Genomic DNA, 144,179 nt, shown 5'->3' on the forward strand with positions numbered 1-144,179 from the left:
CCATTGAATCAGCTGGGCTTCCGTTTGCTAGCATTTGCAACGCACACATTATTTTGCCGCGTGACGACAAACCGGGTTTATTGGCTGCATCATATTTCTTCATCCAGAAATCACTATGTTCCTTAAGACCACTCCTAATCCTCGAGAATAGGTGACACGCTCATTACATTTTCGCTTCGAAATAAAACTTCATCATATGTGGGATTGACACGAAAAATAATCGGCCTTTAAGAGGGGCATTTCCGTTGCCCTATTACGGTTCCTATAAGTCGTCTGGACCGGACCAATCTGGAGAGTTGGTTGATTAGAGTTTTCAATGATATGAGCTTTGTAACAAGATTCATTTGAATTGCGAGTGCAGCTGCTGTCAACACTTCTTGTTCATGCATGAAGTGTCTTTCAATACGTCGTCTTCTCTGGGAATCATAATCATAATCATTATCACTATCAGAATTCATTTTGCTAGTAAATAAATTATGGAATAAAAATTGAAAATATTTAAAGTTGTGTGAGATAGCAAATTGGTTTAATTTCTTACGGAAAGTTATGTTATATATGCTGGTGGAGGGCCAAGAGAGTACACATGCAACATGCTTACTCTAGATAGATTCTATGCTTACACAATTTTTTATCTTGCACACACCCCAATAAATAGATTCCATGCATGCATGATTCATTTCAATCTTGCACACACCCCAATAATTTCTTACATAATTCATTACAATCTTGCCCACAACCCAATGACCCTAATCAATAGAGTACATACACAAGAAAATAAAATCCAATAATTCAATCTGACCCTATAAAAAGAATGTCTTTTCCTCTCTAAAATGCACATTCCCGCAAACATCAGTAATATTTTATTTTTGTCTTATCAATAATATTGTCTCCATCTCTCTCTCTTTCAGTAACAATGTCAAGCAGGGGATCATCATTTAGCGTTGATGAAGACACGATGATATGCCAAGCATGGTTGGATAATTCAATTGATCCAATTACGGAACAAATCAATCGAGGCAACATATTGTGGGATAAAATTAAAGAACAATTTGAGAATCAGAGGATGATACGGGGTTTTACAGAGGCACGAACTATGAGAAGTGTTACAAGTCGTTGGCAACTTATAAATAAAGCAGTTACTTTATTTCGTGGATGTTTGAATCAAGCCGATGATATGAACAGATCAGGAACTAACGAAATGGACATTGTAAGATATATATATATCAATTATTTAGCTAGAATATAATTGATTAAACTCAAACTAATATTTTTTTTTTCTTTTACAGATGGAGCAAGCAAAAAAAGGAAGTTGTATGTCACCGTCTTCGTTGGATAATAAACCCTTCAAATTTGATCATGAGCTGTGGTTTATTTTGAAAGACTACTCTCAAAAATGGGCTTCTAGTTCATTCAATTCCAACTACACGTTTTAGGTTCCTAACCATCAAACTAATTTTCATAATGGTTCTCCATCTCCATTAAACTAACAAGATGGCATGGGGAAGACCGATTAGGATAATAAATGCAAAGACATTCGTGGTTCATTAAAAAGACCGGATTGTGGAAGAGACAAATCAAAACAAAAAATGAGTTGACAATGAAACGAAAACTTCTCTCAAAGAATTAACGCGGCAATCTCAACGGGCAATGGAGGCCATTGAAGCTAAAAGAATCGACCGTGGGAAAAATTCTATGAAAGTGAAGCGCCTAATCCTTCAAGGATTAAAACTTGCGAAAAAAAAAGAATTCCGTGAGACATTGGCATGGGAAAAGGAGATCATGAGCACAAATACATCGACTATGACACCTCAAGGAAAAGAATGGTACAAAAGCGCAAAGAAACAAATTTTGAAAGATCAAATTCTTCGCAATGCACGGACTCCTTCAAGAAATTTGCACTTTGAAGAATACGAAGAAAATGATTGATTAATTTGATTAAGAATTTTAAATGTTCTCGTACATACATTTTTAATGTATTTCCTTTTAATTTGTTGTTTTTTTTATTTTCAATAAATATTTTATTTAAATAATTAATTAAGTTGTTGCAAATCGGAATAAATTTAATCTTAAATTGAAATTATAACAAATAAATACAACTAAATCAAAAAAAATTTAAAAGGGTAGGATAGAATTGTAATTGCATAAATTAAGTTATTAAAAAAATAAAAAAAATAGAGAATTCAATGCTAACCGCCAGTGGGAGTGGCGGTGGAAATTATTGATTGAATGCTAACCGCCAGTGGAAGTGGCGTGTAGAGTTATTTCAAAATGAAAATAAATTTCTAACCGCCACTGGCTATGGCGTGTAGAGTTATTTGGATTTTTTGGATACAGAGCTTTATTTGGATTTTTTGAGTGGCCGCATAAATAGAAATTTATAAAGATAGCATATGCTATCGCGTTAAAAGTAACCGCATAAATAGAAAAATTTATAAAGATAGCGTTTGCGGTATAACTTTTTAAGGTACCATAAGTGGCTCATGCCCACCGCCTGCCCTTTAGGAAGAGGGTAGATCATTGTAACTAGATGTGAGACGGTTACCAAAAAAAATATATGTGAGCTTTTCAGTTAAAATCGGATTAAATCTGCGATTAATTTTAATTAGTAATTAATCGTATATCAAATCGACTAAGAACACCGATTTCTCGAAGAAATGAAAAAAAAAAATCCTCCGATATTACCGGAACCCAAACAATTAAAAAACAGATCGTGCTTCTCCCTTCTTCCCCAACCAGTACCTTTATCCACCGTCGATCTAATCACCACCGTGTACCCCCGAGAGATGGGAGGAGAGAGAAAACAGATCATATAGAGAGGTGAGGAGAGAGAAGTTCGTTTGGAGAGTGTGAGAGGGCAGATCGGAGGTCCTCTTGGATGGGCTACCGCACCACCATGATACCTTTAACCGCGCCGCCACCAAACTCTTTTTTAAATAAAAACATTCTTCAATTGCAAAAGATGGATCTGGAGGTGTCAGGAAGAGAAACTCCAAAAATAATAAAAAGATGGAATTGGCTGAATCAGTTTTAGATGTTCAGTGCCAGTCAAGGAATCATATAAGAGGTAATCAGTTAGCTTTATCTTTTTACTTGAAAGGGAGGGGGATTTGACACTTGGAAGGAGGGTGACGTTCTGGAATGAGCTTGGTGAAGATATCCATGGAGGAAACTTTAACCACTTTTACTTATTTAATTTGATAAGAGACCTACCTTCTTTACTTTGAAAGAATATAGGCTGTATTAGGGGACATTTAGTTTCAAAGAATATGAGATTATTCAAAAATATTAGAATTTATAAATTTTACTATAATGTTTTTTAATTATTGAGCTGAATGTTTTTGGTATTTTGTATTTTGAAGGTATAATTGTATATTTGTATAATAATATTAAACCGATTAAACCAATTAAATCGCTGATTAATTGCATATCGCTCCTAGACGGATAACTTCTGAAAACCGATTTTATGCTTAGTATGTGAGAGAAAGTTTGTCGTGAATATAGTTGGACAATGCATTGTGTGGTCATATTACCCGTGAATGACAATATAAACGAAAAAAAATAAATTTCTAGGCATCCAACTATAGCCAAATACAAATAATGGGCAACAATTTTTTTTTTTTTTTTTTAACACTTTGGGGATCGTAGTTTCCAATTTTAATAATCTGGGGATTCTGTCTATTTGCCATCCAAATCAGGTAACAAAATAATTTTTTAGACTAAATAAATATATTATTACACTTTATTTCCAAAATGTTTTTTTTATGTTGAGGTCCATTACATTTCACTTGATAATTGAGTGTCCACATAAGCTTTTATTAACTATTTGAGACGGAACTTAGACGGAATTTGTTAAAATATAAAATCACGATGTCCAAAGTGTTAAAAAGAAAAAAATATATTCACTATGAGAAATTGTAGACTATTAGAAAATACTATCTTTCATATTAGAGTGCCACATAGAAGAGAGAAAAAGATAACTCTCATAGTAGAGTGTCACCTAAAAGAGATAAAATCCTCCATTGGAGGTCTCTGCTTTAGTATATAGATAATAAATAAGTCACAAATTATTTTAAAACAAGCTTGCCAAAAAAATAAATGGTTAGGTTTGCACAATAAGTATACATATAGAATACGTCATAATGGACGCTGACACAGAGGTAGCGACTTAGTTATATCTCAAAAAAGTTGGGCACGAACACAATAGAAGACACGGAAATTAAAATATTTGTAATTTTATTTTATATAAATTTATTGAAGATGAACATCAAACTTAAAACCAATTGGTGATAAGTGGAGCGGTCCAGAATTTATATATCCCTTTGGGGCAAAGAAATAGCTTGTTTTAATACCATATTAAAGATAGACATCCAACTTAAAACAAATTGGTGATAAGTGGAGCGACTCATAATTTATATATTAATTTGCTAGACTTTAGACACCTGATGTGGGATTATAATCTCAACAAAATTAAACATTATAAACTGATTTAAATGTATCATAATTTATATATTCAAAACTATTTAAGATAAAACCATCACAAAATTAAGTTAAATATTTCTTAATCAAATTTTAAAAACATGTTATAAGTCTTAAAAAAACAAGAATCATAAAAAAAACACATTATTTTGTTTTATTATTATTTTTCTTTTCGAGTCAAATATCCATGTCTTGAACATGTTGACCTCATCTTGACCAGTGTTTGGTTTAACTATGGGTGATTTCGGATCGGATCGGATCGGATTAACCTCTTTCGGAATTCTTTCAAATTTCGGAATCTAATATGCTAGCCAAATCCGATCCAATTTTTTTTCGGATTCAAAATATATTTTCAATTTTGGAACTTTCGAAACTTTCGAAATAACTCGGAAATTTCAGAATACTTGGTAAATTTTCAAATATCTCTTTACTTTCAATTATTTTTGGAATATCATACGCCAATGTTCATTGTAGAGAGAGAAAACCATATCCACAACACCAATGTACCAACAGCAATACACACTTGTTTACTGAGAAAACCCATTTTTCATTCAAACAAGTGATCCAAAAAAAAATGAGAAAAAGAGCTTGCAGCCACCAACATCAAGCATTGCATTCTGTTAAGGTCTGGGTATTTGTAATGTTTCAATCTTTTTTCGTGTGTGAAAATTGAAGCGTGAAATGTCTGCATGAATAATGGATTATGGTATTGGACTCTAAGTAGGTTTATATAACATTCTATCTATTATAATTTGGCTTTTGGATTGGTATGAAAGTTATTGTATGACTCAATGACATTTTTTTTCATATCATTGTTGTTATGGTAGATGGTGTAATGACAATGGAGTGGTCCAATTCAAATGGGGAAGTAGTGGTTAGGTTAGGTTTTTGTTTTGTTTTTGGAAGTAAAAAACTAAAAAATGAATGAACGGTTGAGATCCAATCAAGTGGATAGTGAGAGAAGTACATATTTTCGGAATAAATTGGCAATAATATCAGAAATCGGATCGGTTTTTAAAGTTATATCCGAATCCGATCCAATTTTTTTTCGAAATTTTCGGAAATCGGCCCATGAAAACTACACCCAGAACCAAACCAATTTTGGGTCGGATTTAGGAAAAATTGGAAATTCGGCAAAAAGAGATGCCATGTTGACTGCTGTCGGACGCGGGCATCCGTGGTTGTGTCCCTCTGAGTGGTGCGTCCGTTATTCTTGTCAACCCGGGTCACATCTGGTAATTTCCCCACAATGCAAGTTCTATTACAAAATTACCCCCACATTCCCATTGTCCTCAATAGAGCTGAATTTGGTAAAAAGAAATAAAACCCCCAAAATTGACAAAATCCAAAAAACTTTTTTTTTTCTCCATCCACTCTTTTTGAGCTCACTTAATAAATTCACACCCCCCAAAAATCAAAACTTTAATAAAATTAGGGTTTAAAACTTAATAAATTAGGTAATGCTAAAAAAATGCCCAAATCAGCACCTCTAAATCACCACAATCATCAAAGTCAGCAGACACAATTTTATGGAAACAGTTCAATAATGAATGAAAGTGGCAGTGGTGGTGGTGGTGGTGGTGGTATGGAAATAATGGAAAGTGATGATATTCCATCTGATTCTGCTTATTTTACTTTTCCTAATAATCACTCAGATCAACAACTTGGGGAAAGTCCAGATCAGCTTAGTATTTCTTTCCAAGGGGAAGTTTTTGTCTATGACTCTGTCCCCCCTGAAAAGGTCTGTTCTTTTTTCTACAATTTATGTTTCTGCAATTTAAGGTCTGTTCCATCTGATATATTGTTTTTTATTTGGTAATTTTAGGTGCAGGCAGTTTTGCTATTGTTGGGAGGTTATGGTATACCATCTGGAGTGCCTAGTGTTACAGTTGCTTCTAAAAAGAGAAGGGTATGTGTATGTGTCTTTTTTTGTACTTTTGTGGTTTGTTTTTGTGTTTACTGGTTTTGTATGTTTTTTTCTTTTTTAGGGTTCTGTTGAGACAGCAGGTGGAGTGAATACTCCAAATAGAGCTGCTTCTTTGTTGAGATTTAGGGAAAAGAGGAAAGAATTGAACTATGATAAGAAAATTCGGTATAATGTTCGTAAAGAAGTTGCGCTCAGGTTTGTTTGTGGACTTTTTTTTTTTAAGTTACTTATGCAGTTGAGGAAAATTAAAGTTGTAGTTAAATGGATTGCTGGGGATGAAATTTACTTATATGCTAGTAACTGGATCTGTTGCTACATTGATATTTCACCTAGCTCGAGCTGTGGCTTTGGTGGAAATCTTTTTATAAAATTAGAAGTAAGAATTGCTAAATAGAACAAAGAAAAGTAGCGTTCTACATGGCATTTTCTTAGGAGGTGTTAACTTCATTTCGCCCTTATTGTTGGTCATAATTTGTGAAGTTATTGTTATTAATGAGTTTCTAACTGAGATTAGTGCATATTAAAGTATATAATTTATGTCATTCCAAGTAATACATATGTCAATGGACCTTCCCATTGGCGCCCTTTAGGACTAAATGAAGTTAAAACTTTTCTGTTTGGTTAAGTGTTTATAGATTTCAACCGAAATGATCATGCCAAGACCTTTCCAAAGCATACATTCTAGTGCAAACTGACTTTATTTGGATATGGCGTTCTTGAATATTGAATGAGTAAAATGATATATCTTAAAACAACATTTAAACTTACACAAATTAGCAATGTTTCTCTTTGGAAAGCCTTTCAAGTGTTTTTCAAGAAAAAGAAAAAGAAAAATGGATATCCACAACTATGGCATCTTGTGATTGTTTGAAGTAAAAGGAAGTAAGAGTTTTTTCGTTACCAAGATTTCCATTTCACTTGGTTTTGTACTTGCTTCCCTGCAATTGAATAGTACAATGAATTTCAGTCATACATAAAAATTATTGTTTCTACGCCAAGTTTATGAAAAAGTGATTCGTGTATGTATAGTTGTGGTCTATGTTACATGGATGCGCCATATTTAAACAAACAGAAAAAGAAATCAGTGTCGGATCGTATCCACGTGTCCGTGTTGAACACAGATTGTATGTGGTATACATCAGTTTTTATATTTTGCCGTGTCAGACACTTCGTATCCATGTCAATGTAACTTAGCTTGTGGTATATAGAGTCTTAGATGGTAAAAGCAAAACAACAATCTCTTTCCCTGGAGCTTGTTTTTACTGCCTTTGAATTTCCATATATACCACGATAAATAAATTATGTCTCCATGGCCTTAGATTTTGAGATTTACGTTGAGTGGGAGATTTATTTTACATTCACATGCTCTGTAGTTATCCTCCCCCTCCATGCCATTGTGCTGGATGATCAAATTTATTGCCATATAGGCATATATGAGCTCAATATACCCTTGAACTATAATTAGTTTCAATCTAGAATCACAGCGTTTATATAGGGTCCCAAGGAGAAACGGAAATCTTTTATAGTAAATAATCATTGGGTTGGGTTATTATGAGACACGAAATATGGCGGACTAATGACCCACATCTATGTGCCATGCAATAGTTAGGGGCTGATTTTGATGGACAGCTTGTCCAGTGTTTTCTCTCTCTCTCTCTCTCCCTAAATACAGAAGTTATTGTGAATGTCATAACTTTTCACACTAAATTCTGAAATATGAATGTGGAAAAGGTATTTTCATTTTTGTACTATTATTTAAATTCCCAATGGACTTTGTAAACCTGCTGTTGTATGGATGGCGTATTTCTTAACTATTTGTCCTCTTGCATTATCTGCAACTGCTCGAGGAGACTCTTTTAGTTTGCTTTGCTAATGAATCGTGTAACCATAAATATGTAGACGAGTTAAAAGGAACCTACGAAGACCTTTTGTACGTTAAAACTCTTGTCAGTGAGCAATCTGTAAAACAAGATTATATTTGATATAAAAAATTAATACTTTTTAATAAGGAAATTTGGTTAAACGTAGAGTTCATTTTTTCTTATGTTATAGTTTTGACGTGCTACGGTTTGAAATCTTGATTTTTTTAATGTTGGGGTATAGAATTCTTATAATTTTGTGTCATGTTTTTCCGTTTTTTTTTTGGTCTTCTCCGCTAATATTTCTTCAGCTGTAATGTGATATATTCATGATATGTATATACATCTTGGTCTTTTTCAGGATGCAGCGAAGAAAAGGCCAGTTTATGTCATCTAAGGTAAGACCTGAAGGAATGCCACCGGCTTCATCAAGCTGGAGTGCTGAAGGGAATCCTGGGCGAGATGCATCCCTCCCAGAAATTATGTAAGTCGATTCTTAAGTCTCTTCTTGGAGTGGAACAACATGTCCTCTTCTTCTCTGTATGTTGTTTTTGGGACATCATAGTCCACACTCCATTGCCTTTCGAGAGTAGAGCCACAAGAGTAGAAGTGCTTGCGGGGGTACGGACATTATAACTACGAATTGCAGTAGTTTAGATCTTCTTAGTATACAATGAAGGTGGGGAAGCCTGTTTCCCATTTACTTACTTGGAAGGGAAGTTAGCTGAAGCATATAAGACATGGGGGGAGGCATCTTCCTTTAGTCAAGCAACCCAAGCTGGCGTGTGCTCTTTCTCTATCTCTCTCTCCCTCTCTCTCAGTGAGTTTTACATGTTAATTGCTTCTTGTGTAGATGCACACATTGTGGTACCAGTTCAAAGTTCACCCCTATGATGCGTCGCGGACCTGGTGGACCGAGGACTCTGTGCAATGCATGCGGGCTGACTTGGGCAAACAAGGTTGATAATTTGCAACCAATTTCTTCCTATATTTCCCTGTTATGCTATTGTTCATTTTGTGTGTATTTGTACATAGAGACTATAGTGCCATTTCCATTTCAAATTTGGTGAAGTTATTTCAACGTGGTACGATGTTTATATATAATTGGCAGGCTCTAATACAAGTTAGATGGGACAGAATGTCATTATGTGTTTAAGTGTATAACCATGCATTTTATAGCGAGTCTGAAAAAAGAAGGAAAAGGAAAAAATCAATATCATTCTATATTTTCCACGATTTAGAATATGCTTAATATTTTGTGATGATCTAGTTTTAAAAGGGCTTTGTGTTTTAGTTTTCTACATTTTCTGATAGTTAACCACACGCTGTATACTTTCAGAATAAGTCATTTCTATTTTCAGAACTGCAACCGGATAAGTTAAGTTTTTCAATTAGAAAATTTTATCAACTTTTGTAAGGATAGCTCATGATATTCCCAACTCCCAAGCACTAGTAGATGAGGTTGGGCACTGTTTGTACATAGTCCTGGTCAAACAGTTGGAAGTGCGCTTACTACGAAGGAAGTATGTGTCTTTAATCCTTATGAACACAAGTGGCAACACAAGGAGATAGGAATTATTTGCTGAATTAGGTAATACATGAAATATGTGTTGAAGTTATGCGAAGGGCAACATGATACTATTTTAATTTGGACAAAGCATTGAAGTAGCTGGTATTGAATCCTTCCCTTCTAGTAATATATAGCACTTCCCCATTAGAGAATCTAACTTGCGATTCTTAGAAGCTTTGGAGGTAGAGAGTCATTCAGATTCGCAAGTCTTGAGGGGTTGATGAATCCCTTTTTTTTTGAAATATTTAGAGGGTTAAGGAAGACCCACACTGGTTACATTGAAGGACCCTAGCCTGAAGGCTATATCCCGAAGGCTCTCGCCGATGCACCATTTTGAGTAGATCCAACCGCCTCTGCCTTGTCCATGAAGACTTGCTTTCGCTCCTTGGTCCACCTATTGTAGCAGCACCCTGTCTCCAGAAAATTCTTGGTTATGTTCGATTGGTACTTGCCTTAATGAGTTGTTGTAACAGTTTCTTTGTCTTATACTCTTATCTAATTCTCAGATGTCGTAGTCAACAGCTTGAATTCCCTTTTAAGTTGCTCAACATAATCTTACTCGAGTCAGAATAAAAAAGTGTTATCTAATAAGAATGATTTTGATTATGACTATTGTTTTATATTACCTGTGCAACAAAGTCCTGTACTGTAATATTTCCTAGCTGTTAATCTTTGTTGCAGTCCTGCTTATTGTGACATCATTTTTATCTGCATGTATAAGACCTCTATCTCTGTCTAGGTGTCAATTCCACTTTATTTTGATTTTTAAAACTTTCTAAAAGATCTTGTAGTAAGACGTTGTGCGGGGAGGGGGATTATTTCCTCTCCTTCAGCATTTAGATTCAGCCAAGGTTATTGTGCATCATTATAAAATTTTATATCTCATATGTTGTATTTCATCGTCCTTTGCCAATTCATAGTTTTGTGATCTGCAGGGAGAACTAAGACCTATTTCCAAGGTTACAACTGTGGGAGGCCAGAAAGCCGTACAGGTTAATTTCACAGTGCAGAGTGCAACCATACAGGTAACAATCTTTTGTTGAGTATGAATGGTACTTGAATTGTACTTTTTTGTTTTGTTTTATGTTTTTTCGTTCTGATTTCAGTATGCCAACGGCTTTTACTGATTTTTGTTGTTTTACTTTACTTTTTTCTTGTGTGGGCCCTCAAAGAATGAAGCTGATGATTCCGATATTGGAAAAGACAGCCAAGAAGGTGTTACTATTGCATCCTCCCATATTGATGATGATGATGATGATGATGAAGAAGATGAAGATGAAGCTGTAGTATAAAAGTGATAAGTATATTTAATAGGCTGGAGCTATTGGTCAGTTCTCTGCAGAGTTTGAACACGGGAGGTTTTTCATTTTCTTTTCGACTCTGTCCAACTAATTTAATGTACAGATTTCTAAAGACTTGAGAAAAGCATCATATTGCTTTCTCTTTCTCTCTATTGGTGACTACATGGCTGAGTATCCATCATCTATCTTGTTAAATTGGTTTTGTGAGCCCTAAAGCTATTGCTTGTAGGTTAAATTGTTTTAACCACTTAAATGTTGTTGGTATCCCAATAAGGTAAATGGGAAGTTTTAGGGATCAGCTGAGTGGCCCTGGCCCTCGGACCAATTTGGTGTAAGTTTCATCCTGTAATTCAGTTTGTTTGCCCATGTATGCTAGTCTATATACTTTAACTGTAACAATAACGAGTCTCAACTCTCAAGTCTCAGCAATAACCCGTGTTGGGACAGCATCACAGCATAAATTTCATCTATATAATTTCAAAATGAGAGAATGTCTGTGTGGTTACATGGTTTTGGTAAATAGCGTATCCTTTTCAACACGTACTGAACTCCTTATTGGTTATGCATGTGATAAAGATCATCTTGTTTGAATTTTGATCGTATAATACATCCAGTGATACCGATAAAGGTGGTGATCGACTAGCCATTTGCAGATCAGATGCTAGCCCGTGACCATCACTCTAGTTTTAGTTTTTAAAAACAAAAAAGTTGTCGAATGAAACAAGGAAAAAAACCAGTTATTGAGACGAAAATGTGAAAATTGATTGCCCGAAATGAGTCGAAGAGATATTTTCATGACATGCAAAAACTTACATGAAAAGTAACTATGCACACCTTGTACCTTTGGAACATCTAAATCCATACCATCAGGATGCATCTGAATGATCTGATAGTTTCTCCCATACAACTGAAAAGTGAAAACGATAGAGAATAATAACTTTTCGACTGCCTTTCGCATCTCGAAAGTACAAGTGACACTTTCAAGGGGCAAATCCGCAAATAATATTTTCGGGTCTTCAAGAGTTTCAAAGCTGCAATTTCGCTCTATCAAGGATTTCGAGTGATTTTTTTTTTTTGGTAAGCCTGTTTTAAATGAGATCAGTAACTCTTTAATGCTGCGGGTTCAAGTCCCAGACTTGGTATCATCACCGAATTTGCTAGTCGGCACCTGCAGGATTTCGAGTGATAGCTACATTGAATAAAAAAAAATGCGTATTCAAATTGAGGTTCATGAATATGAGGATGACGATGACGAATATGAAAATGCGAAGAGTTTCAGCGTAAACACTAGTAGTCGTAGTAGTAATAGTAAGAGTGTTAGTTGCTTTGGCGTCAAGTAAAAATGAACTTACTGTGTCATTTCAAGGTCAAGTCTATGTCTTCAATGCTGTCACTAATAAGAAGGTCATTTTTATCCTACTTCACTTTCAATTTTTAATTAATTATTATTTTTTATTTTTTGTAATGAATTGAGTTCTAGTCAGTGTTTGTATCAGGACGAATCAAATCTTACGGTGGGCTCGTTATGTAACTACTGCATTGCATCCCTGGATATGTGCAATTTTTTTTTGTGCGTGTCAAACTGTTCTGTCTGTGGAACTTCTTATTGATCTCAATTTTCTGATTCGAGTGGTTTAATTCTATTCATTGGGAATTGTATAAGTATGCCTGTTTGTCAAATATTTCAGTTAAGCTGCTTTTGGGTGGGCAAGATATACCTATGGCTGTTCCTACTGCTGACTTACCTTTTCGAATGGACGGGGTATTTATGGGACCGTGCATGTTGTCCCAAATTACGCCTCGTTATTTATTTTTTCGTTGAAGAATTTTATGTTTAATATTCTATGAAAATATGTTTAGAGTGTAACTGAGGCAGCTCGATGATGAAATCCTTCACGAAGAACAAGTACGTTCCTTGGTTAGGTTTGGTGAGAAACGAAAAGAACTATGTTGTGACAAGAAAATCCGGTACAATTGCGGCAAAGAGGTTCCCCAAAGGTGAGATGTCTACTCTAAATATTCTAAAACGTTGTTTGAATGGGTTTTCTACTCCACCATGTTTTAATTATCGGCTAGCTTACTATTTCATTTACTCTTGTAAGTAGGATGCACCACAAGAATGGACAGTTTGTAAGTTCAGCGGAGGAGATAACAGCTGCTTCCAATTTGGATTCACCACAGAGCTCTTTTCAATATAAAAGCTGGTCTTGTACAGAAAATGGGTAAGTTAAAGGGCACAAGTTTTATGATTTACTGCTTAATTTGGGCCCGATAACCACATTTTCCATGAACTTGCTTTACTGTCCACACGCTCCCTACGAATTTTAGTATGATTGTCTTTTTTCGTGTTGTTATTTTGGTCACACCTTGTACTGGCAATATATACTAGAAAGTTGGTTCCAGTCTTCCAGAGAATCAGAAGACTTGATTCCACTCCCTCCTCTTTATGAAAGATTTCTACAATTGACATGTTCTCTCTCCTTATCTTTCAGTGAGCACAAATGTCAATATTGTGGTATATTGGAATTGGTGAAAATTCTACTCCTGCAATGCGTCGCGGGGCAGTTGGACGGCCAAGGTTTCTGTGTAATGCATGTGGATTGAAGTGGGCAAACAAGGTGAAAAGTTTTATTTTGTAAAATCGTATTACTTTATTGCACACAGTCACCCACACACCATAGGGCCTGATATGACACAAATCTGTACCGAGTTCTCAACTAGAGGTGACTCTTTGGCAAGACTATATTTTAAGGTCATTTGATGATGACTTGCAGTTTGTATGAGGTTACTTCTTTTCATTCATCTGCACATCGGAGGCTTCTTAAAGAAAATACAAGTTAGAGAGAATCTCATTGTGCGGAAAAGCACGTAAAGTAAAGGGAACTAATGAACTATTACGGCTTTTGAATACTTCCCTATAATCAGAGGGTTGTTCACATTTAAATGCTCTTAAGGTTCCTATAGTCCTAACGAGTCTGCCTCTCAACTCCTTGATTTTAGAGGTGAAACTTTCCATGCAAGGTTACAACTAGTAGAATCATTCGGGTGGGGAGGCTGATTTAAAAACAGTATTATGCTCTGTTTTGTTTGCGCTAGGCTGACGTGGTAGCTTAACTCATGTATTTTCACTTCTTACTAACTTAATAAGAGTGGATCTTACTAATGTTTATTTGTACATTTTTCTTATGGGGGGATAAATGGCTACTGAAGGATTAGGGTAGTGTTTTTTGTGCATTCTGCTGGAATATTATCACTCTTCCCCCATGCAATAGCTTCTTTCCTGCGAATTGAAGATACTTGTACTGATACGGTATAGGTGTTTCAAGCTTTAACTTGCAAAAGGACGTGTTGTAAACGGCTATGGGGAACTGAGCATGATTGTATTTCAGTTACCCGTACATGCAACACTTTCTAGTGCCTTGTGTATTTTGTTATTTCATTTGTAATCTTGATATCTTCTCAATTTCGGTCTTTTCCTTGTTGCAGTACTGCAACGAATTGCTGTATGAGTGAGACAACTTGTGACATTTGCAGCTGTTTTACTGTGTTTCTAACTTTTCATTGCTTCTAAAAGTTGTTTATACTTGCAGAGTGATCAAGAGTCTCCCCTGGTAGCACCCAACTTGTGGGGTGATTTAAGAGCTCTCTCATCATCCACTTTTTGGGACCTCCAGGGAACTTCCAATTATCCTGCTCATGTTTTAACTGCAGATATCGGTATTCCATCCAATCTTATTGAGCAGGTAAGTGATCTCTAAGGTCGTCTTACTAACAATTTGCTCAGTTTATCACTTCCTATACACTCACTTATTAGATTCATATAAACTTTACAGACTGTTGTTAATGAATCTTATTTTGGGAGCAATTGACTGGGATTGCTATAACATCAAAAGAAACTGAACCAATTATACAATTTCGAACCAGTACGACACTGGAAGTTCCTATAGGCAGTAGCTTTTTGTCTTGTATATTTTCATTTAATTCATCTGTGAAGAAAATGCTAGAGATGGTCTATTTCAACCAATCATAATAAGAGATAAATTTTGAAGAAGATTTTGAGTTGGAAATCATTGATTAGCTTCCTACATTCTGGTTGCAGATATTATCCTCCTTGTAGGTTGCCTACTGCATGAATGAGAACGGAAGATATGGGGATCTAATTGTACTAATGGATACAAAAAATAGTGATGCTATAGAAGCTTGGATTCTGAGGACATGGTACAAAATTTGAATGTGAGCCGGAGCTACTTGCTTTTTATTGCTTAGATCCGGCCATAGTTGATGAGTCACTAACTCAGCCATGATTACATGGTTATAAGTAGGGGTGACTTCGGATCGGATCGGATTAACCTCCTTCGGAATTTTTCCAAATTTTTTTCGGAACTTAATATGCTAGCCAAATCCGATCCAATTTTTTTTCGGATTCAAAATATATTTCCAATTTCAGAACTTTCGGAAATTTCGGAATAACTCGGAAATTTCAGAATACTTGGTAAATTTTCAAAGATCTTTTTACTTTCAATTATTTTTAGAATATCATACGCCAATGTTCATTGTAGGGATTTGTAGGGAGAGAAAACCATGTCCACAACACCAATGTACCAACAACAATACGCACTTGTTTACTGAGAAAACCCATTTTCATTCAAACAAGTGATCCAAGAAAAAACGAGAAAAAGAACCTGCAACCACCAATAGCAAGCATTGCATTCTGTTGAGGTTTGGGTATTTGTAATGTTTCAATCTTTTTTCGTGTGTGGAAATTGAAGCGTGAAGTGTCTGCATAAATAATGGATTATGGTCTTGGACTCTAAGTAACTTTACATAATATTCTATCTATTGGAATTTGGCTTTTGGATTGGTCTGGAAGTCATTGTATGATTCAATGACATTTTTTTTCATATCATTGTTGTTATGACAAACGGTGTAATGACAGTAGAGTGGTCTAATTCAAGTGGGAAAGTAGTGGCTAGGTTATGTTTTTGTTTTGTTTTTGGAAGTAAAAAACTAGAAAATGAATGAACGGCCGAGATCTAATCAAGTGGATAGTGAGAGAAGTATATATTTTCGGAATAAATTGGCAATAATATCGAAAATTTCGGAATTTTCGGATCGGATCGGATTTTAGAATTATATCCAAATCCGATCCATTTTTTTTCGAATTTTCGAAATCGGAAAATCGGCCCATGAAAACTACACCCAGAGCCAGACCAATTTCGGGTCGGATTTCGGAAAAATCGGAAATTCGGCAAAAAGAGACACCCCTAGTTATAAGTCTCTAGGAGTGTAAAAAAAAACCGTTGACCCATCATCCGGTAGGGTACCCGGTCTTCACCCGCCACCCAAACCCGACCGACCGAAAATAAAATAGACCCCCCCACCCGCCACCATTTTTTTACGCAATGGGGGGCTATGGGTGTAGGTTCTATGCTCAAACCCGACCCGACAAGCCTCCCGACCCACACCGTGTCAAAAGCCGTTGACCCAACCCCGTTGACCCGCACAATTTCAAGACTCTAACTCTAATATTTTTGTATTCAGTTTATATATTTTTTTTTAACTTTTGTAGGAATTTAGGAAATCGATATGAACACAAACTTATGAGTTCAACATCGACTTCAAATATTCGAATTTGAACATTGAGCATATATAAAAAGTTCAAATTCAACTTTCGAATTTTAGAGAAAATAAATCATTCATCTTTATATTAATTTTGAATTCTTTTAGTTTATCTTTTATTGTTTTGTACCATAAATTCTCGCTTCCATCTTCATTTTATCATGTTATAGAAAATAATCAATTTACAAATGGTAAATCACGAGAAATAAGTTTCAAATTTACAGATATGGTTTTGGGTTCAAGTTCAATTTTTTTTTATTTTGTTTTATTTTTATTGATTGATTCCAATTTTTTCTATGTTGTGAATGAAAAATATATTACTCAGATAATTAGAAAGTTTTTTTTGGGTGAAATTGGGTTAAAATGATAATTTCCACCGACCGAATGACTCGGCCCAAAATGGCCCCAGAATTGACCCAACAGTAGGATGATGATGTACAAGATATGACACTTCAACCTGCCCCGCCCCGCCCCGTTGGAGACTACTGGATTTGTATCCCCTAGACCTACCTCGACCCAACCCATTACTATTTGACCCACGGTTGACCCGCCCCGTATTACACCCCTAGTTATAACCACCAATTAGCATCTAAAATCAGAATTAAGTTTGTAATTGAAGGAGATTCTATGAAACTATGCACTCTGATGTGCAACGAGTAAGATATGGAAAGCAACTTGCCAGTGGTGCTTTTTTTCCTCTCTTCTTTCTTAAAAGGAGTTGCAATTCAAGAACAAAACCATGCCACGTATTTGTACAAACATAATTGATTCGATAGTAAGAACACAAAACTGCCGAAGGAAAACAAAGAACGTACAAAAACAATTTATTCGATAGTGGTGCAGTAAACCAACGAATAAGAACATAAAACAAACAAAACAGTACAATTGTTTAGAATCATGAAAGGAACTATATCCTAGAATGGAACCTTCTCTAGACGGGCAACAAGTTCTTCAAGATTCAAATCATATCGTTCAGCTTTACGATTTCTTTCACATCTAATAAAATAGTAAGAAAATCGAAGCTTTAGGTAATTGACATAAGCAATAGGATCGTTAGATCTATTAGCTGGATGTAACTTCAAGGCTTAGGCTTGTGTATGATATGCTTTCCAGATTTCTTTTAGTGTCAACTTGGATCCTTCTCCTCCCGAAGGTAACTCCAACCTTTGATAATGCTCCTCCGTCGGCTGTGCAGATTCCGAAATTCGATAACTGTTCTCCATCTCAATCACCCGACCTACAGACCCCTAAAGCTTACCATGTACTTCAAAAATTTCTTTTGGAACTGATGTTTGTTTGATGGGGTTCCCAACTGCTACGATGATCTATATATGCTTGCTGAGGTCGGTGCTTCACCTTCCTAATTGAATTTTGAAGTGGAATTATAATTTGCTGCTACGATTATAATTTTGAAACGACTAGTTTGGAGGTTTTAAGAACGCTATTTTTTTCAGTTTATAAGGAACTTGTATGCATCATGTGACAATTGAGTTTCCTGCAAACAATTGTTGAAGCCTTGAAGGTAATAACAATAGCCATAGAGTTTGATTGGAGCCAGATAAGGGTTGAGACTGATTCAGTGGCAGCCGCAATGGCATGTTAGAGGTCAAGGTACATTGGAGGGATAGAAATGGTTGAAATCAGATCAAGCCCAAGGGCAGTTGGATCCATCTTACAAGTTACAAGTGCTTCAGCGTGGCACTGAATTTGGAGCGAATATTTGTGCAAAGACAAGGGACCCAAGGGAACTGGACAGTGGTTTTTTTTTTGTTCCCAGGACAGCGGTTGAAGTTGAACACAAGGCCACCATTATTACGCAACATTAAAAACAAAAACCCAGCCAACCCACTAAAGATTTAAGGAATTATGCAAAAAGACTGGCTCTCTATGGGCTGTGGACCTATGGTAAAGAGATCAATCTAATTCACTAGTCATTGACTCATTGTACTACAACTCTTGTTCTTTTTCCAAAAAAAAAAACACAAGCACGAAAACTGGGTCCACTATGGTGGCAAAGTCTTGGAGTATTGACCACACCGTATTGCAATGGGTCCTAGGACGCTATTGCTTTCAGCCATTGAGAATTTGAAGTCGAAGACTTCCCGTATTTAGCTTGAACAGTGGAAACGGGACACATGTATTTTCACACCAACTGAATTATTAGAAAACTTTGATGATGGCCATCAATCTAGTGGCACAGAAAAGAAGAGGGAATTCTTACCTTCTTTAGAACTATTTCCCACAATATAATAAAGACAAATTTGCTTAATCTTGTTGAATTGCACGTTAGTTTGTTCAATTTTATTTGAGTTTTGAAAAAAATTAGACAATTTGCAGTTTCCACCATTAATGGAGTGGGAGCAGAGAATGAGGGAGAAATAGGGGGGGGAGACGACTCATGTGATGATGAAATATCAGGTCATCTGTTCTCGAAATCGGGTTTAACCGATATTTCAGTTGATATTGCATGAGTTAGTTTGTTGAAATGTTGGATGGATGCCACCTCACAACAACTGCCACATAGGCAAATTAGAATTGGGGAAATTTTTAATTGATTAGATGAATGTCTAAATTGAAACTTGTACTATGTTTATTTGAATAAAAAAAAAATTCAATATCTGTTTTGGTCATTTTCTCAAAAAAAAAAAAAAAATACTTCATAGGCAATATGAAAAAACATGCAAGGGCCAATGATTGAAAATCAGGATGACCCAGTACACGTCTGGCCAATTGTGTCTTACACTCTTGCGTACTTGTGATCCGTTCACCCAATTATCATAAGATCCAAGGTACGGCGTTGGTAGAAACTGTTTTGAATGAATCTATTGAAGACATAACTCTGTAGAGACATGCATGCGCAGCGCTGGATATGATGCTAATCATTGATAAGAAATTGAGAAGTGCAACGTCTAGACAAGTGGTTTAGCAATGATGATGATAATTATAATAAACAAATAAATAAGTTGTTTTTTTCGATAAACAGTAAATAAGTTGTTGAATGCCAAATATTTGGAATTTCATAAATCGTTTAGGAAAATGTCACATATTCACGTTCACAGAATCACAGGTCGGGTATTATTGTATGTATAATACGTATCATCAAATAGTATTGGAATGTGGTATAATTTTCGCATTAAGAGCATCTTTAGGTGGTGGTAGCATACTCTTCAAATTTGAAGAATGCTACCACAGAATCTGATCAGCAAATATCGACCAACTCTAGGTGGTTGCAAATTCACAGTCGCAAAATTTATTGGAGACCCACCGACATTAGATGGCCAAGATCACCGCCGCTCGCCAAGATTACTAATGTCGCGCTATGTTTTTTATTTAATGTCGCGACGATTCGGACTTTTGTCATTTTACAAATTTTTTTTCAACTAAGTCACTTTAGTTAGTAGGAAAAAAATGAGTTCCGACGACGAATCCGTCTATAATAACCAAACACGATGGAGTGGTGGCGGTGAAAAAGAAAAAAGTGCATACGTTTGGGATAATCCCATTGGTGGATTTAGATGATGAACCAACCACTTCCAGAGTCAAATCAAGGAGTCGAGGTCGACGATCCATTGTCGCTTTCAATATCGCAAGTCGATTTTGAATTTCTCTGGATGCTATTGATTTCAGCCATCTTAGACCCGGTGTCTAAGAGGTTTCATGATAGGCATGTCTCAAGAGTTGTTCTTGAACAACGGTATGTATTTTAATTTCATAAATTAGTAGTAGTAGTAGTTAATTTTAGTAGTTCAATCACGATATTTTTATTTTTATTTTTTAATTTTAGTTTCATTTTTGCATTACATCGAGATGTGTTATGTATCGGGTTCGGTGCACTCCACGCGGCTTTAGGACGTGGTGGGATGATATTAAGAAAGTCGGTGCACTTGACCATGTTAGAGATGCAATTTTAGCGACTCCCTTTGCTCATCTAGTTGACATCCCTTACAATAAGACCGACATTGAGGGGAGTTATTAATGGTTTAGTTGAGAGATGGTGGGATAGTACACATACTTTTCACTTCCCTCGGGGAGAGTTGGGCTTCACTCCATTAGATTTTTGCATGATATCCGGTTTGAGTATAGGATTAGGTAATCCGTTGAGATGTAGTAATCAATTCCGAGTTGTGCCCAAATGATGACTTTCTTCCCTTGTCGACCGAGGAGTCATATGACGATCTTTGGTGTTAGGATTTCGGTATCAAGGTCGCATACATTACACCGTTGACTCACCGATTCGAGATTGCAGTTTTGATAGATTATTTGTCACTTGATTAGATGATGGTCAAACACATGTTGATGAGTATGTAAAGAGCTTTACGTATGTATTTGATGGGTGTCTTCTTTTTTCCTTCCCGCCATTCCACGATTAACTTGGGATATCTAGCTAACTTTGAGCACTTGCATGAGTTGGGGGTATTGATTTTGGTGGAGCCATATCGTCATTTGTTCGTTGTTTAGATAGGGCGCCCTCGACATACTTGGTGTTGTCGGTGAGTCCCCGGATGGGAGGGTTTGTCATTCTCTTAGAGGTATGGTTTTATGAGTATTTCCGTCGCAAATCCTATCCTCACAGAGTATACCGATGAGAGGCCTAGGCTCGGGGGCTTGGCACGGACCTTGTCGAGCGTCGACCCGGTGAGATCGGTCATAACATAACTTCGGGTCCAAACCCAAATCGAGCTTAGCACCACGTGCTTCTATTGTTTGGAGGCCTTGGAGGACATCCGTGCACATCGGCCGAATGATAGATATGCATTGTTCATTTCTCATAGAGGATGGTATTCACTTGTGGGAGTGATATGGAGTGGTATTTAGGGGATAGATGCATGTTACGCATACCACACACCATACTTTGGTATCCCTCCCGATCCGCTACCCATGTATCGAGGCTAAGGACATGACCTTAGAGCAAGTCATCGAGAGTAACGTGCATTGGACTTGGCTACGTGCTTCGACCTAGTTACATTGCAGACTTTATGAGCGATTACTACCGCATCGGGTTTAGGGTGTCTATTGGTCATTTGCTCCAATGTAGGTCGCATTGCAACATTCATACTGGTTAGCAATTTGGGTGTCGACGTGAATTCCAGATTGGCCACCGTCATACCGACGTTTCACCTGGACTGCAGGCACACATTTGTTCCAAAGCCCGGATCCCCTTCATCGAGTGGCCTTGGGTTTTCAGTTTGAGCGATCCGAGTGGGCCGACGATTTACCGACCCATTTCTTCTATTGATGCCACTCGCTGCATAGCTTAGAGCCCGACCTTGGACATCTATCTCGGTAATTATTTTTATTGGTTTTGTTTTATTATTTTGGTTTATTATGAAAATGTCATAAATTATTAATGAATAATTATTTCGGGATGACCTACGCATGAGATATGAGACAAGCATTCGCGGTAAATGATGGCTTGCGCTCCTCGATTCGCTACTGATGTTGAGAGAGAGAGAGAGAGACTTCTTTCCTGTGCTCATGTGGATTATGACGATTTGCAACGCCAGATTGATGAGTTCTGTGCCCGATTGATCGCACAAGGGTGAGTTCATCACAAAGATGGACAGACGGAGAGTTCAAAGACAAGACGGTCGAGGAGGAGTTCACGCGCAGAGGAGGGCGTATGTAGGATAGTCTAGGAGGTTGTTGTATAACGATTATTATTATGTTGTGTGATTTAGAATTGTTCATTTGATCATTTTGATATGTTGTGTGATTATTATTATGTTGTGTGGTTATTATTATGTTGTGTGATTTAGAATTTACTTCATTTGATTTAGCAAATGAATTACAATTTTTATTAATAGAACGACAACTAATACATGATTGCAAACACATAAAATAAAAATAAATAAATAAAAGATAACTATTACATATCACCCTTATTACATACTACTAGAGTTACTCTAATTATATAATAAACTAGTAAACGGGCACGTGCGTTGCACGTGCTAGAAAAGAAAATTGGGGTAGAGAAAATCAAAAGAATGAACGCTATGTAAATTAGAATAGTAACATATTATATTTGTTTGAATGGATATATTATGTAACATGTTTTAGATTAATAAAGGTAAAGGTCTGACAAAAAACTTCAATAAGAAAAAAACACTTCAATACGCTAGTTGTGTTCTTTGTCCGATTCGATTTTGCTGCTCTAAATATATTCGAAGAGGTATTTAACAACCTGTAATTTAGTAAATATTAGTGCATATGCCACAAACTAATTTACCAAGAAAATAGGTATTATGTTGATGAAATTCGCAAATGAACTCTTGGTTGTTTGGCATGAGTGCAGGAGCATGGAAAATTAGAAACTGAATTCTTACAAATGATTGCTGTAATGTAATAAAGTTGATGGACTCTAATGTTTTGATTTTCACGATAGGAATTCTCGATAAATTGCCCTTGAGAAAGAAGAATAGGCCTTCTAATAAACACAGCCACCAGGTCCACCCCCATGAAGAATGCAAGTAACTGAAACAAACGCTAGTTCCCTCTTCTGCTACAAGTTATTTCATCCAATAAACAAAAGTTTTAGCAAAGATGGCAAGGGATAAACAAAATTTACATAGATACCAAAGAAATGCATTCAAAAAGAAACATAGGTTTTCAACATGTCTTTTTAAACCCAAAAAATCATCAGAAGTTCACAACTCCAAATAGACAATGTGACGGTAATCTGATAGAAAGAACATCTCGTCATTTCTTCAGTAACAACAAAAGATGATGCTATAAGATGGTGCATGACTTAAATAATATACTACTCACCAACAGAAGGAGAATCAGATTTTGCTGCATTAACAGATGGGTGGTTGTTGATGGTCAGAAAACCCTTCAAATTAATGCTTCCCAATTGTTCATTAACGATCTTTGTCTCTGCCTGGAGACCATTTAACTCTGACCATGGATTGCTTTCAAGTTTTCCTAGGCACCATTGCATAAATATCTTATGCATCAAGAACCAAATGAGGAAATATTTTCTCATGGAATTGTTTAAGCTAAAGAAATTGGAAGGCGCAGTAATACTACGAAATGGAAATGAAAATTATACATCATGAATATCTTCAACGGATTTTAGTGACACAGCCCATTCTTCTTTAAGTTTCTTGTCACGTGAGCGTGGTCGCATAAACTGTCACAGAAGTTACAATACATTACTGGATTGTTCTGGATGAATCAATAGCCAGAATGGCAAAAGTAGAGATAAAGAGGTTTGAAGCCAATGGACAATCCACAGACTACATCTAGAAAATCCCATAAGTATTTGAGGCACACATAGAGCAGTAAATAATTATTTAAGAATACTTGGAGCAAAGAAATAAGCTGAGAATATCAAAAACCATCCCAAGTTCTTTCTTATATTTTGATTGATAAGCTAGCAACATTGTGAAAAATCATGGTACAATTTATGACAATTGTACTTCAACTCTCGAGAAAAATCACACAGAACCATTATAGAGCATACAATTATTTGTAATCCACATGACGACCAAATAACACCCAAAAAAAAAAAAAATCAAAACACAGTTTATGATTAGTCATTATCCAAATGACAACCAAATAAAACCCTAAAAAAATAAGAACACTACAAAATTTAAATGCTAAACTCTTCATAAGACCCTGTCTCTGAGATTGAAACATGAAGTTGCGGGTTGCCAGTCTAGGATAAACTGTAGCATTATTTAAATTGAAACAATCCCTTAAAAAATAAACGCACCTCTGAGGATGATACTGAAAATGAAGCGCGCAACCATACACAGTAAGCTTGTAACATGCAGATTAGCGATATTAGCGAATACTTAAAGTGGGAAAAGAAGCAAAAAATAAAACCGAAAAGAAAAAAAAAAATCAGAGCAGTGAAATACCTGTATGACGAAAGCGAGATTACCTAGGCGAAAATCCTATGTTTGGAATGACCATGAATACACTGCTGGAGACCCTTCTTTCGTGAGACAGTTGTGATTCCGCTTTGACTAATAGACAGATGGGATACTGAAGAAGACAGACTCTCTTAACTGGCCCAAGGGCCTTAGTAGCTTTCTTCCTATTCTTCACCATAACCCCCGTTCTTCTTGTTCTTTGCTGATCATTGCGTTTACCAAGGTCCTGTATTTAGCTGGCTCAGGAGTGAAGCATATCAGTCTTTAATCCTATCAAATAAGACCAAGCCCTAGCGCCAAGAACGAGTGAACCAAAACCAGTTCGGTCTTTCTGTTCCTCCAGCACCGATGAAAGCTCGCAGCATCAACAGCGACCTCTTGACTCCGCAACAGCAAATGAACTCCCTTCACCAGTGGGCCTTGGCATCCTATTCTTATCCCACCTATCGATCAGAAATATTGCCATCCCACCCCGAGAATCCCAGATTTGAGTCTATTCTGATTTTGCTACACATCAACACTCGAACTCTGAAACTGAATCCCTATGAACAGGCACTGCATCTGGGATATCCGGAACGGAATCACAATCACTTCTCATAACTGCATGACTCCTGTGGTAATAAACAACTGGATCAGCACTGGTGTGACTTCCATCGCCGCTACCTACCGAAAAAAAAACTCACTTTGGTGCGGAAATAACCTCTCTTCTTTCCACCTCCGCTTCCGGTTCAGATGCAAGATGTTTGGGAAAATACGGAAACTAATTAAAAGAGATGGTAGAAAACCCAAAAATAGATTCATGGGCGAGAGTTTCAGAATGTTATTATTAAATTTTTTTTTGGAGAAGAAGAGGAGCGGGTTTTAATTGGGATATATCTGCCAAACGGTGTCTGTTAAGATTATTTTTTAGAGTCTGAATGATGAAAAAGAGTTTAGAGAATTTGTGTGCCATTTTTTGTTGTTGTGATTTATGTAGCGATGGAAAGGTGCGTCTGTTTGGGTTTATTTTCCATTGTAAGTTCAGTGAGAAAGGAGAAATGTATATACGATTTATTTTTGCCAAGTCAGCAATATTTTATATAATGTAAAAGAGGGAGAATGTGCAGTGCGAGTTACAGACAAAATCACACCTGGTAGTGTTTATATAAGACAGCTCCTGCAAAAATATTCAAACATGCACATTTTTCATCTATCTTTACACCTGTAGTAGGCTAGATCAGGTACGTCCCATCTGTTAACCCATGTCGGTCTTCCTTGGATCACTAAAACTCATTGTTGAGCCAATGTTGCTCGAACTTAGCCGCTTTATCTGCCACGATATTCACTTCTCTGTAATTGGTTGTCATCCTTATAGCTTGCAGCTTTTCTTACATATATTTCACCTTGGATGGGTTCTTCATGGCAACTTGTTTTCGCCAAATGAGTGAACTGTAGCAACAGAATCAGATTTAATCCACAAGTAGACCCAACCAATGTTAAATTGCTCATTCTACACTCTATCATAGCTATATACACTTGGCCAAGTGTTTGGACTCATATTTTTCTACTCAGTACCAGTAAGAAGTTCCCCATGTCATCTCTGAAGCTAGCACCCATACCTGATATCCTGGGAATTCCTCTCAATGCACCAACAACATCGATCTTCACAACTCCTTGCTTGAGAAGAGACCAATAGCAACTTCGGGTTCTAAATGCAGGTTGTGGTCTTGCTGGTAGTCCCATTGTTCAGAATCGCATCATCTCTTGTACCATCAATATGGTCTAAAACAATTTCTTATTCTGAATAATTTCTTCCATCTGCACTTCCAGCTGCCTAATAAGACCAGTGATCCTACAATCTCTTCCTTCAGCTCTCTTACTAAGAAATCCTCTCTGAAATCCACTTTTTTATCCTGTAACAGACATCTAAGAAATATTAGGATGTAAAAAACCTTAATTAGCCAAGAACCTGTGAAGTGATCCGAGCGCAACTGTCATTATAGCTAACTTATTTTTAAATAGACAACAGACTGCCTATCATAGTTGCAGGGGAAAAAAAAAGGAATTCAACATAAATGTATTTTATTATTGAAGGGTGTGAATGTTCCTAGCTAAGTGAGACCAAATATAAGAGCAATTCTATAGAACTTTTGGAGTTATACAACACAAACTGTGGCTAAACTTTTGGAGTTCACACAAAGTACGTCTTAGTAACAAATAATGCAGTAAACTCTCAGGATAATCACCAAGGACGAAAATTGAAAGGAACACGCTTGAAAAATGGGAGTTGTGAAACACACACCCCTGGATTAACTGTTGATAATGCTATTGCAATCTAAAAGTACAATAAAATCACTCTAAATACAAATCTGATCTAAACAAAAGATAAATGAAATATGGGAAAAAAAATGCTGGTAAACATAACTCAAAAGCGATGGAAAAAATGAAATTGGGAAATAAACTATGGGCTAAAGAAGAAGAATATATGGGTGAGAGAAAACAAACTTTTTTGGTGGTTGTTCCGTTTTGATTTAGAAAATGAAAGACATGAAGTGAAATAACCTTGATTGTTTGAGAGTCCATTCATTTTTCTAATGCACATGAACATGCCTTGATGCTATGCACATGCATGAAAGGGAAATGGCGAAAGGAAAATGCTATGTGGACTTTTATTAAATTGTGAACTATGTAAAATAGATTTCAAACACCAGTTCTTATTTCTTTATCTATTAAGACATTCTATATAACAACTAAGAGAAGAAGAAAAAAAGGCAGAGACAGTACTTACCAGGACATAGCAAAGACAAAGGCCAGGCAGAAGCAAAGAGTAAGCGGATTACATCGTTACTTGCAAATTTATAATCAACTTTCCAGAATCCCATTTTGAACGGCACTATTGTAATTTAGCAGTCCTTCTAAGTTCTAACAGCGACCTGTGTTTGACAAAAATACGAAAGCCTCAAACCGATTTTGGGAAGCGCTAACTGATTGATATTAAACAATCTAATAGTAGCAAAATTCAAGTGTAACTAAACATAAAGTTATTCAGGCATTTTTTCAAACAATTAAAAGTTATGTGGAAAAAAAATTAGAAAGAAGCATAAGAGAACGAGACGGGAAGAAAAAGCAATCAAACCTGTTTTTGAAGATCGCCATGGAACATCGTACTTATCATTTTATCTCTTTTTAGTCAAATCTGGAAACGGGGTCTAAATGGTGAGAATAAAATAAGAAATTAACGAATTTGAAAAAAATAAGTGATGGAGTTTCGTTATTTTGCCGGAGAAAGAAGATGTTTTTTTTTCTTAGTCGTTAATATTTATACTGTAGATAAACTGGTAAAGTACTCGAAACGGTGCGTCTGTTTCGGGTTATTATTCGGCTTATAATTCCGTCACTTCATTTTTCCCAATTTACCCTTTCAATGAAGAACAAAAAATAAGTGGTTGTCTAACTTTCCGGTACCCTTTCCATTTAAAACTTTGGTATAAAATCGGAAATACGGGAACTAATTGGAAAATCTGGTATCCGCTTTATATATAAGATAAATAAAAGATAACTAATACATGATTACAACAATCAATGTCGGTCACCCCTAATGCTCCATAGATGCTCGACAAGGTCGCTTTTAAGTCTATCATGCATAGTCTTTGATTGCACTTGTAGAGTCCCTTCAATGTAGTGTTCCCGAGTAGGTGGGATCTGTGGTTACCCTTCTGGATCAGGAATGTACCTCCTCATTTCATAATTTTTATTCTTAGCTCCGATTACCATATTGTGCAATATGATACATGTTCTCATAACAGCATCTATTGTTGTCTCCATTATGCCATAATTTGCAAGCTTTTTTGCCAAAATACCAAATTTAGCTTGCAAAACCCCAAAAGCTCTTTCAATATCTTTTCTTGCGCCTTTCTTGCATCGTTCGCGAACCACTTTCGCCTTAAGAGCATTAGGGTTTGAAATTGTTTGTATAAATGCCGCGATAGTCGGGATAGATACCATCGCCTAAATAATAACCCATATTATAGCTATGCCGATTTACATCAAAAGAAACAGTGGAGAAGTACCATTGATCACGTGCTCAAATACCGGAAGTTGTCCAACACGTTGATGTCATTGTGTGACCCCGACATCCCAAAGAAAGAATGCCATATCCACGTGTCTTCGGGTTGTAACAACTTCGAGAATAACGTGATGGTTTTCCGCGAATCCACCATCGTGAAGCACCTTGCCATCCGGTTGGACAATTATGCCATTCCCAATGCATACAATCAATGCTTCCCAACATACCCGCCATCCACGTGGTGGCGTAATGTGCAAGCAAGCCGCTCAGATTCCGCAATATTTGGCCTTCGCGAAGTAGATCAACCGCATAATTTGATAATTGCATCACGTAAAATGCCTCAACGCCTGGTTTCCACTTTGCTCGAAATGTATAATTGATCGTCAAGTTGATCGACATTAATCGCCATAACCAAGAATACGCAAAGTCGCAGCCACCTTGACTGAGGATCTATACCAGTTTTTTAAAGATTGCTAATTTTAAATTTGAAAAAACTTAAAATGAGTCCGAATATCGTTGAAGATGTGAAGAAATAAAGATTTTTCATACGAAAAGTGCCGTTTGAAATCCTCTTCGGAAAGACAGAGGATCGATCGGAAGTAGTTGTTCTTCAAGATTTCCAAAGTCAGAGCATATTTTCTATGTTTAATTTTTTGACCCTTCTTTGAACCAGCATGTGGTGCCTTCGGAGCATGTACTTGTGCTTGTGCAAGTACATCCAAAGTGTGTTTCATAAGGGGCATGGCGTTAACAAATTCTTCATCAAGACTATCTCCCGAGTCTTCCACTGGAGGAGATGAAGAAGAAGACGACGATGAAGATGAAGATGAAGATGAAGATGAAGACTGAAGCGGAAATATCTCATATACTTCATGATCCATTTTTTCGCAATGTGTGTGTTGTTTGTTAATGATTGATGTGAAATGGTTGAGTTGTTTGATACAAATGTTTGAGTTGAGTGTGTGTAAACTGAAGAAGGAGATGAGTGTAGATATAGAAGGTAGAAATCAGGCCATTTTTTGCCCGTTTTTTGCCCATTGGAGCATGCGATATTAGGAGTGGCGCCCGTGTGGTAGTGGTGGTAATGGGTGGTAATGGCGATGGTAAATGGCGCCGCGTTTGTTGTGGTCAAAGTCAAAAAAGTGGCGCGACATTAGTAATGGCGCGCGACATTACTATTGTCGCTCCGCATCCGCATCCAAATTGCCAAATTTGCGAACAAGAATGCGAACAAGCAGGTGATGCGACCACGAATGCGACCACCTAGAGTTGGAATTCCAGGAAATTCCGACGCATTTCTTCAAATTTGAAGAATGTGACCACGGATACGTCCACCTAGAGATGCTCTAAGCGTATAACATTTTTTTTTTTTCCGCTAATGAATAGCTGTACTACTATTTATCCTGTCCTGTACTGTCCTTTGTTAGCTTCATTCACGTAAACTGTTCAAGAAATAGAGTTTTACTCCGCTCAAAGCCACAAATTAACTAAACAAACATAATTAATTTAGATTGCACGCTGAAGAACTAGATTAAACAAATAAAACTGCCCGAGGCATGCAGTCAATGCAGACACGTAGTACAATTCTCTAAGCCAAGTTCTTCAAGACCCAAGATGTAGGAATTGTTTTTGTTGTTGTTCTTCCTCGCGAAGAGAGAGTTGTCTTCTCCATAGTACAAAATATCAGGATATGGGTATTTATCGATATTCAATTTCTGGATATGTATCGTGGATATATCCTCCTCTTTGGAGATATTTGACATTGTATCACATGCAAATATCATGGATATATCCAAAATATTGACAAATATCGTAGATATTGTGGATATTTATTGATATATCATGATACATTATTTATATTTATTTGAAATATAATGGTAAATATTAAATAAAATTGTTATATATACAAAATATCGCCAAATATCCATAAATATCACAAATATCGCAAATATTATCGAAATATAACTGATATTTGCAGTCGTATATATCTCTAAACATATCATGATATTTAAATATCTTTTTTTGAAATATGGATAGATATCCCCAAATATCATGATATATCGGGATATTTTGTACTATGGTCTTCTGTTTTATGTACGATTTCTTTCACATCTAAGAAAATTGTAAGAAAATTGAAGCGGTAGGAAAATTGAAGCTGTAGAAAATTGAAATAAGTGTGAGGGAGTGATATTCTCATTCAGGAATATCAAGCACGTGCTCAGCATAGTGGAAATACCACACCGACCTCTGACTTACTTCTCCGACATAAGTAACTAGCTCGCGTCCACGAGCTATGAGGTCGTTCCAGAACAGATCATATCATTATGCAGATCGTTCTACATCATGACTCAGCCAATTTTCTAGAAGCAATCATTACCAAAGCTGCATTTATACAAATCACTGCCGCAAGCTACTAACCACTGCCGCAAGCTACTAACCACAGCTACTAATCCCCATAATTACAGCATATTTATCAACACAGTTCTCGCACGCCTTCTCAATCTCCACCCTACATTTGTGTTGATCTTTACATGTGTTGGGATAAGATTCACTTTCACCATCTATAAATATCTCTCACATGAACTACGTCAGACCTGATTCTTCTCTCCCCCTAGAATCAAGAGAAGATGCGTAGGCAGTTCGCTCAACGACAAACTCGGTCTTTACCATATTCAATCCTATTCCCCCTCCATCCTTGTATATAAATGTGAGCTAAAACACTCCTTTACATTAGCGCCGTCTGTGGTCTCGATTTCTTGAGAAACAACTTCACAAATCCTTAAACGAAAAAGCAAAATCCTCAAGCCCACGAAGCATGGCAAGCCTCGAAGCTTAAATCTAGAGTTTGGCAGGTTAGTTAGGAACGATGAACGAGCAAATCACCCTGCTCAGGTAAGAGAATGCTACCCTACGTGCGCAAGTGGACACGCTGTTAGAATAGTTGTATCAACACAACAACTAGAGTAGAACAGAAGGAACAGTAGACAAGGACATAATTAACAGGTAATAACCAAGGCGCGGATTAGGCTGTTCTTAAGGAAAGATTTAAGCCCCTTCCAATGGTGCGTAAAGGTAGCAAAGCATGCGTCTTCCTCACAGATTCAATGGTTAACACCGACTTTTTGACCGAACGGACTACCCTCTAGAACAGCAATATAACTCTTTCTGGCGGCTAAAGGAAGAAGAGAAGAAGAATAGGATGGGATCGAGTTCTGTTTCTCTGAGATGGGTTGATATCAACTCTATATTCTATGGACGCACAACCCCTGTATTTATAGAGGTAGGTCGGTCACAGCTAGTGGTGGATAACCAATGTGGGACTATCTACAATGCACTAAAGTGGAGAGAACACACTTTGTTCATCTCCTCCACTTTGTACACACACACTAGTATTTAGAAATACTTATAGAGATTCCAACAATCCCCCACTATTTCAAAATACTAATAGTCCCACACTATTTTGGAATAGGATATTACAAAAGAAAAGTGTTAACTAAATGCCAGAGAGAATCGAAAAAACAATGCATAAGATACTGGTGCCACTACAATGAAAGGGATCTGGTTGCATAACCTTTGCAACTACTTTTCGTTGGTAAAGATAGCATTTGCAACGCCTAATGGCCGCTTTAAACGCGTTTCCGCCTTATTAGTACCACCGATGGGGATATAACTAGTGTGACGCTTAATGGCGTTGCAAAAGCATTTGTTTAAATTTTTGTTTAACTGAAATTTCATTTTTAATGAAAAAATTGAGCACCGCCTACTTTACGGCGCGCGGGGCATAAAAAGTATTTTACCTTTGGCAACGCTTATGCATGCCTTTAATAAATTTAATATTACAATTTCCTTTTTTCACCCAATTTCTATTTTTCTACACGATTGTAATTGGCAGCGCCATTGGTGTCGTAATAGTATTGGGCGGGATGATTTTAGGTAGGAATTGTTTTGGCGGTCACCTCGCTAACAATTTGGGAAACCAAAATAAACCCTACCCGATAAAAGAAACTACCGCGCTACTCATAAAAAAAAGGATAAAAGCAAAACAAAAAAACCATTCTTCATCGACTGAGGAGGCCGAGTGTACCACAGAAATTGTTTCTTCAAATTGCTAAAAGCCATTTCTTTGGTTACTGATTCTCGACAGGCACGTCATTTAAATTTAGAAATTATATACTTCAAGTTCTGATTTTTGGTTTTGTATTTTTTGGAATTAAAGTTTGAAGCTTTAGTTATTACTTCAAACTTGAATCTTAGGTAATGTAGTATACTAGAATCGCTACTTCTAAAGAACTAGAAATTCAGAAAACAGATTTTTAGGATGCAGAAATAAGAATAAGACCAAGGTAACCTACTTCCTCATGAGCTGTTTCTCCAGAGAGCATAATAGCATCAGCACCTTCTCTCACTGCTATTGCAATGTCAGAAACTTCTGCCCTTGTAGGAGTTAGACAGCTTATCATGCTTTCCAACATGTTTGTTGCCACTATCACTGGTTTCTGCATGCTATGACACCTTCTAGTGATTTCCTCTTGTTTAGAAGATAAAATGATGATTAGTGGTGTTGTGACACAGATAATTTCTTGTTTTACCTTAACAGATTCAAATCACAATCAGGTATGACCCACTCTCAATCTTGCAGCCAACCTTAAGGTCTTTTAGACCCTTTAAGTAAAACCTCTAATGCACGGACACACTTATCAAGGGACTGTGTCCACGTCGGACGCGGATGCGGCATGAACGCGTGTCCGACGCGGTCAACATGGTCAAGACACAGTCAACTGCAATGGACGCAGGTCAGGACGCATGTTAGATGCGGGTCAACCAAGTTCAGGACGCAGCCACTGATGCATACGATGAAGATGAAGATGGTTTGAATATAGTATCAGTCTATTGGTAACAATCAGTACATGGTTGACATTGCACCCAAGTAACATCACTACCTGTATCAATAACTAAGTATTGTGACTTTGGTGGACTACCTATACCAACTTTGGAGAAATACCCGCCACTACCTTAACTTGTTCCTGATATAATTGGACCTTGTAGATCTTCCCCTTCTTTTAACTCGACATATTGAGATACCCCTTCACTTGGGTTCAGATCTGATTTCTTTATACCCTTTATTGCTAGATCTAGCTTTAAATTTAAAGAGTTCACTCTAGCTGAGTCACGTTTGAGTCGAGCTAATGTTAGTGACTTGTAGTCTTTATGTGAAGATTTGTGAAGGGTGTCTCTAGAATGTAGTGATAGAGTGAAAGAAGTTGTAGAAGAGTCTGAAAGTGAAGAAGTTGAAGGAATGGTCTGTTTTTCTTCTTTTTGTTCATGGGTTGTTGGAATGAAGGAAAGGAGGTGATGAGTGTTGTGAATAGAGTCAGAGACATTGAGAAGTGATGTCTGGGTGTGCGAAACTTGAGTTATATCGAGAATGAGTTAAAGAACAGAGCAGAGTTAATCTTCGAGAATGAGTTAATCTTGAGCTCATCGATGTTTATTTATAATACTCATGAATTTATTATACATAAATGAATTAGTTTATACTATTTTGTTATTTAAAAATATATATTAATATTATTTAATTTCCGCGTCCAAACTGCGTCCGCGTCCTATTTTTTTGAGATATATAAGTAAAACTGTCAGCGTAATGCAACATTGAGTAAAACTAATAGTAACAAAATTAGGCCACTCGGATAGAGATAACCCAGGAAACATCCTTTTGTGTTTTGAACATTGACATATGCTCTAAAACAAGACCAGCCCGGGGAAACCAAACAAGACTTACTGAGAGCGGGATATCAAATTATTGTACTAAGCTCTTTGAAGTAGTAGAATTCATCTTATGGAAATAGATTTGACCAAACAAACGAGAACCGTGGGAATCCCAATTTTCTAAGTCAATTCATCAATTGAATTGGACTATTTGATTGGGAGTTCTTTAACATATACTAGCATACATCTTTCCATGATCAGCAAGATCCTTGACTTCAGATATATTCCATTCTCTCTTATCCCCTAGTCGTAATTTATTTACCTTTTTTTAGTGTTTATCTACAGGAATTGAGGTTCTCTCCACTGTTTCTACACACAATTCCCGCAGTGTTTTAGGTTCTAATAAATTTCTTTGTAATATTTTCGTTAATTTATGAGTATGATTGATTTTTTGTCATTGTTTTGTTATATGATTATTTCGTTGGGTGTTTGGTTTTCTTTATTGAATTCTTTGTTTGATTCTCCTTACTTTATATTCGTTAAATTTATTTTACTTCAAATATGCCAAGTTATTGGTGTAGAAAATTGTTCGTTGGTTTTCATTGTCACATACCATGTAACCGAATCATCTTGCTAGCATTTTTTAGTATTTGTAATTCTGTTATTTTGTATCATATTAACTTGATGGATTTTTTTTTCTTTTGAGTTGATGGGATCATCAGCTACAAGCATTTGCTGCTTGTAGGATCATCTGTCCTCTCAGTTTTGTTCTTATAAGAACCTAAGGAGTGAAATTTGAACATGACATCACTAAATCCCCTTTTGCACTTGCACTTGCATCTCCACCATAACAGACTCTTATTAGGCACTTGGTTTAGTTATATACAATGAGATTTCCTCTACTGTAGTGTATTTAATTTCACTATTTCTATTTTGATTGAAAAAGTTGTAAATCTAATAAACTGCCATAACTATTGGAAAAAAACTGGTTTCTGTAAATTGCCATAGTTATATACAATGAGCTTATGGGTGAATTATGTGCTTGCTGGTTTCCGTAACGTGTGTGCATGCTTGCTAAGATGACTTATGTATTAGAACCGAGTTATAGTGATAATTGCTGGCCCTTTTTCTCTGATTTTGGTTGCTTTTCAATCTTTCTATCATGTGTATGCATTTTAAGGACAGTAGAAGTTTGATTGAATGCAATCTTGAATACAAGACCACTTTGTGAAGTTAAATTACACATTGTTTCTGGTAATTGTTCGTATATTCTTATATGCATGCCTAAATTAATTTCTATCAATAGTGGTGTAGGAAGTTGGATTGTTAATGGACTGTCCTTGGTTAGTTTAAATGTTTGGGTTTTCTTATTTTGTGATGTACAATTATTATCTCGTAGTAGGGAACACGGAAATGGATAAGAGTTGGATGCAATTGCCAAAATAGGTTTTGGCCAGCAGTATCAAAAAGGAATTAGGAATTAGCTTGAGAAGTAGTCATGAAGAGCTACTATATAAATAAGATATATACATTTCTTACCTTTTATGATTAAATTTGGATGCAACAAGTCAAATATAAGTTATATTGTGGATTGCAAACAAGTCAAATTGTCCTTATACAAGATAGTTTCAATTATTCATGCCAGCTTAAGTATGATAATAGATCGAGTGACTGCGATATTTTTTCCTCATTTTAATCTAGTAGTGTTGTTTTGTTCTACCATGTGACGTGTACAAGTTTTTTTTTTTTCCTTTGGTGAGATATGTTTCCTTTGCCATATTTATTAAAGGTGCAACATACTTGATTCATGTTTTCTTCTTTGATTACTAGAAATGGATAAGAGTTGGATGCAATCGCCGAATAGGTTTAGGCCTGACTATAAAAAAGGAATTATAGATTTTGTTGAGATTGCTCGTGGTCATACGCATTTAACGGCAGGACTAGATGTCCATGCAAACAATGCAAAAATAGGAATTATAAGCACATCGACGAGGTAAAAGACGATCTAGACCTTTACGGCATGGACAAGAATTACACCCGTTGGGTTTTTCATGGAGAAGACTATGAGGAACAAAGTGACGATGATGTTGGTGAAGGGGTACAGTTTGATGGACTAGATGACATGTTTGAAGATTTGCAGGCTCCAATACACATTGATAATCTGGTGCCTAATGTGGAACATAGGGAATCAGGAGGTAATATAGATCCATTTGATGAACTTTTGAGTGAAGCACGCCAACCTTGTATTCTAGCTGTAAATCTTCAAAGTTAGATTGTGTCATGAAGTCGCTTCATTTGAAGATAATCAATCGCTGGAGTAACAAATCATTCACTATGATTCTCCAGTTGGTTAAAGCAATATTGCCTGAAGGTGAGACACTCCCAAAGTCCCATTACGAGGCGAAGGCATTAATGCGTAACTTGGGACTTGGTTATATCTCAATCCATGCATGCAAGTATGATTGTGTTGTTTTGGAAAGAAAATGAAAATCTTCAAAATTGTCCAGAATGTAATGAGCCGAGGTATCAAGTCTTCAAAGGCAAGACTAAAAAAATACCACAGAAGGTGTTGCGTTACTTTCCACTTAAACCAAGGCTCAAGAGGCTATTCATGTCGAGGGTTAATGCTGCAGATATGAGATGGCATAAAGAAAAACTTGAGCATGAGGAGAACGTGCTTAGACACCCGCCAGATTCTAAAGCTTGGGGTGATTTTGACAAGGAACATGAGTGGTTTGCCAATGATCCTCGCGAATGTTAAGCCTTTGGTCTCCATAGCGATGGATTTAACCCGTTTGGGAATATGAGCGACCAATATAGTATGTGGCGGTAATGGTTATGCCATATAATTTACCACCGTGGAAGTGTATGAAAGAACCATTCACCTTCATCATGTGCCATCGATCGGGGCCTACATCGCTTTGGGAATGATATCGATGTTTATTTACGACCTTTGATTGATGAACTAAAATAGTTATGGAATGATGGGGTGGAGGCGTATGATGTAGTAGCAAAGGAAACATTTCGTTGCATCTTTGCGGTGTTATGGACTATAAATGATTTTCCAAAGACTAGGTAATTTATCGGTTTGGAGCACAAAAGGGAACCGGCTTGCCCTAATTGTAACAAGGATACGTTTCCATGTATTTAAAGAATGGCGAAAGTTGTGTTATATGGCCAATCGTTGTTTTCTGCAGCCAAGGCATCCTTGGAGAACTTCGTGGCAAACACTTATTTGATGGAAATAGGAGAGCAGGTTGCCACCTACTGAGTTGTCTAGGGATGAATTGTTATCACAAGTGAACTATGTAGAATCTCTTCAGAAATTTGGAAAGCCCTAACAAGAACAAGAAGAAGCGCATTGAGATGGAGTTGAATTGGACAAAGAAAATCATATTTTTTGAGTTACCGTATTGGGACACTCTTAAGCTATGACACAAACTTGGATGTTATGCATGTTGAGAAGAACATCTGTGACAATGTAGTGGGGACATTGTTAGTTATAGATAGCAAAACAAAAGATTCAAGATAAAAGCTCGATTAGATTTGGCGCATTGGGTATAAGAAAAGAGTTGCATCTAATCCCAAGAGGTGATAAGTTTGTAATGCCGCCAAGCATGCTACACATTGTCATCTTCAAAAAAAAAATCTTTTTGAAAGTGGTTGAAGTCGGTGAAGTTTCCGATGGCTATGCATCTAACATTTCTAGATGTGTAAATGCTAAAGATGGTAAGATAACAGGAATGAAAAGTCATGACTGTCATGTGCTCTTGCAACAACTTCTCCCAATTGCAATACGTGGTTTTATGCCCAATGATGTAGCCATTGCATTGGTTGAGTTGGGAATGTTCTTTAAAGAGTTATGTTGCAAGACTTTAAAATTGGAAGTATTAGAGAAAATGAAAAAGGACATTGTGGTGATACTTTATAAACTCGAACAAATATTTCCTCCTGCATTCTTTGATGTAATGGTCCATTTGGCTATCCACTTGCCACGTGAGGCGATACTTGGAGGACCAGTGCAGTATAGGTGGATGTATCCTATTGAAAGGCGAGGTTTACGGTTTGTAATTTATTTAATTTGAAATTAGCATGTTCAAGTTTTTATTTACTATATATATTACATGTGTGTGTTATATGTAAACATGTATCTACACATGCTAAAACAATATGTTCGAAATAAAGCTCGCCCCGAAGGTTCAATTGTTGAAGCGTATGTAGACACCGAATGTCTCATGTTTTGTTCCATGTATCTTCAAGGAGTTGAAACTCGGTTCAATCGTGAAGAACAAAACTATGATGGTGGTAATGAGAATCAACAGGTTGGATTTCCTGTTTTCACACAGAATGTTCAGCCTTTGGGAGCCTATACAAGTTCCATTCTTGATCCAAAAGACTATGCCAAGGCTCATTACTATGTGTTGAATAATTCTGAAGAAATTTCAACATATTTAGAGTAAGTTTTATTGCATTTAGCTTACCGAGTCTTTTTTTATCATCATCAACTACTCTGAGTTATTAAGTTTATATATATTTGATATGCATGCAGTCAACACATGACAGAGCTTGAAATGCAAAGCTCACATAACTTACATGAGAAATAAGAAATGTTGTTTCCTAGTTGGTTTCAAAAACGTGTAAGAGCTCGTATTGCTACTTTTTTATACAATGGTTATGAACTTGGATAATATGCTAATTATGTTTTCCTAATTTGGTGTACTAATTTTATGAATAGATGCAAGTATTGCGCAGTGAGAACTCCTTTGAAGCGACAGATGAATTATATTCATTGGCATGTGGGCCTGATAAACGTGTGAAATGGTATAGCGGATGCATTGTTAATGGGATTAGGTTTCACACCAAGGATCGAGAAAAAAAATCTCCGAACCCAAAATAGTGGTGTTGAAGTAAAAGGGGAACACCAAGGAGAAGAGATTGACTTTTATGGTGTGTTAACTGATGTTTTTGAGGTTAGTTATCTATTTGGGAATCGAGTTTATCTTTTCAAATGTGATTGGTATGATGTTGGTAATAGAAGGACGGGGATTCAAACGGATGGTCACTTTACTAGTATTAATGGCTCTAAGACGTGGTATAAAGAAGACCAATTTGTCTTAGCCATGCAAGCATGTTAAGTCTTTTACGTCGATGATACCAAATTAGGTGTTGGTTGGAAAGTTGTGCAAAAGACAAAGCCTCGAAACGTGTTTGATGTTCCAGAGAAAGAAGAAGCAGGTAGTGATGTAGCATATCAACAGGAAGAGCAGGTTGGGGTGAATATTGACAATGTCCAACTTGATCAAACTCATGAAGCAAGCAGCAACGGGGTTTAAAATGCACCATTCACACCCATACGTCTAGATAGGGAGGATTTGGACCCAAACGAAGTTGATGCTAATGTGGTCGTGGCCGCTATGGAAAGTCATCAAACCGATAACAATTTCATTATTGACGAGGAAGATGATGAAATAGATGACACATTAATGGAGTATTGTTCTGAAGAGGAGCATGTCAGATCCATTGATGATGATGATACATTATTGATGAATGTTAATGAAAAACTTCATTATCCATTTTGTATGTTGGTAATCTATATCTATATATATATATATATATATATATATATATATATATATATATATATATATATATATATATATATATATATATATATATGTCATGCATTCACATTAAGCGTTAAAGCATATTCTAGCTAGGACAGGTTGTTTGGATTGCATTACATTAAGTGATAGTTTTGTTGTTGGATCTATTTCGTGCTAAGTCAGGTACATGCTTATATATTAAGAATTGAAACTCTCCATTTTAATGCTATATTAATTTTTTTTATATATGACTTTTAATGTGCTTTATTATTGTATTTAGATTATGTGCCATTTGATATCAATTGTTTTTTATCAAATTTAAGTTTTGCGTGTATAGCTATGACACCAGGTGTAACTCGACGAGTGAGGGCACAACCAATGTCAGCGGTTAGCGAAGTGAACACATCAAGTATTGGTAATAAGATTATATTTTGATTTGTTTAATGCATTGGATAGTTCAATAATAAAAGACTAGACATCTTTTTTTCTTCTTTTTATGAATGTTTTTGTTAACAGCTCCAACTAAGAAAAAAAAGAGGCAAGGCTATGAATAAGAAACTCATTGATTACAAAGATGCTACTGGTCAAAAACCTAGGATAGAGATCTACAAAGATCATGCAAGACCTGTGGGAAGGTGGAGTACTCAATTCGTGAGGGAGATTGGAGTAGTAGCGCGACAACATGGACCTCTTACAGGCAGTGATTGGGATAAAGTGGAAGAGGATGTGAGAGGACCATTACGTGATTGCATTAAGGTAATAAAGTTTTTATTCTAGTTGTATGGCATATCAGAATGATTCCTTGTAACTTTGTAATGCATTTCTTGTAGGACAAGTTTGATGTGGATATGCAACTTCCACATGTGAAGTACGTCGTGGACAAGATATTAGGGGAGCGCTTAAGAGGATATAGGTGTCTTCTTCACTTGCACTATAAACGTTTTGGAAATGATGCAATGGTAGCCAATTTGAAATCCTTATAGTGGCGTGGGGCGCAAGATAAATGGGATGCTTGCTGTGATTGGTTTGAAGGGAAGATTTCAAGGTATGATAGTTTACTTATTAGTCTCCTTTAAATGGTTATTGTTGGCTGGTTATTGTTGTGATTGGTTTCATGTGTTTTGAGGAAATTAAGGAAATCTAGAAGAGGATATAATTATATTTTTGAGGTTGAAGTGGTAGTCTGGCTATGTTCCAAGGAAAGGATTGTTCTAATTTTTTTTATTTAAGGCTGAGACCCTTTGTTTTCCTCTTGACTTGAGATTAGGCAATAATGCAGCTCTTTACATTTATCCCATCTTAGTTCAAAGTTGAGTCCAATGAGCCACTGATTATATGATTATATTATTCAAATACAACTTGTAATACAATATTCATTTTACTTTAGAAAATTAGCGAGCAGAATTCAAGTAATCGGCAAAAGCTCTCAACAAACCATTGTGCTGGTTCAAAGTCATTTCTACATTTCTTCGAGGAATCGGTATATTTTTTATTTACATAATTTATGTTGCTTTGGAGTTGTGTACTATTATTTAAAATAAATTATGCGTTTTCAAATATTTTTCAGCGCGACTCTGAAACCCAACAAACTGTGGGAAAGATTGAATTCTACCGTCGAACCCACTTTAGTAGTAAGGGATGGACTAGTCCTGTAGCTCAGGAAAATTATGTAAGTTAAATGACTCTTACTTGCTTTTACCATTGCACTTTAATTTCATATATTTATCCCTAGTTTAAACTTACAGAACCGGATGCGACAACTTAAAGTTGAGTCTGAAGCAGAAGGTGGTGAGCCAAAGACTGAGGATGAAATTTTTAGTACAGTATTGGGTGTAAGATCTGGATATTATAAAGGCCTTGGGCATGATGTCATGCCACCATCAGCTAGAAGGATGAGATCCATTCACTTAGAGGAGGAAGTGCAAAGGAGCAGTGCTGAAGAGGAAGTACAAAGGACGAGGGTTGAGGAAGCTGAAAAACGTAATGACGAGCTCACTGCTGAAATGGTATCCCAAAGAACTAAATTGGAAGAGGTTTTCGCCGTTCAAGCTAGGATGGAGGCTTGGATGCTACATTTCAGTGGAGGTTCTCAATGGTACGTAGTTTGAGAACTTTAAGCAAGTAAGAAATATTGGTATCTTATCTTCTGTTAATGATGTATTGGGGGTTTTTTTTTTTCTTTTTTCACACAATTAGGGATATATGATTGACAATTAGGTGTACACATCGAGGCATTGATAATTCCTTGAAAGCTTGGTGTGTCTGAACCTTTAAGACGTCAGATAACCAGTGCCATAGTTCCTTAGATATTGTATAACATTTTTTTATTTTTATTTTAATGAAATTGTGTTGCCTCTGCATCAGCTTCTGCCCCCTATGCTTCCTTTGCAGCTTCTATACATGTAGTTAGCCCATTCTCGATTGGCATGTGAAAACGGCCAGATTCTCCCCAGAGCCGAATTACTTCGATCTGACGTAGGAGAAAGTAGACACGCCTTATCCCACACGAGATAACCAGTCCCAAAGCGCTAGTTATAAAACCGAAAAGGAGAACAACCATATTATGTTCTCCTTATAATGGAAACAGGCTTCTATATTGATTTTGATTATGTCCTTAGTGCTATATCCATAGTAATAGAGATGCTATCAATACGTAAAGAACTAAATTTGACATTTTCATGCATATAATTGCAATATTTGGGTCTTATTTTACCTTTTGTGATCATTCTTTAACGGGATACTAAATTGTCCAAAAAAAAAAAAAATAGGGTACTAAATTGTTATTTTGCGGCATTTGGATAATGCAATAAAACATTGCCCTCCCTCTCTGTATTGGCGTCAGTATAGGAGTAGCATATTTGAACATCTTTTGTAACTTTTAGAACCAATGCAAATCAGGAACATAGTGAGCTTGTATTCTGGTAGAATTTCAGTCAACCTATCCTACCTTGATTTCCATATAAAGTTTCTAATGCCTTCTTTCATCTTTTCGAGATACATCACAATATATATATTGATTCTACTTCAGTAGGCCCTTGTTGATTAGTTTGTTTCTGTACTGCTTAAAAGCCACAATTTGCATGATGTTTGCAATGGGTAGACTTTGGACATTATTTTGGTGTTAGCTCGGTTTGCACTTCTCACAACACGTTTTGTTTTAACTTTTGATATGTTGAAACACGATTCGACTCTAGGGGTAATCTCTCAATGAACTCACATTTTACTCGGGAGAGCTTTTTTTCATACATCTTTGATCAATTCAGAGGAAATGGAAAGGAAAACTTTAGTTTCAATCTTCTTGATGAGTTTTGGTGCCTAGTTATTTAGAAATTTTGGATTTTTAATGCACTTAATTCGGGCGCCTATGCATGTGTTTCCTTTTCTATTTTATTATAATTATTAACTTGTTGTTGTGTGAAATCTCGTGTGCTCTCTCACAAGCCATTTTTTCCCCATTTGTGTGAGTCGGGTCCCAGGAAATGAGCAACGGGTGTGGTGCTTAATTCCTAGGATACCAGCCATTGACGAAGATGCCCTCTCGGTTTAATTTCTTCATTGAGATTTTTACTTCTTGTTCATAGTGGTTCAAAAAATCTAAATCTTTCTCGATCGCTTAGTAGTTATATATCATTGCCTATTACAAGTAATGTCGAAGAATCGTCGATGTATTGTCATAAGAAGGGCTTCAACTGCTTGGAAAGGGCCTTGGGACATCAGGCAGATCCACCCACTAGCTTAGAGAGGGTAATGAGGTGTGTAACATGCCTTTTATACACGGTGTATCGTCACGATACTTGTGTTGTTTTCTTTGGTGCATCTTGGATATGCAAGAATGTGTCAGAAATCCCACGCCCGATACCTTTACATCTGACTGCCATCTGTTGGAACTGCCTTATCCCACACGGGATAACCAGTCCCAAAGCGCTAGTTATAAAACCGAAAAAGGAGAACAACTATATTATGTTCTCCTTATAAAACAGGTTGCGACTAGTTCTCACCGAGGAAGCGGTCCACACTGGAGACTAGCGAAAGCCGAAACGCATCGACATCTAAAATCCACCTATTCTATTGTCTTATGCGGGACATACCGTTCAGCAAGCTCAACACACTTTGATCGAAGCCTAGCCTATAGTACAGAAGTAAGAGGGTGTATATATGGGCATAAACGACCGGCGAGGTGGAGCATCCTTTTCCCGGTTCGCCTCTAGAGTTAGGTCGTACTCGACTCGATCCTGGTCTGGTCGACCTAACCTTGATGAAGGAGTGGATAACATGACCCCATAGAGTTTGAAGTGAGGAGCCAAAGGAGTGACAACTGATTCAGCTTCAGCCATAGCGGTTCCGCATCGAAACGCTGCCGAAGCAGAAGAAGCGGACCTCCCGTGCCGTCATGTTTCTCAACTTTGCAATCTCTGCATTGACTTGGGATCTCGTAGCATTGCCGCTTCAAAGCAAAAGCTTGTCTTTGCCCTCTCTCGTCTTTTGCCCCCTCTGCTTCCTTTGCGACCTCTTCAAACTTGACCATAGCAGCCGCATCTAAAACTGCATGCGGGAAATACCGTTCAGCACAGCAAGGGTGCTTTTACTCTTTCTTTCCCTTTTATAGGCGTGAACTCTAGTTTCAAGTAGGTTTTCCCGAGCGTCTATGGGCTATTGGATAATGCAGATAAATAACAATTCTAGTCTGAATTAGGACTCAGGGGACACTTCTGACTTGTTAGCTGCAGGTACGAACGTAGAGAGTTTGTCCGTCAAAGAGTGAGAGAGTGAGAGGTGAGCTCAAGCTGTATCTCCTTGCTCTGGTGCCCAAAACAGTTCCTTCTGGGCATATTCTGATTCAATTCCAACAAGACCAGTTATTGCATCAACGGCGGGTACTGGTTGAAGAAGGAGGTTTCCATTGATTCGACTATTGATTAACCGACTAAACCACCGAAAAGAGTAAGAGCGGTTTCGATATAACACCAACAGCAGTTAGGGAATCAGTTCCCTTTCTAGCGGCGGTTATTCCTCCAACCGCTTCTTCAATAGCTGCCTGCGCGGTTAGTGTACCGGTCGCGGCGGTTGGTGATTCAATTGCAAACATAGGACGGATGAAATAACATCTGTAAAGAGCAGCAGCTCCTTCTTTTCTTGCAAAACGAAAGAGAGCACCGGATAGTGATTCAACCACGGCCGGGTATTGCCAAGAGCGGAAGCATCGATCGTCATTTTCTTCATTCATTCCTATCCCACGAGCAGAGAAAGAACTGGGGATGGAATAGGTGACTTGTTCTCTTTCGATAGAGGCACTGGTTGTGGAATCAAAAAAGATATTATATCGGCCGATTGATTGCTCTTATCCTTCCTTCGCTGCAGATGGCAGAGCTACCGCACTACGTTCCGTTGATTGATGGGAGTATTGAACAACCCGCACAAGAGGCGATAAAGAAGCTCACCGCCCAGAGTAGAGTCCGATTCGGTCGCCCTGTAGCAAGTGCCTAGCTCAGCTCCGAAGATTGACGAGAAGACCGCCACTGTACATCTTTCTTTCAAAAGATGAGAACACACCACCATTTAGATGAGGGAAAGCCCTTCCTAAAACCAGGCGTGATCTTATATACGATACCACCAACGCCACCTGGGCAACGGCAACTCTGAAAAGTGCATGTTTGTTGGGGAAGAGAATCTATAGTCCAACTATATGATGTGGTTTTCATGGATCGATAGCGACTTCCGCTTATTCGGGGAGCCCGAATCACCCTAACAAAAAAGTTTTTCCTCCCCGATGCCTTCGCATGGTTTTGGATCAAGCTATGTCCAGAGACAACTTTCGGAATTTGGAGAAAGAGAAAGACGTTATGGGTTAATGGGGTTTCTGCCTTAGCTGCTTGTTAAGATGCGGGGTAAGCTGCCTTTGCTTTCGGTAGATCTGGTTAATCAACGGGCTTTGGCCCTGCCTCTCAATCTGCTCGAACTCAAAAAGTAACAGCACCTGGATTTGCCCCTGCACCTGGAGCTGGAGTAAAAACCGCTACACGGCCGGTAGAGCGCGTAGCAAGTAAGAAAGCCATAACAGTTCAGAGGTAGTAAGGGCGAGTGCCTTGTACTCTGCTTCAGCACTAGACCTGGAAAGAGTCGGTTGCTTTTTGGAAACCAAGTTGAGGTCCCATCTGGTCTACAAAAATAGAACTAGAATGCGAACTACTGCCTTTAGCTACAGGGACAGTTTCACCGACCTAACAGCCAATAAACTACGGCTGGAATCATCCTATTTATTTCCACTTCTTTATAGGCACCTCTAGAAAGCTTTGGTACGGACTCCAAGGATGACTCCCATAGCCCCAAAAAGGCGAAGGGAGTAATCCATTGAGAGTCAATGAACGAGTAAAAGAATGTATGTAGCTCCGGATTGTTCTTGTTCTCTCCGGACTGTCTGTCCTGTCGGACAAATAGGTTTACTTTGAGTACAGGTTCCACACAAGCCTAGGTTAGGGCAAGAAAAGGATAAGTCAACCCCTAAGGGATATTCTATCTTAACTTGCCAATCTAGGGGTATGGGTTTAACGTCACAGTACACAATAGTGATACCTTGGCTTCGATGCTCGTTGAGGAGTGCCACCGTATCAGCAGGCTATAGCCAAGAGTTAACGGAACCAGGTTACTGCATGTCTACGGGCCCTAAACGAGACTTCGAATAGAAGGTAATAGAGTGAAGGACAACTGAAGCCCTAAACGAGCTAGAAGCCCATTTCTACAACGAGAAATATCTCGTTTTCAGACTCTAATGATAGATGGGACCGATAAGGTCAAAAACGTGTTCTAACGATAAGAAAGTAGTTATTGAGTCAAACCAATGCATGTAGCAACGCGTTGACAAATATACCACACCTCCCTCTTATGTTGTGCCTGGAGTTGGGAATGAGTTGCTATGCCCACAGCTCTTATTTGAGTCCTTTTATTTTGAGTATACAGGAAGCATCCCACGCCCGATACTTTTACATATGACTCTGCCATCTGTTGGAACTGCTTTTTGTAGTTGAGCTTGTTTGCTTGATTTACTTGATGTTTAGCCTTGCTTATTTTATTGTTTCATTGGTGATAACTTTATGACACGAGGTTTTTTAATGGTTTGGCATTTACATGTACAATTTAGTTCAAAATCCATTAGCTTTTGGCTATTTTTGTCTTCTTATTTGATCTGTACCTTCATGAATGTGATCGAGTTATAACTTTGATAAGTTCTTTCTAAGCTTTTGGCTATGGGCACCAATTTACGCACGCATATAGGAGGTGCATAGTTTCAAATGCATTGCCAACTTGTGTATATTAGGTTTATTAATGTTTCTAATAAATTTACTAAAGTGATTTTTTTTTTTAATTTGTTGTGCCAGATTGGTCAATTGGTTGCCAGAAGTAGTAGAATCAAGAAGAAGCTCCGAGTGGATGCTGCTCACATTAGCATGCTATAGACATTATTTGTGGAATTTTAGTTTTGAATAATTCATCTAAATTTAGTTGAATATTGTTAAGATTATGTGAGGCGATATTTTTTTTCACAAAAATAGTTATGTGAATTCTTTAAGATCTTTTTGTATTGAATGATTTAGTAATGAAATTCATTTTGTTATGATTTGTGGTGAATTGTTATAGGGTTACCGTGTTCTATAAAAATTGTTTTGGGGGAGGATTATGTAAATGAAAATGTACGTGTATATATATAAATTGCACCATTTGTAATGCTAAATGCGTCCCAAATAAAGCGTGTGCTTTTCTGGAATTTATATCATTCGCAACAATTTTGGTGTAGCTAAAAGATTTGATTCTACCGTAACGTAGACACTTTTTGCCACACTTGGTGTGTCGCTAAATTTATGGACGTCTGTTGCCACGCCAAATGTAGAGCTAAAAATTCAAACTTTCCGCAACGAAAATAGTGTAGCAAAAGGTTGCCTTTTGCGATGCCTAGTTGTGCAACTAAAGGTATCACTTTTGCAACGCCATCCTAGTTGTTACAAGCTCTCTTTTGCGACGCCAAGCGCTGCAAATAGTTTGAAATAAATTTGCAATTAAATTAATTTTCATAAATGAAGTAGCAACGGAATTAGTGTATTAGCAGTGCCCATAGGCGTCGCAACAGACTAGGAACATTTGCCACGCCACTTTTGGCGTTGCATTTGAGTATTTGAGACGCACTTTTTAGCCACGCCTTTGCAACGCCATCTGGTGCGTTGCGACAGATCTTTTGCCACGCTCAAAGGCACCTTTAGCGATGGGGTATGGCGCTGCTAAAACCATGCTCTGTTGTAGTGTGCTTTACGGGCTTGAACCAGTCATAGGGTAACATGTCTTATAATACGTGAAAGTGGTGGATTAAAAAATCTTTGAACCAACATTCCCTTGTAGTAAAATATATCACATGCACCCACATTGCTCTTTCATTATATGTCTGTTCTACGGTGTTGTGCTTTTTGGCCCTTGCGCTGCCTGTGTTCCATGAATGCTCTAGAGTACTTGCCCATATACTCATAAGAACCGACCCAGTTCTACATTCACGTAGGTGGATATCCATCAAGTGTACATTACAGTTAAAATATACAATCTCATTATAAAATGGACTATAGATTCCAATAAGAGTAAAATAACTCATCCTTACTCATTGCAATTCTAGTTATACAAAGTATACTATAGTACCATCTCACCATAGGGTGGGACGTCTTATAAATAAATAAGACGATAGTACTGCAGGACGACGGAGTGACTTGTTTTTTCCTTTGAACCTACTTCATGGGATCGCCAATCATATAGGTAGGGTTGCCGTCAGTGTCGCCCTATATATGGGCATAAGTCCCATCCCCCTCGACGTATAACCACTTGCCTCCAAAGAAGTGGTGCGGTCAGACATGTGGCCAAACTAAGTCCAACCTAACATAATCTCTAGCAGCTGCTTGAGTAAGTTATATCTCAAACTTACATGTATTCTTTTCCTATTGCACATAGGGTAACATGTCTTAGCTGTTGTAATGAGACAGTTGCAAAGCATATACACATTAGGAGGCTGTTTAGAGCCAATGGGAAGATTTGCTAAGAGGTTGCTAACCCACTCAACATCATCACATGCCTTTTCTAAGGTGATTAGCCTGGATGATATCCAAGACACTCAATTTCCACCAAAGGTAAACACGTAAACATTACTGGATCCAGTTTATAACATATTACCCTTCCAACAATGATGGAAATCTACTAAATATTAGTCCATAATCAATGGCTCTGCTATAGTACTTGGATAATTTGACAATATACATCAAAGTTCCTTATAAGGACACAATGGGTTATCAGCTCAGCATGTCATTAATGTAGGCAATGTCATGTCTCACATACATTATCCATCAAGTACAATAGGCTACCAATGATATTGACATATTTAGTATGAGAAAACACAAGGAGATTATTTTTCATAAGATGGATATTTGACACAAAAGGTGTTAACACATGCTTACTATCATAATACCCTTACTTTTCAATGAAAAATATTTCTACTAAGTGCTATATCAATATAATGAAACCAACATGAGTTTTAATTCATATATTCACCAGTCATTCAATTCTGTAGTGCCCAAAATTCCCCTATACCATCTAGCCGGTCTGGTTTAAGGTACGCTGTGGGCTTCAACCATATTCAAACGTCAATATCTTGACAACTGAATATAGCAGTTTCAGAAATGAGTTTAACAACATAATGAACTATCGTTTTCAATGACGGTCTATTATGTGTTTCAAATAGGAATTTCTCTGTCTCATACATATTCTCAATGCTAGCACTCATGATATTAAATCATCTAAACAAAGAGAGATTAACACATATGTCTTGCTTTACTCTAAAGAAATTACACATTTTTTTTATCAACAACGGTATTTTGACATCCATATGACACCAATATGTTGTTGAATTGCTCATGCCATTTATAGGCACTTGAATCAACTCATACAAAGATTTAACTAAATTGTATACCTTAAGCTCATCACCTGGTACTACTTGGTATTGTAGTTCTGCACAACTACTCAACTAGAGTCTTTAGAATTCTGTAGAAGAAATTTTAGTTACATGAGCAAGGTTTCAAAGTAGTATAAATCTTGTCTCTGATTGAAACCCCTTGGCTATTATTCTTAGCCTTGTATTTTGCAATACAACTATCACGTTTTAGTTTTCTCTTGAAGATCCAATTCAACCTATAGATCCCCCAATAAAACAAGAGTCCAGTTTAGAGGAGTTGTATCCTTTAAAAAAAAAACACTTCTCATAGACAGATAACTTCCTTATAGGTTAATGAATCTTCCTCAAGAAACATATAAACATCATCACCGTGAATGGTGGATATACTCACTGATAGTCTTCCAAATTTTTTGTTAAGAAATTATGGAATCCTTTTATGTAGTTCATTATGAACATCCAACCACTCTATGCCAATTTTACATAAAGCACATCCTCAAAATAAAATTAGCATATAAGACATTCAATAATAGTATGGTATCTACAAGATTGTTATCACGCATGACAGCTAAAACAAACATCACTATTATGAGTTTCACCAATGAACATCTACTAGATAGTTCTAGGTCTAAAAAAAAAAAAAAAAAAAAAATTCTTTTAGATTCATTCACAATAGCCTTGGCAAGACACCCCCTACATTTTGAAACATTTTTTGGATAGACCCAAGACCTTTCCATACTTTGTAGTTCAGTGTCTTTCTAATTATCTTTTGAGAAGAACTATGGTAAAACAGTGTCATGCATATGGGTCACCACCCCCCACAATTTAATGGTTACTCAACCTAATGAAACTTACATGCAAAACACATTATACTGCTACAAACACTAAAAGAAACACCAACAATAATATGCACTCTTATGACAAGAATATACTTTACTCAAGTCTATGATTATGGATCATATTAAACATAGTCATATTATGTTCATGCTATCTATATATAAAAGGAAATCCACAAGTGATTCAAATGAATTTTAAAGAATATAAGAATTAGATGAAAAAGGTTTTACCCAAGATAATATCATTATCATTCTTCTTTTCATCATTCAACATTCCAACTTACATAGAGAGACAATCCACACACTTGTACATCACCTTGGCTATTTATTCATAGTCATAAGAGGATAATGCCTAATAAGATAATCTACAAGCGTTACATCTCCTTGTCTAAAATAGTCACTGAAGGATATTGTCTAAGAAGACAATCCATAACCTTACATCTTCTTGACTAAATTAGGTTTAGGAAGGATATAATTGTTTCCCATATTGTTTCCTATCGTAGACAGCGATGCTCATTACTTAATAATATATGACATGATTAAGCTTCATGCTTATGTTAAATAATGCATTTATGTCAAACATGATTAATATCATATCATAGGTTCAGGAAAAGTAAACTTTAACTGTACCCCTCACAACAAAAAGTATACGATATTTAAGCAAATCTAGCCACTGAATATGCAAAACAACTGAGGACTTCACCTCCTCTTTTTACATGAGCTCAAGCAAGATAGGATACCCTATCAACAAGACCTCAAGTACTACCACAACATCTAATGGCTCAACCCATTAATGTCTTCAACTAGAAAAATTTACCAATAAGCTATCATCAAGTTTAAAGTAAATCCACGATGATTAATATCCAAAACTAGCATGCTATACAACTTTAACATATGTTATATTGGATATAAGCTACAAGTTTCTTCATCTAACATGTATTTTCACAATAGTACAATTGTAATCATCGTCTAACAACACGTACACTCAATAGAGATAAGCAATTATGCATTGAATATATTATAATTACTATCCAAGATTTGAGTGTGATTGATATTAAATATCTTAAGGTCTCTCTTAGACCATCTACATACATCTACATATGTACAAAGAAAAATAATATCAAACTACTTCTAGTCAAACCAATTAATATCTTAGTAATAAACATGTATAATTTATTGACTAGGTTATTAAAGAAGTTTAAGCTTAGGAATTTCCCTCCTAAGAAAAACTAGCATGCAACTCAAGGCAAGAATATCACCATATAATCAAACCAAAAGAATTGCAAAGAGTGAAAGAATATGATACCTAACCGATTGAAAAATTGGATTACCATATTTTTCTCCTTCTAGAAAAAACAGTTCAAAAGAACTGTAATTCTAAACCAGCTCAGGACGAATTGGGTATCAAGCCTTATACTAATGGAAAGCTCTTTGAATCAGCTATCCAACACAAAAAACGGATTGCAAAACCGAGCTCTGAGCTGAAAGTTACAGCAGTTTCCGTAACGAGCGATGCAACTGTCAAAAAGACGAACTTTGATTTTTTTTGGATAGAAATCTCAAATTTGTCTCCCACAAACGTAGGAGAAAGGTCTACAACTATATAGGGTTTGATAAACCACAAAAGATCAATTAAGATTCAATCTTTAATTGGTTTCCCTAACAAAAACGAAATTATCAAAAAATTTCTAAAGTCATAACCCAATAACACAAACAATAATTCAAAGTAAAAGACTTATCTTTTGATTGCCGTATTTAAAGCACTCTCCTTTGTTCTACTATGAATCTTTCCTTAAGATTGTTAGAATAGTTGTATCAACACAACAACTGGAGTAGAACAGAAGGAATAGTAGACAAGGACAAAATTAACAGGTAGCAGATTAGGCTGTCCTTAAAGAAAGATTTCGCCCCTTCCAAAGGTGCAGAAAGGCAGCAGTGGCGTCTTCCTCACAGGATTCAATGGTTAACAGCAGTCTGACTTTGCACTAGAATAGACTACCCTCTAGAACAGCAATATAGCTCTCTTTGGCGGCTAAAGGAAGAAGAGAAGAAGAATAGGAGAAGAATAGGATGGGATCGAGTGATGTTTCTCTAAGATGGGTCGATATCAACTCTATCTTCTATGGACGCACAACCCCTGTATTTATAGAGGTAGGTCGGTCACAGCTAGTGGTGGATAACCAATGTGGGACTATCTACAATGCACTAAAGTGGAGAGAACACACTTTGTTCATCTCATCCACTTTTGCACACACACACACACTAGTATTTAGAAATACCTATAGAGATTCCAACACACGCAACATCCACCAGGTGCTTTAGCAGAGGATGACATCAACGAGGTTAATTAACAGATTAACGAACTGTCACAACGGATCGACCAAAGTGCAGTTAGGAAAGACGCCATCCAGATCGTTCAGAAAATGTTGAAGACATACCGAGTGTCCCCATTCACTGCTGAAGTACTTAGTAGAGCTTCTCCTCTAGATTTTGTCCAACCACGATTTTCGATGTATGACGACAGCACGTGTCCTGCTCAGCACGTGGCTCGCTATATTCAAAGCCTTGCACTCTATAGTGCACCGGAGTTCGATCATCTTCATTGTCGGTTGTTTCTCGCCAGTCTCAAAGACGGCATACTCGATTGGTTCTTTTCACTCGAGCCAGACTCGATAAATACCTTTGAACAACTTACCGATTTGTTTGCTAGTCAGTACGTCCACAACAGACATAAAAAAGCTGATATTGATTCACTCTTCCAGCTCTCATTTGGCATAAATGAAACCATTCGCCAATTCCTTGGACAGTTCAAGGCCGAACTGTTATGCATGGAGAGTAGTCTTAAAGAGTCCTTTGCTACATTGGCATTCTCCAACGCCTGTCGAGTGCGCAAAACACAGGATCTCTCCAGGTCACTGATGAAAGAGCGTCTAGAGATGCTGTCCGAGCTTTACGCTCGAGTAGACAAGTACATTAACTTGCAAGAAGCTCTGAAACGTCACGGCCTAACAGAAGGACAGGAAGTCGCAGTGATCTCCGATGACTCCCCACCTACCAAAAAGCAGTCCAAACCGCAAGAACAGAAGTTGGGAAACCGAACCAACAACAGCCGCGAGTTCGCTGTCCTCACTCGATCTCTCACTTACATACTGGATAATATCAAGCGAGCTGCGTATTACCGACCTAACGTGCGGTAACCAGTAGATCGACCTAACAAGCCTTACTGCGCTTTCCACTGAGCAAAATGTCATGAGACCGATGCATGCTGGGGGCTAAAACATTACCTCTAGGACCTCATTGAAGCAGGCTATACCAAGCAATACACCAATATCGCTGATGGCGATCTGAGCCATAAACTCATGGCTCGCAGGGTACAAAGTCGATCTCCACCTCGCCATGATCGCCACAGTGTCCAAGCTCGCTCCCATAGCAGAGGACATCCAAGAGACCGTTCTTGACATGATTGACATCAACACTCGTCAGATCGAGATAATGATAGAACCATTCATATGATTACTTTTCCAGATGATTCTGTTACATCTTCCAGAGAAAAAAGACGGCGCATAGGCGCCTTTCAAGAAGTTTACCACTTTTCGTCACATGCAGCACTTACCCCACGCAATACAGGTCACAGTTCAAGTGACATCACTTTCACGGAGGCCGGCCTCAACAAAGTTTGCCTCCCGCACAATGATGCATTAGTAGTCCATGTCAAAATAAGTGACTGGACAGTCAAGCATGTTCTGATAGATCCTGGTAGTTCATGTGACATTTTGTTCTACCATACCATTCAAGATATGAACTTTCCCAAGTCGATCTTCATAGACCCAATCGATCCTCTCTATGGGTTCAATGGTTCCAGAGCCGACCCAATTGGCAACATCATACTCCCAATTTCTGTGGGATCTAGAGAGAACAAAGTCAGCTTCAATACACGTTTCAGCGTTCTAGACATCAAATCGTCCTACAACGCCATTCTAGGCCGGCGATGGATTCATCAAATGCAGGCTATACCGTCAACACTGCATCAAGCTCTCCGCTTTCCAGGCCCTAGGGGCATGATGGAGCTTCGAAGCAATTAGCTCAAGGCTTATCATTGTAATCAGATCCTCTCAGCAAACAAGACCGTTGGCCCACCTATCAGCACAAGGAACGAGCCCACCAGCTACACAATGGCCAAAGACTTGGTCGCTGAGGTTAGGACCAAAGCACCAAAACAGAACGCTAGGGGCTCCAGCAAGAAAGTTTATTCGTCTGAAAGGACCCCAGAGGTTGCTCCAGCAGTTGTTGTTCCACCCTTCAAGACCCTAGATGTAATGCCCGTATTTTAAAAATACGTTTTTATCTATTTAATTAATTAATTTAATTATTTATTTTCAAAATTCAGCTGGACCGGATTTGAGACACGTGGGCCTGGTTTCTGGGCCCGAGTCGGTGTTGGGCATGGGTTTCGGACCCAAGTATATAAACACATTGTTCTGGAAAATAGGGTTCAGAGAATAATAAAATAATGAAAATGGAGGCAGAGATGAAAGCTGGATTTCTAGAGGTGGTGGGAGCGACGCGGCTCATACTCGGAAAAATTCATAGGAGCTGTTCATACAGGTGAGTAGCTATTTTGCTATTTCACCGGAATACAGAAACCGTTTTATTGTCCTATGTTTTCACTAAATTTTACTGTTCATTATTCGTCGTTCTGTCGTGTTGTTAAAACTCGGAAATCCGAAATTGAGATTTAACTGTCCAAGCTTTATGGGCGCGGCGGCGTTAAAGCCCCATTAGAGAAATCGTCATTTTCCTTGTTTTCTCTGTTTATACTCTTTTTGATTTACTGTGGGTTGAACTATGATGTTTTTATTTGTTTGAACTCGTTGGTTGATGTCGGGCTGTCGAAGCTTTGTCGAAGCTTCGAGAGGCTTGCTAATGGGCGGTTGGGCTGTTTTGGGTTGGTTTTTGGGTTGAATTGATGGGGGTTGAACTCGTATAGCCGTGATTAAGATTGGTGGTTAGCATAGAGCTGTTGGAAGCTCACAAGAGGCGTTAATGGCGCCGAACGCCATTACTGTGATACTGAGGGGTTGGGTTTTCATTTGTGATTTTCGTTGTTTGAACTGTGTTTTTGGTATTGTGGGTTGGTGGTTTGAGGTATGGGGTAGTGAGGAGGTGTGAATCTTGTTGGAAGCTTGAAGCCCGCCCATTAATGGCGGCAAGAAATTCCTAGATCTAGTTTTTGTGATGTTTGGATTGGACGATTTGGGCTTGTTGTTTTCATTAAAGTTGGTTGGGTTTGGATGGGGAGTCTAACCGACTTAATGGAATGGGAGTGGGTGGCCGGAAAAATTGGGTGGCGGTGGTGGGTTGGAGAAGATGAAGCGTGGGCGGTTTGGGCTTGGGCGGTTTAGATGGTTGGGCTTTGGGGGTTGGTTAGTTTGGCGGACCTATTAGCTGTTGGTTTGGGTGGTATTTTAATGGGCGAACCACATCGGTTTTGTGTTGGACCAATTCTTTTTAGCCTTTGTTTTGTGGACCAGTTCAGTTTACAGTTTTTGGGCCGAAATCCAATTTTTCTGTTTTAGGCCGATATTAATCTTTTTAAGCTTTGGACCAGTTTAATTAAGTTTAGTTTGGGCCCGGTTTAAATTAAGTTTTGGGGCGGTTTAGGTTTAATTTTTGGACGAACCACTTAACCATTTTTTGGGCCCGCTTTCTAATATTGCTTGGGCCAGTCCATATAATTTAATATAGATCCCATTTGGGTCGGGTAGAATTAATAAGTTGGTTTTAGACTTTCGGGTTCTAAGGTTTGGGCTTGGCCAGTTGGGTCCGAACCATTACCTTAGTCACAAGCCTGTGAGCCATCCACTTTGACCTTAGCCATGAACCATGGCTATGACCCTGAACCTGTCGAACATGGAAACGACAGTTTGACTTTGACCATGAACTGTTGACTTTGACTTTGACCATGACATGTTGACTTTGACCATGACAATTTGACTTTGACCATGATCTGTTGACTTTGATTGTGACCTTTGACCATGACACGTTGACTTTGACCTTTGACCGTTGACTATGAAATATTGACTTTTCCAGTTTTTCACCTATTTGATTTGTATGGACAAATATAGTAATAAAATATTGTCGATATTATATAACTTGGTTGGTCATTATCTAATTTAGATTTGATGTGAGTAGTGTGTAAATCATATATATATTGGGCTTTAATTGTGGACTGTGGACTGTCTAATTGTGTTACATTTTATGTTGTATATTATATGGACACATATAGTAATAAAATGCTGTGGAAGTTTGTATAAATTTGGTTGTCATTATCTAAGAAAGATTTGACATTGAGGTTGTGTATTTTTGACACGTGACGATATTGAGATGTTAGGAGACATTATATAACTAATAACGTTATAAATAAAATGTATGCGACACGTTGAAGCATTATGACATGATATCATATGTTGGGATATATATATTAATGTAATATCTTGGAGAAATTTATATAAACGCTCCATTATTATATATGTGAGATACTATTATGAGGTAGCATAGTATTGGTGAATATTTGCCCACGGGAGTGTGGTGTAGTGCAATAATATATTGGCGCGTGAAAGTATGAAAATGGTTATGAGATATATTGAGATATTTCTATATATTGTGGCTTAGTGCAATAAGGCAATTGATTGACACGACGTGATATAGTGGATTTATTATGAGTCATTAATGTATGACACTTGAATAAATTACGAACGAAAATCCTAGAACCTAGCTACCACAACTCATGTGATTGGCCCTTCCGGCGCTTCAGATTAATCTGAATGGGTTTCTTCGGCTGCCCTTCCGGGCGTTCGATTAATCTGAATGGCCTTCGGCGTAAGTAATGTGATTGGCCCTCCGGCGTTTCAGTAAAATTTGAATGGCCCTCCGGCGTAAGCCGAATAGTGGCTTGATTATTCCGTTCGCAAAATATAGAACGATGATGCGTAATATTTTATGCCGAATAGTGGCAATACTTACATAGATTTGGCTTCCGTGTGAGGATTTACCTGGTGTGCGGCATCCCGCTCAGGGTAGTTATGCATGGAGTGGCTCATTATGTAAGGGAGGTATGTGGATGTACATGTTCGGCGTTGGGTAGCGATTGTGGTAGCCAGGGAAACTAGGTAAGACATAGATACGACGTGATTTTAGGGACACACAAAGAAAGTCTAAACAAATAAAATTATGGTAATATGTTGGTAAATGATATATCTCTAGATAGATGATTGTATATGTTTGGCTGGTTATTAGTTTAGCTAGAACCTAAGGCGCCTCGTGGAGGAACTAAATGCATTTTTATTATGCGTATGGTATGTTGTATTAGTTGTTGGAAGTTAAGGCGCCTCGGTGGAGGAACTAACTGCCTTGTGGATTGTGTATATATATATGTATATTATATGTTGTATTTTAGGGCTACTCACACCAGCATTGTTTATAATGCTGACCCGATTTGCATGTTTGCTTATCGGGTGTGTTCATTAAATGAACATAGTTGATAAGTCTTGATAGGTTTAGTGATGAAGAAGATTGGTTGATGCTTGTGGTTTGCGTTAGTATTGCATCTCAGGTTGTGTTTTGTTTTCCCTCGAGGTGATATAGAGTTTCAGTCTAGACGATGTTTTACTTATTTTCATTTGTAAATTTTTGTAATGAAGAGGACATTTGTATAATGGAATTTTATTTGGTTTTTTAATTATCCGCATATTTAAACTGTTGATGGGTTTTTGGGAGTGGAAAGTGCGTCACACCTCGGAGATCGAAGAGTCGGGGACAAATAATGTTTTTCCGAATTCTGTCGAAATTCGGGGAGTGACACTAGAGGTCGCCCCATCTTGTGTTACACAACCGATACAGCTTCAGGAGATCACTCCAGCACCTGTTGTCATGACCACAGAGGTCGCACCAGCCCCTGTTGTCGTGACCACAGAGGTCGCTCCAGTTCCTGTGGCCACCCCCACTGTTCCTCAGATCGACAAAACATCTCCACGAATCAGTCCTCCAAAAGACGCTCAACCACCACAAGCCACGGTACAAGCTGAAGAAAGGCACCGAGTGAACTTAGGAACCGAAAATGATCCTAAATTTGTCTATGTAGGGGCTAACCTTGACCTTATACTCAAGGTCTAGCTTGTAAACTTTTTATCCATGAATAAAGATGTTTTCACTAGGTCATATATTGATGTATTGGGTATAGATCCTAATGTTGCATGTCATAGACTAAATGTGAACCCTAATGCCCGACCAATTCGGTAGTGACCTAGGAGACTATCATTGCGTTTTCAAAAAGCAATCAACGATGAGGTTGACAAACTCAAACAATGCGGTTTTATCCGAAAGGTCGATTACCCCGAATGGATCGCTAATATAGTAGCAGTTCCGAAGAAGAATGACACAGTTCACCTCTGCGTTGACTTCACCAACGTCAACCAAGAAACACCAAAGGGTAGCTTTCCTTTACCAAGAATCGATCGACTTGTGGACCAGACCTGTGGCCATGAACTCTTGTTATTTATGGATGCGTACAGTGGGTACAACCAGATCCCACTCATTGAAGAAGACCAAGAGAAAACATCATTCATCACTGAATAGGGAATCTACTGCTACAACATCCTCCTGTTTAGCCTCAAGAACACTGGAGCGACTTATCAATGGCTGGTCACTGATATGTTCCATGACATGTTAGGGGATACCATGGAAGTATACATCAACGACATGGTCGTCAAGAGCAAGAGAGCAGGTGACCACCTCACTCACCTCGAGCAAGCATTCTCTAGATTATGCCAAACTCGAATGAAGCTGAATCCAGAAAGTGCCTCTTTGGAGCATCCTCCGGGAAGTTTCTAGGATACCAAGTATCACAGAGGGGGATAGAGGCTAACCCAGACCAAATCAGAGCTTTCTTGGACATGCCTAATCCACAGACAAAGAAGAAATACAGAAGCTATCAGGAATGGTGGCAACATTAAACCGATTCATATCCAGGGCGTCAGACAAATGCCAACCGTTCTTGCAACTTCTTAAAAAAGGTGAGAAGTTCTCGTGGAATGACCAGTGCCACCAAGCATTCTCCACCCTCAAAGAGTACCTGACTACACCTCCTGTCCTAGAAAAACCAACAGATAGCGAAACACGGGGCTTTATCTAGTAATATCAGACTTTGCCATCTGTTCGGTTCTCTTCAAAGAGGAAAACAACTAAGAGAAACCGATCTACTTTACAAGTAAAATGCTAACTCCAGCTGAAAAGAACTACTCTTACATTGAAAGAGCAGTACTAGCATTATTATATTCTACAAGGAAGTTTAGGCCTTACTTTCAAGCGCATTCAATCAAAGTACTTACCGATCTCCCACTGAAGAACATCTTTCATAAGGAAAACAAAACAACTCGCATGGCAGTATGGGCTGAAGAACTCGGGGAACACCACATCGAGTTCATCCCATGCACCACTCAGAAGGGTCAGGTCGTTGCCAATTTCCTAGCAGATTTCCCTGTTGACGACCTAAATTGGGAACCAGAAACAAATATCCCATCCACAAAGAAGAATGACAAGACTGTCTGGTCTCTATTTGTAGATAGATCTAGCAACCCCGGAAGAAGTGGAATCGGAGTTGTCCTAGTATCCCCAGATGGAGCAATGATGGAGAAATCAATTCGCATCGACTTCGCGACCTCCAACAACGAGGTAGAGTACGAGGCATTAATCATGGGGCTTAGAATGGCACTACAGCTCGGTGTACAAGAATTGCAAATCTTTAGTGACTCACAACTGGTCGTTCGCTAGATTGCTAAAGAGTACACTACCCACGAAGATAACCTTTGTAAATACCTTCAAGTTGTTTATCAGTTACTTCCTTCCTTCAAGAAAGCCACGATACACCATTTTTTACGAGGCATTAATCATGGGGCTTAGAATGGCATTACAGCTCGGTGTACAAGAATTGCAAGTCTTTAGTGACTCACAACTGGTCGTTCACTAGATTGCTAAAGAGTACACTACCCACGAAGATAACCTTTGTAAATACCTTCAAGTTGTTTATCAGTTACTTCCTTCCTTCAAGAAAGCCACAATACACCATTTTTTGCATGACGAAAATCATCACGCAGACAGTTTAGCTTACTTTGCTACCCAAACACCGAACTGCACCTTTAGGCAGTTACTCATTGAAGTAATTGACCGACCTGCTTACCAAGCTGAACACGTCTTAGAAGTCAGCGACCTGTGCCCACTCTCTGAGGATCAGATGAGTCAAACATGGATGAAGCCCATCATAGAGTACATCCATAACTGTACACTCCCAGAAGAGCGTGCTAAAGCCAGACAAATTCAATATCAGGCACACCGTTATTACTTGATCAATAACAAGTTATTCCGAAAATCTGCTGGCGGACCTCACTTGAGGTGCATAAGCCCAGAACAAGGTCAATTAATTTTTGTTGAAATTCATGAGGGAGAGTGCGGAAACCATGTTGGAGGTCGCTCTTTGGCTCACAAAGCGATCTCCCAAGGATACTTTTGACCTCGAATGTAGATCGATGCCAAAACATATGTCCTCAAGTGCATCAAATGCCAGACCTTTGGCCACAACATCATTCAACTAGCTCGCGAGTTGATCAACATTGCGGGCCCTTAGCCATTTCACATGTGGGGAATGGACATCATGGGACCATTCATCCCATATCGGTTTTCGCTTTGTCTTAGCTGCAACTGATTACTTCACTAAGTGGGTCGAAGCAATTCCTTTTGCTCATGTCAAAGAATCACACGTCAGAAACTTCATCTAGACGCACATCATTACCAGATTTAGCTTACCACACATATAGGTGATGGACAATAGTTCCCAATTCAAGGGAAAAACAGTCAAGGAATTTCTGGCCAAATGGAAGATCGTACATGCATTCTCCACTTCTCAGTACGCTCAAAGCAATGGCCAAGCAGAGACTAGCAACAAAGTGATCTTAGAAAATTTGAAGAAATAGATCGAAAAGAACAAGAGTCAGTGGCCAAATCAGTTAGAGAACATTCTGTGGGCTCATCGCACCACAGCTCGCTCCAGCACTGGCGAGTCACCATTCTCCTTATGTTATGGCACAGAAGTCGTTATTCCCACCAAGCTGACAGTCACTACGACTCGATCAGAACTCGTTGAGTCTAGACACAATGACTCCGTCCTAACTCGATAGAACGACTTGCTGGAAGAACGGCGCGACCTAACTGCCATCAGAGTGGCATCTTACCATCAAACTCTAAAGAAGTCCTACAACAAGCGAGTACATCCTCGATCTTTTCAACCTGGTAATCTAGTTCTAAAAAAGACTCAAGATGACTCCAAGCTCGCACTAACATAGGAAGGACCATACATAGTGGAACGAGTTGTAGACAATGGAGCGTACTGGATCAAGACCCAAGAGGGGAAACCATTGCTGCGGCCTTGGAACACCTATTTGTTAAAGAGATTTTATCAATAAAAATGCATCGTTGTACATTCCATATTGTTATTCACTGTAAATTCAGGTTTAGTTACTTATGTTTGCCTTACAACCTACTCCGTTTAATCTCATCAACAAAACACAGAACTTGCACTGAAAGCACCACCAGTATACACGCACTTCCAGCACTCTCAGGAGTTTCAACGCTCTCCGTGAGCAGCACGCTCTCTTGAGCTAACAGGCTCCCCGTGAGCAGCACGCTCTCTTGAGCTAACATGTTCCATAGCCTTTCTAATTCTTACTAGTTGAGGACCTATACTTCTAGGATCAACTCAGTGAGAATGCTCTCAGTGAGCAATACACTTTCATAAGCTAAAATGCTTTCCGTGAGCAGCACTCTCTCTTGAGCTAACAGACTCCATAGCCTCTCCAATTCTCACTAGTTGATGACCTATACTTCTAGGATCAACTCATTGAGAACGTTCTCAGTGAGCAATACACTTTCATAAGCTAAAATGCTCTCCGTGAGCAACACGCTCTCTTGAGCTAACATGCTCCATAGCCTCTCCAATTCTCACTAGTTGAGGACCTATATTTCTAGGATCAACTCAGTGAGAACGCTTTCAGTGAGCAATACGCTTTCATAAGCTAAAACGCTCTCCGTGAGCAGCACGCTCTCTTGAGCTAACAGGCTCCATAGCCTCTTCAATTCTCACAAGTTGAGGACCTATACTTCTAGGATCAACTCAGTGCGAATGCTTTCAGTGAGCGATACGCTTTATTAAGCTAGCACACTCTACACAAGCAATACGCTCTCCGTGAGCCACATGCTTTCTTGAGCTCACAAGCTTCATAGCCTCTCAAATTCTCATTAGTTGACTACCTTTCACTTTAGGATTAACTCAAAGAGAACGCTCTCAGCGAGCCTTACACCATAGTAAGCTAGCACACTCACCCGAGCCACCAGGCTCCACAGCCTATACGGTTCTTTCTAGTGGGCAACCCACATATGAGAACGTTATCTACGAGCAAAACACTTCCTTAAGTTAAACTTCAGGCTTCTTAGCCACTATGCGCCATAAGCATTATAAACAGAACACTAGCGACAAGCAATCAAGCATAAACAAAAACATGCATTACATATACATTCATCAAAAGAACTGCTTGACCAACGCCAGGAAACCAGTTCGTGAATACACCGATTTGCTGGGTCTATCCAGGAAATCCAGATCGGTATTTCTCACAAATGTTGCAAAATATCAAACTGCCACTTTCGTGGAAACCAGCTCGTTGTGTATCTGTACCAAAAGGCGAACTGCTCAAGCAAACCTGATAAACCAGTTCTACTATTTAACTCCCTTACAGAGAGGACAACTAACAGAATATCCAAAAAATTCTTCCATACTTCCAAGAGAACAAATCCAGCATCACAATCAAGCATCACCAACAACATGTTTATCAGTAGGAGCGGCACTAGTAGAAGGGACATTACTCGCATCTCGTGTTACAACAAGTGCAGTAATTCCCTCGGCCTCACGATCCTGCTTTTCTAGTAGTTCAACGTACATTTCCACTAGCACATCATGATCTTCACAAACTCAATCATATTCCTTTTGTGCCTTTCATGCCACAACTTGACACTGCTTAGCGTACTCAGTCACGGAGGCCAACTTTTCACGTAGGTCCATCAACGAACTAACCAACACAGTTTTCTCCTCCAGCGCGCCCTGATGTTTTTTCCTCAGGACCTTCATCTTCTTTTTATCAGCTTCACAGACAGTACGTATATTAACCAACTCAGCTGCGCCACCATCGACATTATTAGGATGTTGCACAGCTCGCTTTAACTTATCATACCCCACCAGAAACTGTAAAGAGAATGCCAATGTTAATATTTGTCAATCACACCACAAAACATCAGTGCAAGTAAAAAGTTCACCAAACAACATGCCAAGTTTGTGGTCTTCAGGGTCATCTCCAAATTTTCATTGTCCAGCTCAGCTTTATCACCATCTAGCACCATTCCTTCTAGGCGGCAGGTCGCTATAGAAGCCGAATGGAAGATGCAGTCAGAATGCTTGACCATGCGCTTCTTCCCCGTCTTCCCAACGTAGAAGAAGTTGCTACCCATATCACCAGCACGCTGGGACGAACTACCAGCCGCAACATTGTGACCTCGCCCCAGGTTGCCATGTTCCTCCCGGTTCAGGTCGCTACCCCTTCCCCGACCAGGAGACCTGAACACGATACCTCCAGGTCGTTCGCGACCCTCCACCTTGGCACGTTTGCCTTTCTTTGAACCAGAGCCCACAACTTTGCGCTTCCCACGGTTCCCATGAGGATGGGGTCTAAACTCCATCTCCTCCATCACAAGGGGAGAGGTTTCCCTCGTCCCCTTATCACTATCAGCAGCATTTCCATGTTGATTGGCCATACTCGAGTCTACAAACGAAACCAACGACCACTTAACTAACACAAGAACAAAGCTTTTTTATTCAATGGAGAACTGAGTAAGGAAGAACACGTACCTAAGCTGATCAGTAAAGGTAAGAGCGCAAGAACTTTAGAGCAGAACAGCTTGGAGATGAAGAAGCGCAAATACCCTTGAGCTTCTCCTAATAGTGCTACTTATGCTCAAGTAACGTCCCTTCCTAAGGCACGTCATAATTACATCGAGACGCCAAACGTCAGGCCACCTGGTAGCCATCATTTCAAATCTCCCGACCGCCCATATTCCTACACGTGCCACGCACGTACTGTAGCCCATGCAAATATCAAACTTAGAACGCTTCTTGCATCCTAAAGATACGTGCGACCTACAATACCAAAGACGAATAACAAACATGATGCATAAACAAGCTCACAAGTCATGTGGCCTCCCTCTTACCACAGAACGCAACAACAGCCATGCATTTACACAACACAATTAGACACATCATATGCAAAGCACCAAGTAATTGAGCAAAATAAAGGGACATGCGTTCAATACAAGCAAAAGAGCGAACTGTCGGCCAAAGTTAAGCCCAGTTCATAGACTAACCGAGCTGCTGAGTCTACTTAGGAAATCCATCTCGCTTAACTACTGGGTATCACTTCCCGAACTCTCCAGAACAATCCAGAGGTCCAGGTCGTCCAAGTACGATACAAACAAAAATTAGTACTTAAAGCGAACCGCCCAGGTTACCCCAGGAAACCAGTTCTATTGTTTTAGGCCAAAGGCCACACATAAACACAAACTTAAAACACTTTTTCTAAACAACATTCTCAAAGCTTTCAATGATAAGTGCATTCAACACTTGAGAGGAGCTAGGTTCGTCGGAGGTCGCCACAGCCACATCGGTAACAGTTACGTCCAGATCGACTGGAACCTGCGAAGGATCAGCTAATGCACTAGTAGCAGAAGGAGGCACGACCTCACAAACACTACTAGCATCTTTAAGTGTTTCGTTCCTATGATCACCTAAAGCCCCATGTTCATGTTCTTCCTGCAGCTCATCGTATTTTTTCTCCAGCTCCTCTACCTCAGCACGAATGGCAAAATAGGCCTCCTTCGCCTGCACCATGGCAGTTTTGCATCTTTCCGCAAAGGCATTCGCTGCGGCTAACTTTTTCTTCAGGTTGTCCACCTCATGCCTCAGCTCGACCGACTCGTTGACAGCTGACGTCTTCTCCAAAGTCAATGAAGTGAGTTACGTCTTCAAAGCGTCTAGTTCTTTCTTCTCAGACTGTTCCACTTCTCAAAAAGTTGAGAGCTCGTCCTTCAAGGACTCGACCTCAGTTTTTTCGATCTCAGTGAACTGCGCAGCCGTTTTCAATTTTTGGTACCTAGTAATAAGCTGCATCAATAAGCACAGTGCATCGCATCAGTATCAAGCAATAACACGAGGCGGAACAAGGCAAACAAATCATAATACAGGAGGTACTTACCAAGCACCATGCCTTATCCATTCTCCTTAAGTTTGACTCCAACTCCTTGGAATCCAAGCCCTTCCTATCATCATCCAGCGTCATCCCCTCCAGCAAACAAGCAGTTATAGGTGCGGATTTGTAACTATAATCCGACCTATTCACAAAGCATTTTTTGCCAAACGTCTCATCTACATACATTAGGTTGCGCTCCAGCTCATCTTTCCCACCACTGGAGTGACCTTTGCCAGTCTCTTTAACAGCAGCCTTCCCCTTCATCTTACGAGAAGTATCTCCAGCGACCTTGGTCGGAGCGACCTCCGTGGTCTCTTGACCCAGCACGCTAAAGTCAAGTAGCGGCCTAGACCTCGAGCTGTGAGCCGCCCTCCCCCCGGTTCGCCCTTCACCACCAGGTCCCGAGCTGCCCCCAAGCACAGTTTCAACTACCCTCGTGACCTTCGCAGACCGGGCCTCAAGTTTGTCGCCTTTCCTCTTCGGTAAGCGGCTTCGCTCACGAATATCAAAGCTGATATCATCCAGATCATAAGGTGCACCCTCCACACCCTTCTCGACCCCAGCCCCTAAGCCACCAACACCTCCAGGAGGTTGCTTCGGACCAGCACGACTTCGGTTCTTATCTTCCCTTGTCACTAGGTCGCTCTTGCGCTTTTCCATCACATATCCACTAGGTGCTTCACCGATCTCCTCACCCCAGGCCCTCTTCTTCTGAACCCTCCTCTTCTCCTTAATCGCAGGCCCTCCCCGTTCCACAAAGAAATATGCAACCTCAGGAAGTTTCGCCTGTTTCTGCGCTCGAGTTAGCCTTGCGAACTTCTCAATCACCTTCCAATCAATTCCCCTCTCTATAACAAGCTCTACACAAACAACAAAATAGTAACGTCAATACAAAGTCAACAGATGCAATATCGAAACACTCAAATAGTGTACTGGTACCCACTAGTAAGGTCACATATCCTATTTTCCACACCGTACCCTCTAGCACAGAAGTTCCCAACTAATAGCAATGGCCTTTTATCCCAAGACTCGTTACTCACACCGTCCAGAACACTCGACCTTTTAGTTCGTGTTTGCAAACTAAAGTTAAGAGCCTGAGATTGCTTTACTGAGAAGTGCTCAATAATATCAGCGACCCTTATCCGGTACTCACCGCTGTCGTTCAGCAGGTCAAACACCTTGAACAATCACCATGTGTTACCCACAAACTGACAAGGCGCTTTGCCATAAAAGTTCAAGAATGCACAGATTAGTTTAGAGAACAATATCGTCATATGTGCCCTTAACTACCCCTCACAGATTATAACCCCGTAGTTCGGTGGATTGTACCTATCGCTAAAGACCCGTACGTCCTGTTCTGGCTCGTGGATCTCCAGACCGCTTACGGTTATCCCATAAGTCTTTCTCAGGTAGGGGAACACCCTCAAAGCGTGTTTGTCTACAGTCTTAGGCGGCAGCCCACTAGACGATGACCTCTCATCGCGACCTGAAGTGCTAGTTATAGCAACCGCAGATGCAGATCGGGCATCATCTTCCCCACCTTTCACCTCATCAACATCATCATCATCATCGTCACCCTCACTCACTCACACCACAAACTGACTCTTCCTTCTCTTTCTCCGCGTCATCCCAATCAAGAGAAACTTCGCAAATCTCATTAGATCGTGTATTATCTGAGTCAGACATCTTTCTCTTGTCACTCACAACTCCAACAACAAGCAACAAAATGAATGACCTAACAACTCAACAAAAAAAAACAAGAACGAAGCAGAGAGAAAAAAATCAACAATGGCAGAAAACTAACCTGAAGACTCTTGGTGTAGTGAGTTTTTCTGCAAAGAGAAGCAAGAAATGGTCATTCAGATAGCCAGCGTGGTTTTGTATAACCCGCCTCCTCCAGTTCCTAAAGCATTATGATTACACCCTAGCCTTAGTCGTACACGACTTCCAACAAGCTGTCTTGTCTTTTCAAATCATGAAAAAATGGGGCGGCACATTTTCTCTGCAACTGCTCAGATTTGCTCACGTGCCATACATGTGCCAACTATTACCGCGTACCAGTTCACTAGATAGTACGAATCGATCTATAAAGTTCCTTGGGTATTTCCATCAGTTTGTCTCTTCATGCATGCTCAACACTTGCTACTGTGTTCTCTCAATAGATCGCTTCAATGAACTGCATGACCTACTGAGAGGGGGCTGTTTGAGGGAGTGATATTCTCATTCGGGAATATCAAGCACGTGCTCAGCATGGTGGAAATACCACACCGACCTCTGACTTACTTCTCCGACCTACATCACTAGCTCGCGTCCATGAGCTATGAGGTTGCTCTAGAACAGATCATATCATTATGCAGATTGTTCTACATCATGACTCAGCCTATCTTCTAGAAGCAATCATGCCTAAAGTTGCATTTCCACAAATCACTGCCACAAGCTACTAACCACTGCTGCAAGCTACTAATCCCCATCATTACAGCATGTCTATCAACACAGTTCTCCCACGGCTTCTCAATCTCTACCCTATATTTGTGTTGATCTTTACACGTGTTGGGATAAGATTTACTTTCACCATCTATAAATATCTCCCACATGAACTACGCCAGACCTGATTTTTCTCTCCCCCAAGAATCAAGAGAAGATACGTAGGCAGTTCGCTCAACGACGAACTCGGTCTTTACCATATTCAATCATATTCCCCCTCCATCATTGTATGTAAAGGTAAGCTAAAACTCTCCTTTACAATAAGTAATAGGATTGTTAGGTCGCTTATACGGATGTAACTTCAAGGATTGTGTGTGATAAGCTTCCCTGATCTCTTTCAGTGTTAGCTTGGATCCTTCTTCTCCTGAAGGTAACCCCAACCTTTGATAATGCTCCTCCATAGGCAGTGCAGAGTCCAAAATTTGATAACTATTCTCCATCTCAATCGCCTACAACTACAGACCCCAAACCAAAAAATTTTTAGTAGGGTATTATTTTAACTTGATGTTTATTTGATGGGGTTCCAAATTGGTACGATGATCTTGATAGGGTTATATACTAAAAGCATTACTTTTGTATTAACTCTAATTCTTCATATTTTGAATGAGAATAATATGGGCAAATGTTATGCATATTATATATGTTATTAGTTATATGCATGTGTCCAATACTTTATGTTGTAGATGATATGGTGTGAATACACAGAAGACCATATCATCAGTACCTTATAAAGTATAAGTAATCGTTCACAACCTAGATGGATTTGGACAAACCATTAGTACGATTGTAATATAATCTGGTATTAGTCTATCTTGACTATAGGATTATATTAGTACACTTTGTGTGTATTGAACATGAATAAGTGAGGTTGTTTCTCTTTATACTAACTATGTAAGAGAACAAACACCTCTGTTATTATGGATGCTTGTCCTCTTAATCCGGATATAATAACGGGCACTTACGTGCATTGTACATTACTTTAAATCATCAATGAGTGAGATTCATTTGTAAATCAACAAACTCGATGGATTGGGTAATGACAATGTATGTAAGGTGTGATATTGATTATAGAAGAAATCCGTGACCCGCAAGAAGTCGGGTTGATGATGTCCCCTTGAGGAGATCAAAAAGATTGTCATGTAAACCCTGCAGGTGGATTTATTCCGACATGATAATGAAGTTGAGTGGTACTACTCAAGGACATAAGAAGTTGATTAATGTAGTTGTCAGTAACTTGACTTAATCAACGGACATTCGATATCTTAAACACAGGGAGATCAACGAGCATATAATATGGAGCCTATAAACGCTGACACGTAATTTAGGATTAGGGCGGTAGTGCAACAATGACCTTTAGTAGAATAAGCCATTTGTTGACGGACTTGGGTCGTGTGTTCTGGGCGAACATGGGAAGCCCAAGCCCGTCAGGAGGCCCAACCCTAATTTCTCCTCATGGTCCCTGTTATAGACTATAAATAGAATACTCTCTCTCTGGCTGAAATTCACTATTCACTAGATTAGAAAAAAAGGCAAGGAAAGATAGATCCAAAATTGGATCTAGCTTTGTGAGAAAGAAGGGGATTGGTAGATCGTTGCCCACACAATGTCCAATCTGTTCTAAAAGAATACACCAGAAGATCAAGGGGTTGATTTCAGATTTGATAAAGCTTTGATTCTCAGAGATTACATTTTAGCAAATTCTAAAAGGTATGTTTTCTAATCCAAAATCGTGAGAACCCATTAATTCCGCTACGCGTGGTTCTCGCGGTTTGTAGAAATTTTGCATTCTGAATAACGGTTCCTACAGATCTATATATGGCCTGCTGAGTCCGTGCTTCACCTTTCCTATTTGAACTTTGAAGTGGAATTCTAATTTGATAGGAGTTAGTCATACTTCTAGGATTTGAAATGAATACCTTACCTTGGGAACCAAGCTCCTACGATTTCATAGTTTGTACAAAATTTGTATGCAAATTTCAATTGAGTTATGTCTTACGCGCTAACAAGTGTTGAAGTATATATAACAAAAGCCATAGTGTTTGGTTGAACTTTGGAGCCAGATATGGGTTGAGACAAATTAAATGGCAGCTGCAATGGCATTCCAAAAGGACAAGGTGCATTGGAGAGATGGAAATGGTTGGAGTCATATGGAGCACGAGGCCAGTCGGATCAATGTTACAAGTGCTTAGAGGGAGTTTTTGAGCGGATACTTGTTCAGGACAAGGGAGCAAGCTACCCAATTAAGGAACTAAACAAGGCCACCGTTATTACACAACACTAATAACCTACAATATTTTAAGAAACTAGAAAAATGTAAAACAAAACTGAATTTTTATGTGTAAAATATACTTGGTCACGGGTGATCTTAGACATACCCATAAAAACACTCCCGTACCCAATAACTAACATAAGTTTTTGTCATACCCCAATAGCGGCCTAAATCTAATAGTATCTCCCAAATAATTTGGGGTATTTCTAATAAGGGCAAGGGCAAAAGAATAAAAAAAACAAAATAACGACACATCTATTTGGTACCGTTTTTTAGTAAAAGTTTCTTTCGCATTCTTCTTCATCCCTCTCGCTGTATCTTCTACCAAAAAAAAAAAAAAAAAAACCCTTACGAGTCTTGCCTTGCAAACACAGATTTAGTCCCATGCATATTAAACTTGAATTTGCTTTTAAATTACGAAGTCATCTCCTTCAGTGTTTCTAACCTTTGTCTTTCAGGAACTCTATAATGAATTCGGATTTGGGTAATGAATTTGGAATTGGGTTTGTTGAGTCTTAATTGGTTGTTTGTTTGGCTTTCACCACCATAGTTGTTTGATGAAAGCCAACGACAAGATATGGTAACATGGCCTCACTTCTGTCACGCAACCGTCCAAACCCTCCCATTTTTGCATTCACTGACAAAAGCTGCACCAGGAAGACTCTGACTTTGCAGTGGGGGGTTAACCCTTTCCTTGTTGAGTTATCAAAAGACATGGAAGACAACATTCTGAAAACTTTCGACCTTGTCAAGTCCTGGGAGATGGCCGGTGAAAGAAGGAGATGTAGTTTTGGTGGTCTCAGATGTCATTCCAACCACTAAAACACATTCTGTATTCTAATCAATCAAGGTGAAGACCATAGTTTAGTGAGATAATGCACTTCACTGGTGTGTGTTGACCTTATATTTAATTATTGATCATTAAGAGACTAGTGGAAGAGACATGCCGAAGTTGAGGTTACGATTTTCAACCATTTTGTATGTAGATGAATATGCTAAATGTTTTGTACAAACTTATAAACCATTAGCGTGCACTCATTTTAAAGACACTCTCCAATCAAAATTTTATCCATGAATAAATACAGAAATCCTATATTTTCTGTAGTGGATGTAACTTTCATCAGCCAAGGTGGTATTGAGTCTGGTAAGCTGTGAACATTTTGCATCTCTTGCTATGAGTGCCAAATTGCATGGTAACTATGTAACTCATAGTTTTCTATTTTATTTAGCTTTTGCACGTTTGAAAGTAATAGAGCCCTGAGCGGCACATTCTACTGTATTTTGCTATTTGCTCCCCTCTTCTACTTTGGATGATCTTGCCCATGGAGGGGAACGTTGGGAGTTCATCACCCGTAGTTTATACATTTTCTTAAATGCTTATATCCGATGATCAAATCAATTCCCTACTAATAAGTTCATCCCATACCATACCACTCCAGAAGAGAAGGGGAAATTTAGCCACTGCATTTTAGTGAAATACCAAGACCACATGTGAACGTAGCCGAAACTGAAAGTTGTAACAGGAAGTAGGGACTAGGGACTTGGAAGCATATCCGTGTGCAAAAATCAATTGATATTTATAACTGACAACTTGTCAACTAAAGACGTTGGAAAAAATGAAAACCATTGTACACAATACTGAATATAGTATTATTTGATCCAGCGGATGTAGGCATTTTAGTTTATGTTCTTTTCCTTGTAGAGTTGACATGTGTCTGGCATTTACAAAATCCCAGCCAACTTCTTTGTGCTAAGAAACAAGTCGCCAAGTGAGCAGACAGTCTGTATTAGGTCAGGGTGAATCTGAAGTAGCATATTGTGGGAACAAGCAATTAAGTTAAGCCAAGACTTAGTATCACCAGAAGGATTCACCTCATAGGAGCACTTGACAACTTTGGCCTGATTCATTTCGTCATCCCCTGAGCTAGCATCCTCCAATTCTTCCTTGTTATCATCATTACTACCACATCCTCAGGCGGTTGTGTTATGTTCTCATTCATAAAACTCCATCCAGGGATAAAATTCTCCCCTTGTCTGATAACATGTACATTATTATAGAATGCTTGGGATCCAACATCCACCAAATTTCTTCCATAATCATTTGAAAGTATTTTTGATTGCCAACCGTGGCTTCCATTGGTTATTGCTCCGTTATAAGAGGCGGAAGTATTCTCCACTTTAACTTCCTTATAATGCTCCATTTTCTGATAGTTAAAGTTGTTTTCTTTTCTCTACATCTCTAAAAAGAGGTTAAGGATAAACTCATTCGTTTGGATTTGGGGCATGCCCTGATGAATTCGACTGTGCAAGGTTGATTTGGCTTGCAATTCCAAGGGCATCTTGAGATTAGTGTTGTTGAGCTCAGAGACAGAGACAATGCCATTATTACTTAATCCACGAAATCTTTACACCAATTTGTTCTTGAAAGTTAGACTTTCCAATTTCTGACTGACAAGTATATATTATTTTTTATCAGAGCTAGACTTTCTTTCAAGGCAATGAGTGCGTCGTTCACAATTGGTGCTTCGCTAGGTGCAAATTTTCTTTTAAAAGCTTGGGATTGAGATTCAACAGTAGAAGGCAACACAGAAGCTTGATCACCTGTCTTTGGTCTCCCTCTCTTCTTTGTCTGCCCCACTAAATCATTGTAGTAATCCAAAGTATAATAGTCTTCTGCGTTCTCCCATTCGTCAAAATTTGATTTTGAATTTTTTTCTTCATCCTCATTCGGTTGGTATTCATCCACATTATTTTGGTATGATTGATTCAAATCAAAAGTGGGTGTTTGCATGTTTATTGATGAAATAAAATAATAAGAGGTTATTGGAGAAAAAAAAAAAAACAAAACCACGGTCTTTTTCTTCTACAACTGAATCGCGTAGAGTTAAATGACTTGTTTTAGTCAATAAATATCTTGAGTATGCCTAATAAAAAAAGGTGGGTAATTTAGAAAGCTAAATGTATTTAAAATCATTTTATTTATTTATTTAAAAGTTGGGGTACGGGAGTGTTTTGTTGGGTATGTCCAAGATCACCCTTGGTCACTAAGGAGAATCACATACAATTAATATGGCAAGACTTCCTCACCAAGAATCTACATTAAGGAAAGACTTCCTACCAAGAATCCATAGTTGGAAACTGTAGAATATGAAATACACATATATCTTAGAAACTGAATATACAAGATATTCTAAGACTCCCCCTCAACGTGGAGTGTCAGATGTCAATAACGCCCACCTTGCGAACTAAACTATGAAAACGATCAGCACCAAGGGGTTTGGTAAACATATTTGCAATTTCTGCTGAAGAAGGAGTATAACGAGGAGCAATGAGTTTGGACTGAATTTTCTCACGAACAAAATGACAATCTAGTTCAATATGTTTTGTTCGCTCATGAAACACAGGATTTTCGGCAATGTGAATGGCAGCCTGATTATCACAATAAATTGAGATGGGAGAACAATGAGGAACACCAAGATCGCTGAGCAAGAATTTTAACCATTGCAATTAACATGTAAGAGTAGGAAGCGCACGATACTTGGCCTCAGCAGAAGAATGTGAAACAATAGGTTGCTTTTTTGTTCTCCAAGAAATAGGATTACTACCTAACAAAGTACAATAACCTGTTGTAGAACGCCTAGTAGTTGGACATCCTGCCCAATCTAAATCATAAAAATCATTTAGATGCAAATTGCTGGATGAAGAAAGAAAAATACCCTTGCTAACAAGACCCTTTAGATATTGAAAAATGCGTTGAGCTGCATCCATATGAGAAGAACGAGGTGCTTGCATGAACTGACTAAGATGGTGCACCGACTATGTGATATCAGGCATGGTTGAAGTGAGATAAATGAGATGTCGATATAGAGAAGGATCTGGAAGAAGAGTGCCATCTATAGGAGATAGTTTTAAATTTTGTTCCATATAACGGAAAATCTGAAATTCTACCACTAGTAATACCTACATCCTTTAAGATGTCAAGAGTCATTTTCATTGAGAGAGAAATAAACCTTTCTTTGAATGTGCAACTTCTATTCCTAGAAAATACTTCAATCTACCAAGGTCTTTAATAAAAAATGATTCCTCTAAAAACTTTTGGTAGTGTTGAATGACATTGTTATTACTGCCTGTAATGATATGATAATGTCGTCGACATAGACAAGAACAAAGAGTGATGAATTTTCCGTAATACGAGAAAATAGTGAATAATCTGCACGAGATTGAGAAAATCCTTTCTAGATAAGAGTGGTGGAAAATTTGGCGAACCATTGCTGAGAAGCCTGTTTTAAGCCATATAATGACTTATTCAATCTACACACTCGTTGCTCCCCCTTTCTACAAAATCCAGCTAGGAGGAAGTGTCATATAAACTTCTTCATTAAGATCGATCTCCCTACAAAAAGGCATTATTCACATCCATTTGAAAAAGATCCCATCCTTTAACGGCTGCTACTGAAAGTAAAGCTCGAACTATAACAAGCTTTGCAATTGGAGCAAGCAAAAGTAACGCATATTTAAACTGGCGGAAGCTTCAGTTAAATAAAATCTACACTTCAATTGAAATACAAATTAAAGAAGACCTAAAAATATCTATTTTATTGAATCTCTCAATCACAAAACACATCAACTCTAAGGAACCCTAATTACAAGCCATTTTATTTATACTAAACCTAGAAATCATAAACCAATAGAAAATAGACACGTGTCATAACTAACTAAAACAAAACATAAAAGGGCCGCATAACCAACCTGTGGGCTTGGACTCGAGCAAGGGGAGCATGCCCTTAATATCAGTAGAAAACAAGGGCGCATGCCCTCAACATATGATAACAACAACTAATGTTCTACATCAAAAAGTATCATGATAATCAAGGCCTTCAATTTGATTATAACCTTTTGTGACTAACCGTGCTTTATAACGCTCAATGGTGCCATCAGAATGAAATTTGATCTTGTAAATCCATTTACAACCAATATCCTTTTTATTTGGTGGTAAAAATACAAGGGTTCATGTATTGTTCTGCTTAAGAGCTTTAATTTCCTTAGCCATTGCTCTACGCCTCTACCAATGAGGTGATTTCATGGCTTGTGAGAAAGAAGTAGGTTAATTGGTTAATGAGATGCTAGAAAGAAATGATTTATGTGCATCTGAATATTTAGAATAAGAGATATATATAGTTGGATAATGGGAAAGTTAGGGTTGTCAACCATATGCTTGGCTGGGCATGAAGAAGGCACTTACGGAATTGGAAGAACATTACATATGGGTGATTAGGAACGGAAAGAATATTCATTTATGGAAAAATAGATGGGCATGGGAGAATAGTATCAGAGAGCAACTACATGCAACTGCATAACACTCTATGGAGAAAATTCAAAGATACTATGGATAAGCACATATGTAATATAGGGTGGACCTTCTCAAACTCTATGCTGCAACTGATTACTAGATTAGGCATCAAAATAGAAGAACTACAAGAGCCACTTAGACACCAGCAAGATAAAAGGCTTTGGAAGCATACTACAAATGGCCAGTTCACAGTGAAGTCGGCATGTGAAGCTATTAGAGACCAAAATGTTGAACCTCCTTGGCATAAGTTCTTATGGTCAGCAAATGTACACCCAAGAACCTCACCAATTGGGTGGAAAATTCTTCAAAAAGGATTGTACATGGATGATGTCCTTACTTCCAAGAAAGTAGCACTCGCTTCTCAGTGCTGCTTTTGCAAGAAGGAAGCGAAGTCCTTTGATCACTTGTTCTTCAATTGCTCTCTCACCAAGAGATTCTGGGAGTTGGTGACGAGCTGGTTCTGTGATAACAAAGAAATCAAAAAGGTTTTTGACATGATGGGAGTTTGTAAGGATAGATGCACTTTGGTTAGAGGCCTTTGGAAAGTTTGCACAATCATTGGAATCGTCAGCATTTAGAAATTTCAAAATAAGATCCAATATGACAACGCCAGAAGTGGAAGCATCAACAACATCATGGGTCCAGTAAGCAAAGCTATTAGAGTTGCTTATTGTCACGCCCCGAGACCCAACACACATCCCGAGGACGAGGAGTGAATCTCGAGGCCGACACCATCCCAATTCTAACGAAATTTCGACAGAGTTTTCTTTGTTTAATCGACATTTCATATACAAAAAACCTGTCATAAAACCTGTCATAACCCCTGGACATCCCATAATTCATCCTTCCAACCATATATACATCCTTCCAACCATATATACTACTCTTAACTTTAGCTACTACAGGGATATGACGGTATATCTACAAAACAAGGAGAACCGTTGCCAAATACATCTATTATTACATCAAAATGACCTAGCTCTCTATATATACAACAAAAGAAACTAGTCTCTCTCTATACAACCAAAAGAAAAGAGCTATGCTCTCTATATACAACAAAAGAATAAACTAGACTATCTCTATACAACCCAAAATATGAACTTGACTCTATCCCTCGTCAAGCATAAGAGAATCCTCCCAAATCCCCATAACCATCATCGCTAGGGTTAGGAAAAGCCTCCTCCGCAACTGGCTCGTCAGAAATGTTAAGTAGAATGAGCAACAACTATGCCCAGTAGAAACGCACATAACCAATAAATAGTCTACTTATAGAAAACATTTAAAACATGCAGGGTTTTCATAAAAGTATTCAAATAACGTGACTATATACATACATCACTAACTAGCAGAAATTATTTCGACATGCTTCGTTAATATTCAAAATATAGTTTTCACAATCATCATACAACTATTGTGGCCGCTGCATCCTATTAGAATGGTGAGGGTACGACTGGTACTCAGCCCCAGTCACAAGCAAATCTCGATTCAGTACTTTCCAGTGTGAACCATGCACCGTTGTTTTCCTGATTTTACCGGCAGGGAGCTGAAATGCCGTTGTTGTGTTCGTACACACAAAATCCCCAAAGCTTTTAGGGATCAGGTGGGCCCTGTGACCACGACCCCCATACGGGCTGTCACCTAACTTACGGTGGTCAACCGTTCGATGACTGTAGACTGCTCAGGATCCTGACACACATCTAGGAGTGGACTAAACTCTCACTCCTCGCGTCTAAACCTTATCGAGGTAGCATGTAACCTCACACAAGCTAATCACCATACAACGTGACACGTACAAACATGGTTATCTAGAAAAGTAGAAAAGGAATTCCCGGACTACATCCTGTGATGCATCCCTTTAAAGGTGGCCCACCACCTCGAAAGGTGTACACCACGCGGTTGAATCTAGAGTTTAACTGCCATCTCCGAAAATGCGACAACGGTTCCTTCTTTTATAGGAATTCACCAATTCTTTTTCCAATCCCCCCGTGATAAGCATAGTAATATATATATATATATATATATATATATATATATATATATATACTCGTATTACCGGTTATTTCCAAAATACTATAATTATATATTTAGTTTTCCTTTTAAACTGTTGATTCTGTAGGTGTGAGTTCCTGGATTTCCCACCATCAAGTAAAATCAACCTATGACTCTCAAACGGCCAGTCATAGTAAATAACAACCGATGATTCCCAAACGGCGAATCATCATAAATAACAACAACCACTCCGGGAAAAATCCAGAACCTCACACCTAGTTACAAACAACCGAGTAATCCTTACCCGCATTACAAAATCCATCTCTCTGTCTCCTTACTGAGACAAGAGACGAGAACCCTTCCCAAAACCAGTTTTGCTCTTTTAACAAGAAAATAAATCTCCGCTACCCCGATTTCACAAAACCCATTTCACACGAAAGCTATCCATATATATAGTTTATATCGAGGAATACAATGCAAAACATGGATATCACATATACATGCATGGTTGATACGCAAACTATTTTTCTCAATGTAAAACAATCAAATCATGCATGACAATAAGCATGCTATATATTGGTATGTAAGTTCCTACCTTAGCAAGCTCCGTTCTCCTCAAGCCCACTTAACCAAATCCACTCGAGATCACTCCTATAACATCAAATGTATACGTTGGTCGTTAGAGTTTATCAAACTAGCGAGGAAATTCTTATCTACGAAAGTCGAGAAGAATCTCGACGTTAAGGATTTGGTTTTGTAGATAGCATTAAAACCAAATTCTTTCTCAACGTTAATAATACTAACGTTGAATATTACTAAGTGGGTTGAATAATACTAACGTTAATAATTCTAACGTTGAATATTACTAACGTTAATAATAATGCTAACGTTGATAATACTAACGTTAATAATACTAACGTTGAATATTACTAACGTTACTAATAATGCTAACGTTGATAATACTAACGTTAATAATACTAACGTTGAATATTACTAACGTTGAATAATAATGTTAACGTTGAATATTGTAGATAGCATAGTAATTCTTTCTCGACGTTAATAATACTAAGTGGGTGTTCTTTCTCACTCACTCGATACTCAACGTGGTCTTAAACAAGCCTAGAACCAACATCAATTCTCTAAAATAGATTGAATATACTAAAATCCTTACCAAATCGGTAGAATAGCTCCTTAGCTTTCGGTCCCACCAATTTTCGCTCACTCTAGCTTCTCCTCCACCAATTTCACAAGCTCTACTTCTCCAAACAAGCTACTGCCGAATACAACACCACCCCATATCAATTATCTCTCATCAATTACAACCAATTAAATCGAAATCGAGTTTACACTATCGATTTGAGAGGAATTAACTCAATTCGTCGCGCTGCGATTTCCTTCGGTATTTGGAAATTCGAACTCCCACACTTGAGGTTATGGTTTCTAAGGATTGGGTGTGAAGAATTCTTGGTTTGAATCGATGGAATTTGGCGAATTTGGATTTTCTCTCTCTTAGGTTTTGAAATTGGCGAATTGGGGAAAAAAATTTGGGTGTGATTTTGTTTCTTGAGATTTTGTTTTGTTTGGGCCAATATATCCCAATTAGGCTTAAGGTCCTAATTCACTCCTAACCACTAACTCATTTGACGTCGCGTTGTAATTATTTTTCCGGCCCATCCCGCTAAATTTAATCTCCTATATTCTATCTCACCGCAGGCTATAGCAATAAGCTACTCATGCGTGTAAACTGTTAACTCGTGCCAGCTTCGACGCAGAAAAGCCGCTAACCAACATTTTGTCAAATTTTTCTCATAAGATTTGCTTATCTAACGTGGCTTAGGAGTCTGAGGTAAGTTTCATTAATTTATGTACGTTTGAAATGTAACCCGACAGACCAATTATATAAATGTCCCTAGGTTTGCTATGTAATTTACAAAAATACCCTTAACGAGAATTTGAGTCTTTACACTTATGGGGAATTAGATGGGCATATGGACAACACAATTACAAATCTGAATACTCTGAAGAACCTAGGCTTGAACACAAAGCTAGAATGGTGCCCAAAATGCTAGAATGGTACTGGTACTTGCCTCCTAGATGTATTATGAAGATGAATGTAGATGGGGTTGCCAGAGGCAATCTGGGCATAGCAGGATGGGGAGTGGTGTTCAGGGATCATGATGGTACAATCAAAGGCACTTACATAGGAGGACTAGGAGTGGCAACAAACTATGAGGCAAAATGCACAACTATCATAGAGGGCTTAAACATGGCAATTCAACAAGGGTGGCAACACATATGGGTAGACACTAATTCGGTTGCAGCTACAAAAGTATTTCAAGCCGACAAGGCTCTATGGAAGTTGAGAGCATAATGGGACAAGATCAAACACTCTGACATTTGGCTCCACTTCACCAGCTCTTGGAGAGAAATGAACTTCGCAGCAGATACAAGTGCCAACAGGGGAGTGCAGCTGAACAAAGGGTCAAAGCGATGGCGGAATGAATCATAAACCGCCATTCCTAAAAAAGATAGAAAATCCGGACTTAACTTACTATAGGTTCATCCCCTAGTGTAATTGAGTCTATCATGTACAAGTCACTCAAAACATATTTCTTTTGTTCCCTTGTAACACTTGTTTTTAATTAATACAAAATCGATCACCTTTAGGAAAAAAGAAAAGAAAAGAAGGAAAGTTAAGGTTGTTGTACCTGCCTTCTTAGAGTCAATTGAAGTGGGTAATTTATCATGAGCAGTAACAAAACAAACAAAATCCTTGAGTAAAATTGAATGTTGACGATCTCTGTTAGACGGTCTAGCTAGTTCTTGTTAAGGAAGAACATGGTATTCTAGAACGAGATCAGGAGGAGCTGAGCTTCAACGTGAACATTAGAACCTGGCACACTAAATCAGTGTTTGAAACATGAATAGTTTGTACATCAAAGTGATTATTGAAATCATTTTGCATAGGTTTATCAAATTAAGAAGGAAAAGTGGGACTATCTTCAATAGGATTAACAGGAACAACTGTGGAATCGCCCAATCGAGATAAATCACGAAAGGGAAAAATATTTTCATGAAAAACAACATCACTAGCTAGATGTATAAATTTTTTTGGTTTCCATATCGTAAATAAGATAACCTTTTTGACCATGAGGATATCCCACAAATACACCAGGTTTAGATCGACGATCAAATTTATGCTAAATGTGTACATTGTGTGCAAAACAAAGACATCCAAAAACACATAAATGAGAGTAATTGGGCTTGGAATTGAATAACTTTTCATGAGGTGATTTGTTTGATAAAAGTGGAGTGGGGATTTTGTTAATGAGGTAAGTGGCTACAAGAACACACTCTCCCCAAAAAATGAGAGGTAAATTAGCTTGGAATCGTAAAGTCAGTGCGACTTCAAGGAGATACGACAATGTTTCCGTTCCACGACTCCATTTTGTTGGGGTGTGGCAACTCAACTTCGTTCATGAATGACTCTATGTTGACTGAAAAACAATTGCATATCTTTTGAAAGAAACTCGATTCCATTATCAGATCAAACTTTTTGAATTTGGGGTAAGAAAACAACATCATCTCCAGGCGAAATAAATTTAACTTTTGAATTAAATTGTTACACAACCATAACAAAACAAATATTGTATGAACCTTTTAGTTTTTTAATTGATTTGGTATGCATAAGATATATCCAAGTGCAACGGGTATAATCATCAACAATAGTTAGAAATTATCTTGCACCACTTAAAGATGATTGAGAAAAAGCACCCCAAATATCGCAATGAATTAACCGAAAAGGTCGAACACTAGAAATAGAACTCAATGGAAAAGATAAACGACTTTGTTTTACTTGTGGACAAATTTCACAAACATTATGTTTTGAACAAAAAATAGAACTATCCTGTTTGGCTAGAAACTGAAGACGAGAGATGCCCAAGACGATAGTGCCATAAATCAAAATCAGAGGAATTTGTGGAGAGTAAAGTTATATTCCCTTGAAGTAAATAGAGACCTTCGTGATAATTACCCAGTCCAATCTTCCTCTTCGTTGACAGGTCCTGGAAAATACAATGGTAACGAAAGAATGTTACACAACAGCGAATAGATTTTGTAAGTTGGCTCACAAATAAAATGTTAAATTTGAAGCGAGACACAAAGTAAACATTTTTCAAGGTAAGTGATACGGAATGGTGAACAGTCCCAATATGTGTAACCAAAGTATGTGTCCCATATGGTAATTGAACATAAGACTCAACAAGTGCAAGTTTATAAAATGAAAATAAGGATAATGTATGATGAGCACATGTAATTCGATGCCCCTGTGTCTATGACCCAAACTGATGATAAAGGAACAGAAAGAGCAGTACCTGCTAAACCTGCGGATGAATGAATACCACCTAATGAGAGAAGAGCCAACAACTTGTTATACTGCTCCTGAGAAATTGATGGTGGAGTCACCTTAAAAACAACACCTTCTGATGTATTTAGAGTAGAAGCAGCAAGAGAAGTGGATTCAATCTTTTTTGGAGGAAAGGCATGAATCTTATAGCATGTTTCCTTCGTGTGATCTTCTTTCCCGCAATGATCACAACAAGGAACTCCATAAATCTTGTAACAGGTCACCTTTGTGTGGCCATGATTGTCGCAATGATCATAATAATAACGCCCTTAGCTTTTAGATCTTTGTTGGAGAAGTTTTGCCTACTTGTTCCATCAAATCGATTAGACGTATTCGTATTTTTGTTACGTATTTCAGATTTAGGAACATTAAGGGTAGCAGATTGAACCATAGGAAAGGATAAAGAATGAAGTTCTTGCAGTTTTTCTTCTTGACAAACTAAGGAATAAAGCTTGGTTGTGGGAGGGAATGTCTTCATGAGCAAAATCTAACTCCAAAGTTGTCACACCCCGAATTTCGACAGAATTCGGAAAAATATTATTTGTTCCCGACTCTTCGATCTCCGAGGTGTGACGCACTCTCAACTCCCAAAAACCCATAAACAGTTTAAATATGTGGATAATAAAAACCAATAAAAATTTTAACTTAAACAAAAGTCTTCTTCATGACAAAGATTCACAAATAAGATTAGGTTACAACTCTCCTTTCAATAACTCTTTAATAAAATTTACAAATGAAATACAAAAACATTGTCTAGACTGAAATTCTATATCACCTCAAGGGAAAACAAAACAAATCCTCGAGATCAACGCTTAACAAAACCACAAACCAACCACTCTTCTTTAACACTAAACCTGTCAAAACTTATCAACTATGTTCATTGAATGAACGGACCCGATAAGCAAACATGCAAATCGGGTCAACATTATAAAAATCTTTGGTGTGAGTAGCCCTAAAATACAACATATACTTATACCAATATATACACAAACCATAATGGGCAGTTAGTTCCTCCATTGAGGCCTTTAACTTTCAACGACTAATACAACATCTTTAAGTTCAATAACTAAGGCGGTAGTTCCTCCATCGAGAAATTTTAACTTCCAACAACTAATACAACATACCATACGATAATAAAAGGCATTTAGTTCCTCCACGGTTTTTTAGGTTCTAACTAAACTACTAACCCAGCCAAACATATACAATCATCTATCTAGAGATATATCATTTACCAACATATTACCATAATTATATTAATTAAGGCTTTCTTTGTGTGTCCCTAAAATCACGTCCAGTATCTATGTCTTACCTAGTTTCCTGGCTACCACAATCGCTACCCAACGCCGAACATGTACATCCACATGCCTCCCCTTACATAATGAACCACTCCGTGCGTAACCACCTCGGCCGGGATGCGCGACACCGTAAATCCTCACACGGAAGCAATTATGTAAGTAATGCCACTATTCGCATAAAATATCGCGCGTCATCGTTCTATTTTGCGAACGGAATAATCAAGCCACTATTCGGCTACGCCAGGAGGGCCATTCAGCTTTACTGAAACACCAGGAGGGCCAATCACATTACTTACGCCCGAAGGCCATTCAAATTAACTGAAACGCCAGAAGGGCCAATCACATTACTTACGCCCGAAGGCCATTCAGATTAACTGAAACGCCAGAAGGGCCAATCACATGAGTTGTGGTAGTCAGGTTCTAGGATTTTCGTTACGTAATTTATTCAGGTGTCATACATTTATGACTCATAAACGTTTCACTATATCACGTGCATGTCAAATACATTATTGCACTAAGCCACAATATTTAGAAATGTCTCGAATATATCTCATAACCAATATATTATTGCGTGCCAATATATTCACAAGTCCAATCCAGTAGGCAAATATTCACCAATCATATACTACCTCATAGTAGCATCTCACATATATAATAATGGAGTGTTTATACATTTATTTCTCCCAAACATATTGCATTATATATATATCCCAACATATTATATAATGTCACAATATCAACGTCAAATCTTAATTAGATAATGACCACCAAATTTATACAAGCTTCCACAAGCATTTTAGCATTTGATTTGTCCATACAATTTACAACATATAATGCAAAGACAATTAAATGATCCCATATCCCACAATCAAAGCCCAATATATATAAACTTTTACACACTACTCACGTCAAATCTTAATTCGATAATGACAAACAACGTTATATGATGTTCGATAATATTTTATTATTATATTTGTCCATATTCTTAAATATGTGAAAAACGGGAAAAAGTCAACATTCCAAAGTCAAAGGTCAATTGTCAAAGTCAACGGTCAAAATCAAAGTCTACACGTCATGGTCAAAGTCAAACTGGCATGGTCAAAGTCAAACTAGCATTTCCATGTTCGACAAGTTTAGAGTCATAGCCATGGTTCATGGCTAAGGTCAATGTGCATGGCTCATAGGCTCATGACTACGGAAACGGTTCGGACCCAACTAGTCGAGCCCAAACCTTAGAACCCAAAAATCTAAAAGTTGGAAGACCCATTTAGATCTATTTTAAGTCCTATGGACTGGCCCAAGCAATATTAGAAACGGGCCCAAAAACAGTTAAGTGGTTCGGTCCAAAAATTTAACTGAAACCGGCCCAATCAAAACTAAAGTGAGCTGGCCCCATCAACTAATAAAATCGGCCCATAGAAACAAATGAAATTCCGGCCCAACCAACTAAACAAGCTAGGCCCAAACAAAACAAAACAAGGTCGGCCCAACCAAAACCAAAGGCTTTGGCCCAAGGCCCAAACCGATTTACTATTACTGTTCATCTTCTCCACCCATTCTCTTCCACCACCAAAACCGACCACCACAAACCTCCACACAACCACCAATTCCAACAAACCGAAAATGGAGAGGGTACAAACCCCCACCACTTTAATAAAACCAAAAACTCTAATTCATTCAATCCAAACATCACCAAAATTAGATCTAGAAATCATTTCGGCCACCATTAATGGTTCTTCCACCTCCACTCGACAGCCCCCAACCATCCCCACTACCACCAAATATCATTCAACCAACCCACAACAACAAAACAGTTTAAACTATTTTAAAAACGCATCAAAACAAATCCTTCAGTAACACAGTAATGGACGTTCGGCACCATTAAAGCTTCTCAAGCTCCAACAGCACACTCTAATCCCATCTCGACGTCCTCACACACTCAAACATACCCCCTTCAACCCATTATCACTCAACCAAATAAAACCAACCAAAAACGGCCCAACCACCGGCGCCATTAGTGCCGACAGCACCGACCAAACTTCCACTAACACCAATCTTCAAACCAACAATAACCCACCCAAAACAAAACAACAAAATAATAAAGGCAGTAAGATTCATGGGCTGCGCCTCCATGAACGCCTGTTCATAGTTCGACAGTTCAAAAACCAATTTTACCAAAGTTTCGACAGTTCTATATCAAATCCGAAATTTAACAAGGTTTAATAATACAAATGGCACGAAGTCCAATACAACAGTATAATGAACAGTATTAATAGGCCGAAACCTTAGTCGGTATACTCCGATATACGGAAAACCATAAATCCGGTGAAATAGCAAAATAGCTACTCACCTATCTTAACAGCTCCCCGAATTCCTCCGAGTTCGAGTCGTCGCACTCCACCCTCCAGCAATCAAGCTTCTAGCTCTACCTCCATTTTTAATATTTTATTATCTTTAAAACCCTATTCTCTAGAAAAATGTGTTTATATACTTGGGTCTGAAACCCAAGCCCAACACAGACTCGGGCCCAAAAACCAGGCCCACGTATTACAAATCCAATCCAGCCGATTTTTAAATAAATAATTACGTATTTTAAATACGGGTGTTACAAAAGTGGTTTATAACAATCATGTAATCCTTGCAAAAATTTCATGCCACAATCTTGGCTAAAAAGATCACCAGTGGCACAACCATGACCACATGTGCAAGGTGGAATCACCACAAGAGAGCTCAATCAGTTCGTCCCATAAGGATTTCAGTTTGGTTTCTACCTATGATCTATTGTTGAGATTGATTGGAAATGACTGCACTCTTACTTTGGATAAGAGTTGCCTACCTATCAAGTTTCTTGGGTCAACTTGAATCAAGCCTTATGTAGTTTATCTCTCTCTACTTATAGGTGTTTGAGCTGACTTTCCTTATTTGCTCCCGGCCGTTGTCAAGTGTAGATCCATATTTTGTGCTCTCTTGAAGATTCGCCATTACTTCTACTGTTACAAAGTAAATGCCTCCTTCATTGATGCGTTGACTGAACTTCAAGATGGCGGTAGATCATTTGTTTCCATGTATGGCTGTATTTGAAATTTGGGCGACCTGGGTCTGGGTCGTGATTACGTCCTTGTGGCGTAGTACGATCTTGTGGTATACGAGCTGTGCAGATACAACTTGGTGGATTGGACACGTGTGCTGTAGTGAATGCTTGGGAACGGAGGGTACTTATAGTCACCATTTGGAAAACAAGAAACAAGATTTTGTATGAAGATGGCAGAATCAATGAAGCCCATATACGGATTCAGGTAAAGAAATCAATTAAGAGAGCTCATGAGCTAACTTCTCACTCTATGGATAACACAACTCAAGACCTAGCAACTCTGCATGCTCTGTGTCTATCTAACAAGCTCAGGAGAGCACCAAGGTGCTTGGAATGTTACTGGACTGCTCCACCTCTTAATGTGCTCAAACTCAACACCGATGGCTGTGCAAGAGGAAACCCAGGCCCTATTGGCGGGGGGGTAGTCCTAAGGACACACACATGTGAAGTTATTGGAACATACATTGGAGGGCTTGACATCACTACAAGCTATGTTGCCAAGTCAAAAGCTATAGTGCATGGAATTGAAAAGGCCATAAACATGGGTGCAAGTTGCATATGGGTTGAGTCAGATTCCACCGCTGCAGTTAAAGCCTTCCAAAGAGATAACGTCCATTGGAAAGTTCGATCACAATGGAACCGAGTGAAGCATAAAGCTAACACATCATTCTCACAAGCACTTGGAGGGAAGTAAACTTTGCAACCGACCAGTGTGCTAAGAGAGGAGCAACGCTGCCTGAAGGAGTGAATCAATGGTGGTCGAACAGGCCTACTTTTGTGCGCAGGGTGGAAAGCCCTCATTCGAGATATTTTCGATTTCTGTTTTGAATTCTTGTAATGTCGGAGAGCCTACTCAAGGTTCTCACCAACACATAATGTAACATTATTTCATTTTTGCTATCAATACAACCAATTACCCTTACCAAAAAAAAAAATACACATATACTTGGAAACTGAATAGGATATTCTAAGACTATGATAATTGATAATAAACAAATCAATCTAATTCACTAATAATCATCTAATGTGCGTGGCCTGTAGCGCCATTGCCGTAGACCGAAGTACGGTCAATGTGTACAAACGAAGACCATTGCGAAAACTAAAAACCATGTACACTCGCCAGTGGCAAATACTTGGACTTGGCCGGACATGTTAACAATATGTCAAAACCATGCTTGGGCTTACAGTATTTTACGTGTAATGTGAAACATCAAATGGTCTTGAACTGAGGATCAAGCAAGATCAAATTCTCAAGCTTTAGTCGCGAATTTAAACTTTTGTAAGTTGTCGTGTAATGGAATATTGTTACCCCAACCTCACAATGGACTCTGTTTGATATTGATGCAATCATCTTGAATTTCAAGCATCCAAGGACTGCAGTCCTCCGTCATAACAAGAGCCTTCATTCAATCAGTGTAAATTTCTAGAATAGGAAATTCAACTAGTCTTACACAAACTACTGCCTTGTAGTGTTAGGGGGTGCTTAAGGGAACGGTTATTACTCGACAAGATCCTCCATCCATGCCATATAAAAATGAACATATAACCCCTCATCCATGCAACTTTGAATACAGGTAATGTCGTCGTTGACAAAATCAGAAAGCACATCACGCATGCTGAGATGAGTGGTTCTATTATCATTCGATACCCCTCAATGTACTGTCATGTGCTCAACCTGGAGACTAGGCACCCATTCGGCCATGTCTGTTTTGGACGATCCCCACTCGTTTTTCACATTTTTGTACATGCGCAGAATCTAAATAAACTAAACAATTAATTTTGTAGGCATATACAATTTTACAATGGCACAGAATATAAATGTTTTACGTTTTTTATTTTGATTGGCAAGTCTGTTTTAAATGAGATCAATAACTTTTTGATGCTAGCGGGATTTGAGCCCCAGACTTCTGGTATTATCACCCAAAAATTTTACCGACTTTGCTAGTCGCCACCTGTATAAATGGGTATAAATATTTTAACTTCCAGCCTCACAATACACATCTTTGTCCAACGATTGAAAATCAGGATGACCCAATACACGTTTTCTCCTATTGTGTCTTATTTGAGGTGATCCATTCACCCAATAATCATAAGATCCAAGGAGTTAGGTAGGAAATGTTTTGAATCTGAAGAAGCCATATATATCTGCAGAGAACACAAAATAGGAGGATTCATTAAATTGATGAGAGATTGAGTCATTGAGAAGTGCTAGAAACGTGATTTAGCAATAAACAGGATAATCGAAAAAGGCGTAAGAAAGTCCTTGCAAGGTTTATATATGTATGTACAATTGTATAAGTATGCAAATCATGCTACGCAACGGGTTTTTTCAAGTCTTCAAACCTGTCTCTCGAGATTAATGCTAATTATATAATTTTGATTCAAATTCAAATTTAATTATGTTAAGGATTATTTAATTTCAGCGACAAAAAAGGAGGTTCTTCTATATATTATTATTATTTATTTAAATTGGTGATAAGTATGTAATTTTAGTGACCTCAGGGAGATTTTTCTAAATTATTAAAAACGTAGGAGTTTATTCTAATTTCAGTGATGTGAGGGAGGTGGTTTTAAATTGTACAAATAGAGAAATCCAACAAATATTTATTCGGTACTTAACACCCCGTTTATTTTCTTTGTTTTTCCTATTTATTAGGGTTTTGTTTCATCCTGGATTTTCAGAAGATGGAATAGGGTGTGGATAATTTTCTATTTTTAATTTTCTAAAAATTTGGGGTGTGACAGTTTGGTATTGGAGTTTAGGTTAGCCTAGAATGAGAGGGTCTAGGTGATCCTCAGATTGTGGTAATGGGTAGTAGGAGTGTTTTTGTGGTGTTAAGTTTTATTGTTGTTTTCAAGTTTGTTTGTTCCCATTTTGAATTTTGGTCTTCTGCATTTTCGTATAAAGTGGAGTTTCTCATTACATGGTTTTAATTTAAGTATGTTCACATATAAGGTTATACATTATTGTATATGTGTATTCCTTTTAAGGTGTGTATATTTGAGTATACACTTATATCTCATTTCTGATATTTGTTTACAATGACCTTTGGGTGCAAGCTATAAATAACGTGTTTAATTAATTTTGATGGCATGTTTTAGATTATTTCTTGAAGCTTAGTTGTTGGGATATAATCTGTTAGCTCTAGACTCTCTGAAGAATTATCGTTTGGTGTAGTGTTTATTAGGTTAATCTACGTTCTTTCCTAGAATCTCGGGACGAGATTCCTTTAAGGTGTGTATATTATAACACCCCGTTTATTTTCTTTGTTTTTCTTATTTATTAGGGTTTTGTTTCATCCTGTATTTTCAGAAAATGGAATAGGGTATGGATAATTCCATATTTTTAATTTTCTGGAAATTTGGGGTGTGACATAGAGAGTGTTCAGGAAAGTTCGGCTATCATATAATAGAGATATGGTGAAATATATAAATATTTTTTGATACATCTATCATCCATCACATTTGCACTTCGTAATGTTGCCATTGAAGCATGCTGAGTAAAATCCCACACTATTAAGGTGGGAAGGGCATGGAACATTAGAGTAGGGGTGTCAAAGGTTCGGTTCTGATTTGGTTCTTAGTGTTGTAAGAACCAATAACTATTTAATTTTGCAGTTTCGGTTCTAGTTCCGGTTCTTAAAATTGTAGAATCTTATCCATAACCATCGGTTCCTAACGGGTATTCCCAGATCCGGTTCTTCATTTCGGTTCATAAGAGATTCACTATTTATACACATTTTTTATTGGTATTATTCAAAAATGTGTACTAAAAACACAAAAATACCCAACAAACGAGTATTTTTTAAATATTGATATAATAAGTAATTATGTCATTCAATAATAAGTTAAATAAAACTATATATTTAAAGTTATAAGTTATATTTTTATATTATTTATAACACTAAATACTATAAAAACTACATATTACACTAATAAATATAATTTCGTAATACATAAATGAATGTTTTGAGTTTTTATATCATTTATTTCAATATTTTTTATGTTAAAAGTATGATAACATTCGATTCCAGTCTAGTTCCGATTCTAGTCCAATTTTTTTCTTTAAAAAACCATTCGATTTTACATTAGAGTGTTAGTTATTCCCTCCCAATTCCTATTTTTTGGCTAGAAGTACTAGTGGCGTTTATATGTCATATGTAATAGTTAGCCAAATGGGTTAGTCTTATGAGCTAACTTAACATGATATAACAAGTGAATATTGCATGTATGATATGATAAAGAGTTTATTTCCACCGACCTTTTCTTTATGTTAACTAGGACACTGGCACGTGGTAGTCGCCACATGCAGTCAGTTTTTGGTCGGGCAACACAAAATTTTAAAATTTGGTCAGTGGCAATATTGAAAATAATTGAAAAAATGGGGACAATGTCTTATCCTACGTGTGCGACTTTGGATTGGGCAGAGTAGCACAAAAATGCAAAATTCTTTATGGTATCAAACGAGTTGAATATTTGTAGAGATATTCTTTATGGTTAGTAGATCATATACATAAAAAATTAGATTTTAAATCATTTTGTAGGTGAAGTTGTAGGTTGTTTTAAATTTGGTACTTAGTTTGGTACTTATTTTAAGGTCCTTTTAGGAGACCGGGTCTCCTAAAAGGACCTTAAAATAAGTACCAAACTAAGTACCAAATCTAAAATAATTCACAACTTCACTTACAAAATGAATTAAAACCTAATTTTTTGTGGATATGATCTACCGACCATAAAGATCATCTCTACAAAAATTCAACTTGTTTGACAATTTTTAACATTAGTAAAAGATGATTGCAAAAACTCGACATTTCTAGACCGTTAGATATTTTTTCAAAAGTGAACAACAATTTTTATCTAAGTTGGAGAATATGAAACGAGTTAAATTTTTGTAAAGATGCTCTTTATAGTTAGTAGATCATATCCACAAAAGAATTAGGTTTTAATTAATTTTGTAGGTGAAGTTGTGAGTTGTTTTAAATTTGGTACTTATTTTAAGGTCCTTTTAGGAGTCGGAACGCTAAAAGGACCTTTAAAACAAGTATAAATTTAAAAAACAACTTAACTTCTTCTACAAAAATGAATTGAAACCTAATTTTTTGTGGATATGATCTATCGACCATAAAGATCATCTCTACGAAAATTCAACTTGTTTGACAATTTTTAACATTGGCAAAAGATGATTGTAAAAACTCGGTATTTCTGGACCGTTAGATATTTTTTAAAAAGTAGACAACAATTTTTATCTAAGTTAAATGATATCAAATGAGTTGAATTTTTGTAGAGATGTTCTTTATGATTAGTAGATCATATACATAAAAAAACTAGGTTTTAAATCATTTTGTAGGTGAAGTTATAGGTTGTTTTAGATTTGGTACTTAGTTTGGTACTTTTTTTTTTGAAAAAGTTAGGGGTTAGGCCAACCCCAACCTGTATTAATCAAGATCTCAAGTACACTTTTCCTTGCACATCCTCCATTACAATTTTAGTTAGAGCACAGTCTAACGGAGGAAGAAAATAGAAAAAAGAATCCTCATGTGATTTGCATAACTTAGAGAAGTAATCAACTGCCTTATTTGTTTCCCTATACACATGCTTGAAATCAACCTGTTTAAACTGTTGTTTCAAGAGCTGAATGGAAGCAATAATGTTAAGACAATACCAAGGAGGTTCCTCTCGTCCAGTTATCGCTCCTACTGCACATTTAGAGTCCGAACAAACTGTAATTCATCGAGCTCCAATACAAATAGGTCCCTTCATACCGCTTCAACAGCCAAGAGTTCCTGGGTAATGACCGACCTCTTTATAGAGCTCCCAGTATACGCCAGCTGAACAACTCCAGCTGCATCTCTTTTCGCACCTCGAAACCCATTAAATTCTTCAGTGACCGATCCATCTGTATTGACTACAAACTCACCTGGTTCAGGCTTAAACCATTTACACCCGATTGGGACTCGTGCCGTGAAAAAAGCTTGTATCCCCAACCTGTCGAGAAGAACTCTAGCTACCACCATGTCAGGGACTTCTTTCAACACTGTCTGCAGGTATAATTTCATATCCTACTTCACCTTTTCGCAAACTCGATCTTCAATTTGCTGCTTCTGCTGAAACTTCCTCAAGTTCCTTTCAACCTAGATGGCATATATAGTGGTGCAGACAACAACTCTAACAATTTTAGATTCCATATATAGTGGCATCTCTACAAATCCGCATAATGTTATACCACTCGGCAGTTGATGACTTACCTTGAGTGCTCAAGCCCAACCATCTTTTCACTCTCGCCCAGACATCTTTAGTATATGGACAATAAAAAAAATAGATGCTTTGAGTGCTCCCTGAAAGAGTTGTAGAAACTACAAGTAGATTGGGTAATAATTTTCTTCCTAACCAATCTATCCTGCGTAGGTAAACAATTCGCAAACAATTGCCAACCAGTGAAGGAGTGTTTAGGAACAACTAGCTTACCCCAAACCACTCTATACCATTTGACTTTTGTTTTAGTCTGCTTGAGTGCCATGTATGCTGACTTGGATGTGAAATGTCCTGAGACTATTGGAGTCCAGATGACCTGGTCTTGCCTTAGCATAGTGTTCAACTTAGTATCCTCTATGCTCTTTTTTAGTTCACTAGTAGGCAGACTAGTAACTAGGTGGTTCCATCTCCCATCAGTAATAAGATCACTAACTAGAGCATTCTCTGGTACCTATAAGAGTTGGACTGCTTCAGGCCACTAAAGTAAAGGAGTATCATGGCACCAAGGATCATGCCATACATAAGTCTGCTCTCCTTTCGCTACTTGGTGTCTTACTAACTTCTGGGCAGCCTTCCGATGCTTTAAGACATTCCTCCAGACCCACGAGCAATCAGTTGGACTTTTCATAGTCCAGAAGTGTTGTTTTCTGACATGATGCTCAACTGACCACTTAACCTATAAAGAGTCTTCATAGCTTGCAATCTTAAAAACGAGGCCACAGTAGGGCAGCCTTATTTCATGTCTTCGGGTCTACTATCCCCAGCCCACCCTGATCTTTCCCAAGATGAATGAGAGAGTGACTAGCATGATGCATTTTGGGTGTCATCTCCGGACCAGCCCAAAGGAATCTATTGCAAATCTTACCAATGTCGCTCAATGTTTTCTTGGGTAAAATGAAAGTTCTCGCCCAATAAACATGGAGAGAAGATAAGACCGATTGAATCAACTAGAGCCTACCTGCATGAGTGAGAGACTTATTCTTCCAATTTGAAATTCTCTTGGTAACCATTTCTATCAAAAGAAGACATTCTTTGATCCCCATTCTAGATGCAGTAAGTGGGAGCCCAAGATAAGTAATGGGGTGTTGTACCAGTTGCACTTCCATAATGTCCGCTAACTTCTTTGCTTCATGATAGCTCATACTTCCAGCCAGGAGTGTTGTCTTCTGTTTACTCAACTTGAGCCCAGTACACTCAGTGAATTCATCAAGGGTTTTCTTCATTGCCCTCATAGTTGTTTCATCACCCTTACAGAACAGCAAGATGTCATCTGCAAGCACATTACATTTCAGCATACTACCAAGCACCTCCATGACCAGGACAAATAAGTACGGGGAGATGGGGTACCCTTGCCTGAACCCTCTACTACCAGCAAAATAGCCTTGGGGTGTACCATTCACTAAAACAGAATAGTATGGTGTGGAATAGCATATCTTAGTCCACTCAACAAATTTCTCCAGGAATCTAAATCTTACCAACACTTTCTCAATAGTTTGCCAACTAACTATATCATATGCTTTGGTAATATCAATCTTTAAGGAGCATCTTTTAGTCCCATGAGATCTATTGTAGCTTCTGACCAGTTTATGAGCCACCAGGAGGTTGTCTTGGATTGATTTGTTGGGGATGAAAGCAAATTGTTGCATGGAAGTGATTTCTTACATGTAAGGCTTCATTATATTAGTGAGTATTTTCAATACACACTTATAGATAACATTGCAGCAGGCAATAGGTCTGAACTCTTCAACTCTGGAAGGATTTGCACATTTCGGAATGAGACTTAAGTGTGTTGAGTTAACACCTCGATGAATAGATGATAAGTACCCAAAATTGTGTTTTAAACCCCGCAGAGACATTACATTTGGGTCAATTATGTGTTTAATAAATGTAAATTAATTGTATTTTCATGTTTTCACAGGTTTCAACAGTCAACGATAAAATACACACAGAATCTGCGTTTTAACATGAAATACAGCCGAATAAAGCTTGGACTTGAAATCTTCAGTATCAGCTCATTTAAAGCTCCAATCTGCCAGCAAAGCTCATGGACTCAGAGAACCATGAAACAAGTTGAAGAATCCAAACTTGAGTTCCTGAGCTAGCCAAAGGAGTCATGTTTGGGTCAAGACTTGGTCAAACTGACTTTGTAATAAATCCAAAATCAGGAGAAAGTTCAAATAGTGACATCTTCCGTCTCCTAACTCCGATTGAAGCATATGACCTATCAAAATGATCAGTGCAGAAAACTCTACACAACGGTATATTGCTTTTACAAAATGGACGTATGGTTTGAAATCAGAGATAAAGCCAAGCACGTCACTATTCATCGAAGACGACGTAGATATTTTAGATTTTTTATTATTTAACTTTTTGTAAAGTCAAAAGATGAATAGTTCCAAATAGTGTCAAATAATGTTGAATAGTGTCAAATAGTGATTACTATTCCTTAAAGTCAAAAAGTTGAATAGTGATCAAATCTCAGTCGTTGGATCAGATTTCTGAGATTCGATCACGACCGTCCATTCAACTATAAATAGAAGGGTCTAGTTTTAGTTTTTCTCATGGAATGGTTAGCATTCCATCAGTAGGAGTAGAGTAGTTTACTGCTTTCCTAGTGTAATGAAGAATTTAATTTCCAGTTTTTAATTAAAATGTTTTTAATTCAGTTTTATTTTCTATTAATTAGAATAAAACTTTAGTTATGTGATCTCAGAGCAGAAACTCTGCCCGAGTGAGAATTATATCCGTTTGGGGAGTTAATAAAACTCATGTGAGGGAAAATCTTCGTTGTTGGTTTGGTAAGTTGTTTAGGAAGAACAACTAGACCTACATCCTATCCCAAAATGATAGTTGGTGTAGTGTCTAGTTAGGGATCAAAGTGATGAGCTTAGAGATAAGTCATTGCTTTGGTTCCATTTGCTAGCATGTATGAGCTTAGAGATGAGCCATACATGTTAGGGATCAAGTTTTCTTCTATTAGACTTGTCTATGAGTTCTAGGAAGAATAAAATAAACTTATCAAACAACAAAACTTATTAAAATCATTAAGATGAAATATTTTGCAATTTTATTGAAATGTGAACGAAATGACAAACCCGACCGCTGTTTTACAGTCAGATCAATAGACTTCAAGGAAAAAATGGAGATAATTGCCTTTACAAACTCATCTTTCACATACAACCAGTTCTTCTTGAAAAAGTAAGCATTAAAACCATCTGGCCTTGGTGCTTTATTATCATCCATCTCAAACAGAGCTCTCTGAATTTCAGCCTCTGAAAAATCTTGGACCATAGAATCAGCCTCATGCATATATTGTGAGGACTCTTGGAAAATGGAGACTCTCAGGGAATTCAGTTTCACAGTCATCCAATCTTGGAGCATGTCAAGACAAAGATAACAAATTATTGGTGCAAAGTTGACACCTTGCATGTAATAAATTAGATTAGGTGTTAATAGTGGAAAAAAAAGGCAAGGTGTCACTTTGTTTTAATGTGGTGGATAAAAATTCATTAATGTGGTTTGATAATTCACGTGGGAGGAAATGAGATTTCTCTCAAATGGAGAAGAAATTAGACAAGGGTGGGGGACACTCCATTTACTCCCTTGACTTATTTTCCTCATATGGCATTATTTTAGTTCCTTAGTGAAAGAAATGTAAAGTTAGTTTTAGTTTTTATTAAAAAGCTTGTAATAGTTTTAATGGAGGAACACTTGTTTCTTCTAGAAAATAAATAGAAGTGAGTTTGATTGTTCATCTTTCTCCTCTCTCTCTCTCTCTCTCTCTCTTTTGTATTTTTCTTAGTTTATAAATCCTTATCCCAAGGATCATGAGCTAACTTTCCTTTTGGGGAGTTAATCCAACTCATGTGAGGGTAAACCAATTGTTGTTGGTTTGGTAGGTTTAGGAAGAACAACTAACTCTACATCCTATCCCAAAATGGTAGTTGGTGTAGAGTTTAGTTAGGAATCAAGCAATGAGCTTAGAGATAAGTCATTGTTTGGTTTCACTTGCTAGCATGTATGAGATCTTTAGTGAGCCATGCATGCTAGGGATCAAATCTATTTTTCCGTTAGGGACTTGTCTATGAGTCTAGGAAGAATCAAAATCTTTTTCAAATCAACACTAATGATAGTTTCACATGAGGAGGATTAACTCTCCACCTTCTCTTTCAAATCTCTATTTCGGTATTAGGTGAATGTTTTCAACGTTAATGTTTTCTTAATGTTTATGTAGGAAGGAAAAATCTAGCATTTATATTATGACCTTACTCCTTAGTTTTCCTTAATTGTAAATTCCAATTTGTAGTTGTTCTAAGCTTTAGTTTAGTTCGAATCTTTATTCCAACTCTACGAAACGAAGATCGTGAGTAAGGAACCTTGAGTGCTTTTGCATCAATTCTTAGAGATCAAAACTCTAAGTAGTAGTAAAGAGCATATATCAAATGGAAACCGCTGTTCTAAAGCCATAGAACTTGTGCTAAAGATCGGAAGTTGCATCAAGGGGGAACCCCCATTCTCTTCATTCCTTTCCTTGTCGTTCGTTGCGTTTTTTTAGTTCAAATTTGAATTTTAACATTGCAATAAACCTGTTCGATAAAAAAAAATTCGTTCCACTTGCAGGTATCCAAAGTTAGGACTGGGAAACAACTCTTCATGAGATTATAAGACTTCCATAAAAAATTGAGCTCATTGTAGATTACTTGACACGCGATGCTTGTGGTGTGTAGTATGTAGCAAGCGAGTGTGACCCACGTCCGCGAGTGATTTTTTTTTTTGCTGCTCCTGTTCAACCACCAGTATCTCCATATCTACCTTGATCCATTTCCAGGCCTAAATATCTGGTCCTGTACCTGAAAAATTCGATAATCCTTTGGGATTAATCGCGTTGACGAATTGAAACGTTTGTTTCAAAGTAGCGATTAAAAGCTATAGGTTCAATTTTCCAATTTTATTAGTGTAATTTTTTTATTATGTTTTTCTGCATGTATGCCATGTATATAGTATTAGGAAATATTTATGGATTATTATTTAAGTTTTAGCCTCGAATTATGTATGAATCAAGTTCGTATACCGGTAAATATTTATATAAGATTACTTGGACATGATTTTCATATTAATGTATATTTACATATTAATGGTACTGTTTTGCATGGGTATATGTCTTTCTACGTATAAATGTTTTTTGTTACATGTTTGACATTTCTATACATCTACGTACACGGTATTGTCTAATAAGTCGATTTTGTCAAGAAAGAGGAGAACATTCCAACGAGGGTTAAAATCTGAGTTGGGTAAGTTGTTTCTAAACCCTACGGGGTAAAGCTGCTCTCTATAGGACATTCGCAATCTCAATGAGTATTGTCGAAATCGATTTATTATGCAATACAAGAGTCATATTTTAGTTTAGGTATAATACTTTGCATGTTTAGTTTTGTCGTCTATTCTGCATATGTATCTTTGTATTAGGTATGCTAATGTATTTAGATATGTATGAGTGATTCAAATTAAGCCATTCATTGTTGATATACGTTTACGTAATATCGATTTACAAATTAGCGTTACATATCATTATTCTTGATGTATATTTGCCCATGCGTATGGAAATATTTATCGATGACACAAGCTTGCCTATTCAGTATAGCTATCATGATATGAGTAGAGTATCTTCACATGCTCTTGACTTAGTATTATATGAGTAGATCGTATTTGCATGTTTGTATTTTAACCCTTGCATAAATCTTTAAAAAAAATAATAATAAAATAAATAAATTAAATTAAATTAAAATTAATACCACCTTTGCATAAATTTTAATTCCATAAATCTTAAATCATATTCCAATGGTGTCTAGAAAACTTGAAAGATTGAGGTTACTTAATTAGAACCGTGCTTGCACGGAAAACCTCCCTCATATCTCTCTTGTGACTGGGTGTTGGTTTATGCACCGCGTATTCCTAGCTTCATCGCTTTCGTTAGCGGCAGCTTAGGCATATGTTATTAAAATATCTTGCTTAAGATAATAATAAAATTCGAGTCCTACTAAATTCCTTCGCTTGCATGAGATTAAGGTCCGGTTCCACTAAAGAAATTGAACATACCTATCGTCGAAAAAAAATACGATAAGCAATTGCGTAAGTTCTCACATAAAAATTGTTCTTCTTCGCGCTAATTACCTTCATCACAATCCTTCGCCGCCATCAACTTCGTCATTATGGCCGACGATCCTCCACAGCCAGAGAAGCCCTCTCGGACTTCTATCTTTGCATTATGGGAAGGACCTTCTTCCCGCGCATCAAACTTGAGGACATTGTCGGTGATTTTCAGTATCCCACCAAAGCGTTTTCAGTTTGTTACCAATATATCATGGTTTGGAGCACGAAAAACCGCACAATCATCTTCGTAGAAGCTTCAACAAGTGGCAACAACATTTCATCATCCGCCAGTCTCTAAGGAACAACTCTTGCTTTTTGTTTCCATTCACTTTTAGCGGAAAAGCGTCAATCGGCTAGCGGGACAACAATCACAATCCATAGACACATGGAATAAACTAGTTCAGGGCTTTCATGCTTCGGTTTTACACTCGAGAAAAAACCGAAATGCTTCATAAAATTCAATTCTTTTCGTCAAAATCCTCATGAATCCTTTTTCTGAAGCATGGAGTCGTTTTCTCGATCTTCGTTAGAATGTCCTCATCACCAACTGGAAAAATTTGTCCTTGTTCGTTCATTCTTTAATGGTCTTTCGATCATCAAAAAGAAACTCTTGATATAATGAGCGGAGGTTGCTTCATGGACAAAGGAGCTCTTGAAGCTTATATTTTTCTTGAAAAACAAGCGAAAAAGGTACCTTTGGGGTAACACCGAGTCGTCTAGGTCATCAAAGGACAATGTTACAAAGGCCACATCTATTTTTTAGGTAAAACCCAATCTCGAAAATAAAAATTTGATAGAATCCCTAACTAAAAAGTAGATGCCCTTGCGGTTCAAGTAAAGCGATCAACTACCAAAACCGGTCATGAGCGTTGACACGCCCTTATTGTGTCCTTTGTCTTAGTCGACCATCGATGCATATTGTCCCTTGTTATATGCTTCCCTACTCAACAATCGGAGGAGGCATGTGCATTCAACATTCCTAATGCACCGTGGAGACAACATCGAATTTCGCCAGCCAAAATAACCAACAAATGGGGGCTCCTCCGGGTTTAAGCTAATCCACTGTTAAGCCCTACCAACAATTTTATTCCATACCGCCAAGGAAATAATCAACAATACCAACAAGGTCAATTTCCAAATAATTCCAATGCTAATTATCAAACCAACCTGACCTTGTTCCGGCTAATCCGGATCACAACTATAATCAACAACTTCTAAGCAATAATCGAGAACTACTACATTTGCACAACTGCGCCAACCATTATGGATAGGACAAATGAGACTTTCTTGGCTTACATGAACCAACGATCTCAAATTTTAACGTCTATCCAACAATCACTTCAAAGAATTGGCGCAAAAAAAAGTCGAAAGGCGTGTTTCTGCACAAAGCGGTTCAAACCCTAAACCAAACAAAACCACGACCTTTGAACCCGACCAATGCCCTACGGTACAAGCACCCCAACCAAGGTGAGGTGCATGCAATCACTACTCTACGATCCGGAAAAACTGTAGACAATCGGATCATTATGCGGATGATCAACCAAAGAAAAAGAGGGTTCCAAGGAATCTATTTCTAATAATGAACCTACGGAAGATTCCCAGATTCAACAGAGTCAACACCTCCAAATGTAGGAAACAAGCAAGTAGACCCTTTTGCCAAATTCAGCCCTAAGGCACCATTTTCTGACGCTTTGGCAAAGAATAAACGATGAGAATTTTCTTTGAAATTCGAGAGACTTTTCAAAATTTAACAATCAACTTACCTTTTTCGATGCCTTAAAATTATTACCAAAACATGCAAAATTTCTGAAAGATATGTGCACCACAAAAAGGAGAACTAATGTTCCTCAACAAGCGTTCCATTTGAGCGGTTTCCCTCCATCACCGAACACAATGGTATAGTAAAATACAAGGACCACGGTAGACCAGCGGTTCCATGCACCTTAGGTGACAAATTACCGCACTCTTTGCACTACTAGACCTAGGAGCTAGTGTGAACTTACTTCCATATTATTTATTTAAACAACTAGGTCTTCATGAGCTCAAACCTACCACCATGACTCTACGGTTAGCCGATCGTTCCATAAAGTATCCAAAAGGAATTGTGGAAAAGCGTCCTTGTAAAAGTCCAATATTTCTTCTATCCTGTAGACTTTGTTATTTTGGATCTGAAGTTGCATGTGATTCCATTCCGATCATCTTAGGGCGTCCGTTCCTCGCCCTTTGCTAATGCTCTTATTAAGCTGTCGAGATGGTTCCATGACCATGTCCCGAAATCTTTCGGTCGAGGTGAATGTGTTCAAGTTGATGAAACAACTTCGAGCGACATTGATGGTGAGGCCAACAGGATTGACAGCATTCCGCAAGAGTATTTCACAAACTCTTTTCCTGAAGATGAAGTGTACCAATTTCTTTCCTTTAGCGAATCTGAATTTGAGGACGATGATTACACACAAGAAGTAAATGAGTTATTAGAGTCAGTACCATTATTTGACCCTACAACAGTGATGTCAAGTAACTTGGATGATCATCAATATGTTTACTACATGGATGATGACCTTCCTCAAGAATCTTTAATACCAACTCCGCCCACCCCTGAATTAAAACCACTTCTTTCGGAATTAAAATACGTACAGCTTGATGCTGATGGCCGTCACCCAGTTATTATTTCTTCATAATTAAGCGGCGATCGGGGAAGCTCGTTTAATTAATGTCATTCAACAACATCGTTACGCTATTGGATGGTCCCTCGATGACATTAAAGGCATTGAACCTAATGTGTGCACCCATCGCATATACACGGAAGAAAATGCTAAGGCGTCGCGTGAACCCTGGCGTCGCCTAAACCTACCATGAAAGATGTGGTCGGGGAGGAAGTGTTAAAAATTACTAGATGCGGGTATTATTTACCCTATCTCTAATAGTGTTTGGGTGAGTCCCGTGCATGCGTGGTTCCAAAGAAATCTGGCATTACGGTTATGCGAAATGATAAAGATGAATGCATTTCATTTCGTATCGATAAAATGGCGAATATGCATTGACTATCGCAAACTTAATGCCATCACTCGTAAGGATCACTATCCACTTCCATTCATCGATCGGATGCTCGAGCGTTTAGCCCGGTCATGCCTATTCTTTGCTTTCTTGATGGTTATTAGGTTATTTTCAGATAGTCATCGACCCTGGCGATCAAGAAAAGACAACGTTCACATCCTGTCCATTTGGTACATTTGCATATAGGCGAATGCCTTTTGGCCTTTGCAATGCACGGTACTTTTCAACGCTACATGCTTCATATTTTTTCAAGTGATATGGTTGAGCGGTTTATGGAAGTATTCATGGGCGACTTCTCAATTTATGGAGATTCTTTTCGATAGTTTGTCTATCAAATCTTGAAAAGGTCTTTTACGTTGTGAAGAAAAACCTTGTTCTTAATTGGGAAAAATGCCATTTCATGGTTACTAAAGGAATAGTTTTAGGACATATCGTTTCAAAGGGCCGAATCGAAGTCGACAAAGCTAAGATAGAAAAAATTGCTTCACTTCCTATACCAAAAAAATAGTTCGAGACATTGGCGCATTCTTAGGACCTTGGGGTTTCTATAGGAGATTTATTCAAGATTTCTCAAAGGTTGCTAGACCTTTAACCAATCTCTGCTTAAAGATGCCGCTTTTGATTTCAGTTTCAGTTGCAAACAAGCCTTTGAGGTATTAAAACCGCGATTAACTACGCTCCTATAATTCAACCACCGATTGGTCTAAACCTTTTGAATTAATGTGTGACGCGAAAGTGACTATGCTATTGAGGTTGTACTAGGGCAGCGCCGAGGAAGATAAGCCGGTTGTCATTTACTATGCGAGTAAAACCCTTAATGAAGCTCAGCGTAACTATACCACCACCGAGAAAGAGTTTCGCCGTTGTATATCGTTAGATAAGTTTCGATCCTTACCTAGTGGGTTCTCCAACTATTGTCTACACAGCGACCATGCGACGCCGTTATCATTAGCGAAAAAAGATGCAAAACAAAGGTTGATCCGATGGATTCTCCTTTTGCAAAGAGTTTACTCTCAAAATTAGAGATAAAAAGGTAGCGAAAATGTGGTTGCGGACCATTTATCAAGACTTGTCGATTGATGTTGATCGCGATACCGAACCTATCGTGATTCCTTTCGGATGAACACTTGTACTCTATTTTTTCGTCCCCTTGGTATGCAGACATAGTAAATTACTTAGTTACCGAGGAAGTTCCTTTATCTTGGTCTCGTAATGACCGGAAAAAGTTTTTATCTACTGTAAAATTCTATTTCTGGGATGATCCCTACCTTTTCAAGTATTGTTCAGACCAACTAATCCGCCGTTGCATTCCCGACTGGGAACACAACGATGTGTTATCCTTCTGCCATGAACAATCTTGTGGTGGTCATTTTAGTGGTAAGAAAACTGCGACCAAGGTTCTACAATGTGGTTTTTATTAGCCAACACTGTTTAGAGATGCACATGAGCATTGCAAAGCATGCAATCGCTGCCGGCCAGTTAGGTCGCATTACTCAGCGCAATATGATGCCCTTAAATCCCATTCTAATTGTGGAAATCTTTGATGTATGGGGCATCGACTTCATGGGTCCATTTCCAAATTCTCATGGCTTCCTATACATACTTGTAGTAGTTGACTATGTGTCAAAATGGATTGAGGCATTGGCATGTCGTGCTAACGATCATAAAACGGTCGTTTTGTTTGTAAAAGAAAATATTTTTCTCGATTTGGTGTTCCAAAAGCTATAATTAGTGGCCGGGGAAAACATTTCTGCAATAAAATTTTGAATCATTAGTAAAGAAATATGGAGTCGCACAAAGTGGCAACTCCGTATCATCCTCAAACCGATTGGTCAAGTAGAAGTCTCTAATCGAGAAATAAAATCCATTTTGGAAAAAGCTGTCAATCCATCTAGGAAAGACTGGTCTCTACGATTATCGATGCCTTGTGGGCATCTGAGCGACTTTTAAGACACCTATAGGGATGTCTCCGTATCGCCCTCGTTTTTTTGGAAAACCTTGTCATCATCTGCGGTTGAACTTGAGCACCGTGCTCTATGGGACATCAAAAGCCTCAATTATAACACTAAGCGTGGCGGTGAAAAGAGAAAATTACAGATTAAATGAGCTTGAGGAAATTCGAAGTGATGCCTATGATCTCGAAATCCTATAAAGCCAACATGAAAAGAGTGCATGACTAGCACATATTGCGAAAAGAGTTCAAAGTCGGTCAAAAGTTTTGATGCACAACTTCAAGATTACACATTTTTTCGGGAAAATTAAAACTTCGATGGTTTGGTCCTTTCTTGTCTCTGCTGTCACCCCCTTATGGGGCTATCTTTGTGAAAAGCGTAAATGATGGTAGCGAATTTCAAGTAAATGGCGGTAGCCTTAAACATTATCATGAGTTGTGCTCTCGGATGTCGAAGAGACTCTTCTAAATGATCCGATCTACGGACTAATAGATTTCGATGGTGTACTTCTTTCCATGTATTTAAACGGGGAAAAGTATGCCATTAAGGTAGGTAGGGCCCTCTTCTATTTTCTTTTCTAAAAATCCCTAGAGTGTGTGGTTGCAAGCGGAACCTTAGTCCACAAAACTCTATTTTAGAACCGAGTATAAATGTCTTACGATAATCGAGCAAGCGTGCCTCGGGGAAAACAATGGGTACCAAAATTTCAACTCCTTCTTTCTCCTCCCTTTTCTATTCTCTTCCTCGCGAACTCCAACTCATCATTTGGTCCAAATCTCACCCATCTCGAATTGGTAATGGTCGTAGTACTTTTTGCTCGAAAAGCGGCGGCGAAAAGGATGGGGTGGTGTATGAACTATCAAACTCCTTTTGTCCAGGTCTTGATCTTTTATCGAGATGAGCGGTATAAGGTATATTATTATCGACACCAGCTCAACGGGATAAACTTCATCGTCGTCCGTTGCTCCAACAAGGTTGGGATTCGTCTTGAGGATCGGCGTTAAAAGACTCACATTCGTCTTGAGGATCGGCGTTAAAAGACTCACATTCGTCTTGAGGATCGGCGTAAAAGACTCAACATGTATATACTCGTTTTGTTTTATTAGCACCCGAATGGTGCCCAAAGAGAGTCGTGATATGCACCATCGAATTTCCTAGTTAAATGCGGGCAATGGATTCCACCGAGGCCAACCCGATCAGTTTTCTATGTATTTGTTTGAGGCGGTTTGAGCTATACCATATGTACTAAGGGTAATATTATTATTAGACCATTGCACATTGGTCAAGGATGGTACCGATCCGAACCCTAGGCCCCAAAACATAAAGGATAAGCCGCGATGCGGCTGGATTGGGTTAAGCCAGAGCCGACATGAAAGTTGCACGAGTTAAAGGCTGTTGTGATGTGTTGTTTTATTTGGATTTCCGGTGTTGTTGACACGTTCTTCTCGATTTGTACATTTGTATATAAAAGTGTAAATAAATAAAAACCAAAGATTGTAAAAAAAAAAAAAAAAAAATGTTTGGATGTGATTTTTTTTTCATATTCTAGTGGATGACATTTTTAATGCTGATCGTTTTGATATCTCATCCGTTCAATTTGGAGTTGAAACGAATCGAATTTCCACGTTTGAAATTTTGGAACATTTCGGGACATAAGGGGAATTTCTGAAATTCATTTGTACTTGGGCCAAAATTTTGACCCGACCCAAAAATAAAAAACCCGGGTACAAAGCCCACGCGCGGGGCACCCACGCGTCCACCCCCCTCATTTCTTCTTCCACAAAAATCGGATCTTGGTCCCCCCACAATCCACTCGCGCGCGCGGCCTACCACCAGTGAATTCGACCCGCGCACGCGGGCCAAACTCCACCAACCTCAACCCCCTTCCTCCAGCACCACCTCCTCCACCTCCTCTTGCTATTTGCACCATCAAAAGTTAATCTACAACGCGCTATGGCAGCACGAAGGAGAATCACAGTTGAGAGAAATTTCACAAATCTCTACAATTCCGGGATGTTTCACCCATTTTTCGATGAGGAAATTGCTAGTAGAGAGTGGGAATATCTATTGCATTGAATTCCAGCTCAATATTCCGAAGAATTAGTGTTGAAATTTTACAACAATGGAGGTTTTCGGGGTGATGAATTTTGGATTACGGCGGATGGGTTGGAACGTGAACTCACGCTGGAGTTGATTTCGAATACCGCATTGATTCGATTAACTCGATAGCCCGACCATTATTGTCGAGTATCCGACCCGAGGGATTTGATGTTTGACACGCTTCTCGAGGGGAGTACAATCTTGGCTCGAGCTGCGTGTACCGGCATTCGCTCGGGCGTAACCAATTAGCCCGTCACTCGATGGTGGCGGCTACAACGTCATTGGAACTTCAAAGATGTCGGCGTGAACAAGACTTATTTCTTGCACCTCTTTGTGGATCCTACGGGAGAGGAAGCACACTTTCTGTATGGTCCATTTCACGGGCCATATTCTTTACGACAGCGTCAAACAAGTCACCTCATCTTCTTTGTACTTGTTACTTTCGGCTTATGCTTAACTTATGGTTCAATCTGCTACTCCTTTCATTGAAACAAGGTCTTTTCGAGAATTTTGGAATTTTTGAGACTTGTGTTTTAGACCATTGGGACCCGGTAGCTAGAGATGACATTGAGCATGATAAGCGTACCTCCTCCTCCTCCTTCACCACCGATTTGTTTTAATGAAGATACCATGTGCGAATCAATACTCCTATGGATGCCTTGAGGAACATGAATTCTAGTATCGTTGGGATGTTTTTCGCCCGGGAAGAGATGATTACTTCGAATGACTTCCGAAGAAATGAGAAATCGCCAAGGCCAATTCAGGAGAATGATGATGGCAAATCAGCGGCAATTCAAGATCGGTTGCTACATTCTATAGGCCACATTCGGACCGGTCATTTCGGCTGAAGTTAAATTCGTGGCGAAGGCGTAGAAACCGGGTTCATCTTACGCTAACCCGGAGGATTCACGATGGTTGTTTATTTCCTTTGGTTTAGAAATGACTATGTCATTTATTTCCCTTATGCATTGCATTTTTATTTATTTTTTAGTGATAAATTATTATATATCGGTTGATTTCTCATAATTTTGTATCTCGGACGGTTTGAATGAGAAATTATTTATGTTATGCAAATATAGTACTTTCAAAATATGAGTTTGCTCCTTGATTCATTGGGCCTACTCTCAAAGCCAATGGTCGAGAACCAATGGATTGATCAAGCGGTCGGATGCCCAACGATTGAGAAATCAAGTTATAAATACAACTCTCCTTTCCACTTTCACTCATTCCCTTCTCTCCTCTTCACACATTCTTCTTCACAAATTTTCAATTTCTTGAACATAATGAATAAAATAGAAGCGATGGGAAAAGGAGCAACGCGAATGGGCTATCACATTAATTGTGATAACAATGTTTATCATTATTCTCTTGTCACTCATGCACAACATGATCGAACATCTAGATCTATGTAACCGTTTTTTTTTTTTTTTTTTTTTTTTTTTTTTTGTATATTAGTATGGTGTGTTAAATAATTCTCACACATTTTTATGCAGTTTCGTATTAAATGGGAAGTTACGTATTAAATATTTGTGTATATTAGTTGTCTTTTCCTCATATATATATATATATATATATATATATATATATATATATATATATATATATATATATATATAATAATAAAATAAAAAAAAAAAATAAAAAAAAAAAAATAAAATAATAATAATAATAATAATAATAATAAGTAAATAAATAAACAAACCATAACAAAGAAAGGCCATCCAAAACTCACCAAAATAATTAATGGATACACATAGTGTTGAGGAGAAAATCGCGACCTTACATGGTACACATAACACTTGTCACACATGCATTTCGATTATTCTATCCATATTCTATTCTTGAGTTATGATCATCATTTCTGAAATTACGTGTAAGTTTAACTACCTTGTGAAACTTTTCTCTCGTATTTTCTAAACATTAAACCATCTCATTAATTGTATTTGGATATCGACATGACAAAGACTTCTTGTGGATCCCCTATGATGTTGTTCATAATCACATGGGTCATTAAATACACTTGGACTCAGTTGGTATAGCCTCATAGATTGCCTATAAATCTCTTCTTTTTAAGCCATTCTTATTCATACAATTTTCACTATCCTTCCCTCAATAATGGCTCAACCAAGAAAAATAGCGGCAGAGAAAGACTACCTAAAACTTTTCGAAGAGGGCGGTTTTCTCCTTATTTTGACACCGAAATCATCGTCGCGGATGGGCGCCTCTTCTATATCATTCAAGACTAGTTATTCGAGAATTGGTTTTGATGTTCTACCAATTTAGCGGATATGAAGATGGAAAATTATACTTTAATGCCTATGGACAACGATTGGAATTGAATAAGGAAATGATCTCCGACATACTTCAAATCCCAATAAAACCGGGGAGTCCCTTGTTCAAGAGTCATCATTCGATTCATAAAAACTTTCTTGCGAGCTACCGTATCTCATGGCGGCGTCGAAAATACACATCACATGGTTCTTCAACGCTCTTTGAAGCGAGAATCAGCGTGTTGTGCTCCTTTGGTTGGGACATAATGTGGTAGGTACATCACACCAATCTGAAGTCACAAAGCCTCAACTTCACCTACTTTGGATTTTGCAAACTCAACGAGATGACTTTTGTGCGATCCAACACCTCACGGAGCGTAATCACCAAGAAAACAAGAAGGTCGGCAGCTCTACCCACTTTGGTTACGCAGATTATGATCGTTGGGGTTATCAATAATTTCTCGAGACACCCCTTCAAAGAGCATATATAAAGGTACTTCAAGCGGACTACTCCGTTGGTTTTGGACCCACGATATTCTAATAGATGAAGCGAGAACACCCCAAGCTCAAATTGACCATTTATTTGATGAAAATGCCATCTTTGAATATTATTAATCCCATGGAAGGCATTAAACTTCTTCATCGAGGGGTTTGAGGGAACTACTGCGCTTCGTCGAATATCATCATCACAACTCTTGGGATTTCCAAGATCGTCAAGCAGCATGATGTTGAGCAGGGAGGAGATCTTGGAAAATCATTCTCAATTCTTGCAAAATCACTCTCTCTAATGGAAAATCAAAAGTGTCTCTCTCGCCCCAAGGGGACATTCGGATCGCATTTCGGCCAACAAATAGAAGACCTAAGCGGTTTGGTGCAAAATATGCATCTCCAAGAGCAATATAAGAATCCATGATATTACTAAGTCAATAAGTATATAATCATCTATGTTATTACGTTTTTAGATCTTACTATGTATTTTGTCTTATCTTTTTGTCTTCTTTTGTATGCAATGCTTAATAGGATTGTCATCATTTCCATTGTGACTAATATAATTTTAACATGTGCTCTGAGGAGGGTCTATTTTCTTACATACTCATTTTTCCATCCGGTTTGCTGTATCGTTACCCGTTTCTTTACTTCATCCACCATGGCATCTTCATCAAACATTGCATCTTCATCATCCATGGTACCTCCCAAACTCATTCTGAGCAATCCTTTCGATCTATGATGGATTCAATGCCTATGGCCATCTCTTCCATGATTACATCACAAACATTGGGTGGTCTTCCCTAATTCTTCAACGACCAAACTTATTCTCCGAGTTTGGCTGCATACTTTATGCTAATATGGATGACACACCAAAGATTCAACCATCGCATGGTTTCTACTTAGACGGGTTCACAATCCGAGTTGGTGACACACCTCATATCTTTTCTGAACAACAACTTGCCCTATCTTTGGACCTTCCATACCACAAACCCGTTGCATCTTGGCAGTACATCTATCATAATTCTTACCGTTCCTTTCAGTGGCAAAGCGTTTCGCGACTCTTATGGTGATGGTCTTGAGATCAAACGAGAAGGAGATGGCCATGTGCCATGGCGCAACATCACCATTCCATTAGCAAGCATGACAATGAACATGGGGACTACAATGTTATTTGTCCTCCTAAACATTATGGGAGATTGGCATTTTTCTACGCCAATGAGGAACGCTTGCGTTGTATTGATTGCACTAGCTTCGAGGGTCATGCATTATTTAACATTTTAGGTTGTGTTATCTCGGCTGAAACGAGCTCGCACTTTTCGGGATCGATATATACTTTTACCGATCCACCGCTTGCGGATCATGAAGACACATTTCCACGGTTTGCGGCCACTTTTCATGGTGGGTCAAGGTAGATTCCATGTGCCCGAAGAAAGCGAGAATCATTCGGCTCATTGAGGTTTCGTCAATGGGGCGTCCCGCGATACGAGGCATGTTCGATGTTACCCAAAGGACAAAAAGATGAAGACCAATTTGAGGGAATCGGAGACAAAGAATGGGCAGAAATTTGGCGGACTATTATCTATTGGTAGATGCTAAGGAAATGCATTTCCTTAAAGAGGGGCCCCGACCTTCCGTCTGTTGGATGGTAAACTTGAGTTTGCCATTGTACATATATCTAGCTAAACCTTACGTTTTGGTGTGCTATTGTTTTTCATGTTTCAGTATGCTATGGTTCATTATTTAGGTGTGCTATGTATGCGTGTGCTATGTTTAGTGTGCTATTGAACATTTTCTTGTTCTTTTCTCGAATAATATATTATGATCTCCAACCTCTCTATTCCAGCAATCTAGCCCTAATTTTGCTCCACGGTTCTCGGTACTTTCTCTCTTTAATTATTGATCCGCCGAGGACTAAAGCATCATTACGTTTGGGGTGCTTTTAAACACAGTAGCAAAAATTAGGCATCTTGTAGCCTATATATAGTTTTTATTTTCATATTAATAATTGTACTTAGTGACAAAGTCTTGTTTCCTTTTCAATGATGAAAATTGTCTAGAAATCTCACATTAGTATCGAATTAGGATTTGTTTTAAGAAACTTTAGATATCGTATGCAATAGTTTATACATCTTTTCATGAATATTCATGTATCTTAGTATCATTGATTGTACATAGCGGTAAGTTTCGGAACCAACGGTTAGTTACTTAAACTATAAATCCTGTGAGAATCTAACCAAAAGCCTTGATATGAGTGATTTGTGTGTGATGACACAGAGGAGTAGTTTTTCCGATTAAAGGAAATTACGCATCTACTTACTTGATCACCACCCGAACCCTAGGTGAGAATTTAGGCCTTCTTTGGATCGACATAGCTAAAAATTCTTACCTGTTATAAATTTTATCGCTAGTCACTCCACTGAACCGTTCATCAAACCTTTCACTTTCACCAAAATTCCTTACCCATTTATTAAACCAAATAAAAGAACCTACCTAAGTGATGAGTATGAGAAATAGGATGAAATGTGGAAAGAATAAAGAGAAAGACTTGTCCCAAATAAAAGTCAGTTACTTGCTTCAAGAAAGGAAAATAGAATCATGTTCTTAAGCCATATATATATAAATAGAATCATGTTATATATATATATATATATATATATATATATAAATATATATATATATATATATATATATAGGCTTAAGTAACAAGGTAAGAAAAAACTTCTTCGTTAGAAGAAGGAAAGGAAACAAGGATTTCTCTAGTGTAAATATATGAAGAACCTATTCTCTCATACTTTCGTAAATTTTGATTATCCATTTCCATTTTCTTGTACACTATCACCTAAGCCCCATAATACCTAATAAAGACCTCTAGCTCGATTAGGAGTAGGGTGGTGTGATAATAAGTAGTAGGCGTGATTGATCGACATCGGCTCCTCATTTGTCATTGAGATGTAAGGAAGCGTGTGCCCTTCGCACACTGGAGTTAACAAAACCTGAGTGGTAAAATTTTAAGTGGAATTGTGTTTCGACACATACACCGTGAGAACCCATTTAGGCACGCTCTCCAAGGGATCGAAACAACCACGCTAGTATATTTCAATGAAAAGTTCTTTGCATGAATAATCATATGTAGATTTTTTAATTATTGAATACATATTAACTTGAGTTTCAAAGAAATCAATCCTCGTTCCCTGCTAAGGAGATGTATGGATATCCGAGATTAATTTAGGAAATGAGTTTAAATCATTTGAGTAGTTGTAGTATAAATGAAGTTTGTGAGTATCTTTTTGGAAAACTCTCACGAGGTTATAACTTCGTCCACTAGGGAATTCCTAGTGGTTTAAGGCCTTGTTGCATATGGTCAATGCAACCGCTCTCTGAAAGCGAGAATTAGTTTAGGACTACACATTTTTGGCCACTTATCTATTTTAGTGTCTCTTCTTTTAGCGAGGACAAGCAAAGTCTTTGTTTTAAGGGGTAATGTGATAAGCACCCAAAAGTGTATTATGAAACCCATTGAGACATATAAATTTGGTTAATTATGTGTTTAATAATCATGAAATAAATATGTTTTCATACTTTTGCGGTATTTGTAGTAAACATGGAAATATTGGTTAAACCTAAAATGAAGCCACGAGGAGCGGCGTTTATCTGAATTCTCCCAAATCCCAAAGAAGCATCAAACTTCCAAAGCTCCTACCTCTCGAACCCGGGACTCGAATGCGACCACGAGAGAGATGCTTTCGGACAATCAGGCGATGAACTCTACGATAAAGGGAAATTGTAACACTTGCCCAAAATACGGGGGCCTTGCTGGATGCACATGGACCCACTATGCGGGGCCACAAGATTGGATGAGTCATCAATCATGGAGCATGTCAAGACAAAGATAACAAATTATTGGTGCAAAGTTGACACCTTGCATGTAATAAATTAGATTAGGTGTTAATAATGAAAAAAAAAAAAGGCAAGATGTCACTTTGTTTTAATGTGGTGGATAAAAATTCATTAATGTGGTTTGATAATTCACGTGGGAGGAAATGAGATTTCTCTCAAATGGAGAAGAAATTAGACAAGGGTGGGGGACACTCCATTTACTCCCTTGACTTATTTTCCTCACATGGCATTATTTTAGTTCCTTAGTAAAAGAAATGTAAAGTTAGTTTTAGTTTTTATTAAAAAGCTTGTAATAGTTTTAATGGAGGAACACTTGTTTCTTCTAGAAAATAAATAGAAGTGAGTTTGATTGTTCATCTTTCTCCTCTCTCTCTCTCTCTCTCTTTTGTATTTTTCTTAGTTTATAAATCCTTGTCCCAAGGATCATGAGCTAACTTCCCTTTTGGGGAGTTAATCCAACTCATGTGAGGGTAAACCAATTGTTGTTGGTTTGGTAGGTTTAGGAAGAACAACTAACTCTACATCCTATCCCAAAATGGTAGTTGGTGTAGAGTTTAGTTAGGAATCAAGCAATGAGCTTAGAGATAAGTCATTGTTTGGTTTCACTTGCTAGCATGTATGAGCTCTTTAGTGAGCCATGCATGCTAGGGATCAAATCTATTTTTCCGTTAGGGATTTGTCTATGAGTCTAGGAAGAATCAAAACCTTTTTCAAATCAACACTAATGATAGTTTCACATGAGGAGGATTAACTCTCCACCTTCTCTTTCAAATCTCTATTTCGGTATTAAGTGAATGTTTTCAACGTTAATGTTTTCTTAATGTTTATGTAGGAAAGAAAAATCTAGCATTTATATTATGACCTTACTCCTTAGTTTCCCTTAATTGTAAATTCCAATTTGTAGTTGTTCTAAGCTTTAGTTTAGTTCGAATCTTTATTCCAACTCTACGAAATGAAGATCGTGAGTAAGGAACCTTGAGTGCTTTTGCATCAATTCTTAGAGATCAAAACTATAAGTAGTAGTAAAGAGCATATATCAGTTATCCCAACAACCCCTTGTAATAATCAACAAAGGCTTCAAAAACTTCCTCATAACCTTCCCTTTGAACTCCACCAGCATCTTGTAATACCCATATTAGATTTCTGCTCTTTCTCTCCTTGAGTATCTTATGAAAAAACTCAATGCATTTATCTCCATATTTCATCCAATCACATTTGGTTCTATGCCTGAGATCCTCCCCTTCCATTATCATAAGCTGACAGAGAGTAGTTCTGGCTTCCTTTTCCCTTGAACATAAAAGAACATCCATGGGTATACTCTGCTAGGCCTTCTATATGCTTTTGAGTTCTTTCCTTGCTACCTCTGTCTGCTTAGATAAGTCAGAGCAATAAAATTTGGCCCAGTCCTTTAGTTTGCTCTTCAGAAGCTTCAACTTCTAGGTAAGTATGTACATGGGGTTGCCATACACTAATTAGTTTGGTACTTATTTTAAGGTTCCGTTTACAACACTTTTTATACAATAATAATTCCCCTTGAAAATATGAATTAAGCCTTGATTCCTTGTAGATATGATCTTCACACCATGGAGATCATCTCCACAAAAAATCGGCTCATTTGAAAGCCCCTAACCATGAGAAAAATTGTTCTCAACCTATGAATTTTTATCAATGGTCCAAAACTACCGATTTTATAACCTTTTTTTGGCAAACATAGAAATGTTCAAAAGACCCAATTTTTTGTGGAGGTCATATCCATGGTGAGAACATCCTATCTACAAAATATTAGCCCTTAAAACATCTTGAAGGGTTCGGTGGGGAGTATTGTATAAAATGTTGTATAAAAAGTGTTGTAAACGGAACCTATCCCTATGTATATATATATTTTATTTGACATCAATAAAAGAAAACTCTCGATGAACTTTTTACTCCATTGTGAGGGTTCAACAATGGAATAAAAAGTTCATCTTTTATTGATGTCAATTATATATATATATATATATATATATATATATATATATATATATATATATATATATATATATATATATATATCTGACCGGTTTTAAAAGTACCTTAAATGTGTACCAAATCTAAAACCCCAAAAACAACATCTACAAAAATTTAAACTCATTTGATATCCTCTAACTTAGATAAAATTGTTTTTCAACTTTTGATATATATATATATATATATATATATATATATATATATATATATATATATATATATATATAAAGGTCGAGAAATGTCTAGTTTTTTTGCATTCATTTTTTTGGTATTAAAATTTGTCAAACGAGTTGAATTTTTGTAGAGATGTTTTTTTATGGTAAGTAGATCATATCAAAAGATTAAGTTTAAATCATTTTTATGGAAATAATAATAATGTTTTAGATTTGATACTTATTTAAGGTCCTTTTAGGAGCTGAGCTGATATATATATATATATACTCAAACACACACGACTACAATTTCCTTGAATCTATACACAACGTGGACAACCGCCTAAGTGAAGTGGCACCATACCATGATGCAACGGTCACCCAACACCGGATTAGGTGCATTTTCATCATACCACCCATCGGACCACGCCCCAGGACTATCACATGTTTACTACATTTTTATATCAATTATTAAGATATGGTGTCAGAATTAGCTAGTGAGTGCACGTCATGGCCTTAGCAAAAAAAAAATAAAGTTGCACAACATGGTATATGAGATCGAAAAGACATGTTATGAAATCAATACAAAAGCATTAATATGGTGGGTACATAGCAAACTTCCGCCCGTCTACTTTGTAATGTCAAAACAATAATTCTAGGGCGACAATATTGTTGGCCTGGTTTAGTGACAGGGCTGACGTGGCAGGGCTAGTTTTGACTCTTCAATATCTTTCCTACGTAACAAAAAATTGAATAAACCGAAAATAGCTTCCATCCTTGTAGGTAAAACACTGTTCTCTTCTTTCTCATCCGTACAGTGTTAATTTTCAGTTTAAGAAAAAAGACAAACACCAAAAATAAAAAAAAAAATAAAAAATAAAAAAGACGAAGATAAAGTATTGCTCCATTAATTGCACCATTATTGAAATTCTCTTTTTTAGCAAACCCAATTCTCAACTCAATTTTTCTTTTAATTTTATGTTATTTTTTTGGTTTAGAGACGAAACCTTTGTGTTTCGTTTTTTTAAGTATTAGATGAGAAATCAGCATGACAGCAACTTGAGAAGAATTTGGGATGTAGGTAAATGGATGTGGAAGAAAGAAGATAGGGTTTTATTATTGCAAGTAAGGAGAATAGTAGAATAATTTTGTTTTTTATGTTTGAGTAGTAGAATTCAGAGAGTAGAAAATTACAAGACAGACCAGCCCGGTCACTAAACCAGCCCAAAATGCGTGTTTCCGTAGAACTACTCATGTCAAAATGTGTTAAAAAAATTTGAAAGTGTAATTAATGCTGGACGGTATTCCCCAAAAAATAATGCATGGACTGTATCTACCCTTCTATTAGTCATAAGAGTGAAGACTAAAGAAACAGATTGCTACCTACCCCTCTTATCAGAGTTGTTGCTACTTAGCATGAGGGAGGCCCAGTTAAGCAGACCTCAAATCCCATACAAAATATATCCATGTCATCGATTAATTCTAAATTATACAATCGCATTACATTGCTACGATCCAAAAATAATGCCTTTTTGGTGAGTTGTACATCTACAAATGATCAACTGGTCATACTGTTTTCAATCAAATATACGTACATGTTCATGGAACTTAGGAAGTAAGACTTATATATGAGCAACCCACCCATGACGGTCTTAAACATGCCATTCGATCTTAGACTGTAATATAACCGAGAATATAATCAGGATTCTTCACACAAAGAAAATTTCGTGAAATATTTTAATATTTTAGTGATTTCGGCACTCATATTTTGGAATATGCCGAGATTTATTGGAATATATTAATATTTCAGACACTTCTTGGCCCTTTCAGAATTTCAGTCCTATCGTATTGCAGCCAATTCGAGATTTTGAACTATCGTTTTCACCCATGGACCTCTTAAACCCGTATTAAACATGTCATTTGGTCTCACTGTCTCAGACATATTCGCTTTATTGAGGTCATGACATGATTGACTTTAACAGAAAAAAATCAATAATATGATGCCAAATATGTTCCTCAAAATGGAAAGTCTGGTTCACGTGTATCATATGCAGAAGATGTTTTGTTATACGAAATGTAGTAATGCTAGGGGTGGGCAATAGGCCGGGTCGGGCTAGTCCGGCCCTAAACATTTAAAGTCCTTTAGATATTAGGGCCGGGTCGGCTCGGCCCTAAAAATATATAGATAATTTGGGTTGGGCACAAGGGTCACAAATCTAAATCTCAAGTTCGACGACTCGAATTCCCCTCTTTCTTTAAGGGTCGGCTTTTAGGGGGCGCCTATATATTTTTTTTTTTACTACATCAGTTTTAAAACTCATTTATATTACAAAAATGCATAATTATCTACAAAACTCAAAGTCAACCAATCTAAGTAATAATCGTGTATAAGTTCAAAAATTTAAAATGCACATCCACAATCTAATGAACCCGGAAGACATCGAGAGTTGAATTTGTTCTTCCCTTGTACTCAAACCTCACTAAAATTACATTTAACATTGAAATACGTAGACAAATAATTATATTATCATTTTAAAGGAAGAATTAATAGATATAAAGAAGAAACATAATAGTTTTGGTTAAAATTAAATGGAAGTTGTTAAACTATTTGTAATATCATAAATTATTTCTATAATAGATTCAAACAAATATAATATTACATTTCTTCTAATTTAAAAGTGATTCAAGCTTTGTATATGGAAATGAAAATATTGGCTTTTGAACAAGTGATGGAGAAAGGTTTGAGATTATAAATGTCATTTTTCCGACAAATGGTGTTTTTGGTTTCTATGTTACAAATGTCCGCTCGTATTTTCTTTAATGGTGTTGGAAGGAAACCTTTAGTTTTAGACTTGGCTTGGATGTGAATAAAAATATAATTTATAAGAAATAAGTGAGAAAAGAAATTGAGAATAATAAGTTATGGACTTTGACTTGATGATCAAAAGGAATAAAGTCTTATTTTTTTATTAGGCTAGTGCTCATTGTTCTTCATGGCACGCTAAGTTGACAAGTTTTTGTTATATAAAACAAGTTATTGGAAGTACCCTTGGGTGTAAGTGATAAATTTAAAGGACAATGTTATTTTAATTGAAAATATTTAACAAAGAGTTGGACAATTATGGTATGTGTATTTATAGTGAAAGTATGAAAGCGGGGCGGTTAGGGCTTGGTTTGGTTAGGGCTTGGTTAGGAATTAGGGCCTATGTTTTTAGAATCTTAGCCTAGCCACCTACTGCATTAAAGCATTAGGGTAGGCCCTGACCCCCTAAACTCTGTGAGGGCTTTAGTTGTGAGGGCTTTATAGGGCTTAGGGTCGGGTCGGTCAGGGCCGGGTTAGGGTCGTTAGGGCCAAATTCCCACCCCTAAGTAATGCACAACTTTTCTCTTTTTCCAGTTAGAGATAGCTTAATAATTGTACTAATTCATGGAGATAAAACAAATATAATTGTACTGATTTAGCTTAATCATTTAGCTGATTGCGGATTATTTCCTAGAGTGAGGACAGAGCCACAGAGGACCCTCAACTTCCAATCATCAAGTGTTATTTATTTTTATTTTTATAACCGGCACATCATTGTTTGTCAGTAGGCAGTTTGTACCAAACTGCCGCTATAAATCCATTTCGCCAGCTTGTGTGCCTTTCCATTAACCAATCTATTGATCCAGCTAAATTTACAATACAAAAGTGAGGAACTCAAGTTTAACACATAATCCCTTAAACATGCAAAAACTCAAGAGCAGGTTGGACTGTTCAAAGCTTTGATAACCTCTGCACAGTCTCCTTCAATCAGAACCGCATTCCACCTTTTGGCTTTTGCTAGCAAAATAGCCACTTCAGCTGCCACCATTTCGGCTTCTTCCGCTGACCTAGCTTTGAATTTTCTTACTGCTACTCCTACTATCTTGCCTTCATTGTCCCAGACAATAGTGCCAGCTGCTACCCATCCAGTTGTGGTCTTGAAGGAAGCATCGAACCTGATGATAATACAATCATTAGGGATAATAAGAAACAAGGAATCTAAAGAGTCTAGCTTAACTTGTTCTAAGTAAATGCTAGGGTGTTTAGAAAGATTAGTATCAGAGTTTTCTGCAACCAGTCCTGCATAGCACTTGTCTACCTCCACCTCACTTCTTCTGATAGCCTTTTCTCTGTTAGGCCTCCTATGCTCAAACTTGGCTTCATTCCTTGTTATCCATATGTTGTACAACAGGTAGCAAGCTTTAATGCCATCCTGCACTATCACTTGGTTCTTGCTATAGCACCAGCTAATGAATTTAGTAACCCATGCTTTGGTATTATTGCTGCCTTGGCTCTCCATTCTTAGCCCTAAACCTGAGGTGAACCACATGGCTCTAGCCTATTCACATTCAAAGAACAGGTGGTTATTAGTCTCTATAGTCTTTAGACACAAGGGACAATAAAAATCCCCCACCATATTCCTTATCTCCAGCCTATCCCCCATAGGTAAGGCATACATGTAAACTTTCCATAGGAATAGTTGAACATTGGCTGGTAGTTTGGTTTTCCAGAGGAGCTTAGAGGTCTGGAAATTGAAACTGGAGCTTTGCCCTACATCTTTATCCTTAGTAATAAATTTGTATGGCAAACTTCAAAGTAAACTTCCCAGCCTTGTCCTCACTCCACACCATCCTATCCTTGCCAAGGCCCAAAGGTCTAATCATCACTTCTTTGATCCTCATAGCCAGATGGGGAGGGAATAAGGCTGTGATCTTAGCCTCATCCCATCCAGTCCCATCTTTCTTAAACAAGTCAGCCACATGGAGGTCATTCAGCCTGGAATTATCCACTCCTAACTCCCTTAGAGTCTTAGGTTTTTCATTGATTAAAATCCAAGAATCATCCAGGATAGAAGTGGAGGTTCCACTATGTATCCCCCATATCAAACCCCCACTTATCATATTAAAACATCTGTGTATGCCTTTCCAGAAATAGGAGGCATACCCAGGAGGTTTCCAAATGTCCCCAATCTAGTTTTTTCCATATATGCTTGCTAGAGTTTTTGTCCATATAGAGTTTATGTCAGTAGCTGCTTTCCAAGGAAGCTTGGCTAGCATAGCTAGGTTCATATCCTTCATTCTCCTGAACCCTAAGCCTCCTTGAGACTTGGGTTTGTATAAGCTGTCCCACCCAATGGTATGGACACTTTTTGAGTCCTCAGTTCCATGACAGAAAAAATCCCTATATGCTTTGTCTATCTTATTACAAGTAGACACAGGGAGAATATAGGTAGTCATAGCATACAAAGGGGTAGCTTGCACCACAGACTGGATCAGGATAGCCCTACCAGCCTTGATAGAACCTTAGTCTTCCACCCTTTGATCTTACTGTGAATCTTGTCTACTAAGTAGTCAAAGTTCTCAGCCTTCTTTTGTGAAAGCATAATAGGTATCCCCAGATAGTTATCTTTTGGGTCAAACACCCTCATTTTCCAGAATTTCTTGAGCTTTATTTTGTTTCTAAAATTGATATTTCTACTAAAGAACATGCTTGACTTATCAAAGTTGATAAGTTGTCCAGATGCATCACAGTACTCTTGGAGGATATTCTTGAGATATCCCTCATCCTCAAGATTGCCTCTAGTGAATAAAATCAGATCATCAGCATAGATCGAGAAGCTGAGTAATATAAGGAGAAGATCTCCTAATCTTGATCCCATGAATTTTCTCTTCCATCTCAGCTTTGGCAATCATCTTGGACAAAGCCTCAGACATGATAATAAAAATGTAAGGGGACAGGGGATCCCCTTGTCTGAGACCTCTTTCAGGGCTAACCTTATTTAGAGGGCTACCATTGAGAAGAACTTGAAAAGTCACAGTAGACAAACATTGCTGAATCATGGTTCTCCATTTATTATTAAACCCCAACCTCAACCTCTCAAAAATATTATCTATCAGAGACCACTCGACCCTATCATAGGCTTTAGCCATATCCATCTTTAAGGCTATCCAGCCTTTATTCTTAGCCTTCATATTTTTCATTTGATGAAACAACTCACAAGCCAAGCCAGTATTATCCTCTATGTTTCTTCTTTTTATGAAAGCCTCCTGGAAAGGGGAGACAATTTTATTCAAATGACACTTAAGCCTATTGGCTAAGATTTTTGAAATCACCTTATAGCAGAAGTTGCAGAGATTTATAGGCCTAAAATTTGCCACAGCCTTAGGGTTGCTCATCTTGAGAATGAGAGCAATAAACGTTTCATTAAAAGTGGGATTCAAAACCCCTTTAATGAAAAAATCATTCACAAAGGCAGAGATACTAGTCCCCACTATATCCCAAGTCTGTTGATTAAAACAACCTTAGAACCCATCAGGCCCAGGAGCCTTCAAGCTCCCCATTTTTCTGACCACTCTCCAAATATCCTCATTGGTAGGAACTGCAGTCAGGATATTATTTTCCTTTTCAGAAATGCAAGGATGGAACAAATTGAGCATTTTGTCATTTTTCTGAGGATGGTCAAAGCTAAAGAGATCTGTGAAGTAGGTGTTGATGTTCTCCCCCACTTCAGCTCTCCCCATGCTCTAACCCCCATCATCAAGGTGTTTATTCACAATAGTCATAGTATTCCAAAGAGATTTGTCTACAAATATGTTTGATTCATTAATTATTTTACTGAGATACAAACAAATAAAGTGACAAAAGTGTGTTCAAAAGTTAAAAGAACTTTTCTTCATAACGAGCTTCAAACGTTTTAACTGTAATATGGATTTCTCAATAAAATATGAGCATGGTGTATTATGGACTTATGGGACTCAATATTAGATGGCTTTAGTTCAAACTGAGTTTAAATTCTAAACAAAACATAATTTCTAAATACTGGAAATGAATTGAAATTATGAAGGAAATACGCCCATATATGTTGGACATAATTCGTAACAAACCCACCGAATATAATGGACAAAATCCTTTGCTACAACTGAAGGTAGATATGCTTTATCTATCTAATATAAGATATGCTTTATCTAATAAAGGGTTTTCAAGTTGAGGGGAAGACTTGGACCGAGGCTTTATAAGGGTTTCTATTCTCAAAAGGAAGCCCCGGAGAGTTAATAGAAAAGAAAAACCGTACCTTTGTGTTTGGTTGATGAACCGCAAGCTATAGAGAGGATTGTTTGGCTGATTTGTTTGCTCTCCATTACTCTTCTCACATATGTATCTAGAGTTGTGATTACTTGTGATGCTATTTTGAGAGGAATAAAATTCCCAAACCAAAATCCAAATTGATTAAAGTTGTTACTGCGAAAGGAAGAGTTATGCTTGCTGAGATTGCAAGACGAAGGTTTTAACGTCAAGGACTACAAGTGGAGAAGTGTGATATTCGAATGAGTCAAAGATAGAAGGAAGAATGTGGTATTCGGGTAATCATGGGATTTGATCTCCGTTGTGAGTAGTTCTTTCTTTGAGTCTTAATACTTCGATGTGAGCACAAAACATTATAATACTTGATTTTATTGAGTGGATTTTTTCCACTGCTTGTGAAAGGCAGTGGCGTGGATGTTTCCCAGTGATTGGGTTTACCACGTTAAAAAAATTCTCTGTGTCTTGTCTCGTTTTATTTTTCAGTTTGATTGTCATAGATAATTGTTTAATTGTTTGTTGGTACATGATTAAATCTAATTGTGAACATTGAATTCAACGAGATTACTCTTGTCAAATCAAATCTGGGAATTTCAATTGGTATCAGAGCGGGTGCTCTTTGTTTGGGTTTAACAGCCCTAAGAGTTTGATTTTTTCCCCAAAAGATATATTTTCTTTTCCCGATGGAATTTAATAAACTTGGATCAACTAACAGATCTCCATTTTTCGATGGGTCTAACTTTTCTTATTAGAAGGTTAGAATGATTGCCTATGTACAAGCCTTAGGTGATGATGTTTGGGTTGCCATTGAGAATGGCTAGACTTGGCCTAGTGTGACCATTGGAGAGGGTGCTGCTGCTGTCACCACTCCCATAGCTAGGAATAAATGGAATGAAACTCAAAAAACTCTATCTAGTTTTAATTCTAAAGGTCTTAATGCTATATTTACGGCTATGTCACCTAATGAGTTTCGGCGTATATCTTCTTGTACCACTTCAAAAGAAGCTTGGGACAAACTATGTATGACTCATGAGGGAGACAAAACAGTTAAGGAAAGCAAACTTGAGTTATTGACCACCCAATTTGAGACATTGAGAATGGAGGAGAGTGAAAGTTTTGATGATTTTTTTGTTAGACTCCAAGATATTATTAACAACAGTCAAGCTCTTGGTCTTAATTATCCAGATGTGTAGATTGTCCGAAAGATTTTGAGATCACTTCCTAAGAGATTTAGGTCACGTAAAGATGCTATTCAAGAAGCACATGATCTCAAAACCATGTCGGTGGATACTTTAGCTGGTAAATTAAAAACTTTTGAGTTTGAGTTAGAGATGGAGAAACCTAAGAATGAGAAAACTCTAGCATTCAAGGGTACCTCCTTAGCTTCTAAGTCTAGGATTTTCTCACATCATGGTGTCTCACATGACTCCAATAGTGATGATGATATCGACCGAGAGATTGAGCGGGTGAGTAAAGAGTTTCGAAGACTTATAAAAAGGAAACATGCGATGAAGTCTGATCTTGTCTTAGGAAAGAAGACCATATTCAACAAAACTCAGGTGGACATGAGTAAGGTGCAATGTTTTAAATGTAAAGAATATGGTCACTATGCCCATAATTGTCCTACAAAGACTTCTAGTAATTATGAAAATAAAAAATCAAGTTTAAAAGTCACTTGGGATGATAGTGGTAGTGATTGTTATTTGATTTTTTGAATGCCACTTGTGAGGATGATGATCTTCTTTGCTAATGTTGTTGCATTCACTTCTAGCATTCATTCACATGCCTTGTCTGATTTTTCTGATGATGTTAGTGTTCATGGTAGTACTAGCCTTGATATTGAGAATGTTGATTGGGAGGATATGTATGCTTCTACGGCTAAAAAGTATGTCAAACTTGGCAAAGCTTACAAGAGCATGTCTGCCAAGGTTGAAATACTCGACAAAGAAAAAAATGTTTATGTGACAAAGCTTGAGAGTTTGGAGAGTGAGTTTAATTCCCTTGAGATGAAATGCAAGTCTACAATGGTTGATCTTGAGCATACAAAGGCAGATTTAGTTTCAACTCAAGAAAAGCTCAATTCATTTTCTGTTGGCTCCGAAAATCTTGATAAAATGCTTGGAGTGGGAAAAGCTTCAAGTGACAAGAGAGGTCTCGGATTTTCTGAAAATACTAGTACATCAAAGAATACCTCTCGTGTCACTAAGTTTGTAAAGGCAACTACACCTAAAGTTCTTCCCAATTTAGCCATTTTTAAGAATAGTTGTACTGAAACTATGGGTAACATTCAAAAGAAGAAGCCTTTTAGAGTTTTAAAATGCTATAACTGTGGTAGGAGAGGGCATTTGACATCATATTGTTGGGACAATCATTATACTTTCCCTGATCCTTATTCCATTGGAAGGGGATTTTGGAAGCCTACTCACCAGCCCACCTTCAAACCAACACATATGGGTTTTAGAAATCAGTCCAGGACTTCTAAGCATAAGAAACATACTAAGGAAAATGGCAGTGAGAATAACAACAATTCTTCATCTTCATCTATCCATGTGACTCATGCATATAGTTCCTCTCACAGTGGTAGATCCATATGGGTGTGGAAGGATGAGTTGAAGTTGCTATTAGATTTGCGAAAGTCTGGTGGTAGTCCATCTCAAGGATGAGAGTTGCATTCTTTATAGCCTTGTGCTTCTCATTCGCACGCACAAGGCTATGTCCTAGTGTTTTGTAGGTTTTGTTTCCTTTGCATTTTGTTTTCTGTTTAGCTTGTTTTTCACGTTGTTTTTCTCCCACTTCTTTGCACGCATCTGTTTTCGTATTGAGACTATAGAGTGTGAGAGAATGCATTTGATTAGATTTTCAAACAAAAAGAGATGCACATGTTGAATTTATTCATGAACTATAATTCTCTTACTGGCATCCAATGTTTATTGTTTTATTCTTGTTTCTTGTTGTGTGAAGGTTCATTGATTAAATTTCAGTTCATCTGATTTATTGTGATATCAATCTAACAATGAATATCTATTATAATGTTTTGCCATTTTTTTTGGATTTTTGCAATACACACACAACACGCTTATGCCACTATTTAGGTCTTATAGTTTTTCACATGAGCTGAATGACATATTTTCTATAAGTTTGTGAAATTTCTGCAACTCAACGTATTTATATATTTTTAATTTATGGAGCACATGCATGTAATCACCCAGGTTGGTAGATTCATAGGGGTTTAAGCCCCGGTAATCTAAGGCCAACCGGTGCGGACTTACCAATCGACAACCTGTTACAAGGGATGGTTCCTCTCCACTATATAAACTCTTCCTATCTCTCTTTTTGGAGCACGGGCATGTAACCACCGAATTCGGTAGATTCGTAGGGTTTCCACCTGGTAATCTAAGATCAACTGGTCTGGACTTACCAATCGAAGGCCTATTACAAGGGATGGTTCCTCTCCAATATATCTATGTGAAAAAAAAATAATAAATAATAAATAAAAATTAAAAAATTAAAAAAAAATAAATAAATAAATTAAAAAAAATTAAAAAAAATTAAAAAAATTAAAAAAATTAAAAAATTAAAAAAAAATACACGCTTATGAATTTCACTCACTTATGGTTCAATTTTGTCAATCCTCACAAGTGGGTAACTATGTTTCCTAAATGCGTGTGTTTAGGCCTTTGGAGCACGAAAAAGAATTCCAAAATGTGGCTTGGCATTATGGCAGAAATTTAAGTTGGGATTCATGTTTCAATTGATTATATGAACTGTTTTTTTTTCTACATTTTTCATGGGACAAGGTGCAAGTTTGAAATTAGTTTTCTTGCTCCCATGTTTTTGAATTATTCTCCATGAACATGTTCAACTTTGGTTCTTAATTGTTTGATTGCATTTTTCTTTCATGCCTTCAATTGTTAAGGGCATCGGTTCTGCCATGTGTCAGTAAATTGCGCATAACTTTCTGCTCTCTTATTTGTTTTACAAACAGTTTGTTGTTCCTGAAAATAGACTTCTCAAGCTTTCCAATGGTACCAACCGTGTCTTCTAACTCCTACTGGTTTAGTACAGGACTTCCTGCTAAATGATGCAATTGTGTCACTGCTGAAACTGTTTGAGCATTTTGATATTTTTTGACAGAGGTCTAGGTATGTTTGATTAAGGGGGAGTTACATTGGTTTAGGGGGAGGTGTACGGATTAGGAGGAGTTTCTAATAAACTTCTACCAAGGATGCATTTGTTTAGGGGGAGTGTATGTTGCATTACATACCTTTTGAGTTTTCAGTTGCATAGTTTTATTCAAATGCATCACATCTTTGCCATAGATATATCATTGAGGGGAGCACTTGTTTGTTTATCTTCCTGTTTTTCTAATGGACTTCTTTTCGTCAAAGGGGAGAATAAAGATTTTTACTCGACATTTGCTGTGTTTGCTTCTGCTGCCATTTATTTCTATCTATTATACTGTGCTTTTTTTTCTTTTGCATATTTTAGTCTGTCTTTCGTGACAAAAAGGGGGAGAATGGTTTGTGATTCCTAGAGCTTGTTATATTTTGGTATCATGATGTTTTTGTTTATTGTGTGACTACAATAACTTTCCGCGATCTCATCCGAAGTTGGTGAATTGGAGACAAAGACAATGCATTGGGTGTCTTGAGTTTGGGAAGTCTCGAGTCATTCAGTGCACTTTTGTTTTCTCATAAGTGAGTGTTGACTACTTAGTTGTACAGGTGGTTTTGTCACGAAATGATATCCAAAGGGGGAGATTGAAATGCCCATATATGTTGGACATATTTTGTAACAAACCCACCGAATATAATGGACAAAATTCTTTGCTACAACTGAAGGTAGATATGTTTTATCTATCTAATATAAGATATGCTTTATCTAATAAAGGGTTTCCAAGTTGAGGGGGAGACTTGGACTGAGGCTTTATAAGGGTTTCTATTCCGGAGAATTAATAGAAAAGAAAAATCGTACCTTTGTGTTTGGTTGATGAACTGCAAGCTATAGAGAGGATTGTTTGGCTGATTTGTTTGCTCTCCATTACTCTTCTCACATATGTATCTAGAGTTATGATTACTTGTGATGCTATTTTGAGAGGAATAAAATTTCCAAACCAAAATCCAAATTGATTAAAGTTGTTCCTGCGAAAGGAAGAGTTATGCTTGCTGAGATTGCAAGACGAAGGTTTTAACGTCAAGGACTACAAGTGGAGAAGTGTGATATTCGAAAGAGTCAAAGATAGAAGGAAGAATGCGGTATTCGGGTAATCATGGGATTTGATCCCCGTTGTGAGTAGTTCTTTCTTTGAGTCTTAATACTTCGATATGAGCACAAGACATTGTAATACTTGATTTTATTGAGTGGATTTTTTCCACTGCTTGTGAAAGGCAGTGGCGTGGATGTTTCCCAATGATTGGGTTTATCACGTTAAAGAAATTCTCTGTGTCTCGTCTCGTTTTATTTTTCAGTTTGATTGTCATAGATAATTGTTTAATTATTTGCTGGTGCATGATTAAATCTAATTGTGAACATTGAATTCAACGAGATTATTCTTGTCAAATCAAATTTGGGAATTTCAATGAAAGAAATATAAGTTGCCATAAATTATTCTAAAATTCGACATATACTCGCGTTCATGTACTTAAAATTACAATGAAACTAATTATTGAGCTGACATAAAAGCGACATTGAGACATATACGGCCTTACGATAAAGTCCATGATTCAGGCAACATTGTCCTTATAGGTGCAAAACCCCGTGACTTCATACTGGTACTTCTTCTTCAGAAGTTGTGGTCACTAGATCTTATTAATAGTTTGCTTATAGATAATTTATACAAAAAAAATAGTTTGCTTATATAGATATATTGGACGGTGCCAGAGTGATAGATCGAGCAATCTAAGTTGTGAGTCGTTAAACAAATGATTAGCAAAGTTGCACATCGACCACACGAGAAATGATAGCCAGCGGGTTAGGCTAATCCGTGTTAATGTTTCTTTGAACTTACGGACATTTCAAAATCTGCACGTCATTCACCAAATTCGATAAGCGATTGCGAATGGTTATATTTGCCTCACGAATCACGACTGAACATGATTTATGGACCAGAGTAGACAAAGTTACTCTGATTAGTCGCTATTTTTAAAACTCAAGACACGTGAAACACTACGTCTCAATCTTCTTAGACTTTTTCCGAGTTAAAAAAAAAAAAGATTAATTCCACCAATTTTAGGAATTGCCAAGGAACCACAGTGAGACCGAGATTTGTCTATAACTGTACACGGAGCCGGAAGTAACTTGTGCCCAATAGTACAGCAGAATCTATATTACAGTGCCTTATATGTAGGCAACTGGCAATAAGGCTATAATCTAAAATACTTTAAAGACTAAGCCTCTCATCTACAGTGGGGCAACAGTATTTTATTATCTAAAATATTTTAAAGATTTTTTGGGACAACAGTATTTTATTATTTTTTATGTATCTTTTGGTTATTTGGTCATTTGTTATTTGTTCTTTTATTTTTTTTATTATTTATTTAATTTAGAGAAAAGTTGTTGGGCATAAAAAAAAAATAGAGAGATATGGTTAGTTGAAAGAAGAGAAAAAAACGTGCATAGCACGTGTACCATTCTAGTATGAGGAAAAACAATGCCTTACAGATTTGAATTCCAAACTGCTGACATCCTTACATTTATTTAATATAATGCAGGAAAAGGACATAATACAGCATTACCATCAGAGGGGTATGGGCATTAGAATTTTTAGTACTTCCCACACATTCCCTCACAAAGATGTTAAAAATACAACTGTTACAATGGATTTACATTTAAAAAACTTAAATTTTAATTTCATACATTCCTTCCATTAAACTGTAAAGCTTCTTTGGACCTCCCTAAAAGGGACAAAACTGTAGCAGATATGTGCCATGAAGTGAGACCTGCTTCTTCAATCTGATCTTTGGGTGCTCCGTGATCAATGTATCTGTCTGGCAATCCCATTGCTCTCAACTGCACAGAATTCATACTAAGAATCAGAACTTGGGGAAAGAAAAATAAAGTACTATATAGTTTCATTAATTAAGGAATTTCTAGAGTATGTGGTAGATGAAAATTACCTTCAAATTTCCATCTAAAAGACCACTCAAACAAAGGTAGTGAGCAACATGAGAACTAAAACCTCCAACTGAACCTTCCTCAATTGTAATAAGGTATTCATGTTCCTTAGCCAGTCTTCTAATGAGCTCTGTATCGAGTGGTTTGCAGAAGCGAGCATCGGCAACAGTTACAGAGATATCACGCGATCTGAGCATGTTTGCAGCTTCTAGACATTGCTGAACTATGGAACCATATCCTAGTATAGCAACTCTGTTCCCTTCCATCAAAAGTCTTCCTTTGCCAATCTCCATTGGGATACCTTTCAAATTGGAAGGGAGAGGTACTCCAACACCATTACCCCTTGGAAACCTGAAGCAACTAGGCCTATCATCAATATTTGCTGTGGTGGCAACCATGTGTATCAGCTCAGCTTCATCTGCTGGTGCCATTACTATCATGTTGGGCAAGCAAGCCATGTAGGTGATATCAAATGCCCCACAGTGAGTAGGCCCATCAGCTCCAACTAATCCAGCTCGATCCAATGCAAAGCGAACAGGCAGTTTCTGAAGATCAACATCATGAACCACCTTCACAACACCACTGAAAAGTCAGCAATCCAATTGCAACAACATGATGTTAGTAACTATGCATTTTCCTTTGTGGTTCTCAGATTCTCACCTGATCATAACCTCGCTGTAAAAATGAGGAGTAGATTGCACAAAATGGCTTTAACCCCTCTGTAGCTAGACCAGCTGCAAATGTCACAGCATGTTGCTCAGCAATCCCCACATCAAAACAACGTTCTGGGAACTTCTTTTGGAAGTAGTTAAGGCCAGTTCCACCTCCCATAGCAGCATGTATAGCTACAATCTTCTTGTCCTCCTCAGCTTCTTTTATAAGTGCTTCGGCAAAGTACTGAGTGTATGAAAGGGTAGGAGCCTTGGTTTTGTGTTGCTTTCCTGTTTCTGGATCAAACTTTACAACTCCTGAAAGAACAGATTGCCTAGAGTTCGTAAAATAATTCTTCCAACTTTAAAAAAAAACAAAAAACGAATACATAATGACCCTAAAAATACAGCAAAATTTTGGTATTTTTTACATTAAATGGGGTGTATTTTTTTTCTTGCCTAAAAATACATGGTATTTTCAGTTTTTTACAATTGATACAATCTGTTAAGTTTACAATTGATACAACCCCAAAAACACCCAAGTACGTAAAAAAGAAAGAAAAAACACTATAAAACATAAAATTGTATTCTACGTTACCACTATTCACTAGTCTTACCATGCATTCTATCTGCAGCTGCCATGGCCGGAGGATAACCCTTTCCTTTTTCTGTTACAATGTGAATTAGAACAGGTCCTGGCGCAGGTAAAGCCTTAACCTTCTCAAATATGGTAACCAAGTCCTCAACATTGTGGCCATCTACTGGACCAATGTAGTACAGGCCTAGCTCCTCAAACAAAGTAGATCCCGGAGCACTCATCATACCCCTTGCGTACTCATCCACCTTTGCGGCAACCTCATGTGTTTGACCTCCAATTTGCTTAGTGATACTCTGGAGAGAACAAAAAAAATATCTAAATTCAGAATTTGGCTATATTGAGGTCAACGCGCTGTTAATTAAATCAAGAACTTATGAACGACAAATTAGGCCGACGGTTCACCTTTGCTGCTTCACGGAGCTTGCGAAATTTACTGCTTGCTTGGAGCTTGCTGAGAGCACTACTGAGGGCGCCAACTGGAGTCGCAGGACCATCAAGAGTGGCAGTTGGTAAGGAGACTTGTTTGTTATCATTTAAAACAACAATGAGATTGGAATCAAGGAAGCCGGCGTTGTTCATTGCTTCGTAAGCTTGTCCGGCAGTCATGGCTCCATCTCCAATCACAGAGATCACATGGTTGCTCTTTCCTAATAGATCTCTACCAACAGCCATTCCTAGAAATTTTGAAGATAAATACATAAATCCATTTGTCTTAGCTTTGATTCATAAATAAGAAACCAGACAAGAGGAATGAAAAATAATTAAAACATACCAAGACCAGCAGAGATACTAGTAGAACTATGCCCTGCACCAAAAGCATCATGTTCGCTCTCTTCTCTTTTAGGGAATCCTGCAAGTCCTGAAGTCTGTCTAATTGTATGCATTTTAGACCTTCTTCCGGTTAGAATTTTATGTGGGTATGCCTGCACAAAATTTGTTTCATCAAAATTCTTTAAGATTCACCATCTGGGAAAAAAAAAAAATCTCAATAAACAAAATTTTACTCACCTGATGTCCAACATCCCAAATGATCTTATCTTCAGGACTATTGAAAACATGGTGCAAAGCTACTGAAAGCTCCACAACTCCTAAACTTGAGCTTAAATGACCACCTGTTTTCGACACACTGTGTACAATATCTGCTCTGAGCTCTGAAGCCAATTGTTCTAGCTCCTAAAAAAAAAAGAAACACAAAAGCTACGTTAGAATCAACTGCAGAGCACTTATCACTTAATAAACTGAAAATTAAAATTTTGCAACAGCATTATACCGGTGTCGAAAGATTCTTCATATGAGCTGGATAATTAATTGTATCCAACAATGGAGTTGATGGTTTCTCTTTAGTATATTCAATCTTTAAACTATCAGTTTCTTTCTTCATCAACTTCCTGTCTTCACCATCTGTGCTACTAGTTGAAGCTTTCACAAAGAACTGAAACCATTACCAGAATGAACACATTAGAGAAGTCCATAATAGGAAAACTAATGAAAAGTCAAAACCAGCACACTTCTAATTACAGACTTGATCAAAACCCAAAAATAGATGTAAAAAACTTAAAACGTTGGATTTGAGCACTACACACCCTTCTTCTGGAAGTGAGATTTTGCTGGATAGGAACTTTCACGGACGGAGAGAAAGTTGAAGTTCTTGTTGTCAGATATGTAGCAACTGTCATAATGACCAAATCTAGTGGTACAGATGGAGAACGTTTTGCTGTTTTAGAAGAAGAAAAAGTTTAGTGATTCTTAATGGCAGAAAAAGAGAGGGAGAAAGAAATGTGGTGAAGCAAACTAGGGGGAGAGTTGTATTTATAAGGAAGGAGGGATTGTTTAGGTGGCATTTGATTTTCTTAAAAATAGTAATTAATATGATAATATTTCTATTTAATTAATATTTTTAGTGCAAAAATAATAAATGTCTCCCACGAATGGGTAAAAAAGTTTAGAAGCAAAGTTACTCTTGTTATCGACAATTAACAATACAAATATTGGGATTATTCTTGGAGCACCTGATGTGAAGTTGTGAACATATTGCAAATGTAGTTGTCGTGATTTCTTAGTACCACACTTCACTCGGCATGTTTACAGTGTAACCGTAGTACCGTACTCACAAAAATCTCTGATTTTTTCAATAAAACGTAAAAAGTCTCGTAATTGACTTGCTAGTAATTGGCTTGTTAGCTATTTTTAAAGGCTAAATTTACTGTGCGCGAGATGTAGGCTATGCCCTCACATCTCGGCCACTCATCACAAAGGGGGTGTGTGTGTATTGTGTCAAGAAGTACTGATCAACGGCCCTCACTTCCTAGCAAGACGATACATCTCACAAGACCAAGTAGTAGTGCTCAAAAAAGCATTTAAAACTGAGAAATTGTAGTTTTCTCGATTTACAGTTTTACACTAACTTTTAATGATTTTTATGATGGTCGATAACATTCTTTACGTGTAATTTTAGTAATATATATTTAAATATAATTTTCAAAATATTTGTTGGATTTCATGAAGAATAACTCGATTTTGCTAATATATTTGAGAGTTCTGAATTTAACATTTGTTTTAACTGTAATGTAGTATACACAATCAGGGGTGGATCTATTGTTGGACCAGGTAGGGCCTAGGCGCCCCTTCAATTCTGGATAAAAAAAAAACAGTAGTGTAACAAAAGCATGTTTCATTCTAACATCTCTTACCATTATGAATTTGTAAATTTCTTTCTTACTATAATTTTTATGAAGTGAACCATAATTTTCACCCAAGGGAAAATCTCATATTAATAGACAACACCAAAGAGTTTCTTCGTTGCCTAATTTGTTGAAATTTTTGCAACACATTGAAAATGAGCAAACATCTTTGCGAGTTAGAATGGAATTATTAATTCCGGTTTCTAATATCTTGATCACGATTTCATCAGGTAGTTCTTCCATCAATTTTGCCTCTTTCATTATTATTTTCACACCCTACAATTAAGAACGACGATTAGCTCTATGCTATTTTATTTATTTTTTGTTATTATATCACCAATTTTTTATTTCTTTTGGCCGCGAATAGCCTTGAGATTTTACGATCTAAACTTTGCCAGCATAGAGTTGCTTGCATCGAGAGATAGTAGCATTTTAAGAGAGAGACAAACGATGAAGGCAATTGTGAAAGTTATTATGTTATTGGAGTTATATGAACTGATCATTTTTCTTCCAAGTTATGTTTCCCTTTTTATGACCGATTGTTTGTGTGTGTGTGTGTTTTGCTAATGATGTATTTATTATATATTTTGTTCGTTTTCATATTAAAAAAGCTATTGTGATGTACTTATAAAATATATTAGAAATTTATCGTCAGTAGTCACATTCTGTGGTGCCCTACCTAGATGAATTTTCTGGCTCTGCCACTGTACACAATCACACGGCGCAACTTTTGATGTTTCAATGATTAATGTCTTTCAAGATTTTCTAATGAACTAGTACGAATTTTGGGATTTGATCTATTGTGGAATTGTTACCAAATCCCAAATATGTGACCATGAGGGTAAGATATGTGTTATATTTATAATTCGTGATTTTGATAGAATTTTTGGAATTCCGCTAAATATTTTGGTTTTTGAGAAATTTGGAAATCCGGATCAAAAGTTGAAAAAACCTGAATTTCATAACATACTTGGAATATAACGTAATAAGGGCCGGAATTCCAATTTTTAGATTTATCAGAATTCTAGATATTCTGAAATCTTGAACCATGGTTATATTAGATTGTGGACCAACTATTACCATAATATTTTGTTGATAGTACTCTTTTTTCTAAATCGATGAAGTACAGATTTAGAGATTAAATTTGGAATTGTCCGGGAACGTAAGAAGTTGGGACTTATTGGTCGAATCCCTTTCGTTGGGGGCGTAAGATGCTGACCGCGCTGATCCCATGTCACCATGTGCAAAAATGTCAGGGTGCAGCTTAAACAATGGGATTATATTTTATTTATTAATTTTGAAAAAAAGATTAATCAAAATAGTTCTCTTATAATTACCAAAAAAAAGAAAAAATAAAGAAAAACAAACAACATTGAATTCATACTTAGCTTTATCGAAAAAACCATTGAATTCATATGGGTATTTTGGTGAAATCCTTGGTCAAAACGAAAAATAAAAGAAGTGGTAGATAGCAAGAGCACTAGATCGACACTTTGTATGGTCTACAACATATCTACCTCCTTCACATTATAAGAACATCAACAAAACGGAAATATTCATTATTAGCTTTCTTTGTCGTATACAAAGTCTTTTCTTTTTTTTTAGGTATCTTTTGATGTTTTTAGTTACTTATTTTTGCAAGATAAGAAATTTCATTACTTTTTTTTTTCTTATTGTAGAGGAGGAAATGTTCATTACTTATTCATTAATGGAAATATTCATTACTTATTTAATTATTTTAGTTATCTTTTGATGTTTTTTTAGTTATCTTTTTTTTAGTTATTTTTAGCTTCTTTTTAGTTTATCTTTTGATGTTTTTAGTTACTTATTTTTGCAAATAAGAAATTTCATTGGCTTCCATGCAAATAAGTAACCTGGCAACGAAAAGTCGAAAATACAACACACGGGACTTGGTGTTGATTCCTATTAGGATTGCTAGATAGCAATTGGAATCCATTGATTTGGCCTAGAGGGTTGACTTGATCGATTCAAACTATAATATATATATAGTATACTCTTATTACTCTATTCCTTTGCCCATAGCATGTTAAGAGTTGACCAGGTAGATTACAGGATTGATGGTATTGATTTTTTCCAACTTCATACGAATGTGCATCATACTCTGAAATTTATAATGAACATTATTCTAACAAGCAAGTGGCACATTCATTAAATTTTAACTAAAAAATAATTCCTTTTTAAATGATGACTGAAAAACACTACATTACGTGCCATGCTGTGAATAATATGAGCAAAGATAACATTTTTGTAAACAAGAAATATTATATTATTCTATCTCCCAATCCCCTAGCTATAATTCCATATGTGGAGCTAGTAATACACTTCAAAAAAAGAAAACACCGTCAAACACACAAAAAAAAAAAAAAAAAAAAAAGCAAACCAAACGAGCACATTATGTTGATTGATATACTTGTTTATGGTTAATTATTGCATAAAACCAAACAGGTGCCTCACTCATGAATCTACTGTACCTCATTCAATTTCACATAGACGCTTCTTCTCGTGACAAACGACACCCCAAATGTAGTAGAGAATGTGTATGGTTTTAGGCTCATATGAAGCCTCATTAGCAACATCACTATCAGTAATGCAAATCCCTAAAATTTGATAAATATCCCCCATTGAAATATCTCACGTTTCAAACTTCAAAACTTATAAATGTTGAAGAGAGATCTTTGCTCGAGATTGAAGTCAAAATTCTTGTAAGCACCTCTCTCTACAAGACTACAAATTGACTCTCTCTCACAATAGTTTAGGAGAAGAAATTCACCCTTTCGCGCTTAGGAGACAAAATTCTCCTAAGTAGCTCTCTGCTACAAATTGGCCCTCTTTCTCTCAATCTCTCCAAATAAGTAAGATATTTTTTTTACTAAACTTGACTTAACAATATTTCCTATTTTCCGGCCTCCGTCAAAATCTTTCACTTTCTCTCCCTAAATCTTACTAAATTAGTTTATTCAAACTTTTCAAAGTGTATGTGCTTACAGCCTTGACCATTATAATTAGCTAGTACTTCCCGTAAAAGCTGTAACCTATTAACGAAATAGAAATTTCGTTAAAGGATATATTTTCCCATATATTTTGCATTTGAATAACTAATGTAAAAGAAACCTATAGAAACTTTTATTAAATACATCAAGCATACAAGCATTCTTATAGGGCACCCTTCTTATACAAATGATACAAGTGGATTTACTGCCGAACGATTTCCTAGCATTTAATATTGTTTTTTCTTTCAAACAATATTCTAGTTACATTAGAAAATACAATGAACAAGTGGATCCCTTATCCAAAGTTAGGAGTACAGTCGACTACCTGATGAACTAGCTGTTTCCTTGTATTGTTTCCTTCCGTGGTAATCATAGGTACTGATATGAGAGAAATTCCAAAACAATGTAAATTCGTCATTTCAATATTAGTAACCTAAAACAAAAAGAGCAAAATGAGTATACAAACAGTTGAGGTATGAGGTATCGTAGAGACTTTTTATCCCCTAATGGCATTGAAAAAAAAATTTAATTTATGTTGACCACCGAATATGTACAGGGAATAAGCAGACGTCTGCACTTTTATTGGGTTTGATTAACTACCGAATTTCTCAAAAATGTCCAAAAGCTGAAAGTAGTGGAACAATCCAATCTAACCACAAGACAAAAACTGTAAAAATTAGACAACGTCGTGGAAGGTATTAAAGAGGATTTTGATGCTCTTTCTTCACTAGGCAAGGGGAAAGCATCTTGTATATAGATCACAACAAATTAGACAGCACTAAGATTTTAAATACTAGTGGACGTTTGGTGTTTCTTAGGATGGCATCAGTGGTAGTTCAGTACGTCAGTATTTTATGTTATTGTTGTTCTGACGTACGTGGTATATATTAACATGTTTCTGTTAGATGTAGTCCTAAATACTGGAGAGCACATTATTTACCACAGAAGATTTTAGAAACTCAAAACAGTCCTACACTTGAAGCTTAAATTGTTGCATTGTAGTATATGTACGTACATGTCTCTGGTCCTGCTCCATTCACTGGCAATTGTCGTTGAGTTGGGTGCTTCACAGGTGAAGATGTGCAACATAGATTAGCTGATATCCCTCGATTAGCTGATATCCCTCTTGTAGGGGAGTGATATTCTCTATCCAGCACGCGCCTAACATGGTGGAAATAACACATCGACCTATGGATACAGGTCGCATCCATGAGCCAGTAGAACGCTACATACAGATCGCAATATCATGCGAACTACGCTAGGAAGTGACACAGAGCCCCTATCCATAAGCAATCATGACTAAAGGGTACTTGTACATATCTTGACCGTCACCACCGGGTCACGACCGCATGAACTTACTTGTACTTGACCGGCCGCTCCACATCATTACAGCAGACCTATGAGAACAGTTCTCACGTGCTATCCTAATCTCCACCCCTCGTTTAGGACATCCTTTACACGTGGAGAGCAAGGATACATTCTCAATCTCTATAAATACCTCTCCTATGAACTACGGGGCAGGGATTCTACTCCCCGGACAACCCAGAGTAAAAATACGAAAGTTAAGCTTCTCAAGTCGAACTCGGTCTCATCCAATAATCTATTCCAGTCCCCCAGAGACTATTTGTAAGGGAAAACCATATCACACCTTTACAAGTCTATCAAAATTTTAGACGTCAAAATACTCGATTAACTGAAAATTTGATACTATTATATTGGCAAGTAGAAAGCGTACCAATTGTATATATGATCGAATTTGTATTTCGGGAAAAGAGACGGCTAAAATTTAAATAGACTTGAGAATAAGCTGATCTATGTTCTACAATGCTCAATTTGTCTTGTTAGGTAGAATCATAGTGCCGGCTAGCAAGTGAAGATGCCCTTGAAGAGTAGGCTTGTCATCTGGTTCTTCATTATCTTTACAGTTCCTCCTCGTTGAGGTAAAGTTATTTCGCGAACTTTTGACTGCTCTACATGTATTTTCCCCTCTTTATAATCAGCACGCATATCGAATCGCGGTAGATTTGTCTTTAGTGATCCAATTCACATCACCAATTCATGTCAGTCTGTGCCTGTTACGTCAGTTTATATTTTATGATATATGCATTACGAGTCCGGTTCCTATATAACCGGGTACAAAGATTAATCGGGTACAGAGATTTATCTCTTTACCACACATACACATCTCGCATCTCGGCGCACACACACATCTCGAAGTACATACATAGGTATCGAGGCACACACACATTTCGGATTCAGATCAACGACGAGATAACACGGTTACAGAGCCAATTAAAAGGGTGATCGTGGACCATCAAAATACTCCCATACCCCACTTTTAAAATAAATAAATAAAATTATTTTATACACGTTTAGATTTTTATTTTATTTTATTTTATTAAGCGTACCCAAAACAAAACAATTTATTTATTCGAATATATATATTTATGGAACTATTAAGATTTAAGACCCAATATTAAACTCTAGATACTAAGTTCTTCATTTGTAACTGAAAAATAATGTGTTTTTCTTCTTCTTCTCTAAAAAATGATGTTGATTTATTCTCTAATAACCTCTTATTTAGCAAAATTTCTCTCACTAATAAACATGTAAGTATCCATCTTTGATTTGAATCAACCAGACCAAAAAATAATGGGAATGAATACAAATTAAACCTAATGAAAATGAAAAAAAAAATATTCGAAATCAAATTTTGACGAATGAGAAAAGAAGAAAATTATTGAAAAAATGGCATGTGTTGTTTCTTTTGTTTGTCTTTATTGGAAATATCCTAAATTAATTTGGGAGATATTATTGGACTAAGGCGGTTGTTGGGCACTTGGGGTATGGGCGTATGGCAAAAAATTTAGTTAGTTATTATGGAGTATGGGAATATTTTTATGTGTCCAAAATTGGGAATTTTTTTTTTTTTTTTTTTTTCTGATTTTGATTAGATGTTTAATTGCACTAGAAAGAAAATAACATATTAAACTCTTTTGTTGGTAAAGACATGTTTTCCACTTCCAGCCCATATCCTTGACTTCTGATTATAGGGGGCCAGGCACACAATTTTTTTTTTGTGGGTGTATCTGATTTTGAAGTGGGGATTGTCTAATTTACTCTTTAAATTTTATTTTAAGTATTAAAAGTATGGAGATATATTAGTAAATAGCTGCGTTTTAGAACAAAACAACTGATTGTTAGACTGAAATGGCTAATATGAGACACGTGTCAAAAAATTAGCACTTATTAGAACCGATGAACAGGTCTACTGGCTAGCTCGCCCATGCCCCTTGTAAGTAGTAGTAGTAGAGATGTCCAACATAGAGAAAACTCCATATGATGAGTTTCCGAAGTACATTTTTAGTGGAATTTGCCGAAGTGGAAGTATGGCTTCCACTACGTTTTTTTTTGTTTGGTAAGTATGCTTTCACTAAATATTAGCATCTCTTTTTACTCTTTCGTGTTGTTTGATTTAGCTATTTAGCAAATTAATATAAAATTACTAATTTGTAACAATGGTACAAAAAAATAAATAAATGGCAAGATTGAAACTTTTACCACTCTCAACTCTCAAGAACTACTACCAATTCTTATAAAAGAAATATTACAAGGGACGAGGATTATTACATATGGTGATTTAATCGGGCACACATCAAATTTCATTGGGCAGCCTCCGATCTAAGCCCGACAACTAAATCCAACAACAATAGCCCAACACCCCCCCACCTCAACGCATACCAGCTACCATTTTTTTTTCAAACATTTTTAGTTGGTATAATCTCTTTCGCGAGACTGAACCCAAAAAAATAAAAAAACTTCGAGTTTTATGTCATGTTCATACTTCGAGTGTTGAGTTGTGAATTAACAATGAGAATTGAAGTTGGCGACTTCACCCAATTCGAGTCGTGTCCCGTTTGAGTATATACTCAAACTTAATTGGGTTGATTAAACTTGATTGGGGTGGAAGATTGGGTTGATTAAACTTGATGATTTCAAACTTAATGTTTTTTTGGAGTTTGGGTGGAAGATTGAGTTGATTAAATTTGAGTTCGAGTTTGCCCAAGCTTGATGAAGTCGTTTCAAGTTTGAGTTCAAGTTTGGGTTGATTAAGTGGAAGTTGATTTTTAAAATGAACATCGTGACAAACAAACCGAATTTTTTAAGTCCAAACGACCCAGCCATATCACCCAAGAGAATCCCCAAACGACCCTGTCATGTTGTCCTAGAGACTGCCCAAACGACCCCGCCATATCATTTAGTTAAAAATCAAGAGTTTTGTCTCAAACGACACGCAAAGACCACTTGAGTGTACACTCAAACGATATGGAAAGACCGTTTGAGTGAAGAGACTATTTAAATGTACACTCAAACGATATGGATAAACCGTTTGAGTATATACTCAAACGACATGGCGAGACCGTTTGAGTATACACTCAAACGACTAGAGGGTTTCGTTATTGCGAGACCGGTTGAATTGGTTGTTGGGCCTGGACTTTGATGGCAAACTTGTAATATTTCTTTTTTTTTAAGAGCGCGGTATTGGCACCCCTTTGGCAAAAAGTAAAATAATAATGATTATTCCTTATATATCCTTTTACACTCTACATGCCCAATAGTTATGTGGTATTGGGTTGCCGCGAGATCCCATATCCTACGGTAGGCAGTTGCCGCGAGATCGCACAATCAACGACATCAGGTTGCCGCGAGATCCCATATCCCACGGTATGCAGTTGTCGCGGAACATTTTTTTGTGTTTTTTGTTTTTTTTCACTTCAAATTTTGCGTATTTAACACACACAACATATGAATACCTCATTTTCTTCTTTAAAGTTTCTTTATACACTCCAAGAACAACACCAAAACCATGACAAAAAAAATGTACAATCGAGGTATAATTTTGTTATTTCGTGACAAATATTTTCATATGCTATAAGAAAAACTTGTGATCAAATTAATGAAGAAGAGTTTTAATAATTAATACAAACAAAGACTTCATTTTAGTGAACACAACCATCTCGCGGCAACTAACTTTTTTTTACGGTGGCTATTAAAAAAAATTTAAAAGAAAAAAAGACTCACGGCAACCACCTTCCGTGGGATATGAGATCTCACGACAATCCAATGCCGTAGATTGTGCGATCTCGTGGCAACTTCTTGTAGATCAAAAAAACTTCTTGCCGTGAGGGTTTTTTATGTGATTAATAGAGGGGTGCTAGTACTTTTGAATTGGTCAAAAAGATATCAATTCTATAAAGTGGGGTGTCAATACCGCGATCCTTTTTTTTTGGGTTGCCCAATCCAATTTGATGAGTGCCAAATACAGACCATTACATATTGAATTGAGATTGTATAGATCCAGGGGTTACATACTTACATATACTTGTCTCCGTGCAAGTGGTCTCCGCCACATCATCTCTAGGTGACTAGGTGGGGCCACTCCCTACTCACTCAACAACAAACCAATTAAAAGAAAATATAGTTATTGTTTTGCCCAAATTATCTCATAAATATTTTAATTGTTTTTTTTTCGATATTAAAAAATATTTTAATTGTTTGTGCATGGTAAATATTGAAATTCATGATAGAAGCGAGGGGCAAAACCAGGAAAAAGATACCAAACAAAAACAGAAGGATAAAATCACTGTAACTGGCGGCACAATTTTTTTAAGTTTTATAATTGTAAAGATATATTAAGTATTGAATGCAAGTTTTGAAATCAATCAAATCATACTCTATTAATTTCATTGACTTGACTCGATCTGAAAATCTAGAGCATACAGGACTCTTATCTGAATATCGGATGGTCCTGAACTCCTCATTTCGAAGTTGACTATATCTGGTGTATCTTTGGGGAAGAATGAGGCTATGATGCTCTACTACTTCGTGATCTGAAAACCATTTTGTACATTGTTCAAGAGGCATGTGTTTCACAAACTAGATGGCACGTCCGGGAAGAAATTCTTATTAATTGGATCATTTACTTGACATCGCTTAATCATTAAAGACGAGGTTTCGCAACAAAATTCTCCATGTATTTTCAATGCTAAACGTTTTTTTTTTATAAAGACCAATTTTCAATGCTAAACGTGATAGATGAAGCAAAGTAGCAAGTTCAGGATTGAAAATGCATAGGGAGGTGACGCGACCATACATTGACTCAAGTTCGAAAAAAGGAAAATAACAAAAAAACGAAAAACAACAATGATAACGCTGAAAAAGCCAAAAACAAAACCGGACACATTTTTTCTTCATTGGAAAATGAGATGACCACTTACTGAGGAACAAATTCAAAGTTATCCTTACTTTCTTCTATTTGACGGTGTTTGTCAGTTTGTGAGAACTTGAAATTTTCCTCTCAAAGGAAATAATCAGCTCTAGGCCTCTAGCTGAAAGAAATCACTTGCCTGTCGTCTATTTCTATATGTAAAATGTTGAAAACTACATAGCTGCTCAAACTAGCAATAAGGAATCATACTATGACAGGTATTGTAGAGGCACTGAATTATGTAGCACGTTTCCATACATTAGAAATTTTATTAAGTACGCTATTTCCTCGAATTTCTGAAATATCAGTGAATAACCCTGTTTATATGATCCAACGACCCGGAAACTTCACTAGCATGGACTTGGCTGGAAACATTTTTATTCTATAGTACATCCACAAAAACCGTAAAAGTCCATGTCTGACAATTTCATGGAGATGGTTGAATGTTGCAAACTTTTACAAGTTACAACGACACTAAACCCTGTCTGCAAATCCATTATCGCTTAGGTACTCTTTTCAACCTGAGCCATTTCATGGAGATAACTTCTACTATTTACTTTGAATTTTGTATTCCGATATCAGTCCATGATTTTGAACAACAATCAAGGCCTGCAATTGTCCAATTAGGAAGAATCCATCCCAATCCCACTCTAAGTGAGAAGAAGAACCAAGTTGCTCAATAAACTGAGTCAAAGTTGAAACTAAATAATGATACCACATAGCGTATGGACTATGGAATCAAAGTCAAGCCAGACTCAGAAGTTAACTTGAAAGAAGTCTGAATTTTATGACGCGCTTTAATTGTGATCCACTCTACAACAATGAACAATCGCAAGCAAGAAATTACTTCATATAAATCATCTATTTGCCAAAGTGGTCGGATCTTCCCCGCCCTGTGGAAAAAGTTGACTTTTACTCCTTACAAAATAATTTGGACATGTGTCCATTTATATAACACAAGAATAAATGAAACTAACAAAGTGAGATAAAACAAAAAAAGAAATCACTACAAATTAGGAAAGATTCCGTGCCTACTTATCTCCACAATTGCAGTGCCCAATTGTTAAGTAACTGTAAGTTTTATGAAATTTGCTCAAGTAACCTTTGGATTTCTGATGAGATCATTTTTTTTTCAAATATCAATTGATCCAGTTAGCCATGCATTTTTGTCTTATATTCATTTTTAAATACTATAATGTAAGTGACAAGTCATATTTATCCAAAATACCATCGAAAATTCATGAACATAAGTTACATCAGAACAATATAGCTACTTAATAATTCAAGAACACAAGAGTTAGAGTGAAAACACTATATATGTTTACAAGTTCACTGAATTTAAGTAATTACGTGTAGGTTTTCTCAT

General features: G+C 37.5%; 5 protein-coding genes and 4 long non-coding RNA genes across 15 annotated transcripts in view; 5 read left to right on the forward strand and 4 right to left on the reverse strand.

The window, feature by feature from the left end:
• Positions 1 to 49, reverse strand: part of LOC147501737 (uncharacterized) — a 402-nt gene extending 353 nt beyond the window's left edge. Inside the window, exon 1 of the mRNA XM_086604386.1 lies at positions 1 to 49. This exon is cut by the window's left edge and continues 353 nt beyond it. Coding sequence (XP_086460512.1) covers positions 1 to 49 — 49 coding nt within the window.
• A 5,715-nt stretch (positions 50 to 5,764) lies between these two features.
• LOC147501738 (GATA transcription factor 24-like) lies at positions 5,765 to 11,501 on the forward strand. The gene is made up of 7 exons (XM_086606744.1): positions 5,765 to 6,217; positions 6,302 to 6,385; positions 6,465 to 6,598; positions 8,624 to 8,746; positions 9,116 to 9,221; positions 10,768 to 10,857; positions 11,005 to 11,501. Exons 1-7 carry the CDS (start codon positions 5,948 to 5,950, stop codon positions 11,122 to 11,124), a joined length of 927 nt encoding a protein of 308 aa, XP_086462870.1. The 5' UTR covers positions 5,765 to 5,947; the 3' UTR covers positions 11,125 to 11,501.
• Positions 11,502 to 12,617: 1,116 nt separating this feature from the next.
• On the forward strand, positions 12,618 to 15,687 carry LOC147501739 (uncharacterized). 3 transcript variants are annotated; one of them, XM_086603826.1, is made up of 5 exons: positions 12,618 to 13,131; positions 13,239 to 13,355; positions 13,626 to 13,751; positions 14,724 to 14,876; positions 15,233 to 15,687. In XM_086603826.1, exons 3-5 carry the CDS (start codon positions 13,635 to 13,637, stop codon positions 15,248 to 15,250), a joined length of 288 nt encoding a protein of 95 aa, XP_086459952.1. In that variant the 5' UTR covers positions 12,618 to 13,131; positions 13,239 to 13,355; positions 13,626 to 13,634; the 3' UTR covers positions 15,251 to 15,687. The 3 variants fall into 3 exon arrangements, with proteins under 3 accessions (XP_086459952.1, XP_086459950.1, XP_086459951.1); XM_086603824.1 differs by lacking the exon at positions 15,233 to 15,687 and adding an exon at positions 14,967 to 15,177; XM_086603825.1 differs by lacking the exons at positions 12,618 to 13,131; positions 13,239 to 13,355; positions 15,233 to 15,687 and adding an exon at positions 14,967 to 15,177 and having other exon boundaries at positions 13,537 to 13,751.
• Positions 15,688 to 23,309: 7,622 nt separating this feature from the next.
• Positions 23,310 to 25,891, reverse strand: LOC147501740 (uncharacterized). 3 transcript variants are annotated; one of them, XR_015221450.1, is made up of 4 exons: positions 24,615 to 25,891; positions 24,467 to 24,513; positions 23,801 to 23,881; positions 23,310 to 23,673 (listed from the first exon to the last, which is right to left on the reverse strand). It is a non-coding gene; the product is annotated as an uncharacterized LOC147501740 (long non-coding RNA). The 3 variants fall into 3 exon arrangements; XR_015221451.1 differs by having other exon boundaries at positions 23,310 to 23,695; XR_015221449.1 differs by having other exon boundaries at positions 23,310 to 23,881.
• A 28-nt stretch (positions 25,892 to 25,919) lies between these two features.
• LOC147501741 (uncharacterized) lies at positions 25,920 to 28,000 on the reverse strand. 2 transcript variants are annotated; one of them, XR_015221453.1, is made up of 4 exons: positions 27,745 to 28,000; positions 27,397 to 27,541; positions 26,228 to 26,521; positions 25,920 to 26,057 (listed from the first exon to the last, which is right to left on the reverse strand). It is a non-coding gene; the product is annotated as an uncharacterized LOC147501741 (long non-coding RNA). The 2 variants fall into 2 exon arrangements; XR_015221452.1 differs by having other exon boundaries at positions 27,397 to 27,996.
• A 6,674-nt stretch (positions 28,001 to 34,674) lies between these two features.
• LOC147501742 (uncharacterized) lies at positions 34,675 to 40,934 on the forward strand. 2 transcript variants are annotated; one of them, XR_015219861.1, is made up of 4 exons: positions 34,675 to 34,776; positions 40,321 to 40,398; positions 40,500 to 40,739; positions 40,814 to 40,934. It is a non-coding gene; the product is annotated as an uncharacterized LOC147501742 (long non-coding RNA). The 2 variants fall into 2 exon arrangements; XR_015219860.1 differs by lacking the exon at positions 34,675 to 34,776 and having other exon boundaries at positions 40,095 to 40,398.
• Positions 40,935 to 40,975: 41 nt separating this feature from the next.
• Positions 40,976 to 41,945, forward strand: LOC147501743 (uncharacterized). Its single transcript, XR_015219862.1, has 4 exons — positions 40,976 to 41,028; positions 41,371 to 41,463; positions 41,551 to 41,652; positions 41,729 to 41,945. It is a non-coding gene; the product is annotated as an uncharacterized LOC147501743 (long non-coding RNA).
• A 34,377-nt stretch (positions 41,946 to 76,322) lies between these two features.
• On the forward strand, positions 76,323 to 76,865 carry LOC147501744 (uncharacterized). Its single transcript, XM_086604387.1, has one exon. The coding sequence runs from the start codon at positions 76,323 to 76,325 to the stop codon at positions 76,863 to 76,865; it is 543 nt and encodes a 180-aa protein (XP_086460513.1).
• Positions 76,866 to 129,129: 52,264 nt separating this feature from the next.
• LOC147501745 (1-deoxy-D-xylulose-5-phosphate synthase 2, chloroplastic-like) lies at positions 129,130 to 132,640 on the reverse strand. The gene is made up of 9 exons (XM_086606745.1): positions 132,437 to 132,640; positions 132,124 to 132,285; positions 131,862 to 132,026; positions 131,626 to 131,776; positions 131,256 to 131,527; positions 130,873 to 131,146; positions 130,266 to 130,573; positions 129,608 to 130,174; positions 129,130 to 129,500 (listed from the first exon to the last, which is right to left on the reverse strand). The coding sequence occupies exons 1-9, from the start codon at positions 132,527 to 132,529 to the stop codon at positions 129,342 to 129,344; spliced, it is 2,151 nt and encodes a 716-aa protein (XP_086462871.1). The 5' UTR covers positions 132,530 to 132,640; the 3' UTR covers positions 129,130 to 129,341.
• Between the last annotated feature and the right edge of the window lie 11,539 nt (positions 132,641 to 144,179).

This window comes from Coptis chinensis, chromosome 4 (genome assembly GCF_015680905.1).
Source record: "Coptis chinensis isolate HL-2020 chromosome 4, ASM1568090v1, whole genome shotgun sequence".
NCBI lineage: Eukaryota > Viridiplantae > Streptophyta > Magnoliopsida > Ranunculales > Ranunculaceae > Coptis > Coptis chinensis.

Excerpts from the sequence above, each read along its gene's own strand:
- LOC147501738 (XM_086606744.1), top strand. The coding sequence starts at position 5,948 with ATGCCCAAATCAGCACCTCTAAATCACCACAATCATCAAAGTCAGCAG. Across the intron at positions 6,386-6,464 it reads TTGCTTCTAAAAAGAGAAGG|GGTTCTGTTGAGACAGCAGG; the intron begins GTATGTGTATGT and ends TTTCTTTTTTAG. Across the intron at positions 8,747-9,115 it reads GCATCCCTCCCAGAAATTAT|ATGCACACATTGTGGTACCA; the intron begins GTAAGTCGATTC and ends CTTCTTGTGTAG.
- LOC147501744 (XM_086604387.1), top strand. The coding sequence starts at position 76,323 with ATGGATAAGCACATATGTAATATAGGGTGGACCTTCTCAAACTCTATG.
- LOC147501739 (XM_086603824.1), top strand. The coding sequence starts at position 13,635 with ATGTCAATATTGTGGTATATTGGAATTGGTGAAAATTCTACTCCTGCA. Across the intron at positions 13,752-14,723 it reads GATTGAAGTGGGCAAACAAG|AGTGATCAAGAGTCTCCCCT; the intron begins GTGAAAAGTTTT and ends TTATACTTGCAG. Across the intron at positions 14,877-14,966 it reads CATCCAATCTTATTGAGCAG|ACTGTTGTTAATGAATCTTA; the intron begins GTAAGTGATCTC and ends TAAACTTTACAG.
- LOC147501745 (XM_086606745.1), bottom strand. The coding sequence starts at position 132,529 with ATGACAGTTGCTACATATCTGACAACAAGAACTTCAACTTTCTCTCCG. Across the intron at positions 132,286-132,436 it reads ATCTCACTTCCAGAAGAAGG|TTCTTTGTGAAAGCTTCAAC; the intron begins GTGTGTAGTGCT and ends TAATGGTTTCAG. Across the intron at positions 130,175-130,265 it reads TACAGCGAGGTTATGATCAG|GTGGTTCATGATGTTGATCT; the intron begins GTGAGAATCTGA and ends GGTGTTGTGAAG.